Source organism: Antedon mediterranea, chromosome 5 (assembly GCF_964355755.1).
Source record: "Antedon mediterranea chromosome 5, ecAntMedi1.1, whole genome shotgun sequence".
Taxonomy (NCBI): Eukaryota; Metazoa; Echinodermata; class Crinoidea; order Comatulida; family Antedonidae; genus Antedon; species Antedon mediterranea.
Window position 1 is genome coordinate 11,869,739 of NC_092674.1, and position 144,179 is coordinate 12,013,917.

General features: G+C 32.7%; 8 protein-coding genes and 1 pseudogene across 12 annotated transcripts; 2 read left to right on the plus strand and 7 right to left on the minus strand.

The window, feature by feature from the left end:
- Nucleotides 1-14,463: 14,463 nt before the first annotated feature.
- LOC140049690 (protein FAM124A-like) lies at nucleotides 14,464-15,318 on the minus strand (annotated as a pseudogene).
- Nucleotides 15,319-18,245: 2,927 nt separating this feature from the next.
- LOC140049691 (adhesion G protein-coupled receptor L4-like) lies at nucleotides 18,246-24,578 on the minus strand. Its single transcript, XM_072094641.1, has 14 exons — nucleotides 24,502-24,578; nucleotides 23,758-23,862; nucleotides 22,461-22,545; nucleotides 21,982-22,108; nucleotides 21,727-21,782; nucleotides 21,436-21,547; nucleotides 21,117-21,220; nucleotides 20,827-20,929; nucleotides 20,183-20,400; nucleotides 19,893-19,953; nucleotides 19,553-19,656; nucleotides 19,055-19,223; nucleotides 18,820-18,891; nucleotides 18,246-18,296 (listed from the first exon to the last, which is right to left on the minus strand). Exons 3-14 carry the CDS (start codon nucleotides 22,532-22,534, stop codon nucleotides 18,246-18,248), a joined length of 1,251 nt encoding a protein of 416 aa, XP_071950742.1. The 5' UTR covers nucleotides 22,535-22,545; nucleotides 23,758-23,862; nucleotides 24,502-24,578.
- Nucleotides 24,579-42,349: 17,771 nt separating this feature from the next.
- On the minus strand, nucleotides 42,350-49,600 carry LOC140048797 (protein FAM124A-like). 2 transcript variants are annotated; one of them, XM_072093583.1, is made up of 4 exons: nucleotides 49,215-49,600; nucleotides 46,789-46,931; nucleotides 45,545-45,583; nucleotides 42,350-44,222 (listed from the first exon to the last, which is right to left on the minus strand). In XM_072093583.1, exons 2-4 carry the CDS (start codon nucleotides 46,838-46,840, stop codon nucleotides 43,324-43,326), a joined length of 990 nt encoding a protein of 329 aa, XP_071949684.1. In that variant the 5' UTR covers nucleotides 46,841-46,931; nucleotides 49,215-49,600; the 3' UTR covers nucleotides 42,350-43,323. The 2 variants fall into 2 exon arrangements, with proteins under 2 accessions (XP_071949684.1, XP_071949686.1); XM_072093585.1 differs by lacking the exon at nucleotides 46,789-46,931.
- Nucleotides 49,601-49,836: 236 nt separating this feature from the next.
- On the minus strand, nucleotides 49,837-53,461 carry LOC140048702 (centrosomal protein of 19 kDa-like). The gene is made up of 2 exons (XM_072093471.1): nucleotides 53,389-53,461; nucleotides 49,837-52,094 (listed from the first exon to the last, which is right to left on the minus strand). Exon 2 carries the CDS (start codon nucleotides 52,059-52,061, stop codon nucleotides 51,564-51,566), a length of 498 nt encoding a protein of 165 aa, XP_071949572.1. The 5' UTR covers nucleotides 52,062-52,094; nucleotides 53,389-53,461; the 3' UTR covers nucleotides 49,837-51,563.
- A 3,595-nt stretch (nucleotides 53,462-57,056) lies between these two features.
- Nucleotides 57,057-62,700, plus strand: LOC140049692 (nuclear receptor subfamily 2 group F member 1-B-like). The gene is made up of 6 exons (XM_072094642.1): nucleotides 57,057-57,368; nucleotides 58,154-58,387; nucleotides 59,059-59,442; nucleotides 60,133-60,416; nucleotides 61,520-61,634; nucleotides 62,358-62,700. The coding sequence occupies exons 1-6, from the start codon at nucleotides 57,365-57,367 to the stop codon at nucleotides 62,603-62,605; spliced, it is 1,269 nt and encodes a 422-aa protein (XP_071950743.1). The 5' UTR covers nucleotides 57,057-57,364; the 3' UTR covers nucleotides 62,606-62,700.
- Nucleotides 62,701-63,462: 762 nt separating this feature from the next.
- Nucleotides 63,463-82,026, plus strand: LOC140048682 (glycerophosphoinositol inositolphosphodiesterase GDPD2-like). Of its 4 annotated transcripts, none has more exons than XM_072093449.1 (15): nucleotides 63,463-63,550; nucleotides 67,254-67,367; nucleotides 71,848-71,951; nucleotides 73,765-73,918; nucleotides 74,124-74,222; nucleotides 74,637-74,730; nucleotides 75,320-75,424; nucleotides 76,780-76,928; nucleotides 77,552-77,637; nucleotides 78,327-78,477; nucleotides 79,151-79,375; nucleotides 79,795-79,901; nucleotides 80,451-80,598; nucleotides 80,944-81,029; nucleotides 81,774-82,026. In XM_072093449.1, the coding sequence occupies exons 2-15, from the start codon at nucleotides 67,269-67,271 to the stop codon at nucleotides 81,961-81,963; spliced, it is 1,797 nt and encodes a 598-aa protein (XP_071949550.1). In that variant the 5' UTR covers nucleotides 63,463-63,550; nucleotides 67,254-67,268; the 3' UTR covers nucleotides 81,964-82,026. The 4 variants fall into 4 exon arrangements, with proteins under 4 accessions (XP_071949550.1, XP_071949552.1, XP_071949551.1 ...); XM_072093451.1 differs by having other exon boundaries at nucleotides 80,944-81,042; nucleotides 81,774-81,843; XM_072093450.1 differs by lacking the exon at nucleotides 75,320-75,424.
- Nucleotides 82,027-85,366: 3,340 nt separating this feature from the next.
- LOC140048683 (uncharacterized) lies at nucleotides 85,367-92,769 on the minus strand. Its single transcript, XM_072093453.1, has 5 exons — nucleotides 92,616-92,769; nucleotides 89,510-89,642; nucleotides 87,391-87,509; nucleotides 86,772-86,892; nucleotides 85,367-86,275 (listed from the first exon to the last, which is right to left on the minus strand). The coding sequence occupies exons 2-5, from the start codon at nucleotides 89,631-89,633 to the stop codon at nucleotides 86,172-86,174; spliced, it is 468 nt and encodes a 155-aa protein (XP_071949554.1). The 5' UTR covers nucleotides 89,634-89,642; nucleotides 92,616-92,769; the 3' UTR covers nucleotides 85,367-86,171.
- Nucleotides 92,770-96,195: 3,426 nt separating this feature from the next.
- LOC140048607 (UBX domain-containing protein 7-like) lies at nucleotides 96,196-107,816 on the minus strand. Its single transcript, XM_072093359.1, has 11 exons — nucleotides 107,736-107,816; nucleotides 106,713-106,863; nucleotides 106,257-106,321; nucleotides 105,813-105,884; nucleotides 104,283-104,413; nucleotides 102,867-103,013; nucleotides 101,186-101,330; nucleotides 99,938-100,011; nucleotides 98,753-99,260; nucleotides 98,351-98,430; nucleotides 96,196-97,653 (listed from the first exon to the last, which is right to left on the minus strand). The coding sequence occupies exons 1-11, from the start codon at nucleotides 107,797-107,799 to the stop codon at nucleotides 97,495-97,497; spliced, it is 1,596 nt and encodes a 531-aa protein (XP_071949460.1). The 5' UTR covers nucleotides 107,800-107,816; the 3' UTR covers nucleotides 96,196-97,494.
- Nucleotides 107,817-111,027: 3,211 nt separating this feature from the next.
- LOC140049322 (protein CREG1-like) lies at nucleotides 111,028-118,331 on the minus strand. Its single transcript, XM_072094192.1, has 4 exons — nucleotides 118,120-118,331; nucleotides 114,492-114,554; nucleotides 113,950-114,223; nucleotides 111,028-113,008 (listed from the first exon to the last, which is right to left on the minus strand). The coding sequence occupies exons 1-4, from the start codon at nucleotides 118,192-118,194 to the stop codon at nucleotides 112,806-112,808; spliced, it is 615 nt and encodes a 204-aa protein (XP_071950293.1). The 5' UTR covers nucleotides 118,195-118,331; the 3' UTR covers nucleotides 111,028-112,805.
- Nucleotides 118,332-144,179: the final 25,848 nt, after the last annotated feature.

The following is a 144,179-nucleotide window of genomic DNA, read 5'->3' on the forward strand; positions in this document are numbered from 1 at the left end:
CACATTTATAATTAGATGAAGAACAATCAATAAATAACAATAAATTCTTTAAATAAATTGATGATTTTATAGGCGTTTTTCTTTTGCAAATTTCGTACACTCTATGTTCAATATTTGTTTCTATGGAACGTCAAAAGAGCATGTGGAATCCATCTATTTAACTCATTTTTTGGTGGAAATCATGTTCAATTCAATATATTTTGTCACTTTCAATACAGATAAAATGTTTCTGTTGATACTTTAATACACGGTTTCGTTAACTTTAAGGATAAAATTGGCAAATTCCTCATATCCATCAGGTCGCCCTTATGACTAGGTCTAGGGTAAGTAGTGATGCTGATTTTATGATCGATTAATATATTTTGAAAAAGAAAAGTATCAGCAGTAACATATTAGATCATTTTTATTGACAAATTGACAAAATATTGAACAAATTAAACCTGCCTTTCATCAATAAATGTATTAATGTAGATGCATTCCATCGAGTTCTTTCCCTCTATTATTGTTGCTCTTTTTTAGAACGAAAATACTGAACGTTATGAAAATCACAAATTTGTATTTATAAATAATACAAAGTATTTATTTGTTACTTTTTTTTTGTCTTGTGTGATTTCATCTCACGTTTATTTATATTCTCATTGGTGAATATATTATAATACATATAAGTACATTTGTGACAATTAAAAGTAAGTATTTAAAGTAGTTAAAATACTGGTATATTTACATAATAAGTAATAATACATTATCCTTAATTATGTCATTCATTGTTCTAAGGCCTGCATTTAGCCAAACTTTGAAATAGATTGAGATTCCATTTACCTGTATACATTTATTTTCTCACAATTGTTGGTTTTTAACGTCTTCAATGTTTAGTGGATCGGACCAGTTAAAGTTGTAAATATTTACTATAGCAATTAGTATTTCTATATAAAAAACAGGCAATAGTTTCAGATCAGAATGATCTTCATTATTAATCTGATTGATATTAACAGTATACTTAATAGGGTGCATAAAATAATTCGGTATACATTTCCAATTTCCTGGATCTGGGCTAAGGAGTCGCTTAACCCAGTTTAACTCCAATGTTTTGACTTTTGCATTAAAATTAATCATATTTAAACCACCTTTATCTGTTTTTCTTTTGAGTGTGGTTCTTTTAATCTTTTCTCGTCTACCACTTCACATAAAACTATGTATTATCTTTTCTATCTTGGGCAAGATATATTTTGGTATGGTTATAATCCTAGCATTGTATATTAGTTTTTGTATTTTCATCGGTCCTTATCTAATTGAACGCACGACATTCAAATAAAAAGTGTCTTGTATTTTCTTTACAGTTATCACTAAAAAGTTTACAAACACCATTACATTCTGGTGTCCAATTATATATTCCACCTTCAAGCGGGAGAGTATTTGATCGTAATTTAAGATTTACCCCCTCAAAGTCTGTATTATCTAACAAGTAATTCTCAAGATTAGGAATTTTTTTTATTGTAATATAATCACTAAGTGAAGACTTACTGGTTACTTCTTCACTCCAATTCTGAATTGAAGCTTCACTAAGGGCTTGTTTGACTACAGAATGTATTGGGAATATCTTAGGAGTTACGAATACAATCAAATATATCACTGGCGTTACCTTTCTTAAATATATTATCTATACAGCTTAAAATCTTATAATTGAAATCATTAAAATCACAATTGAAGGCAATTAAAGAATCAAGTAATAACCTCTGCCAACGACTTTATTCCATCTTTAAAACTCGATCTATGAAATTAATTCTGACATTTTTTTGTAAGTCTGATATAGGTATCCAGCCAAGGTCACCGTATAATGCTGTTCGTGGAGTATTACGAGATGCTTTCAAAATGCATCGGGCCATTTGAAGTTTCTCGGTATCGCAGCTACTACCGCACCACACAGAACATGCATAGTTAATTGAAGGAAGAGCGATTGCTTTCCACAAGATATTACCATAATATACTCGATTTAAGTTATTGCAATGGTCAATGATGGATTTTATATACGCAATAAGGCGATTCCCTTTCTTAATTACATTATCAATATGAAAGTGATCTTTGAGGTTACGAGATATATATACGCCCAAATATTAATAGTGATCTACTTCTGAAATACCATGGTTACCTAATTTCCACATTTTAGTTTATCAGTACGCTTGCCAATAACCATGACATTGAACTTTTCATAATTAAATTGCAATTTCCAAACATGTTAAAATTGATCTTTTGTGTTCATTGCAATCAAGACAACATCATCAGCCCAAAACAACCCCCCCCCCCCCCTAACCAAATATAATTAATTCTTACACCAATATCATGGAATCTCAGAAGTTTTGTAAACTCATTTATAAATATGCAGAACAAGAACGGTGAAAGGACACACCCTTGTTTTACATCTTGTTCAATACTGAATGCCTCTGTATATATATCTCCAAATTTGACATGTCCTTGAATATTTTTATACAACAATAGATCTATGATTTTCCAAACACGTCCTCCAATGCCAGAGTTTCATACGGCTTTTAAAATGTCGTTTCTCCATACCGTATCAAAGGCTTTTTGGAAGTCCAGGAAGGCTAAGTGCGTCGTCTTTCCTTCTTTACGACGACACGCGATAACGCTTTTTAATGTAAAGATGTGATCTTCGCATCTATGTTCTTGTCTAAAGCCTCCCTGGACCTCCGATAAGACATTATTATTCTCAAGATAACAAGAAATGTCCAGGGAAAAACTTCTATAAAAAACACATGATGTCAGGGAAATTCTTCTATAATTATTAATGTATTTCCGATCACCTTTCTTGAAAATTGGGACTATAATACTAACATTCAATTCAGTTGGAATAGCTTCGAGATGAATAATTCTATTATATAACTCTAAAATAGAATGATACAATATTTCACCACCATTCTTTAACAATTCATTTGTAATATAGTTGGTTCCTGTAGCTTTATTATTTTTGGCAAGTGAGATTGCCTCGGCCACAATATCAAAATTAATTTCTATATCATATACAGTATCATCGTTGTTTCTTGGTTGATCAAGTTTATCATGTCGAATTTGTTCAACAAACTTATTCGATAAAAGAGCTACTATCATTCATATTTATATTCATTTTACCTAATGTTTCCCAATATTGTTTTATAGTTTGGTTCATCATCTTCCTGTCTGATATAACCTCATTTGACCCAGGAACCCTGATACAATAAACCTTATTTAACCGTCTTAGCAGAAAAATTGTCTTAGGTAAATTTTACTTTGCACATGTGCAAACTTAAACTCTAGAGGGCAGCAAATTATGCCTTAAGATGAAAAATCCTTGCTTACGTGTTGTGCGCATTAGGTTTTTTCACTTAGTGATGGCGGCGCTATAACATTTTTTTTCCGTATTTTTACTCCCAACAAGAGAGGGCGCATTCTGGCTACTAATGTTTTTATTAATTGAAATAGAGAAAGAGCACAACAGTCGGAAATACATACGAAAATCATTCGCTCTAAACTTAAATCAAATCTTTTATTTATTATTATCAATGACAGCGATCTTTGGCAGTCAATACAGTTTTCTAAAAGTTAGTCAAATGGGTCGTACCTATCCCGAAAATATTAGTTTTGCTTGTCCAATTTCTAGGCCATCTTTACGAAGATCGATATCATTATTTTAGCGTCCGTAGTACAGTGGAAAACGCACTAGCGTATCCTTTCCGAATGTTCAATGTTGTCAAAAAAGAAATGAGATAAGACGAAATTTTTCATCTTAAGGCAGGGTGTTGTAGATTTAAGACAAAATTAATCAAACATTTTTGCTTAAATATATTGATAAATCTGACTTAAGCAAAATCAAGGATTTAAGGCAAAGTTAAGCTTGCTAAGCAAGTTTGATAAATCCGGCCCCTGTATTTCTATCAAATTATGTACCATAGCTTGATTTTTTTTAAACTTAAACTGTATATGAAGAATAAGTAGATTATTAAAAACAAATATTTAGTGATATTTTGAAATTTTAGTTTGTTTTTATTGAAAATTGTTAAGTTTTAAAATGACTACTCCAATAAGCCTATTCCAAACCATTAGTGATCTTGGAGTCACTCAGGCAGGCTCACGCATTTTTAGTTGCGCCAGCAGCCACGCAGCGCCACCTACCGTCGTGACGTCAGCACCGTGATACGCTATTGCGATTAGTGACGTCATCATATTACATAATAATCTTTATTGTCTTTCTTTCTTGTTTGTTCTTTTTCACATACATAAAATCAAAACTAAAGACAAAAGACCAAAAAAAAAGCTTTCGCTTATTGAGTTTTGGCCTTTTAAAATAAATAAAACTTAAACTAGAACGTATATCATTTCTGAGAAAGAAAAATCTGAAGAAAATGTATTACCTAACTACTGTCCAAATATAGTGTTCTTCTTCGTGTAACAAAAACAGCAGATTTCTCGTCAGTCATTATGTAGATCGATCCATTCAAAAGTTCTATGCTGGAAAAAGTTGTGAAATGTTACATTTTACGTAGAATACATTTTTCCGTCTACGTACCAGTTTCCATTACGAAAAACAGTTTTATGTCCTTCTTTGTAAGCCTTCGTCATAATGGTCTGAAATTTTCGCTTTGTAGCAACATCAGCTGCTGGTAAGTCGTCCGTGATATACATACCAAGTTTTGTTAGTGTTTTAACATTCCTAAATACTTCGTGCTTGTGCGGTCGTTGTATGAACTTAACAATGACTTGTCGATTTTTATTGGCCTCCGCTTTTCCTATTCTGTGTGAATTTTCAATTAAAACATGGGGTAGATTGAACTTTTTAGAAAGAATTTCTCTTACTTTATCAATTTTGGCTTTCGCCTGGAACTTCAGGTATACCACCGATAAGCACATTATACGATCGAGAATGGCGTTCAAGCTGCAATAAATGCTTCTGTAAAGTGAATATTTCACTTTTCTGAGCCTTGATTGTTTTATTTAGCTCATCAAACATCACTACATGGTTACTTTTTATTAATCCTACCTCTGTTTGAAACGGTTATTTTAATTTTTCAAATAAAAGTTCTGCAACTAGAGTTGTTTTGAATGATGTCTTCTTCAACTTCTAAAAGTTTTAACTCCAGAGCATTAACTCGTTTGTTTAATCCTTCTATATAATCAATGATCTTATCTAGCTTACCCATAACTTTTGCCCTGAATTCCTCATCAGATTTGGGCGTGGCAGCTTCCAGGCCCTTGGAAAGCGGCTTAGCACTTGGTTGTGGCGCCGGCGATGGTTGGCTTACAGATTTTGCTCCTTTTTTTCCACTCATAATTTAAAAATCACTGACCAACACTTCAGCATCCACTTTTAAAACACTTGTAGAGACGTTTTTAGTACACCAAAATAGTTTAAATATTAATGGATCCTTCAAGTATGTACGAGTATTGACGAGAGAGAAACTGCGAACACCTTACATGTTATACGCCCTCAAACGTTAACAATAATTATATTCAATTTTATAAAAACTTCACAGTGCTTTGACAAGAATATGTGTTGTAATTTATGTGTTCTTAATGTATTTTATTAGATTATTATTTTTTATATTAAATAATGTTTTTGAACACATTTACGGCCGCCATCTTGTTGGTTCCCCTTCTGTTGGAATCACTTTTCAGTCTAGAGTGCGCCCTCTAGCCTTCGGCTTTACCTCACTGATATTTACTCAACGAGCGAAAATATTGTGAGCTTATTTCTGTTTGTGATAAGTATTTGAATTTTTTTTTTATCTTATGTGGGTTCATCCCACTTTTATTTCCATACAACTGTTTTCTTTACATATATTTTTCACTATACACTATACATATCATTATATTTACAATGTTTGTTTAATCATCTGTTTACATATACTTATTTAAAGAGTTTTATTCATTTGTTTACATATTATCACATTGATAGCTTCCTCATTTTATACATATTATCTATAACACATTTTCATTAACAAAGCTTATTTTTTCTTACATAGTTGTTTTTGTTTTTTTTTTCATCTACATGCATATTTATTTCATACAATTATAATACGTTTATGTTTAATAAATCCATCCCATGGGTTTGTCCCATTTTATTTTTCTTAGGATTTATCTATGCAAACATATTTTCATTTAAACAATGCATATTCTCTGTTATACTAATTACTTACTAACTTTTTACTGTTAACATTATATTTTCCTCATCCTTTAACATTGATTTTTTTTATCTTTAAATGTTTACAAAATTTAATTCCAACAGATTATTCTTTTTAGCATCTACAGTATAACCCATCAAAGTTTCATTTTACTTTTTTTTTCTTATGTGGGTTCATTCATTTTTAGTCGCGTGGAAGCGACTCTATAGTTCACTATGTCGGTCGGTCGGTCGGTCTGTCGGTCTGTCTGTCGGTCTGTCTGTCTTTCGGTCCGGTATCACTATGCGTTTTATCGCTTTCTGACCTTATCTTGATATCAGTTTAATCTAGCTAGGTCAATTTTTCACAGTATATTCCTTATGGCCAGGAATCAATGTGGTTATGTTTTCACGGTGCGCAATAAAAAATTACGCAGTCTACGCACGATTTAACGAAATCACGTTTGTAATCATATCTTCACAACCATGAATCACAATTAAATAAAATTTAGTACTCATAAATTTCAGGGCATAAATCATCATATGGCAATACAATTACGTGCGTAGCGCATGTAACGCATGCGTACGCGCGCTTAAAATTTTCAAAATTTATTTTCGATGAAATAAGAGTACATTTCAGGCAATTTTAAGCGTTTACAAAATTGCCATGAGTGCGCATATTTTTGTGCGCGCACTGCGTGTTAAATGTTATTACGCACTCTTTTTGCTCGATTTCTGTTTTCTTGACTTACTTTTCAACTCGAAATTACGTTATACGAGCACGTCGAAAGTGACAGGCTACGCACGTGTAAATTAAAAAAATATAAATGTTTTTAAAAATTTCAACATTTTTAAACATGTTCAGTAATTTCGGTCAGTATAGTTCACTATGTCGGTCGGTCTGTCTGTCTGTCGGTCTGGCGGTCTGTCTGTCGGTCTGTCTGTCGGTCTATCGGTCTGTATGTCGGTCCGGTATCACTATGCATTGTAGCACGCGACTTAATGGCTGTTGGCCTTGTTTTTTTACTTATTATTTATTCTATTATTTTTTTATACATACATTATCATTTAACAACATTTATGTTTAATGATCCATTAAAAAAAGTAGACATTTTTTTTTCTTTTTAACAATTTTATCATTTCAAAATTCCACATGCAGTAAAAATGTGCATATTACATATATATACCTATATGAAAGCTTTAATGAATACACTTCACCACTTATACCTAAACCTTAATATCCTTCATCATTTTTTTATCATCAATCTATAACAAGCTTTTCACATTTTGTTTTTTTGTTTTCAAATCATCAAAGTATACATATTTACAAACATACAATATAGTAGCAAGAAAAAAAAAATTAAAAAAATTAATGATTTTAGGCCTATTTTTCCTATATAAAATGTAGGTAAATATTTCCATTTGGGATCATCGTTTTCATACAGTCTCCTGTACCATTTAACTTGGAAAGATATTAACTGAGATCTGAATTCTACCATTTTTAGACAATCTTGACTGTAATTGGCACACATGGTTTTTCTTTTTATTGTCTCTTTCTTAGTTTCCCAAATGAATTAAAAAATTAATTTATCCACCGCTTTTATTACTGTTTCTGGTACTAGCAAAATGCTGGAATTGTATATAATTTTTGAGAGCGCTAATGTTTTTACAATAGTAATTCTTCCAAAAAAAGTGAGGTGTCTTTTCTCTCATGTTTTTAGGGTATTTTCTGATGCGTGTAATTTTTCTTTCCAGTTCTTTTGATAAAAATATTCCTTATCACGTCCAACATAGATACCTAATATCCGAATTGGTGTGGATGTCCAAGAAATATTACCATGTGTGTCCTTCCAGTCTCTTAAACTGTCAAGCCAAAAAGCATTTGTTTTATTCTTATTTAATTTTAATCCAGAAACCTCTCCAAACTTTTCAATAATACTTATGCTGTTATCTATACTATTTATATCCTTTAGAAAAAGCACAGTGTCATCTGCTAGCTGTGCAATCTTAATATCTTTAAATATACCATTGCCTGCAGGAACAATAAGGCCTTTGACCATATCACATGCTCTTATTTTTGTAGCTAGGACTTCAGCTACTAAAATAAACAAAAGAGCAGACAAGGGACATCCTTGTCTAATACCTTGGTGCATTGCAAAACTTTCTGATTGCCAACCATTATTTGTGAATATACAATTTGTATTGTTATAGAGTGCTTTTACCCAGTTCACAAATGAAATACCAAAATTGAATTTATTTAAGGCTTCTATTAAAAATGATCTATTGACACTGTCAAATGCTTTTTGGAAATCTAAACTTATAAGTATACCTTCAAGCTGTTCATTTTCCATGTAAGTAATTATGTCCTCTATTAGTCTTATATTGTCACCACCAAAGCGACCTTTTACATACCCTTTTTGGTCATTGTTTATTATATACTTTGCAACTAGATGTAATCTTGTAGTAAGAACAAAAGAAGCTATTTTGTAGTCAATATTGAGTAAAGTGATAGGGCGCCAGTTATTTAAATCTTTGTGATCACCTTTTTTGTAAATAAAGTTGATTATTCCCCTTCTTTGTGACACAGACATTTCTTGTGTGACAAAACCATAATTTAGTGCATCACAAACAAGGTCACAGATAAGGTACCAGAAGAGTTGATAAAACTCAACTGTTAAACCGTCACTGCCTGGAGCTTTAATTTTTTTTTCATTTTTTTTTATTGCTTGCTCACATTCGAAGAGAGAGAGATGACCCTCACACATCTCTTGTTCTGCCTCTAAGAGTTTGGTTAAATTAACCTAAGATAGGTACTTATCAATTGATTTGTAAGGAACATCTTGTTTTGCATATATTTTTTTGAAGAAATTAACCTCTTCCTTCAATATCTCTTTGTAATTTGATATAATGGATCCGTCCTGTTTTTTTGATTTTTTATCAGACATGATTGACGGCCTGATATCACATGTGTTAACATATTCACATAAGTCGTTAGATATAAAAAAATAGTCTAACCTTATGTACGTTTGGGTGGATTTCCTTCGCCATGTGAATTGAAATGTATCCGGGTTATTTTTTCTCCAGAATTCATTAAGATTCAGATTTTTCATAAAATGTTTTATTGTAAAAACAGAATTATCTACTCTATCGACACTACCTTTTTGGTCAAATTTTCTGTCTAGAGCACAATTCATGTCACCACCTATAATTATTTTATCATTTTTGCTTTCTTTGAAGTCAATAATTGTTTTATGTAAAGTCCTAAAGTAAGAACATCGATCTTTTACATAATTTTGGGCATATGAATTAACAAGAATGAAATAGTTGTCATCTATTTCAACTCTTAGAAGTAAAAATCTACCATTAATATCTTTGTATTGTTTTGTTACCCTGTGTTGAATTTTACTAGCAATAAATGTGGATGTTCCTCTACTGTGTGATGAGCCAACGCAGTGGTAGGAATCACCTTGCCATATATCATTCAGTGACTGGGTTTTATCATTTGTCAAATGTGATTCTTAAATGAAGATGATATCTGCTTTGTTGTCTTTGACCCATTTAAAAATATTTGTATATTTGTAAAATAATTTGTTTTTGTTTTTTTCTCTAAATCCTCTAAAATTTAATGATAAAATGTATATGTTTGGTGTCATATGATAATTAAACATAAAAACATATTATAAACCTTATAATTTATCTTAAATAAAAAAACTAAATTGTAATAATAAACATTTAAAGTCATATTGCACAGTATGATACAGTAGTTCTGAACTTACTTCCTTGTATCCCTTTTCCTTAGGTTGATTTTTTTTTGTTTTCTGTGGTTTATTTTCTGGTGATGTGTCCTTTAAATCTTTTTCAGTTCTACTTTCATCAGTGATAGCCCCTTTCCTTTCATTGTTACTTTTTGAGTTTTGAGTGGAAGAAACAACAAAATCTGTTACCTTCTTCTGTTCTTTGCTTTCACTTGATTCACTAATGGTCTTTTCCTCACTGTCCAAAATGATTATATTTTGTCTTTTACATGTTCTTGTTCTTCATCAGATTCACTTCCGATGCTGTCATCTGCAGTATCTTGTGAGCTGAACACTTCATCAATATCTACTTCGGTGTCTAAATTTGGGTTTGCATTATCATGTGATTTATCTTTATCTGTTATCTTTAAGTCTCTATCTGTTATTTGTTTGGTATTGGAGTGTGCACAAATGATTCCCACATACGGTTAATATATGCCCCTGTTGATCCCATTGAGTTAGCTGATATTTGCTGTTGGCCTATTTCATTGCTGCATGGAGTAATACTCCATGATTGTTGCAAGTGCTCATAGTATGACCTTCTTGGTGACATGTAAAGCATACTCTATTAGCCTTACATTGATAAGCTTGGTGTCCATTTTTCAAGCATTTGTTACATTTGATCTCTTGTCCTTCGTGAAACACACGAGCTATGAAACCATTTAGAACAATTTGTCTAGGTATGGGGGATGACATTTTTTCAACAAAGACAGCCCTATCACTATTAAGCCAACTTGTCAGTTGTCCGTCGACTCTGATTTTTTGCCTCATTATATCACTTACTGGTTTGCAACCCAATGCTTTTAACCGGTGGCTATCTCGGAGTCCGCTACAGACAACGGAATATCTTTAATGAGGATTCTCGTACTGTCCGTTTTGTTATATGCAAGATATGGATTAATGTCGAACACTGTGACATTACAATTTCTTATGTTAATACCGTTCGTTATTAGTTGCACTCTGTCTTTCCTATCATTGACATAGATTCTCCAGATTTTCTGAACACCTACGATGTGATCGGCGGGTATAATTTTAGTTAATGTAATGCATAGATCTTCATCTCTACAGAACGATTTATCGGCTGGAATTTGGTCTGCTTTTAAAAACACCGGCTTCACACCTCCTTGTTGTTGCGTTGTTTGCATACCGGCTTTATTTACTCTGTTGCTCATATCACCCGCTGACGCTGTAGAAGCGGCGGGAGATTTCGTTTGATATGTAGCCATTAAGCTACGTTGGATTTTACACGTTAAACTTGAGTATATTATCGTAATATACCAAACGACAAACGTCTTTTTGTTCAGAGTCCTTAAGTAAATCAGGATTACCTACTTAATTCTCGTTTTACAGTGAAATAATGGTGTAAAAATAACTATTTTACTCAGAGCTTAGTTTGGTATTTAATTAATGTATGGTAAAAAGCATTAATAAATGAAACCTACTATGTTTAAAATTGTGTATAGATAAACAATTATTGTTTTTAAGCTGTCGTATATCTTAGAATTTGTATTCTTAGGTCTTCTGTCTTAGGTTTCGTGATCATAGGCCTTAGGGGGTCCTAGCTTTCGTGATCTTAAGTTTCGTGACACCCAAACTTTCCAATTTAATATTGTGAAATCCAATTTGTCCAAACGGATAAATTTTGTTAAGAATTGCGAAAGTGCATTGTGTCTACATTGAGAAAAATGTTCAATATAGAGAAATTTAGATTTGTTACTATAGGTATGTGACTAAAGAAGAGAAACTTATTAATAAACTCAATGTTAGAAGGACTTAATTTACTTACCTCCAACAACAAAATATAAAGCACATAATCCCGTTGACAATAACATTGTTAGTATGTTTTAAAAGGAACTTTCTTAATGTAACAATAGCGCCGGGTAAATATCATAAAATCAGCTTTTCCAATGAATGACCAAGTGAAGCGAAATATTATGAGAAATTGTCACAGCTCTGTCTACACTATCACACTTTGTGAGATGTGCCTATGGACACGATGGCGTCGTATCACTACCGTGTTTGGGGACGTCGATAGCGTAGACAGGGCTTTACACGTTAAATATTATATACTAGAAATAAAAGTGTCATTAAAAATATATGCGCATTACTAAGAAGCTACACTGGATTGCCACGATAAGTTATAATTAAGGTTCCTTATTTACGAAAACACATTTTGTAAATAGGAATACAATAAAAAAAAAAGCCAATTTGATTGTTGTAGGCCTATTGCTATGTATAAATATGTTTATTTTTTAATTAAAATGTTATAATCTGTGGTGATGGTTACTCATACTAATAATGAAATATCATTGTCATCAACTTTTAAACTTCACGCGTTTAACTCTCATTTTTTAAGAACAATTTTGTTTCAAGTTAATTTGAAAAAAAAGTTAACAGTCGATAATTATAGTTTTAATTGAAGATGACCGTAAACGCAATATTCTTGTTTAGTATTATTAAGTATAACTCGTACAAGACAACATCACTTAGTTATAAATTGGTTCGATAAATATAATAATATTGTCGAAATAAACATGAACATATTTGTCATTTATAAATTTAGTGCTACCTAGCAAAAGTAGCGATAATAGTATAAACACAGATTGCTAATCAGACAGATTGAGTCTTAGCAGACTATTGCAAATCATCTAGAAAATATTCTGAATGTATGAAGTAGTTTTAATACACAAAATCGTTGTCACTGGAGTATTACGTAAAGACGTGGTATAACGCTAACAAGGTATATGCATGGACTAAAAAATACGTAGCAACGGTAACTTCAAATGATTGTTCACACGCGCTCGTCTATATGCTAAAGCACTACTGTCAATCAAACACGCTATTTGTATGGAACGCCGTTACTGCCTTCTTTGGCTCTTTTACCATTACGTTCAGCACTGTTACCATTACGTTCGTACCCGCGCCGCACATCAAGTCCTAAGGCAGGAGGTTGTTTCCATCCCACCACCACCAATAGGTGAAAAATTGTTCAACCAATCAAAACTTTTTCGATTCGTGTGAATATATTCTATATTTTATACACTGTCTCTATTTCTATATGCCTAAACCTGTTAGTCTAGTAAGGCCTATACCGAGTATTTGTCACCTATTGGAAACGACCTGCCTCGGACTCAATGTGCCGCGCGTGTACTTGGGCAAGTTTGAGCAAGTTAGACTAGGCTCCATGCAGCAGTCACATTTTCTCATTTGACCCGATGGATGTCAAGGGTCATATTTGTTGAGACGTGAAAAGGGCCGAAAGGTAAAAGCACTGAATGATGAAAGCACCGAACGTTATGGTAAAAAAGGGGCCAAATAGAAAAGCACCAAAATGATGAAAGAGCCCTATGAAATGATGAAGAAAGAGCCGGCCGTGTGAAATGGTAAAAGAGGCGTATGAAATGGTAATTGAGCCATATGAAATGGTAAAAGTGCCGAACGTAATGGCATGGTAAAAGTGCCTACATAGTATATTAATATAATACACAAAGTAAAATTAGGATAACATAATCATTAAAAGTTAATAAGGATTACCGTCGCAATTTCAAATTATTTTTGCGCTTTATTATACAACTAATGTAACATTTACGAGACAGTCTTAGGTTGGTGTGGATTTTCCTTATTTTTCTGTCTGGTTTCTAATAGGTGTACTGTAACATAGCGAATTTCATTTTAAAATATATCAAGTAAATTGAGTTGCCTAAATAAAGGTTAAGAATGGAAGGTAAAATAACTAAAGTTAATTCTCTGGAGTAAAAGATTAAGGCATGTTTAATTTTGGGTGATAAATAGCATATTGCGATAAACATTTCTTATTGTTTGCTTAATTAAAAACATAACTTTAAATTTACCATTTGTTTTCTTAATTGTTTCGATACCCTTCGGTTAACATTTTCATTAACGATATTTTTCAGAAATAAGGTTCTCGGCGTAACTAAAGTTTTTCGTAATGCTTGCGTACGCGCAGATATATTTCTTTACAAAGTGGGCGGAGCTTGCGCGTTTCATGTTGGAGAATAGCGTTAAAGTCCCTATTGTGGACGGTTAACGGTTTCGGCAGAATAGATGGGACTAGGCAATACTGATAGCATTGTCATTTGTTCAGAAGGCCTAATTTTAAATAAATAGAAATACTATTATAACTCATACAGTGTTTTTCATCACTCTACATGACCGAAATAGGAATTTAAATATAGAATGTTTATAAAAACTAAAATTTATCAAACTCAGCTTTTACAAAAAAATCAAAACAGAATATAATAATATAGGCCTATAAACCTTTTTTTTTTGCACCATATTTAATGAGGGTAATCCATCCAGCAATTGCTGACCCTCAGAAGTTCACAACACAAACATTATACACAAGATGCTCTATATAAACAAAGTCTTATTACAAGTCTTTGGGAGTGGAGTTGTAATGTTGTCCTTAGAAAAAATCCTGACATGTGATGGTACTTGAACCCAGGACCCTTGGAGTAGTAGCCAGGCATCATAACCACCAAGCCACAACTCCACTCCGACAACTTATAAATCAGTGTCATCAATAGATTCAAGTTTCTTTTTGTTTGAAACAAATCGTTTTGACTTTGATTTTGTTGGGGAAAGGAGCGATTGCAGAACATCTATGGAAGTTCGTCGAGGGGTTAATATGGGAATAGACTTTTTGTCACCAGTAAAAGTGTTACATTTCCATCCGGGTCAGTAGTTTGCAAACGATGAGAACTTATTGGTGAACAAGCATTAGGTAAGTTATCCATGAGTTTGTCAATGTTCCGCACTTTAAACTGCAAAAATGCAGAGTTCAAATTTCGTGGATTAAACCTTGACGGTGTCTTCTTTACAGCAAATTGAATATCACATCCACTTTTTTTATGAACCGTGAAAATGCAGAAATTGTTGTTGCGTTTAAACGTAGGATCTTTATTAAGAATTAACGTATAAAAGTTTATCATTTCCAGAAACGTATTTGCGGAAGAATATATCATGAATCTGACAAATCTTCTTCCGCAATGTACTTGATGTACAGCCCAAAACGGCGTGTCATGCGCAGAACTATAAAAGTGTTGCTCATTTGGGTGAGACGTCGTGAATTGATGCAACATGTCGGATGTATGGTGATGCTGCCATGGAGGTTTTGAAAGGTAGTCTTGCAATTCTGATATAAGTTCTGAATCCAGTTTTTCGTCTAGAAGTAGTAAAACACAGAGTGTGGCTATCGACGATCAGCCCAACTCCAGAATTGATTGCTGACAACGACAAACAGCCCGATTCCTGAATTGATTGCTGACAACGACGATCAGACCATTCCTGAATTGATAGCTGACAACGACGATCAGCCCCATTCCTGAATTGATTGCTGACAACGACGATCAGCCCCATTCCTGTATTGATTGCTGACAATGACGATCAGCCCATTCCTGAATTGATTGCGATCAGCCCATTCCTGAATTGATTGCTGACAACGACGATCAGCCCATTCCTGAATTGATTGCTGACAACGACGATCAGCCTATTCCTGAATTGATTGCTGACAACGGCGATCAGCCCCATTTCTAAATTGATTACTGACAACGACGATAAGCCCATTGCTGAAATGATTGCTGACAACGACGATCAGCCCATTGCTGAACTGATTGCTGACAACGACGATCAGCCCATTCCTGAATTGATTGCTGACAACGACGATCAGCCCATTGCTGAATTGATTGCTGACAACGACGATCAGCCAATTCCTGAATTGATTGCTAACAACGGAGGTTAACTCTGACGACAGGAACAGTTTGGGGTCGGACGTAGAGGACGATGACGACAAAATGTTCCAATATGCCTTTTATTTAAGATATTGTTTATTTTGGTCTAAAATATTTATAGATATTTCATTTCTAAAAATGAATAAAACTTATTTATAAAATACGTACTTTTTTTTAAAGATGACCATGATTGAATTGCTGAGGCATAGATTCTAACCAGTCAGATTAAAAGGTATAAATCAATCGTAATAATTCATCATCATTGTCATCATCCCATCATCATCATCATCATCAACATCTCATCATTATTATTATTATGATCATCATCATCATCATCATCTCATCATTATTATTCTTATAATTATCATCATCATATTCATTATCATCACCATCATCATCATTATCCTCATCGTCATCATTATCATCATCTCATCATCATCATCGCCATCATATTCATCTCATCATGATCACATCATCACAAATCATCTTCAAAATCAGCCTGTCATTGATTGTGATAAATATTAATTCTTTTTTTCCAGTTTTGCATCTGAAATGTCAGTAGACAGTCAGCTTTCTATACAACGACGTCGCCGATCACCGACACGATACGGACTTATGAATGAGCTAAAATGATCGTTTGGGCCTGGTGTGGAAAGAGAGCTACCGTCAATCTTCTCCAGTGTACAAAATATCCACCCTCGTAATAATTTACTGATGGAAGGAATTAAACATGCTAATAAAATCCACCAGGTATAGGCCCAAATGATTAAATACAAAATACAATTATTAAAAACCGAAACAAGCAAGGGGGTTGAATGATGGGGTGAGGAGGACAGAGAAGATTGTCAACATGTAGTGCAGTGCATATATCTTTATAAAAAGCCTCTAATTTAAGCTTCTTTTTTTTATAGTACAAATTAGAAGAGGAAGAAAGGCAGAACAAAAGACGCCTTCATGGACTGGCCATGAGGCGTACGAGACATCCAGTATAAGTTAAGGATGTGGGAAAACCGAAAAAGAAAGAAGGAAAGAAATCAGTTAGAGGTTAACTTTGAGGTGGACGAGTGGTAGCGGAGAAGATGTCACTGACGAGGGGTTGTTATGGTGGAAGATCACACAAGAATCGTTTGATCATCAGACTCTGACTTTGACCTTGACTACGTATTTCAACGACTACGAAGACAAAATAAAAGATTTATGAAGAAATATATTATTTACAGACTATTATAAAGATTTTCTTTTTTTTTAATTTTGCGTTTTATGCTTATTTTTAAAACGTTGAATATTAGTGAGTAGGCCACCATTGTCTATGATGAGTATGAATTATTGATGGATGGATGGATCCGATGGCAACATCTGGTTTCTGTCTTTCAATTTATAAAAATAATTTAATTTGCTTTATTCCAGTATTCAAACGGACCTTAAACCAGAAGTGATAGAATGTGAAGACATGGAAGAAACAATTATTACAAGTATTACTTTAGCCTAAAGTTGTTATTAATACACTACTATGAATAATTTTTATTGGATAAATGTTCTTCTCTTTAATACATGCATACATCAATAATTAAATAAACAAATACAGTATACTTAATTTGAACATTTTTGTATTTTTAGCCCATTATTATCAGAATTATTTTTCATTTTGAATTTAATAGAGATCAGCCCCTTGCTGAACTGATTGCTGACAACGACGATCAGATCATTGCTGTACTGATTGCTGACATAGGCGTTTTCACATTTGTGGGTTTAACAAGTACCCCATGGTACACCGAATATCATTCTTGCAGAACGATTTTGAATAACAGCATTGAAACATCTATTTTTTTTCCATGTACTTGCGAATTTCCATGAAGGCACACTGAGCTCAGTAATATTAAATTTGGTAGAATTTAAAAGGAAACCCACCCAAATATCAATGTTTGCCTGGTCAAATTTACACCTCGGTGGTCATAAAATAAGTAATTCAGTTTTGAAGTCGTTTAATTTTAACTTATTAAGGAACATCCAGTTGGTCGATACCATTATTCAGCCTACTAAAGCTTCGTTGAGATCACATATTTTTCTAGGATGACATATGTGTATCATCCGCATACAAATGATATAAACCATATTTAAAACATGCATTATGTCTGAAATTGGTTTGGTGTATGCAGTAAATCATGATGAACTTAAGGTTGATCCTTGAGCCACATCGTGATCTAACATAATACATTTATACTCCGATCCCAGAATTCTTTACAATATCGTTTAACAACATATGATTTGAACTAGCTGAGGGCTTTGTCAACAATTGTTTCTTATTTTATTTACAAGGGGTTATGATCTACAGGTTCAAAGGCTGCTGTATAATAAACAATAAACATACTTTTCGGTGCAGTTTAAATATTTGTATATTATCGATATTAAAATTACATTCACAATGTTACATTAGTTTGTCTAGTGATAACAATAATACTAATAATCAAAGTAGTGCATAATAATAAAAGTGAAGTTGTGGATGGTGCTAGTGAAATATCAATGAATAGATCCTCGACACGTATCCACCGACAACAATCACACGTGGCCTGTTATAAACGCATCGGTTCTGCGAATCACATTTTCTTCCTGTAAGCAAAACAAGGATTTATTTATATATTTTAAACTATGTAAACGTAAAATGGGGGAATAACATGTGACTTGCATCCTACTGGGCTGAATTCCGCACAGATGTGGACGACACATACAATAAAGGTCCCTTCGTGTCGAGTGCTGCCATCAATCGGCGCCCGCTCGTCTGCCCACAACGACAGGAGCTGCATGGACCAGTACACCGGGGTAACCCCCTACTCTTTCTAAAGAAGTAATCGTTTCTTTAAAGTTCGCACGAGCCATATGTGTACACTGGGCCTCCAGTTTTAAGTTCTTATGCTTTGTGTCGGCCCTGCCAAAAAAATATATTCCATTTCGAATCGAATTAAATTGGTAGACCTACAGTATTAGGTAACACTCAGTAACTGTTACTAGTATTTATTTTACCATCACGTTAATGCTCATCTGGGACACGTTCGTTATTGTGTGGTGGATTATTTATATCTGTACATTCTTTTAACCAATACATACAACGAAGATACAATTGTTTAGTATTTACCTGATTACTGATGTTTACTCGATTCTTGCCTGGAGTGTGTTTTGCAATCAGCTTCATTAGTGGATCCATAATCTAAAAAAAAAGAAGGTTAAATTTATATTAAGGCCCATTTAGTAGATGAAAATATATAGTACTTTCATGAGTCCAATAACATTTCGCCATGATCAATAAGAACAATTAAGTCGGTTTTGTGATACATACATTTTCAGTAAAATAACTACGAATTCTAAAATACCTGGTTATCCAGAAGACAGCAAACCACAAACAGAAATATCCCCTGTAACGAGTTGAGTATATTGAAGAGATATACCATCACACTGGTTGTTGAGTCGATGTTTAAAACTCCGATTATCCATGTAACACCAAGAATTGGAAGAAGAACAAAGCTTCCTCTAACGGCATTCCTAAAATAAAAACCGCATATAAAAAAGATGATGGGGCCCGTTCAGGCTTATTTATTTATCCAAACAAAGATTACCGGTGTAAACAAAGTAGTAAAGACACACGAACAAAAAAATAAAACTTTCTTTCTTTTGATGCCGTTCTTTCTTCCGGTTTGCTCTCAATCTTTTAAGTTATTTCATCTTACAATGTGATTTTATTCATTTTATTATACTTATTCCAATGACTTGGAATTTTTACCAACCAAACAAACTTTTTGTTATTACAGTAGGCTATAACTTAGGTTGTAATAGTTCGTAATGTTCATAAACAATATAAATATTTGGCTTACCTTAATTGTTTGTACTCGTTTTGCTTTTTAGGAGGCTTAGTCACAATTGATCCAGATCTTTTATAAATCACATGTACCATTTTACCCAACACTAATATGTTTATCTAAAATTAGGAAATATGATTTATTTTAAATTATTCTTTATACTTTGAAACATAAAACTGTTTTTCTACATTATAAAGAAGTCAAACCTTTTATCCTATTTGATAAAATGTTTGTAGATTTTCTATTCTTGGTAACTTAATATCTTTATCGTATCTATATTTGAGTTTTTTTTATTTTTTCCTTTTAGTTTTGGACTCTAGGTATGCAACGCTTTATAGTAGATATGTGTACATACCCCAATAATCAAGCAAGCTGGGATAACAACAACCAAGCGACACGAAACTTTAAGCCAGCATCTAAAATAAAGACAAGTAATCGTTAACACGACCATCTAAAGTTGCTCATCTTCTTAACAATAACATGGTCTACTCTAGACCTATCTAATATATCTAAATAATAATAATAATTTCATTGATTACGCAATATTTCATTCGTTGATCGATTAAATCCTCTATTCAATGGCTCCAGGCTCCACCTAATTAATAACAGCAGTTAATATTGTAACTCGTGAAAATGTATACATACACGGTATCAGTGACGTAGCATTCATGATTAAAAGTTATAACCATGGCAACAATGAACGCAGGCGTCACGTAGCAGAACAACATGTAATGCACTAGCTTGAATCTTTTAGACTTGTTGTATACTACTTTTAAAACCAAGAAAATAGCTTCTGCCAGCATCCACATAAACATGCACAGAACAAGATAATGCAGGAGGATTGAAACTGTCTTACATAACACCTAAAAGAAAAAAATAATGTTCAAGTGTATTGTAAATGTAAATAAATTTTATTCTCTAAATGGTCATGAATTCCTAATAAAAGTTAAGATATATAATATAATATAATATTATGTGACAAAAAACTGAATCTTGAACCTTGAATCATTATTGTATTAACGAAAAGGAAACATTCTTTTAAAGATAATTTCAAATCGGATTAATATCACATTTTAAAATGAAAATTCATATTTTTATCTTATAATGAATACAAACATCGTCTACGTTTAAAAGAATATCATATTTTTTATTATTCAATTTAAACTAATTAAAAGTTGACCAAATGTATTCACAAGAATATATCATCTATTTTAATTCCTTTTAATTGATACACAATTAGTTTGAACGAATTAATATTGTGTAAAGGATTAAAAAGAAACGGTGCCTACCTTACGGTTTATTTGGTTGAGAACTGATAAAAATAGTATATCAACTCCTAATGTACAAATGATGAGGTTGATATGGATCTTGTAACGCATGTTTAACTTGTTCCTATTTATGAAGAATAGCAACATGTAAGCAAACAAAATTTCTTTCTTATAAAACACCTTATGAGTTCAACAAAAAATAAATAAAATTCATGTTGATACCTAAAATGTGGATAGCTTACAAAGGTGAAATTTTAAGTAAAAAAGTCTTTAAAGGGAGAAAAATGTCAATTTCAACTTAAATTGCAAACCTCAGTAATAGGTAGATTAGTAGATTGATAGACAGCGTCACAATCGACAAGCTCAATCCGACTATTGTAATCCATGTGTTTATAACTTCGTCATCTTTCCGTAACTGAAAAACAGTATAAACACAAATAAGCAATTCAAATAGCAATTTCTTAACATAAATCAATCACCAATAAGAATGGTGTTTAAAATAGGATTTTTAAAAGAAAAAATATAAAATAAATGTGATTACCCAGTACAACATACTTGAGTTAACGTTAAAATCCTACGAAATTTTCTATAATGAATGAAAAAAAAAACCCTCAAGCATATCATATTTACCTCATTTTTTGAAATCTGCATTAACACTGAAAAACTCGTCAGATGAGAACAGAAACAACGAACAAACCTCTCTGTGACATTTCGCACATGACAACCTCTTGTTGACCATTTGCTAATAATTTCAATTAAATAATAGATACGTTGATAACACCAGAGTCACTGTATGTTATTCTTTTTGTGGAATGATTAATGGTGACTAATTATCACAATTGAATATTACTACATCACAAAGCTCCAATGCATTAAAATGAATTTGGCAACATCAATTGAGTGGAAGCACAAATACTTTACCTCGGTAGAAGATCAAAGAATACGCAATCATACTTCGCTTCATATTCTGAGGAATCCTATTATAAATAAAGAGTAACAATAATAAATATATCCAACATTTAAAAAAGGTCGCTTATAAAATATACAGATTGAGATAATTATAAATTATGGCACTCATAAACTACAGATATTTTTTAAGGCTGATACATTGATATTACTTATCGAGCCTTTATGTACTGGTTTAAAAATGGTCAGGACATAGGATTTTTATCTTACGTTTAGTGGAACAATTGGAAGAGAGTACATCACTTGGGCATCTACTTTGTCATTTTCTCTATAAATACTTATGGAGAGCACACCACTGACTAGGTATGAATGAACAACGTTCCCTGATGCTAATCCTCTAAAATTCCGTACAGAATAAAAACAAAAAAATTATGATGTGCATATAATATGACAGCGAAAGTTATCAAAAAGAGCATTCTACAACGGAAAAATAGGTGAAATCACTATAAAAATATTGTTTAATGCAGAAGGTTTGTGAAATAGATAATGGGCATTCCCAAGAAGTCAATGTCTACAGAAAAAGAAATTGTAATTTATATGGATATAGTTGTAGTAAAAAAAGAACATCCTAGATCTTCTTACTGGAGAGGTTTTGGAATTTCGTTTTATAGTTTATTGAATACAAATGAGGTAATTGTACCGTAATTTAGTTTATTATTAGAATAGGCCTCGTTGAATTTAATACATACACGGTGTTATCTAAAGGTACATCATTACCAGGCCCATTGAGCACATCGCCACTTTCAATATACATCAAAACCATTGCTAGATTACCTATTAAAAGAAGAATAAACGTTAATACTATTAGGCCCACACAACTGACATTTATGGCGCTATTCTGTCCAGAAGAATCTTAGCAAATAACAGAATAATACACTCCTTACCGCACTCTAGCAAGTTAAACACCTTTAGCAAAAAGCATGGCTTCCTTTTCAATATATGAACCTAATATTAAATTTCCAATGGAAAGTTTTAGTCTAAATCGTTTGAGGGTCACTTTAATGTTACTCTATTTATTATCTTCCAGATACGTAAGCAGGTTGAGATGAGGTTAGGGAGTTTTTGAGGTATGCGCTCTCCACATGGCTCTACAAACTAAAAAAACACAAACTTTGAATAAATCTTAAACGTTTTACAATTTTCTCCCACTACGTAAGCAGGTTGAGATGAGGTTAGAGAGTTTTTGATGTATGCGCTCTCCACATGGCTCTACAGACTAAATAAACACAAACTTTGAATAAATCTTAAACGTTTTACAATTTTCTCCCACTACGTAAGCAGGTTGAGATGAGGTTAGGAAGTTTTTGAGGTATGCGCTCTCCACATGGCTCTACAAACTAAAAAAACACAAACTTTGAATAAATCTTAAACGTTTTACAATTTTCTCCCACTACGTAAGCAGGTTGAGATGAGGTTAGAGAGTTTTTGAGGTATGCGCTCTCCACATGGCTCTACAAACTAAAAAAACACAAACTTTGAATAAATCTTAAACGTTTTACAATTTTCTCCCACTACGTAAGCAGGTTGAGATGAGGTTAGGGAGTTTTTGAGGTATGCGCTGTCCACATGGCTCTAAAAACTAAAAAAACACAAACTTTGAATAAATCTTAAACGTTTTACAATTTTCTCCCACTACGTAAGCAGGTTGAGATGAGGTTAGAGAGTTTTTGAGGTATGCGCTTTCAATATGGCTCTACAGACTAAATAAACACAACCTTCGGATAAATCTTGAACGTTATACAATTTTCTCCCACTTACGTAGCGTAGCGTTCTTCTATATATACATTATTTTAAATTGACAATTTGGCAACCTGCTAAGTAAACAGTTTGATAATAAAAAGATACCTATGTCCAAAGTGAGTTAAAAGCATGGACGTTGAAAACGATATTGTTTGCCCACAGAGAAAGCAACTTCTTTAAGGAACACAAGAAGTCATGTTTTAATTTCGTTTTGCAATTTAAATGTTCAATATAAATCATACCAACCGTCATTATCTGGAATCTGTACAGTAACAAAAGCTGATTGATTATACTTTGTATCGATTTCCTCCTTGATATTTGTCGCATTTCCAATCCATGATGCTGTTATGTCTGATATTGGTGAGATTAAATAACGTATGAAGAAAAGAAGAAAAGAATATATTAATCAAATACAAAAAGCAGTAGGCCTAATAGTTTTAACAAAATACTATATTTTGTTTCCAATATCTTGGAAATAAAGATAATAAAATCAAACTTTGATTTGTAATTTTGTAGCTAAATTATTAAAAGGTATTCTAAAGAGAAAAGATATACAGAACATTACTTTTGCTTTATAAAAGGATGATTAAAAACTGTGACGTATTGTTTCCGGTTGGTTGACTATTTTTTAAAATTACTGTTTTATTGGGTAAATTTCATTGTGTTTTATTCCATTTTTGTTCTTACATTATTGGTGTATTTCATTAATGTAATGAATCAGTGAGGTTGTCCTAAAATATCACCAACTGCATTGGTAGCTATACGGCCCAGGTAATGTACAGTACATACAGGTAACATATATACTCATTTCACCGTTATTTAAATGACGTTATTCATTGTTCTTTAATTATCCTAACAGCAAACTATCTATAGTCCAAAGTTCCTGAATGTTTACAACCGTCGTCCAATAAAGATGAGATTAAAACTGCTTAAATGAGTTATATTGTTTATTAATTGCATTTCAGTAATAAAATCTACTTTTTGTCTTACATTTTGATTCGTTTGTTAAGGTAATGTTTCCTTTCGAAGATGTCTTTAATAGATTCAAAATGCGTGGTTCTTCTGACGCAATCCATGAAATCGGCGAAAAGTCTATCTAAAAAAAACAGTAACTATACTCATCTAAGGGTACGATACATTATCAGTGATGCCATTAAAGACACCATTAAACAAATAATAATTTATTCATCTTTTTCTTAAATTCTCTGGCAATAATCAAAATATATATAAATTAAAGTTTAAACACACAGAGAATTGCTTAGGGCCGTAAACGAAATACAAAACTATATAAACATAATTAAATGTTTGGACTTAAGTATGTGAAGAACCGTCTAAATTTCCTAATATATTTTTTAAGACGTAAATAATTGCAATCAATAAGTTTTACATAATAAATACCAATTATATATATATTAATATCTTCAATTCTCAAAATGTTATACTTGTGATAAAAGTGAGTCAACAAATAGTATAAACAAACCAGCTGATGGCACGAATTACGTTATTTTCAAGTCTTTAAAGTTCGAGAAGGTAAGTGGGATAAGCAGATTGTAAGAAGTTTGTGTGATAAAAAGTGACGAATTTTATAGTGCTGTAATATTTATATAAACCAGCACCTGATGATTTAAGAGCAACTGTTATCATCATTAAGCAGTCTGTGCAAATAAAATGTTGCAAGTTTTACTAGAGTTATTTATTTATCAATAAACTTACTTCATAAGTTTGTGTAGTGAGAAGCGAAATCTCTGTAATCACGTCGGATGGAAACAGACCCGGAGTTCTTGTTTGTCTATGCACATCCAATTGAGATGACGTGTGTAATGAAGTTGAGCTATTTCCCATAACAAATCCTATTGACGTAATTTGCCAGTAATTTAAAAGAGTAAGAAAAGAATTCAATTAAAAATATATATGTAAACAGCCTTTTTTTAAACGACACGTCGACTGAAAAGCCAGAACTATTAGAGGATTCAAAATCATGGACGATACAGACAAAAGATCAATTATACAGTATTGAAAGTTAAAACATCTGTTGAGGCTCTACTCTAAACATCACAGAATCAATACATGATGCATACGTTTCCTTACCTGTCCTGTGAACTTGTAACTCCCGCTGACCCCCACACGTTTCCGTTTGTTTCCCTGGACATTGTAATTTACACTCGGTTTTGTTTACTCCTGTCATTGAGCCGACGTCATATAAGCATATACATTCATCACCACCTAATAGTGAGGCATAGGGCAGACTATGTCCATAGCAGTATTCAACGCACGTGTCAATATCCATGTCATCGGTACTTGTGTTATAATCAGTTAAAATGATTAAGGAAATGTAGCACCCTACATAATCATCTAGAAATAAATAAAACATTGGAATTACATTTGGAATTTTTTAATTCTAAAATGTATATACTTTCTATTTTTATGTAACTTAAACGGTTGAGCCGCAATTCGATTCTTATTATTATGACCACTTTTATGAATCTGTATTATTTTATGTGTATTTTTTTTTAAATAAAAGAACCAGAATACAATGTATAGGTTATTTTTAGAAGAATAAGTGTGCGACAACAAAGTAATACGCCGGTAATAGGAAGAAGAACTTAATTAGCCCAATCGTAAATCTCGATGTCCTGTTTATATAGTAAGGCGTTGTCATAAAACAAAATTAGTTAACTAGAAACGTTACCTCTGTATGGTATAGATAGAGAAGTTGATGATTCTACAAGACCTTTAATAGTAGATAAGAAACAAAAGAACTTGTTACTCCAATTTACACTTGTAAAAATACGTGTTTAATAATTGAACAAATAAAAATAGGATGACTTAAACTTTGTCTAGTCTATCAAATTAGTTGGACAAAATAGGTACGATGTGCCCAATTATGGTAATGATAATATAACGTCATCGTGTTAATATTATGTGCACACCACATTTTCCTTTCACATACAGTTTGATAAAAGTGAGCTTTAATCATGCTCTCTCAACAACAAACAATTACAAACATAAACAGAACACTTTTGGGTTTGTACACCAATAAAGTTACTTATATCCATTTAACACGTAGACCAAATGTAAACAGTTTTAGTATGCATAAGGATCCTGCAACATTTACGAAAAATGGATGAAGTATGTAATAATAATAATAATATTATTATAAATAATTTCATGAGCTGAAGGTCTACTTTCTACTTTATTATACTAACAGTTTTCTTTCTTTGCTATTGTCACGAACTCCCTTTACGTATGTTTCCGAGCTGTTGAAAATACTTTAGAAACTCCCGTGTGACATAAAAGTATACACAAAAAAATCTATAAAGTTGTCAAATAACTAAAAAAACAAAGCTTTAATTTCAATCAACTTTAACTTTTAACAATCCAGTAAGCACTTTAAACAACAGCTTCAAGATAACTTTTACAATATAATATCCAACCTCTCATATCCAACAACTTTCTTCATAAATTTCTTCAATCAAAAATCCTTCTCCCTTTTTATACAATTGTCATACTTCTCCTTATATACAATATGTTCAAAACCTTCTAGATCATTCCTTATACTTCTTATACTATTGGATTACAGTTTCTATTAATAGCATTTCTGGAATGTTCTTGATTTTTCTTATATTAATTATAGGCCTACATGGTTTCTTAAATCAAAACATCTTATTCTAGAATGTTCATGTAGATACTAAGTTACTGTATCTGTTAGGAATGGTAATTTATTACAGCTATACGTATCATAAAAACTTTCACCTTACCACATTATTTCAAGAACAACACTCAACACTTTTGAACGAACATATGACTTACACACAAAAGCTATGAGAGGAGGCAGCTTATACGAGCAATACTCTTTGCCTCCTTATTTTACTTAAGGTAAGCATCACTCACTTAAGGTAAGTTAATATTTATTATCTTTAACTGAATAAAATTATATTTAACATTGCATGAAAATAAAAAATTAATCTCCTACTTTAAGGATAGGCTAAACTATTCGAATGTGCAGCGCTTTAATTTGGTATGCGGAGTAGAACAACGTTACACAATAGATTGGTTTCACACGCGTAGTAAACAGTAACTCTACTCAGATATGTTATAAAATAGAATACCGTATATGATAAACAGCATACATAGAGAATCGTGTATTATAATAATTGATAATTACATAATATATAATTAATTATAATTGGTATCCTAGATAGGGAATGTTATATCAGAGTAATTTCTCAGACCTCGAAGCAATTATTGTCTGTTTTTGGGATAACGTCAAAATTAAAAGACGGACATTTTCCAAATTTAAACCACATAGATGGTTACAGACTAATCCTACACATCAAACTCCGCAGTGATTCTCCGGTGACACCCTGGCGGTGACCATTCACACCGACGAGAAACCAAGGAATGCAAATTTAATTAAGAACTACTTGTTATTATTATTATTAAATTTAGGCCCTACGTCATACTACAAGACAGATCTTAACCACATTCTAACGCATAGATAGATATGTGGTCCCGGAAGACTCCAATTAATTCTGGAGGCAATCCCGACCAGGATCCCAATTCTGGACCACATTTTATTATTATTTTTACTAATTTTGGCCGTACGCCAAAATCACAAGAAGGATGTTTATCATTATTCTTGATACTATAATATTCTCTATTTTAGCAACTCTCTTGTTCGAGTATGTGGTTTGTCAGAATCAGTAGTTTGGAACACCCACCAAAAGCAAAAGAGAATGGCTGACAACGTATTTCTACCTAACATTACAACAGTTGGCTAAACGTGTGGTAGTTGCTGCGCTGAATCATAAAGTACCATGTTTCTTTTAGTCCACCATTCGAATCCCATCGTAACGTGTTGGCTGGTTGGAATACATGTCGATAGCACTGAGATATTAAGCCGTTGGTCTCATATGTATGTTTAAAGTAGGCATACAATCTTCGAAAAGAGTTGGGGATCTATTCACGGCTTACTTCCCAATTCACCACCGAACCCGCCTGAACTAGTCTAAACATAGTTATGTCGAACTTTCGAAATAGCAGTTTTGTTTTATTTATTTTGTATTTTGCTATGTCAAAATTATATACATAAATTAAATACATAGTATTTTTGTTTTATTTTTTTTTAAATGTTTCTATGTCGAAATGTCGACTTATACTTTTATGCATGTCGCACGATTGGTCTTCTTAAATTTTAGGTTTTTAAAAATAAATTTTATAACTTCCATTTTTTATATTTTAAATGTTTATTTAGATAAATGGCCATATACATGGCAAGCGTATGTTTGGCGCGCAATATTTATTATATATTTCTTTTTTTATTCGTAGTTATAGATATAATAATGGTTCAATGTTGCAATCATATCCATCAAATCAAAGTTCAAAACCATTTAGTGTACCATTCCAAAAAGTGTTAATTTTCAGAAATTAGTATGACTGCTACAAATCTTTTACAAAATTCTTTAAAACTAATATTACTAACAAATGAAATAGTAGAAGAACACTGTTCATATTTGAAATATACTGAAATATTTAGGATTAAAAAGGATAAAAATAAGCATGTAACAGAAATGAAGCCGCAACGGATATTCTAACTTAAAAACGGAAATGACTTTAATATTTGATTTGAGTATGTCTATTGACCATAGTAACATAGATATATAATGTAAATAACATAGGCCTAATAAAAATATAAAGATATACCAAGAAAGAGTTAAATTTGAAGAATGTAATTTAACTCTTCCTTGGATATACATAATAACAAAAATTAATAACCTAATGTAATAAAATGTCTGGTTACTCACTAGAAGTTGACAAAAAGATGGTGGATAGACGGTGGATAATTTTTGCTATAGCATTAAAATAAAACTCTGAAGTTGAATAACAAGGCCATATAAAGGTGTGTGGCGCAGTGTGGTGGACGTTGGACTACTGATCATGAGATCGCGGTTTGAATCCAACTCTGCCGCATTGCTTGTATCCTTAGGCAAACTGAATACTAGCTGCATTATGAGAGAATGTTTTTTGATGCAAAAATGTTGAGCGCTTCAGAGGTTTCACAACATTAGGAGCTATATAAATCCAGGATATTATTATTATAGACATGGCTCCAATTGCGTGCGCAAATTTGAGTTAGTGTTTACCGACCGACAAACCGACCAACATAGTGAACTGTAGAGTCGCAACTAAAATACTAAACACGTAAAATTCAAGTTATATTACATATTTTTAGTTATCTTATAACATTTTTTACCATACCGTTTATTTTTTATAGTTTTTAAAAAATGCCTTTCTATTTACAACATTTGTGTACACAAGAATAGAGATTTTACTGTGTAATTTGATATCCCTTCACTGATAAGAAAGTGCTTATTTTCAACAAGCTTGTGTGAAACAGATACAATCCCAAAAAATATAAAACATATAGGAAAAATATAGATCGATAATTATTGAAATTCATGATCAATAGAAATGTTTTGCCCGGCGCACCTGGCCTTCAAATCTCTAAACTTATGAACAAATAGGAAATTTATTAAAGATGAACATAATTTTTTGTAAAACGGCCTCTCCGTCCCGAAGATACTGGTGTTTTTTAACTTTGTACTGTATCTGTTTTGCGAAATTTCCTTTTTTTTGTTGTTATCAATTTTTTTCATGAATATTCATAAAATGCTGTAAATTATTATTTGTTATACTCATGTTTGAACACAAACGGCTGTTGTGTTGGTCGATCGGGAGGTTGCCTGGAATATTTTTATAAAAATTAACAATATCAATGTTATTATCTTTGATCTATGTACTTATCTAATTTCACAATAATGTTGATTATGATATAGGTCAAGAGTTTTATCTTTAATGATGAATGAATATAAGAAATACTTTATTGTCCTTACGTACCTGTGCTGTGTATTTGCATGACGTGCCATCCCCCACACGTTTCTGTTGCTTTCCCTACACATTGTTTGTTACAATCGGTGTCGTGTACTCTGTCCATCGAGTTGAAATCATTTAAACAGATACAGATAAAACCGTAATACAGTGAGGCATAGTACATACTATGTTCATAACAATAGTAGACACACATGTAAATATCCATATCTTTGTCTTCTAAAGAATATTCGGTATAATCATACAGAATTTCATGGTAGCAGCCTACATAATCATCTAAAAATAAGATTCCAATATTTTGAGAAAATAAAAAAAATATTTGAAAATTGACCGACTAAACGGCTGTAATAATAATTTACAGCATGTTATGAATATTCATGAAAAATAATTTAAATGTCGCAAACAGATACAGTACAAACGTCATAACACCAGTATCTTCGGGACGGAGAGGCCATTTTGCAACAAATAATTATGTTTATCTTTAATCAATTTTCTATTTGTTCTGTATTTGAAGAAAAAATAAATATTGATTTGTTTTTTTTTTAAATTGCCTTTCTTTCTTTTACAAAAACAAAAAAGAAAAAAAAAGCAAAAAATCAAGGAATCAGGCATTCACTTAGTCATCTCACTTTGTAAGTACTCTTAAATTGAGAGGGTGTCACTTACGAAAGCTAGTTTAAATTCGTTCCAGAATTGATGTCCAAGACAGGAACAGTAGGTGCATTGGTACTTTAATTTAAGTATCTATATAATTCAAGTTTTTTTTTCAGATACGTGTGAAAAAAAAAGTATTTACCTCTATAATAGGTCAAATCAGTTTGACGAAGTAAAGTTGTTCTTGGGGTTTCTGTAGTAAAGGCAGTGCTCGATCGTCTATCGCCTCAATTAAGAAAAAAAAATAAATATAGCTGCTGAGCAATGTACATATTACATGTATACGGCATGTGGCGCAGTGTTTCGACGTTGAACTATTGATCGTGAGTTCGAATCCAAAGCTCGTCGCATTGCTTGTGTTCTTAAACAAGATACTTTACTTACGTTTACCTCTCTCCACTCAAATGTACAAATAGATATCTGGTATAGGTAAAAATATTATGGGAGTATGTTTCCAGACGTGTTTGATCCAAAAATATGACTGGGGTAATAATGAGGCTGTGTGCATTAAGGGCCCTACAGTGGTATGTTTTCTGATGATAAGGCCTACTATATTTTACAAACAAACTTAAATTTAAGTAAATAAAATTGGCAAACGATAACAAACCAATCAAGATAATACACAATTATAAAAGGTACAATACTGAAATGTAAGCCTAATTTAAGTAAAGAGGTATTTAAAACAAAAACAAATTGTGTGTTACCAGGTGATGTTTATTTACACAAATGCTATTTAAAAGTTCAGTTCTACCAGGAGAGGCTTAAAGTGGAGCTACACTCTGACTTTCTCAGCTTAAAGAGGAGGACGAAGGGGTGTTGCCCCGGTTGCCCTGGCAACACCCTTAATTTCATACTAAATGTTTTTTGCTGCCACTAATTTAGATCCCATTTCATCATATTATTTATTAACTATCAACGTTATAGTAACTCCCGTTGTCCCCCACAAGTTTCCGTTTGTTTCCCTGCACATTGGAATTTACACTCGGTATTGTTTACTCTAGTCATTGATCCGACGTCATACAAACATATACATTCATCACCAACTAATAGTGAGGCATAGGGCAGACTATGTCCATATCAGTATTCGACGCACGTGTCAATATCCATGTCATCGGTCCTTGTGTGATAATCAGTTAAAATGATAAAGGAAATGTAACACCCTACATAATCTTCTAGAAATAAATAAAACATTGGAATTACGTTTGAAATTTTGGAATTCTAAAATGTATATACCTTTTATGTAACCTAAAACGGTTGTGCTGCAATTCGATTCTTATCATTATGACCTCTTTTATGAATCTGTATTATTCTATATGTAATTTGTTTTAAATAAAAGAACCAGGATACAATGTCGTGTATAGGTTATTATTAATAGAAGACTAACTGTAGGACAACAAACTACTACGCCGGTTATAGGAAGAATAACTTATTTAGCCCAATCCTAAACCTGGATGTTTGATATAGTAAGGCGTTGTCATAAAACAAAATTAATTAACTAGAAACGTTACCTCTGTATGGTATAGATTGAGAAGTTGATGATTCTACAAGACCTGTAATAGTAGATAAGAAACAAAAGAACTTGTTACTCTAATTCACACTTGTAAAAATACGTTTTTAATAATTTAACAAATAAAAAGATGATGACTTAAACTTTGTCTAGACTAACAAACTAGTTGGACAAAATTGGTACGATGTGCCCAATTATGGTAATGATTTAACGTCATCGTGTCTATATTATGTGCACATCACTTTTTCATTTCACTATCTTATTTTACTCATCTTCAAATGTTGACAATTTAATTACTGGTTTATTTAAAATAAGTTATTGATTAATACCCTCAAATCTAATTACATATTATTCCATACTCCTAATCATAAATTAGAGATTGAATTTTCAGGTTGTATCACATCAATGTAGACATTAACTGGATATTGATTAGAAGCAATACATCATTGTCCTTACGTACCTGTGCTGTGTATTTGGATGAAGTCCCATCCCCCACACGTTTCTGTTGCTTTCCCTACACATTGGTTGCTACAATCGGTGTCGTGTACTCTGTCCATCGAGTTGAATTTATTTAAACAGATACAGATAAAACCGTAATACAATGAAGCATAGTACATACTATGTTCATAACAATAGTAGACACACATGTTAATATCCATCGCTACGTCTTGGAATAAATATTCGGTATAATCATACTGAAGTTCATGGTAGCAGCCTACATAATCATCTAAAAACACGATTCCAATATTTTGAAAAAATAAAAAAAAAATATTGGAAAATGGACCGACAAAACGGCCGTTTGTGTTCAAACATGAGTATAAAAAAATAATAATTGACAGCATTTTATAAATATTCATGAAAAAGAATTGATAACAAAAAAAGGGAAATGTCGCAAACCAGATACAGTACAAACGTACGTCATAACACCAGCATCTTCGGGACGGAGAGGCCGTTTTGCAACAAATTATGTTTATATTTTATCAATTTCCTATTTTTGTTCTGTATTTAAAGTAAAAAATTAATATTGATTTGTTTTTTTTTAATTAACCTTCTTTTTTTACAACACAAACAAAAATTCCAAAAATTAACAAGGAATCAGGCATTCACTTGGTCATCTCACTTTGTAAGTCATCTTAAATTCAGCTGGTGTAAGTGAGGGTGACTAAGGAAAGAATTGATGTTCAAGACAGGAACAGTAGGTGCATTGGTACTTTAATTTAAAGCCCCATTCCCTACGTTTTTTAGATCTAATTTAAGATCACAAACTATATTTAATGTAAAAATAATACTATATGGTCCTATTGCGATAACTTTTTTCGTCTTTAAACGGTTAAAAATGTGAAAAATAAGTCGATTTTAATAATTATAGCGGCCCGCTATAAATCCCAAAATGCATTGCGCGCGGATTGATATTTTTGTTTTTCACCTGTAATTCGCCCACTTTTCGATCGATCGTGAGGCCAAAACAAATGGAAGACTCCTAACTTTTCAGCGAAAATATCGGGTTTTCCCCAATTTGTATCAACGGAGTCTGGCAAAAATAGAAAGACAATTAATGCAGCAACTATACAACGTCAGGCTAGGTATATAGCTAGCGTACGATGTTCGTACGTTACCGATGTTTACCAGCTAGGCCTAAAAAACTAAGCCTAGCCAGGCTAGGCCTAAGACCGTCCACGAGAGGTCGATCGCCGCGAGCTACTTAGGTAGTGCATTGTTTCTCACTTTTTATCATAATTTACCATAAAACGTACATTTAAGACAAGGAATGACATGGTTTAATGTTTTTAAAGTGATATATATGTATTATTTTCCAAAAAACGTCCAAAATTGCAGGGAAGGGGTCTTTAAGTATCTATATAATTCAAGTTATTTTTCAGATACGTGTGAAAAAACAAGTATTTACCTCTATAATAGGTCAAATCAGTTTGACTAAGTAAAGTTGTTCTTGGGGTTTCTGTAGTAAAGGCAGTGCTCGATCGTCTATTTCCTGAATTAAGAAAAAAAATATAGCTGGTGAGCAATGTACATATTACATGTATATGGCGTGTGGCGCAGTGTTCCGACGTTGAACTATTGATCGTGAGTTCGAATCCAAAGCTCGTCGCATTGCTTGTGTTCTTAAACAAGATACTTTACTTACGTTTACCTCTCTCCACTCAAATGTACAAATAGATATCTGGTATAGGTAAAAACATTATTGGAGTATGTTTCCAGACGTGTTTGATCCAAAAATATGACTGGGGTAATAATGAGGCTGATTAAGGGCCCTACAATGGTATGTTTTCTGATGATAAGGCCTACTATATTTTACAAACAAACTTAAATTTAAGTAAATAAAATTGGCAAACGATAAAAACCAATCAAGATAATACACAATTATAAAACGTACAATACTGAAATGTTAGCCTAATTTAAGTAAAGAGGTATTTAAAAGAAACACAAATTGTGTGTTACCAGGTGATGTTTATTTACACAAATGCTATTTAAAAGTTCAGTTCAACCAGACTTTCTCAGCTTTAATTATGTTTAAGTATGTTTAATTAAAAGTGATTACATATAAAAATACAGGGAAAATATGGCAATAGTTTCCAAAAATTTTGTTTGTTGCTATGGCAATAGTTTCCAAAAAAATGTTTTTAAATTTTTCTGAAAAAAAATCGTTCAGAAAATTACACTTTTTCAGTAATTTAGGGGTTATTAGTACTTGGCGATTGACGCGTTTTTGTCGCCGGTGAACGCGTTGATGTAAGGATGTCTCCCCATCGGTAAAACTTGTAAGTTATAATGTGTCTATAATTTTAGGCTATACACACAATTAATGCCATTGTTTAGGCCCAAGTAATATTTCAATTGAAAATATCAGTATAATTTACATGTAACATCATGATTTGCACTCTACAACAACAAAATCATAACTAGAATTTAATTCGTCACTTTGACGAATTATAGGTGATCATTTCTATCATTTTAATGAAATTATAATTTTTTAAACATGCACGTACGTTAACATACGACATGATGCATATATTCTTATAGTGCTGTTGTATCTATTATGTGTCATATATAATATGTACAGTATACTGTATATTCATATACAGTGTAGCATAGGTGAAATTACGTGACCCACATCATGTTCTAATGTTTTGTTATGATGACGTTGTCAAAAAAACTTGAAGATCACAATTTTGAAAGACAATGAGCAAAAAATTATAAGATTTGGAAAAAAATTTGGCACATAAAATTTGTATAAATTTGACGAAAGAGAGAAAAAATCTAATTGTTAACTTCAATCCGATAGGCTTAATTTTTATATGAATTCATATCTACATTTCATCAGCTTTCATAATAAATTATAATCATCAAGGTCACATTTTATTCTGAAGAGCTGTAAGATAGTCAAAATTATGGTGTAGGTGAAATTACACAACCTACGTTATTCAAGATTTTACGCGTGATGACCTCATCAAAATGAAAATGTTGACAACTCATGAGAAAGACAATTAATTGAACATTCATATACTAAAGTTTGAGCGAAAATCAGACACAAAATAACCGAGATGCGCTCTGTTGAATGTGATAACCTATGACGAAAGATAAAAAAACCTAATTTTTAAATTCAAGTGGCCATTTGATGACGTCACAACATTTTGTACGTCAAATGTGTACATTAATTCATATCTACAACTCAATGGCTTAGTGTCTATTTACGCAGCATTGCGCAATGTATAGGCGATAAAAGCACCAGAAATAGAAAGATCCGGAAAAATGACATATTTTAAATTGTATTTATTCCCCAACAAAATCGTACTCATTGAAAAAAAAAAAAAAATTAAGTTAGTCGATTGGCCGTTATTTAGATTAACCTCTTAAGCATGTTAAAACACTGGTATAATTGGTTTTTAAAACATTAGGAATTGGCTAAACAATAACATATATTTTAAAACTGTGGTATACAAACATACATTTCAACTTAGAATATGCTAATAATTGGCTAAAGGGGTTTAAAGGTAGTAAAATACTGTAAGAGATAAGATGAATTGGTTTTGAGAATGCTAAAAGTAAACCGTTACTAAGTAATTATATTATTTAAGGTATACAAATATACCAAAATTATTGGACAATAATGGCATCACTATAATGAAATGTCTAGGTATGAAAAGTATTTGGTTCATGATAATGACCTACGTCAATTTGGTATGAGAAGCTAACCATCATCGATACGTTTAGTTTGCAGGTCAAATATTTTTTGTTATACTCTAAAACAACCCCTTATTATCAAACTACATGTAAACTTACCAGCAGCAAAATATAAAGCACAGCACAACATTGCGCACTTCCAAGCTGACATTAGCATTGTCATCGCACTGAAGAGAAAACTGTCTTAATGCAAAGACATAATCAGATAAACATTGCAAAATGAGACTAACTGAATTATGTTGCCACACTCAAGCAAAATGTTAATATGATAAAACATAACAAGTTGAAGATGCTGAAGCTCAATAACTGCCATTCTGTGCATGTGCGAAAGCTTCATTGAATTGCCACAATATTTTTAACAATTTAACAAAAAAAAAAAAATTCTGGATTTGTATTATCCTGTATAAATATACTTATTATTGTAATTAACGTTTCACATTTTTAGTAACGGTACCTCATACTAATAATGAGGTAAAACTGAAGGATTATAAACCCTTAAATACATTTTGAAACCCTTTGTTTCTCATTAATTTTCCTAGTAGTCCAGTTTTAATTTAAGACCTAATACCAAATTGGTTCGTTTTTTAGTATTCAAAGTTCATCTATACCTCGCTTTGTTATATTTGGATCGATACATTTTTATAATAGTCTAAACTCTAAATTAGGCAGAAGGAGTAGATCATTAATAAAACGTTAACAATATGTATCCTTTTTAATTAAAGGAATTATTTTGTTATGTTTACCGCTGCCTAACAACAGTACGAGATAATAGTAGGCCTATAATACATACTGCTGATTCGTTTGCATAGATCGGGCGGTGATTGCTCTTTTATGGATTACTAGACGAGCTTTCGTTTTCACGCCACGTCAGTAAAGAATAAAACATCCTATCCATTAAAACATTATTCTGCGCACACTCGGAAATATTTGATAATTTGCAGAATATAGTTAGACTCAAGTTTAATTATTTAGTCCGTTTTCTTTGTATTCTTAGTATAAAAACCTCCAAGGGGCCTTACGACATATTAAACTTAATTTAACCGTAACTACTAAAGCATGTTCCATGGATATACATGCCAGCCCATCTAAGATGTGAACCTCCATAATGCCTGTTACATATCATATCTTTCAAATATGTTACACTTGTGATGTGATCCTGATATAAGTTTATGTAGAGTAATCTTTCAAATATGTTACACTTGTGATGTGATCCTGATATAAGTTTATGTAGAGTAACATAGACTACTTTAGCGGATGGTAATCATATTATACTTAATAGTAGGCCAATGATCATTTAAAAATGGATACCACTTAAATTTAATATTGTTATTGATTTATGTGAAAATCGCACTGAAGTCATCATCAGAATAAATACGTACATTTCCCTTACCTATACCGGTACTGTATACTTGTAACGCATCCTCTCTCCCACACGTTTCAGTTGCTTTCCCTGAACACTGGACGCTACAATTGGTGTTGTATAATTTATTCATTGAGTCAACATCAACAGTCGCAGAAAAAGCCAAAAAACAGTGAGGCATATGGCAGAATATATCGATAGCAGTATCCAATGCACGTGTCGATATCCATCTGGTCTTTGCGTATTAGATATTCAGTAATATATAACAAATCATAGCACCCTTACATAATCCTCTAGAAATATGATAGATAATAGTTTGTGAAAATAAATAAAGATAATCATAAACGGTAGAAGAGCAAAATGACACGTTTGAAAGATGAACCTATCCATTATTTTGCTGAAAAATGTATACACATCAAAGAAGAGAAAAAAGACCAAATAATAAATAAAGTTTAGTGGTGGTTTGAGATTTTCCCGACAGAGACTGTATGCGATAAATAAACAAAAACACTAACAAATGCTGCTTTGATAACTTAATAAACAAATAGAGGGGTCAGTACCTACATATTTAATGGTACTCAAATGCAAGTAATTATATATAATAAAACGTGTCGTTCTTTAATAAATAAAAATACCTCTATTATAACTCAAAGTAGACATGGCAATGCCCGAAGAACTATACAGACCTAGAATTTAATAAGTAGAAGCTTTTGTTAATTTCTCACACTGCTTATTCATCCATTTACTTATTTCGGAGTGCACATCCATACAAAACAGAAAATTTACCATTTAACATCTTCACATTATTTTACAGCATAATAATAAAGTCAACACCACCTTAATCTTAAAAAATAACTGTTTAATGTAACTTTTTCCAGAACGATAATACTCAGGTGGCGCTATACCGTGTCCAAAATAGCGAAACTGTCCAGTGTGTCACGAAACCTAAGATCACGAAAGCTAAGACCTCAATAGTTCTCTTTCGCACCTGCCTTGTATTTTAACTCTAAATTTGTTAACCAACTTTATCCTGAATACTACACCTTAGAATTAGATGAAGAAGAATCAATAAAATAACTCGTTAACTTTTATAATAAAATCGACAAATTCATCTTATCCCCTTTGGGATGCTGATTTTAAGATCAATTAATATTCTTTGAAAATAGAAAAGTATCAGCAGTAACATATTACAGCATTTTTATTGACAAAATATATTGAATAAAATAAACGTGCATTTCATCAATTGTTGTGAAACAAAGGAATATATTTACTCAACGGGTGAAAATATGGTGAGCTTAATTTATTTACCTCCAACAACAAAATATAAAATACATAATTCCCTCGTTGACATTAATAACATTGTTTATAAGTTTTAAAAGGAAATTTCTTAATGTAACAACAGCGCCGGGTAAATATCATAAAATCAGCTTTTCCAATGAATGACCAAGTGAAGCGCAATATTCGTGATATTATGAGAAATTGTCACAACTCAAACTTTGTGAGATGTGCCTATGGACACGATGGCGTCATATCACTACCGTATTTGGACACGTCACACTTTCTTTTCGTCAAACTAGTTCGATAGCGTAGACACGTTAAATATTATATACTAGAAATAAAAGTGCTGAGTCATTAAAAGTATATGCGCATTACGAAGAAGCTTCACTGGATTGCCACGATACATTGTAATTAAGGTTATTTATTTACGAAAACACATTTTTTAAATAGGAATACAATAAAAAAAAGACAATTTGATTGCTGTAGGTCTATTTCTATGTATAAATATGTTTATTTTTGTAATTAAAATGTTATAATTTGTGGTGATGGTAACTCATACTAATAATGATGTCAAACTAAGAGAAGTCAACAGTCGATAATGATAGTTTTAATTGAAGATAGGCTAGACCTTAAAAAGCAATATTCTTGTTTATTAGTTAAGTATAACTCGTACAATACAACACCACTTAGTTATAAATTGGTTCGATACATATAATAAAATTGTCGAAATGAATCAGAAAAAATAAATCATTTAAAACATGAACATATTTGTCATTGAGATGTTCGCTACGTAGCAACAGTCGATAATAGTATACACACAGATTGCTAATACGACTGATTGAGTCTAGCAGACTATTGCAAATCATCTAGAAAAGATTCTGAATGTATGGAGTAGTTTTAATCATGAATTAAGGAATAGAAGAATATGCATTGACGGTGACATTAAATGATTTTTCCAACGTGCTTGCCTATACTAAAGCACTGCTGCCAATCAAACAAACATGCTCATTGAACTCCGTGTCTCTAAACGCGACCCTCTATAGAACGCTGCGAATCAACTGTTACATTTTTTGAGAACAAAACGTCGCCATGTAGAAATCGTATGCGTAGTCTGATTGTTCTAGTGACATGTCTGCGTGCGTCAATGATTAACTGACAACAACAATATATTGCTGAACAATTCTGTTTTAATGTCATCACAATCGGACTACGAAAAGTTTACTTTCTTACGACCGGTAATTTTAAGTAGTTGGTAATAAAAAAAAAAAATGCAATTTTTATATTTGAATTATCATATTGGCCTGCCACCTTCTGTCATAAAAAATTGCGTTAATCTATAGAATATTAAATTATGCATTTTACCCATGTATGTTGTTACTGTGTCTTGTGGTGTCAAGTACAAAAAACGTATTTTTAATATAATGGCTATAGGCAGTGGTTTCTTCAAAAATCTCCATAATTATCGATGTGATTATATTTAAATTGTAGTGCCTTGTGATTGGCTAGTGATTATGTCATCCACATCACATCCAATCACCAGGCCTAATCGAATGAAAACTGTGATCCATGATCCGGGATTGGCTGGCTATGTATAGTTGCGAAATGTCACCACTGACTCTACTACTCTCTAGCGCTCGTTTTGAAAAGTAGACGCAAGGCAAACTTAACCATAAACAAATGAAGCATAAAAGTACCTTGTCTATTATTACTGTTGTATTATTATTCCCACAAGAAGTAGACAACAATGAGTATATAGATCATTTTATGCGAGTCAAATGGCCGAGCGGTTAAGGCAGGGGCGCCGTTTACCGTACCTAAAGTATCCTTGCTGATTTTGTAATTTTACTTGTAGACTGAGACAACAACTAGTTGTTGTCTCAGATGTGTAGGGCTACTACAGGTCATAAAATGCTACTTTAAGGTCATAAAAACAATAGCGTAGATCAATACGGCTTTACCACGTTGAAACACCGGTTCTCGTCAGATCACCGAAGTGACGTTGGGCCTGGATAGAGCAGGGAGTTATAACAACTCCCTGGATAGAGCTTGGATGGGGGGTGTCACGAAACCTAAGACCACAAAAGCTAAGACCCCCTAAGACCTAAGATCACGAAAGCATTGTGGCCGATCCGCGCTCTGTCGGTTAGAGTCATGGAAGATTTGATCTCAAACTGATACATATCCTTCTATTCCTTAATCCATGTTTAAATACACGAAATCATTGTCACTAGAGTATTAGGGAGGTTTCGCAACCTTACGAATACGATAACGAAAACGGATACGTCACACATTTGTGAAACTTTTGAGCTGATCCCCATTTCATATTCGTAAAGCGTATTCGTGTTGACGAATATCACCAGTCATATTCGTAACTACAAAACGAGTATAGTTTTTGATCTATTTTGCACATTTTGCATTTGAATCAGGAATGATTCATGATTATAAATAATTATACTTTTATTGAAAGTAATTTACTAAAGTAATTTACTAAAGTAATTTACTAAAATGCCAGGTCAATTTTGATAAATAGAAGTCCTCACTCGCTTTGATGTTACGCTAGGCATAGGCAACCAAGCACCAAGCAACACGTACCTGCGCTTCGCTCAAATTTACCGCAGTCATATTTTGGACGGATTTTTACTGGCTTACGAAAAACGAATACGTGTGCGTGACGTAACCGTTTTCGTTATCGTATTCGTAAGATTGCGAAAACTTCCTATTATGTGAAAACTGCACCAATCAAACAAACACGCTCTTTGAACTCCGTGACTCTAACCGCGGCCCTCTATAGAACGTTACAGTCAACTGTCAACAGTCAACATTTTAATCAGGATCAACAACAAAAACAAACCAATATGTAGAGATCATATGCGCAATTGCTCTCTATGTCTGCGTCATGGATTGACAACAACACAAAATCAGACTACGGAACATTCAATTTTGTACGACCGTGAATTAATTTTTATTTTATTCATCCATAAGAAATTAAAAAATTAAAAAGCATAAAAATATAAATATAATAGAGTGGAAAATGGGCAAAAAGGATAGAGAGAAATACAGCTGCCTATCGAGATCAACTTCCATTTCTTTTAGAAGATATCAAGCAAAGCATGTAAAAAATCAAAGTACATAGTAAGTAGGCCTATATTAATATAATACACAACGTGAAATGGTTAAGATAACATAACAATTAAAAGTTGATAAGGATTACCGTCACATAATATTCAAATCCGTTGACTTTAGTAGTTTTGAAAGGTTTCCTATAATTAATTTCTCGAACATGCTTTGGAATTTCGTTCCATATTTTTGCGCCTATTCTAATGTAACATTGACGAGATAATATGCCTTAGGTTGGTATAAATTTTCCTTACATTTCTGTCTGTACTGTAACATCTTTGTTTAAATTATGAGTTTAAATTGATCGTGTCACAAATCAAACTTAAATAGCGAAATTCATTTTAAAATATATCAAGTAAATTCAGTTGCCTAAATAAAGTCAAATAACTAAAGTTAATTCTCTGGAGTAAAAGATGATAAATAGCATATTGCGATGAACAAATCTTATTGTTTGCTTAATTAAAAACATAACTTTAAATGTACCATTTGTTTCCCTAATTGTTTCGATACCCTTCGGTTAACGTTTTCATTAACGCTATTTTTCAGAAATAAGGTTCTCGATGTAACTAAAGTTTTTCGTCAGAATAGATGGGACTAGGCACTGATAGCATTGTCATTTTTTCAGAAGGCCTAATTGCGTTTGGATTAAATAAATAGAAATACTATTATAACTCATACAGTGTTTTTCATCCCTCTACATTACCGAAATAGGAATTTAAATATAGAGTGTTTATAAAAACTAAAATTTGTCAAACTCTGCTTTTACAAATAACTCAAAACAGAATATAATAATATAGGCCTATAAACCTTATAAATCAGTGTCTTCAATAGATTCAAGTTTCTTTTTGTTTGAAACAAATCGTTTTGACTTTGATTTTGTTGGGGAAAGGAGCGATTGCAGAACATCTATGGAAGTTCGTCGAGGGGTTAATATGGGAATAGACTCATTTTTTGTCACCAGTAAAAGTGTTACATTTCCATCCGGGTCAGTAGTTTGCAAACGATGAGAACTTATTGGTGAACAAGCATTGGGTAAGTTATCCATAAGTTTGTCAATATTCCGCACTTTAAACTGCAAAAATGCAGAGTTCAATGGTCGTGGATTAAACCTTTCCGGTGTTTTCTTTACAGCAAATTGAATATCACATCCACTTTTTGTATGAACCGTGAAAATGCAGAAATTGTTGTCGCGTTTAAACGTAGGATCTTTATTAAGAATTAACGTATAAAAGTTTATCATTTCCAGGAACGTATTTGCGGAGGAATATATCATGAATCTGACAAATCTTCTTCCGCAATGCACTTGACGCACAGCCCATAACGGCGTGTCAAGCGCAGAACTATAAAAGTGCTGCTCATTTGGGTGACACGTCGTGAATTGATGCAACATATCGGATGTATGGTGATGCTGCCATGGAGGTTTTGAAAGGTAGTCTTGCAATTCTGATATCAGTTCCGAATCCAGTTTCTCGTCTAGAAGTAGTAAAACACAGAGTGGGGCTACCGCATCTGGTTTTTCAATCGAGTTAAAACATTCGCTCGCTCTACTTCGTTCAGCCGCAATGTTAAATAGTTGAAACGAAGGATCACACCATTTTACCAGTGGTGTAGTCAAATTCCGAAAATCATTACTGCCCTCAGGATCCGTTATAAAATGCATAGTCATTGCAAAAGGATCGGATTTCTGATCGTTTGGAAAATAGTCATCTAAAATTAAAATAAATATTGGCTTAATTAGTTGAGCATTATAATACATTTCAGCATTAGGCTAGGGTCTAAATATAGGCTTATATAATAACAGATATCGCCTTTTAAATCGGTAAAATATAAGATTTGACTCGGGAATGATATTTCCTCGAACAAAATATCATTCCCTCGGGGATGTCAAATCTTGTATTTAACCTCTAAGCAGGCAATATCTGTATAATATTGCATTTTTATAATATAATATCCCCAGGAAACATACTGTACGTGTACCGTGACTATAGTGGGCTCTATTTTTGTTTTTTATTGTTGCTCTGTAGTTATTACTATCTTTAATGAGTTTTTTATTAATGCTATATTTCAGAAATAAGGTTCTCGACGTAACTAAAGTTGTTCGTAATGCTTGCGCACGCGCAGATCAATATGTTTACAAAGTGGGCGGAGCTTGCGCGTTTCATGTTGGGAAAATAGCGTTAAAGTTAACGTTTACGTTACGATGTGGGCGCGGTGAGCAGTTTCGGCACAATAGATGGGACGTTTACTGAAGCCCTTCTATTTATTAGTCTGTAGATCCAGCTAGGCACTGATAGCATTGTCATTTTTCCAGTAGGCCTAATAGGAAACATACTGTACGTGGACCCGATTCTGCTACTGTCAATAGGTATGTATCTGTATAACTATATAAAGTGTATGCTGTCGGCAAAAATGCTGTACTTTTAACATAAATATATTATAGAGGGCGCTATATAGAGTAAATACACACAGCAGAATCGGCTGGTACGTGTCCCGTGACTATAGTGGGGCTCTTTTGTTGTTGTTGTTGCTCTGTAATTATTACTATCTTTAATAATGAGGGTGGCAGTATCCAGTCCCAGTATTGGAACTGATAATTAAGTGACTCGATAAAACATAACAAAACAAACATTATAAAATAATCATAACAAGTTAAGAAAATAAAATATCTACATTAAAAGTTAAAATCGTTAATAATTGTTGAAAAATAAGTATCTAGCATTATTGAAATCCTATTACGCACACACCACCCAGACATAGTTGTGGAAACGTGTACAAGAGTTAAGATATAGATAACAAATCTTATCCATTCCATTCCTTTTTAATACATTCTTCATATAATTACACATTATTGTGTAACACAATGATATACCACCCATTATAATATAGAATCATTACTTGAATCAAAATATAAAATATAATGTATATTCTGTGCTATCTTCAATGGTTAACATCAAGTTAATTGAACTATAGCAACTATAATAGCTGCAATTAATGCAAGTAGAAGTCAATTAAATGAAATATATACTTACTACTGCTGTTGATCCATGCAGCTGTCATTCCAACAGAATCTGAAGAACATGAATGGAAGTGGTAAAACAATATTACTATCTATAATATCTATTTATAAAATAAGCTGTAAATCGGTTAAAAACATACAAATCACTCACGTAAGATGAGATTTATTTAAGTAGAGAACGTTATGTTCCTTCCATCTATTTTAAGGTTTTCCATCTTAACTGTGCATTTTTAATTACATTTATTTATGAAAATGTTAACACCAAATGGAAGAATCCACAACTGCTATTCTTTTCATAGTGTTTTTTATTCATAGAATTATATGCGTTTTCCCCTTGTATATTGGGAATAAAACAACTGCCGAGGGTTACATTTTTTGTCCACCCATCTTAGGTTGTTTTTTCATGTTGGTTATCTTGTCCTTCCACGAGTTAACAATGACGATCGGTGTCTGGTTATGCATCATGCATGGATTTTATTTACATGTACTGTGTACTGCTCAGTACAGTGGGGGAGCCAGTATACCGACTATACTAAGTACACTTTATATGTCGATTATTCCACACACTCTTCCTCAGGTTCCCAAACATAGCGCTCGAGCTTCCCATTTAGTGAAAGATAGTTTATCATTCAGCCTATCATTCTATAGAACAGTGCCCTTAAACTTTATTTTTCTGGTCATGATAATTGATAATAAATCGTTGATGGTTGATATAGGATCTGATTTCTTAATTCTGAATTTCACTACAGTTATTTTAAATCTTCCACACATTGTGTGCAACTAGAGCATCTGCCGGCGAAGATGACAACAGCACATCTTTACATAAAAATAACTTCATGACAAAAATCACCATTATCACAATCAGTCTGTAAAAGATCTCTAAGGTCGACTACTATAAATCTGTCCTTTTCATTCCACCTAGTCGCCTGGATATCTAAGGTGATCAAGCTTTAAGCTAACTAACTAGTTTGACAAAAAAAAGTGTGATGTGCCCAATTAATATGGTAGTGATAAGACGTCATCGTGTCCATATTGTGGGCACATGGCATTCTTTGTGACATACAGTTTGATAGTGTAGACAGAGCTTATGGTTTTTTCAAACACAATCTTAAGCATAGATAATGGTGAGTAGGCGCCGCACACATCCTTATTTCACCCCGTACTGAAATTCCTGCACCAAACCAATATATCTTATTAGGCCTACAGAAACAATTTACAATACATTCTTTACTTATCAACAGGAATAAAATTACTTACATGATGGTGCTGATGATACTGTATGTGGGTATCTTCTAGGCCTAGAATACATCACTTTAACCCTCGGATAGAATAGTTTGCAAATGTCTTTGTTGTGACATTTCCACAGTAAAATGTACTAGCACAAACGTTAACGTGTCGAGCTTTGAAGAATAAAATCAATACTGGACACTCAATCAAAAGGAAAGTAAACATACTGTAATGGTATGCTTTGATGCTACGTAACAAATCCATGTTTTACTATTTTACAAATTTATGTACTGTATTTTCTTATTATTTACAAGTTATTTCAAGTAAGTAGAGTATGTTACAAAATGGAAACTAATTGAGGTTTCGACACCATTTTAAAAGTAAAATAGTAGTCCTCAAGTACTTTCAAACGATTATCTTAATCGACTTTGAAGCCTCTCTCTTATTTGCTTTTATTAATGTTTACCTTTAGATAAAGTAGATATGGACTGTCTATCTCCTAATTCAATTGGCGTAACTTGCTTATACAATACTGTTCGATTTTTAGTGTATTAGTACTAAATCCTATTATTCGACGGGACATTGGTGTCATGTTTAGCTTTAATTAAACCAACACATAACATTAAGTTACCAAGATAGTCTTTCTTTAATATGGTAAAAATCGATATTTTGAAATGTATGTTTGCTTAAGCACATTATGCTGAACCATAGTAAAATGCAAACATTTTATCAACACACAGGGCTTTGATCCAACCAAAAACGCCCAGACGGTTTGTTTTCACTGGCTAAACTAAATCTAGCTCAATGATGAAGGGGACAGATCCTTACCCTTCGTGGAAGCTTTCGGAAAAAAATCTAACTTGAAATCTAATTTCAAGTTAGGCGTATTTAATAAAATAATTCTATTTTAAAACAAAAGCTTTAAGCTATGAGAAGTCCGAGATGATTTGGCTCAGCCTTACTCGTAACTGATGTTTGTAGGCCTAATCTCGGTGTGCAACTTTGTGGTTTCTTTTTTTTTATATTCTTCTGTAACTCGTCAATTACATAATGAAACATAATGAACAAACAACTTTATCATTTATCGTGATTATAAACTAAGTATCATTTTAGGCTTAAGAGTGGATTTGAAAGAGTCATGAGGCACTCGGTGAGGATTGATATTGATTATTGAGATTGGAAGCCAAGCCACCAAGCTACAGCTCCACTACAATATGATTTTCAAATGACTATGCCATCACATTATAAGCATGATTTGCCACAAGGCTACTTTTCATCTTCATCTTTGTAAACACGAAATTATTGGACAGTTTGAACTTACTTCTAATTAAAAAAAACTTCAGATTTTGTTTTTGGCTCATGGCCGACGTCTGTATAATTAGTTTTACATTCATCTGAATGATGGATGAAACTAAGCCAGTACTGTTTAAGCACCTTGATTGGTCCTAACATTGATAAAGGGCTTCTCTCGTCCAGTGCACATCTTGACCAGAGGAAAGGCATAGGCCAATACGTCTAAGGCAAATAATAGATGCAGTGGCTGCCATGAGAGTCAGCCAGCAGTGCTGATTTCAAATGCCTAATGGGACCCCAGGTCCATATATACCCGATATTCCCAGATGGTCTCCCATCCCAGCTCAAACCAGGCCTAACGAATTGCTTTACTTCGATGAGCTGACGAGAACCGGTGTTTCAACGTGGTAAAGCCGTATACAATGGAATAGCACTCTAAATTAATTGTATTACATTTCGTCAGGAAAATTGTCGCGAGCGAAAGTAAATGAAACGATTTTTAAATTTATTGAAAAGTTGAAGGTATTTCTCACATTGAGCTGCTGCAGCTGAGTAATCTGCTGGTGTGCTAATAATCCAATGGTTTTTTACAAAACAAGATATAACTTTACAGAATAGTTCCGAGTGATATAGAAAATCTGAAGACGCCGTACATCTTCATCATATGGGTAGACAAGGAAGGGGACAGACGATCGGGTCCATTTTGGACATCTCATCTCTCACTCTTTCTTCCTGAAATTTCCTCAGTTTATTTAGCATTAGGATGCAATTATATTTCAGGTTCTGTCGACAAATTTACGAGCACTGCCACATGCATATCACCTCAGTACGCAAAGTTATTGATGACTTTGAAACCGGGATCTTGACAAAAGTTACTACTGTGGCCAGGCCATATACAGAAAGGTGAAATATATTAATGTATACTAGTTTACTATATCAGCGGTATATCAGTTCATTTTAGGGGTAGTAACATATATTTAATTTAATATCAATTTCGAAGGTTACACATCGGAATTACCTTTGTCGGTAAAAGCAGTCATGATATGTATAATCTTGATAGGCCTATCATAATAACCAGCAAAGTACAGGTTTAAATAGAGACGAATACTATGCTAATGTGTGAGACCAAGTACTTAAGGCCTACTTCAAATACGAACACTTACCTCCACAAGCACTATACAAAACAGTGATTGTTTAAATTCAAAATAAGTTAAAAACAATATCTTCTGATGGAAATTATTCGCAGAATGAGTAGTCTATACCAAGTTACAACAAAATCAGCTTCGGACAATGTTTTGGCATATTTTTGTACCATAATACCGTCTGTGTTGTAGCTTATTGAGAAAAGCATATACTAATGAATAGCGATATAAATACTGTCCTTTCTCTATCAATAATCCAGCGACGTCCTGATATCAAAGAGCAATGCAATTTGTTCACCTAGCTGGAAAATACGCGAATACAAATATGCCATTACAATGCAACCTGATCCCGACAAAACGTTATTGTTATTTCAATAATAAAACTGCTATGAAAAATAAGTGCAATATACAAAGCATCGGTACAATAGGGAATAACCCTTGAATAGCCTATTTTAAACGTCAGTAAACGTCGCTCTAGGGTTCACTGTTTTGACTAGTTTAGATTTACGTCTTTTAAATAACTTCCCGGTATTAGTACTGGACTAAAACCAAATAACATTTTCTGACCGGATAGAGTTATATTGTACCGTATACACTATACAGATTAATGCATTATTAAAATTGAATAAATTGCGCTCGAGAGTAGCCGCTTAAGGCACTTTATTTATAACAATTATTTATCGTTTTGTCTTGTACCAGGGACTGGTTTTAGCCTACTTATCAAACAATTTAAAATATCACGAAGCCGACATATTATGTTTAAAATAATGTTTGTGGGATTCCTCATCGAACTCTTCAGTTTAAAACCCTGAGTAGGCCCTACTAACGATTGAAGTATATGCCACGGCTGACCGTGACGGTAGTTTTCCAAATATAAAATAACACTAAAACAAATATAAAAACAGATGTCATTTATTTAAAACAACGACGGTAAATGATTTGCACCTCTCCTGCTATTGTAGTATTTGTACTCATTATAGAGGGATATAGGGGAGCTTAAAGATGCAGTGTCCCCCTGAACAGTCCTGAACTTATTTTTTTTTTTTTAAATATGCTATTTAATGTCACATACGGTAAAAGATATCCAATTTTACAAAAAAAATTGGATCGAACAAAATCTATTTACCTGAAAACCCTGTAATTTTAAAGCATAGTCAAATTGGCTGCCAAATTTGGTTGAATTTAACCAATTATTTTGTCATTTTATAAGTGAAACAATTATTTTTGTTTTTTGTATGGAACTTATTTACTTTATAAAACTAACAAATAATCTATTCAAAGTCAGATTTAATATTAATCTTCATTTTTTATGTTTTGGGGGACAATACTAATCTTAATACAGTAATAATAATAATTTTATTTATAAAATATTAAAACAATAAAACAACTATGTAACCCTTAAATTCGTAAAAGCAAGGTACTGTATTTTGTATTGTACATTATATGTAATATCTATCTTTTTAAATTTATTTAAAATAAATATTGGGTACAGAAACAAAAACAGTTTGCTGGCAATTATTCAATATAAAAACTCAAACGATGATATATCCAAGTTCGCTACTAAAATATAGTCAAACCATTAAGTAATTTTTTTACAAAAAAAAAAAAGGAAAACAAACCAATGCTTATGTAATAATAACTGTAAAATAATTAGGATAAAAAAATATAATTTTTAAAATATAAACTAATATAAACAATCATTGCATACCTCTTGGTGGTTATGGTTAGCACACAGCCTGGATTACTGTATTTAATACTTTCTTTACTTTTAATACTGTACATGTCATAGGCCAGGGCAGTCAAGGCTATCAACATTCTAACTGATCTATTCTTATTAACAACATTTAATGTGTGTTGTGACTTAAGGTCTACCAGTACCAGAGAAGAGTAAATGTTTCGTCTTATTTATTGCTGTATAGGTTTTCGATTCTTGCCTATTAAACAATACAGCATGTTACAGACAAACAGCTTACAGTATTGTGTTAAAAATTACACTATAGAGGGCACTACACATTTCAATTGGCATACAGTATTTAATATAGAAATTTAATATTGAGAATAGTTTTCTGAACTTTTATATTTGAATGGTATTTGTAAAATGGTTGTGTTTAATTGAAAATCTAAAGTACTTTCTTAATTTAAATAACTATACTCTGTTAATTAACTAAACAAGGAAAAACTAATGAAATGTTTAATATGCCAATTGTAATACAGTACCTGAAGTTACAGTAAAGTTTGATTCGTTAATAACTGATTATTCAACCAAAACCAATTAAATCAACACATAAAAATGTCCTGTTCCAGTCGTGGGTTTGCAATACTAGATAGGCCTGCATCAACTTGAAATTGAGAAGTTCAACTGTGTAAGATTTAGAAGTCTGATAGATCTGAGTCTGAATCCCATGCACTTGTTTCAATTCCTCTGTTTTCCATTGCAGGAAATTCAACCTCAACATCATACTGGAAGTCGGGATCACCCGGCTTTTTCCTGTTCTTCTCGTAGCTATCATTCATTGCAGTTTTCTTTTTTTTAAGATCGTCATCGTCCAACTTGTTCAAGTCCTCTTCGGGGTCAATCTCATATTGTTTCTTTGCTGTGGCAAGACTCTCCTCCAGACTTGAACCATGTAGAACTGCCTGTATTATTCTCAGTAATTTCTCAATTTGAAATTCACTGACATGTTGTAGGTATTGCTTATGTCGAGGGTTGTTCTTAAGTTCTGTTGTAAAGCAAGTGATATTTGTATTCTTGTTAAAGTTTCTAAGCGGCATTATTCTTTCTCTTAGTTTTTTTGAAGAATTTTCATATTTCAATATAAGCATCGGGGGTTCAACTCTGACCCCACATTTTTTCGGTGTCACTTCCATATGGAATTAGGTCATCATAAATTTACAAAAAGGCTAAAATAAAAAAAAGTTCGAAGTTGTATTATTTTGGCATAGTATGCACTTGTCAAATTGTATGACCCACTATATTACTACCGGGAGAGGTGTATCATTTAAGAATAATTATTGACGCAGGGGTGCATCATAAAACCTAGATGGTACGTCACATCAATGAACAATGGTGTGTCAATGTCCATCCCTTTACTAACCACCATATCATATAAACAATATGGTCACAGTGCGCCTAAATGGGTGCGCTAAGATATAAAAAATATCGGACAAATGACGCACTGTTCCCGGGGGTTGTATAGTGGGTCGTACAATTGACAAGTGCATTATGTTGACATGATAGAGATAGAATGTTAATAATAATTTTATATATAAAAAAAACATTCTTTCAATAAGTTGGGCTAATTTTGAAAAGTCATAATAAAATAAAATTAGACATACTGTATAACTTGTCAATAAATGCAAAATGATAAATAAGTAGCCTATAACACTCATTGTCTTACGCTGTTTGTTTTAACTAATCTATACGAAGGCCTACTACACATTTATACATTATTATATTATCCTAAAAAATGAGCTGGTAGGTTCTGAAGAAAGATTCGTAATTGTGGCTCTGGTAACTAATTTTAAAATTTTAAAAATTAAATTAACATTTTCGAAATCAGGGATAATCTTTTTAGAACTTTCAATAAGGAACTATTTTTCTAATGATTTTCAAAAACCTGTAAAATAAAAATTATAATAATACTAATAGGATAAACATTTTAATGTATAGGCCTACGACATTTAGCGCGACCCAAGTAACAACGCGATCGATATCAAACGCAACCACTGTTATGATTAAAACAGCTACTACTACTAGCGCTTCATACCGAAATAAAACCATGGATGGGCGAGTCGGCGACTTTGCGATGGGGCGACTTGACTGGATCCCATAAAAACTTATTATTATAACTTTATCAAGCTGAAATGTGAGATTTGTATCTCTCCTCCCTTTGTTTTGGGTTCAACCATAAACTGACCAATCACAGGATATAATACTGAATAATATCTAGGCCTAGGCCTACTGTATGTGCATCACATCTAGTAGGCTAGCTCTGCCGGATCCAGACTACATATACTAGACTTGAGACTCTAGCTAGTAGGCCTAGGCCTAGCCTAGGCCTAGAGACCTATAGGTAGGAGGCCTAGGTCTAGGCCTAGACTAGAGCACTAGTCTAAACCCCTAAAAGAGTTTAAAATGCAGGTCCACCTACATTGTGGTTGGGTTATATCATAGAAAACTTAACTTCGTACCTACCTCCTAAAGCCTAGGCCTAGCTATAGACTATGAAAGGGCCGTCCGAGGACGTCGTGTTTGTTGTTGCTCTTTTTCGACTCGCTATGGAGGGCCATACACGCATTATAACATTGTGTTATAATTATTATACAGTATTATAAAGGATCCCATTATAGATTGGCTATAAATATAAGCTCTTTGGATAATAACACAGTCAATTCAATTAATAAGCGATGGACTATTTTTATGTTATTGATGAATTTATGTATTCAAAATAAATTTATCTGAATGTTGGTATATTCCATACAAAATGTATTTATTTAATACAAAGAAAATTTAATTATCTATCAAATAAGACCATTTAAAACAAATGGGGTAAACAGTTACACATGTTAAAGTTATCCACTTTACCAAAAAATATGATCGAAAAAAAACTTATTTTCCTGAAAAAAACTGCAATTTAAAGCAAAAATAGTCAAATTGGCTGCCAGCCAATGGGTTTTTGGTTTAATTTAACCATTTATTTTGTCATTTTATAAGTGTAAATTGTTTTTTTCTTTTTTTTTCTACGAATAAAACTACAAATTAACCTATTCTGATTATTATTATTATCTATATATTAATGCTATTAATTTTTTCGCGTAATTTTACGTATCTCCTCCAAAACCACTGAAAGGTACGTGCTCACATTTGTCACACTGATGTTTATTGAGGGACGCACACGTCGATATGCTATGTCACTTTCCTGAATTTTAAGGATAAACACTAAAAAAATGCAAAAAAATAGCAGTAGAGTTTGACGTCTCAGCGATCAAGTTACATCACTGATAAACTACGCAACTTCTTCTGTTGTGGCGTTGGGTCCGATAGTCTTTGAAATCGTTGGGTCCGATAGTATTATTTGGTAACTGTATAATTATCTGTGTCTACTATTGCAATTGTTTGGCAGATAGAGAAATTGAAATTGTCCCTTTTTTAGCCTAAATGAATTATTTGTTTTATTTTCATTTTATTGTGTTTGGTATTGAAAAAATAATGTCGCGTTAAAATATATAATAATATTTTATGGTGAACAATTATAAATCCAATTCGTTTTTGTGGTCCCGATCGTCTTCTCTTTATTTTATAATGGACCCGATCGTCGATTTATATTGGGCCTGAACGTCCACCCAGTTGAGCCCAAACGTCCACCAACGTTCTAACGCGTTGGTACCCGATCGTCTTTAAAAAAAAGCCCGATCGTCTGTCAATCGCTTTAACACAGAAACGTTCTATCATATACTAGGATAGTTTTGAGGTATATGGTAGGCCCTACATGCAAAAAAAATGCTGATTTTTTGCTAAAGTGAATCTTTTTTGTTCAATAAAAGCCATTTAGTGAAAATTATTACGCAAATCCATATTCTATATAAGATTATCATAATAGCTATCCATCAATAAAATTTTTGATAAAATACGTACAACTTGCATGAACAGTAGTATTCCGGATGATCGACAATGTTAAGTTGCATTTATGAGTTTGCTTTAAGGATGGGGCATTGAGGAGAAGAATGATATGTTGTGGACCTGTATATTTTCTTTGTTTGTAAAAACATCTCGAACGGAACTATAAAATCGAAAACGGATATGATATACAATATTGATACTTTGTACTTGTACAATTGTTAAGCTTCAATTGCATTTTTTAGGCCTACATTAAAACTACAAATCTAATCCCGTCATTATAAAAAAAAAACGCTCGATGTAGCACAAAAAGTCAAAATTAAATAGCACACAATGATTGGTCTCTTGATTGTATACAGATTCAGTATTGAACACGATATAGTACGTAGCTAGGAGCAGTGTTTACACAGCTTAACTAGTCAAAGAATGTACCAAATCCACGTCAATCTAACTGTGAGTGCTTTTGCTGAAGTAGTAGTTAAGTTGGCGATTTAAAAGCGTAGAAAGTACCTTGAAAACAGCTGTTTTAACATACTGTTTGCCAGTAAACAATCATGATTTCTAGTATTCTAATTTTGTTACGATTTTTGATGTACATGACGACGTGTAGAACTTGTCGATACATATACAGTTGCAATGCATTATGTTAACATGAATATCACGCTATCGTGTTACGATTTCAAATACCGGATACAATCGACAAGTTGTTGGCCATATCTATGTAAAGATTCTTTAACTTCAGTACAATGTTGTACAATAAAGTATAATTCTCTCATAGAATATTTTATTTTTTCATTTTTATTATTATAGTCGAGTAGCCTACACGTAAGCGAAAACACATCAGTACGAGAATCGGCTTTGAAGTCAACGTTGATCCAGAGGTTTTAAATTAGTTTCTATTATTCTACCTTTTCACGAAACTAGAACATACATAATAAAGAAGAAGTACAATATTAACAAGGCCATATACATGACTGCATCGCGTGCTCAAGTCAACCGATTGAAATTGCTGAACATGTTTAGAAATGTTGAAAATGTTTAAAAACATTTATATTTTTTAAATTTATACGTGCGTAGCCTGTAACCTTTGGCGTGCTCGTATAACGAAATTTCGAGTTGGAAAATGAATAAAATATGATGATTATCAAATGTTATTTAATTGTGATTCATGCCTGTGAGGATATGACTAACGTGATTTTGTTAAATCGTGCGTAGACCGCGTGATTTTTATTGCGCACCGTGAAAAACATAACCAAATCGTGTCCTGGTCATAAGGAATATACTCTGAAAAATTGACTTAGCTAGATGAAACTGATGCACGCGACTAAAACATATATTAATGTAGGCTTACATACCCGCAAACGTACTTTCCAGGGGACGAAATATTCTATGAGAGAATAATATTCCTACATTAGGCCCTATTAATACCGTAATTGATAACAATATTAGAAGGTCTAGTCAAGACAATATACGAGTCGGTGTGCTTATCACTAGATCGAGTGGAAATACTGTTTTGAAGGATCGGAAAAATGTATTATTTCAACGAACTATTTTGGTATTAAATTCTATTTTTTCAAAGGAACGAAATAATTTTGAAGACAACGAGATAATGTTTCCGAAAAGAACAAAATAAAATTTCAAGAAAACAGAACAATATTTCGAGAGAACTAAATGAGGATGGAATAATATTAACCAACTAACGTTCTAAAATATCTTCTACAATGTTCATTTCAACAAAGGTAAACGTACGTACCACTGTACAAAAACAATTTAGTTGGAAAATGAATATTTCAAGAAAGTTGGAAGAATCTTAGTTTCTAGTCGATAATACTTTTAAGACTTGGCCGACCCATTTGTTGAAATGTAAATAATCCATAATCGCAATTGCACAATAATTCTTAAAGGCAATCTTTAATTAAAATATTTAAGAGCCATTATACTGAATCTATTATAAACACATCTTGGGGGAAAATAAAGCTACGTTCATATTGTATATGTTGATACAATTCGGTTGCTGATAGCTAACTACCTCCAAGATACGAGTCAGAAGTCTGTGAAATTGCAACGCTTCGGTTATATTGACTTTGCCTCGTCGTGGAGGCAGGCAGGCGAAAAATTGGCGAGAAAGGGCTAATCCTTGTCCGGGACGTGATCTAGCCTTAATGAAAAATTTCGACCCAATGTCACAGCCTGAGGAACCTCCCGAAGTAACCTTTTAACACTTTAAAAAGAATACATCGTAGTGACAGAGCATGGTTATTGGTGATCAGTCAAACTATTTGATAATATATCGATTAGCAACTGTTTAAACAAAGCAGTTTATTTCCTTAAAGGATCGTTCAAATCAAAAAGCAGCGATGACTGAATGTGATAAACAGTCACTTCAGTATAACTTGGATATAAAGGTGCTGAATATACCACTTCAACTGATATCGGTGAGATGAGAGGAAGGTACTGGTGCGCATAGCGCTCATTCTTTACTTGAACTAGTAATGACGTTTAGTTGTGTTCGAAATCATTGTTTCTGAAGAAAACAAAAGTGCATTTGAGGATAATGGGTAGGTAGAGCTATTATGTTGCATTGCAATTTCAATTAATACTTGCAATGATTATCTTTTTAGTGATATCGACTAATCAGGTTAATCAGTACTTTTAGCAAATATAAGCTTTACAAATTTAAGGAATTTTTGTGCAGCATGATTGAAAATAAGCCAACATGTTTATAGGCCTATATGATCTGATTGTGAATGTTTTGCTTGTTTTACCATTTTTATATCGAGAAAAACGAGTTTCCATTTACACATTTTGATATATCGAACAAATAAAGATTTGATTTTATTAAACTGATTTATTTCTAACGTTTACATTGATGTTTCTAATTATACATTTCGGAAAGGCGCAAAACATTTTACAATCTTTTAATTAGTTAAAGTCAGCTTTAACGGATTTCTTCTAGAGTTTTTCTAATTTTTGTCCTTGATTGTTTATTTTTATCATTTTTATTTGTTATTGTGATTACAATTTACACCATTGTTATTTTGGTTAAAATATTTTCTTTGTTATTAAATTGTACATACAAAAGTATATATAGTTAGGTTTAACGTTTATATAATAGGCCCATTTTTTACATAATTTAAGTTTAATGTAAGTATATTTAGCTAAAGCTTATTTTTAGAAATTCGGAAAGGTCTATCCGAAAATGATTTTCATTGATCGTAAGACATTTTAATGATTAAAATGTAACAAAATATGTTGAAAACAACACGTTTACAAAAACAGGATTGTGTTGTGTTGCTTTTAACTATAAGACATAGTTTATTTTAAAATCCTTTTTTTCAATCAGGACGGACATTACCTCACCCAGTATCATGTCGAGTGTGCGGTGATAAGAGTTTTGGTAAACATTATGGTGTTTATTGCTGTGATGGTTGTAGTTGCTTCTTTAAAAGAAGTATCAGAAGGAAAATGCAATATACCTGTATCGGAAAAGGAAACTGCGTCGTGGATAAAGCAAGACGCAATTGGTGTCCGCATTGTCGACTTCGTAAATGCTTTTACGTCAAAATGAATAAAGCAGGTACGTAATAAATTGACCATAGATTAACAAATTAGGCCTATCTAAACTGGATATCGTGTATGTAAGATCAGCTCTCTTTTACTTTGTCTATTTGTTAAGCTTAAAATTACTTAATATTATGATTTAGGCCTTCTATTATTTTCCAAATGTTAACCTCATTAAAATACTAAATAATATGTAATAGTTATTTTATTCATTTCTAATTGGGGCCACTTATAATTGTACTTATTTAAGTTATTTATATACAAGATTTTTCAAAAAAATAGTTTTTCTTGCCACCGATACTAATTCATTTTCCAAAGCTTCTTCAGTTTATTTCATTTTATATCCTACTTATGAGTTTACTGAATTACATATTTTTGCCGGTGGATGCAGTAAAAGAAGTCGTTCTTCATGACAAAACAATATCAATTCTTCAGGACTTTCCTACATTATTCACACGCGAAAATGGTGTAGGCTACACAGTACAATTCACGCGTACTATAAACATACCAGGCATCACGTCTACTTACTTTATTCCTCAATTCCGTTAGTGTTTTTATGAAGAAAAGATGAAAATCTCATCCTTCTGATTTCATTTGTTTCCTTTTTTATTTTTGCAAATACAATCAATTTATTTAACATCACTATTCTTTGTAAAAAACTATATATGTTGATGTTTTCTTCATTAGCTGTGCAAGAAGAAAGAGGACCACGCAAGAAAAAGGCCACAGTACAGAGCGTAAAGCCAACCAACAGTACCCAAGTTACACCGATTCAAAATAGAACACATCCTCATACGAAATATTCCGCAGATAGATCTAGAAATGAAGTTAGGTCGTCTGCGTTTGTGCCGTTCCAACCTTGGAAGCGGGCAGAACCGTGCAATCATAGTATGGTTTCAAGGTCAATAGTAGGTCTACCAACAATGCTGCCCAATCATTCTAAAAATGTTCAATTCCTACAAGGTGGAATATGTGGAACTTACATGTCTTCAGTGATGACCCACCCTGACGCAACTCCATTTCCATCTGCAATGGCGTCGTTACTTCATGAGCAATATTATGAACGGCCAGGTAAGGTTTCCACCATTTGGAATAAATTTAATCGTTACAGTATGATAGAAACACTAGAAACAAGATAAATAATTAGTATTATCACTTATTCATCTACATTGTTTGATTTAATATATTTGATAAATTATAAAATTATTTACATTTATCCCGTAATTGGCGAGTTACTCGCTGTTGGTTGCGTATAAAATGAAAATTAGTTACAACAAAAATTACTGGAAAACAATATACAAAGTGAAATGTCAATGATTGTCGTCAAAAACAAACTTAATCACGGTTAATACGGAACGTATTCTGTTACAGGAAATTTAACAGAATACATGGAATGACAATTTCGATTAAAATTATAATGATTAAAGTTATCCCAAATATAAATAATATAAAATAAACAACAGTAGATTCGCACATTGTAGAACGTAAAGTAGAATTTACAACAATTCTAGTTAAATTTTCTGTGAATGTGTGTAGGGCGTATATGCTAAAACTAGTGCAATTTGAGGATTAAATAGTTACCGACCCGTTACACTGTTATTGCATCCATCGTTAAAATCATATTGAAACTTTGTAATTAAAATTGGTCGTTTTTCTTTCCTGAGCTTTTAAAATAATGTAGTTTATTATTGAATCCATTGATTGTTTATACAACTAATAGAAACAATAAAAAAAAAATACAAAACCTTAATATTAATTTAGGTTATGGTGAGATACAGATGCACCCAACATACCCGGATGTTCATGCAATGCTAGTCAGCAGTACAGAAACCGATCAAGAGGCTCTTCGAGAAACTGCTTCGAAAATCCTTCAAATGTTGGTTGACTCGACGTCTTCAATTTATGTGTTTCAAATGTTTGATAGAGATGATAGAATTATTCTTCTTGAAGATTCATGGCCTGAACAGTTTCTTTTTCACATTGCCCTGTGGCCGATTATAGACATGCACGCAGCAGTAACAAAGCTTAGTGTGAATGGAAGTTTGGTAAGTCAAGACTCATTAGCTGATAATTAGTAGGCCTATGTATGGTATTTGAAACTTACGAAATGAAAGCTTGCAATATCCATACATTGCTTACTAAAATAAGTAGGTGGAATTCATTTTTTGGCTCAATATTACTGTTATTACTATGTATGGGCCTATCTAAATATAAATATTAATCATTTTTAATGTGTATTGATTATTTGAGTTTCCTATCCATAACCGTAAGAAAGGAAAGCAAAACAAAACCTTATAAATCATTAACTATTTTATATTATTTGTTTACGTTACGCGCACTCTCGATTTTAAACTAAACTCGTATTAAAAGTATTTAAAATACAACTATACTTGTATCTAACTGAATATACTCAGTTAGTATCTAGAGTGCCAGCTGCATAATCTGGTAATACAACTATACTTGTATCTAACTGAATATACTCAGTTAGTATCTAGAGTGCCAGCTGCATAATCTGGTAATACAACTATACTTGTATCTAACTGACTATACTCAGTTAGTATCTAGAGTGCCAGCTGCATAATCTGGTAATACAACTATACTTGTATCTAACTGACTATACTCAGTTAGTATCTAGAGTGCCAGCTGCATAATCTGGTAATACAACTATACTTGTATCTAACTGACTATACTCAGTTAGTATCTAGAGTGCCAGCTGCATAATCTGGTGCCGAATTGAGACCTTAACCGCCGCACAACATAGGCCTATTTATTTGTAATTGTAGTTTTTTATAACCACTAGCCATCAGCGCAAGCTCGGTGGTCTAGAGGTATGAACGCCAGGCTAAGTGATCTGAAGGTCGTGGGTTCGAGTCCCACCCGAGAACTAATTGCGAATTTTTTCGCAAGTATTCTCAAATGTACTTAGTATAAAGTACAAATTACGTCAGAGTAGTACAAAACATCTAATTAATAACATGTTTATTATTATTCCAATATTGACACACTTAGTGCATATTACAAAGTGTTCTACAACAAACCTAATTTTGTGGATAATTATATTAAAATTTCTATCCCATAATTCCCTATACTGTTAAGAATATAACAGAACATACGATGCATTAAGAAATACTAATTGTTTTACTTTTAGAAAATACCCTCAAAGTTCATTGACGATGTGCGTGACATTATTTCAAGAATAAGATCTCTAAACCTGAGTGCGCCAGAGTTTGCTTTTTTAAAGACCATTCTGCTCCTGAAGCCGGGTAGGTCAACTTAATAAAACAACTTAGGCATACGCTAATCAAAAGTCGACTTTTTGAGTAATAATAATACCATGTATACATAATTTTAAAATATTGTTGATGTTAAAAATGTGTGTAGTTAATTGGACGCTTTCTTGTAAAATGTAATTATTATTTTTTTTTATTTCTGTGCACTGTTCTGGGTTGACCAACTAGCATAGGTGTTTAGCGGTCTTTCCTTGCCTTTTATATTTCGTTTTGTCATTTTATTTGTGTATTGTATATGGCAGAAATTGAATTTAGGGCAATTAGAAACTAACAAAGTACGTCACCTACATGAATTCAAATCCAGAGAGAGAAAATGAAATTCTAGTCTACACTCAGTAAAATTGTGTTTGCAAATACCAATTGGCCACTAGAGGCTTTCCACACCCGAGGATGGCTTACTGCCGTATGATCGGCTTCAGGAAAGATTTCGGTAGGACAACATTCTCGGAGTTTGCTAACAAAAGAAACTTAAGTAGGCCTATAAGACGTCAACCAATCAGATTTCGCTATGTCAGCTTCAACGTTGTGGAATTATCTAATCCGACAGTGTGCTAATTTTTAGCTAGCCAGTCACATTTTCCAATAAGTTTTTTTCATTTATAAAACTATCCTCCTTTTTAAAATTTATAGTACAGCGACTTGACAGCCTTGTAATTCCCTAGGCTCAACTGAACTATTCATGTGCTTTGTTTTTAGAGTCGCATGGAAAATTGCGAGAAACCAAAAAGGCAGAAATGCTTCGAGACCAAGCCCAAGTGTTTCTTGCTCAATTTGAACAGGACTTGAACCCACAGTCACCCGCAAGGTTTGGCAAGCTTCTTCTGGGATTACCGTGTCTAAAACAAGTCGATAAACAGACGCTAGAAGAAGTATTCTTTGGAAGAACTATTGAACGATCTGAATTACAGAGATTGATGGGTCCTAGGGATCTTCATAGACCATAACAAGGACATGATTATTACATTTTAATTTAAAAATAGATATAAAATTTGATTCTTCATTCATTCTTCTTTTGAGGATTTTATTTGAATATATATACGCGTTTTGCACTTATTTATAAATCGATACGCATAGTTTGTCCATATAATATGAGTAATTTAAATAATAGTAAATAATTCGCAATAGACCACTTTGTTAACGTTTTGATTATAGTTTAATTAATGGTAAAGATTAGGTATGTAAGCGTTTATAAAAGGTCTACAAAAATATGTAGCTGTAGGTAACAATTGGTTTTACCACATTTTATTCTAACTCCTAACACTTTTCATTACTGTATATCGTGCTGAAATGTATATTGTTTAAGGAATTTTGGCTCAGGATTGAACTAAATAATGTAATTCATCTCTCAACGAATTCGTATTTGATTAGTGTGTAAGATTAACAATCCAACTGGACCATGTAATATAGTGTTGGAACCGTGTTTTTTTTTTATTACGACGGAATTATAGACGTTATGACAACATTTCCTGATGGTCTTATTCATTGTGTTCATCTAAAAAAGTTAGAATTTTATCTTGTTTGTAGGCCTGATCAATGTAATCACCAGCCATAGAGAAACTCGACGTCGTCTCACCATGTGACTGTTCTTTTCATTTATTATGCTCTCATTTATTATGATAATTTTATTTTATTATAAACAATTCTGTCGCTGTATTTTGGTACCGCCCGACACAAATCTAAAATCATTTTAATTGTGTTGGCCTATTATAATTATTGTTTAAAAAAAATGCAAAATGTTGTCAGTGTAGAGGGCGCACTACAAGGTTTACATGTGGAACTTTCACAACACAACAAACTCTCAGCAGAAGTCGAGTCTTATTCAATAAGAAAATTTTCTTTTTTGTCTACTTTGAATAACTTAAGATGTTTTCTGGACATGCTTTTAATACGTAAGTATAAAGTGACAGTAGTACTTGCATATAACTATAGTTTAGTGTATTAGCTGTTTGTATAATAAGACATGATACTCTTTTAAGTTTAGGATAGTTACGAGATAAACAGTACATCCGCTGAACTGACACCGGCAACACTCCGACTCTGATGCTCTGCTAGGAGGGATGGCATGCTAGTCAAGTCGCCCCATCGCAAAGTCGCCCCAAAACAAAGTTGCCCCATCGCAAAGTTGCCCCATCGCAAAGTCGCCCCAAAGCGTTAAAGAATAAAATAGTTTACAAGTGCGTAAAATGTGTCGTTGTCGCACTACAAACAACGCACCTGAAGAAGGGGAAACCCTGCCGGAGTCACTCCGACTTTTGCGATGATACTTCTTGATAGCGGTCACGTTTAATTTTGGTCGCGATAAAAAATTGATTTTACCATCTAGATTATTTTTACTTTGGTCGATGAATACTTATTATTATTATATTATTGATTTTTTTTTATTTTACAGATCTAGGCCTATTATGATGAGAAAGGTGTGTGCCTTAATGACAATTTGTAAACATACTGTAGTTTAACATTATAGTATTAAAGCCCCATTTCCTACGTTTTTTAAATCTAATTTAAGATCACAAACTATATTTAATGTAAAAATAATACTATATGGTCCTATTGCGATAACTTTTTTCGTCCTTAAACGGTTAAAAATGTGAAAAATAAATCGATTTTAATAATTATAGCGGCCCGCTATAAATCCCAAAATGCATTGCGCGCGGATTGATATTGTTGTTTTTCACCTGTCATTCGCCCACTTTTCGATCGATCGTGAAGCCAAAACAAATGGAAGACTCCTAACTTTACAACGTCAGGCTAGGTATATAGCTAGCGTACGATGTTCGTACGTTACCGATGTTTACCAGCTAGGCCTACAAAACTAAGCCTAGCTAGGCTAGGCCTGAGACCGTCCACGAGAGGTCGATCGCCGCGAGCTACTTAGGTAGTGCATTGTTTCTCACTTTTTATCATAATTTACCATAAAACGTACATTTAAGACAAGGAATGACATGGATTAATGTTTTTAAAGTGATATATATGTATTATTTTCCAAAAAACGTCCAAAATTGCAGGGAAGGGGTCTTTAATTATTCAGCATGTCATTTAGCAATTTTACATAATTATTAAATGTGAAATAGGTTATAGAGAACGTAGGCTACGTCTGTGTCTTTTATTTTTTATGCAACAAATTACGTAAAACAATTTATTTTCAGTTTACTATTATTAGTATACAATGAACATTTGATTATACCTGTAAAGGCAATCCCATCATTATCCATTATAAATTGCATCATATCACCAATATATCGTAAATGATGACGTGCGTGCATAATAGTGGCCAAATCTGGCATAATTTTGACCCATCTGGCATCTGGCATTTATGCTAGAGGCATAATTTTAAAAAGTCTAGCATAATCTGGCATAATTTGAAAAACACAAGTCTACAGCATATTTACCACTACTTAGCATATTATCTAGCATATTTTCTAAAAAAACTAGCATAATTTTTATCAAATCTAGCATAATTTGGTGGAAAAAACCAGAAGACCTTTTTTTTCTGGCTTCCCACTTTTGTGGTATAAACATACACCGCCCTCTGATACATTGTTTTTGTGCTATTTAGACCGTAATTGTGCCTAACATAATCTAGCATAATTTTGTGCTGCCATCTACGGGTAGCATGATTTAATTTCCATCGCTGGCCACACTGTGTGTTTTCGTCGTATCTCCATGTACGCATTATTCCGTGCCTCTTCACTGTCTTGAAGATATTTATTATGTATGATAATTAGAATGTTCTATAAATAAAAGGGTTGAAAGGAATTTTTTCAGTAAAATGATCATTGTGCTGTTGATTAAAAGGCGACTCACAATCTGAAAGCAATCGGAACTGCGCCTTCTGGCAGCTGTTTCCTCAAAGTTGCTACGTCTTTTTGCTGACCGTCGGGGATTCCTCTTTTAAAAAAACATGCACACGATCACTGTACGATTTTTTTTTCCATTGTCAAAATGTAGCGTTTTAATTTTACTAAAATACCTGCATGTAAAACGATCATATCGGCGTTTAAATCCTTTTTTTTAGTATTTTTTATTTCTTCATTTTGAAAAGTCATAATAAAATAAAAATAGACATATATTCTAGTCAATAAATGTAAAATGATCAATAAGTAGCCTATAACACTCACTCGCTGTTTGTTTTAACTAATCTATACGAAGGCCTACATTTACCATTTTATTATATTATCCTAAAAAATGAGCTGGTATCCACTTGCAGGTTGAAGAAAGATTCGTAATTGTGGCTCTGATACTAAAATTTTAAAATCATATTGAATTAACATTTTTCGAAACTATAAATCAGGGATAATCTTTTTAGAACTTTCAAACAATGAACTATTTTTTTAATGATTTTCCAAAAGCACATTACTCTAATAAAACCTGTAAAATAAAAATTAAAACACAAATTATGTATAGGATAAACATTATAATATAATGTAATACAACATTTAGTGCGACCAAAGTAACAATGCGATTGATTAAAAAAGCAAACCACTAGCGGAGGCGCTTCATACCGAAATAAAACCGATGGGGCGGAGTTTGCGTTTGGGTGACTTTGCGATAGGGCGACTTTGCGATGGGCAACTGTGCCGGGGCAACTTTGCGATGGGACGCCTTTGTATGGGGCGACTAGAGCTGTTATTAATCGCCGTGGCTAACGATACCGTACCGTATCTTATTATGTTGGATCGTGACTTTGTGTCATAATAGCGAAGCACTTTTTAATACTTTTAAGGTTGAATCTCCCTTTTCTCTCTGAAAGGAGGTTATCTCATTGTCTGAAAGGTCTCTCTAACCCTGCCCACTATGCTTGTTACCAATTAAACGGTAGAAAATCATGAATAATACCACCAAACTTGCGAGTTAGGATGACTATAACGAGGCATTTACATTTTAAGGCAATTTGCCTTTTTATTAAATGCCTCGTTATAGTCATCCTAAACGGTAGAAACCTGCGAAACCGTAATTAACATTTCAAGTCTGACTACTCGAACAAAACGATTTTCTAATAGCCCTATCATGTTTTATATTGACCTCTAACTAGAGTTCAGCATGGGATACCCTCCTCTCAAACTCTTTTCTCAGACTTTTTTTCTGTCTGTTTTTCATATATTGTAATGTTTCTGTCTGTGCATGTTTAATTTGAATACGTACAGTACCATTTTAATGTAATTTGTAACTAGCAATTTGGCCTTTGGCCACGAGATGTTACATACTGTAGATGTTATTGAATTGAATAAAAGTGATAATAATAAATTCTGTTTCTGTTTGCTATTAGTATTATGTATGGTAAAATTGCATTCCAATATAAACTCGTTTTTAAATATAAAACTCATCCTACAGTGCTGTACTGTTAAAACTTGTCCTAAATATTAATAAAAACCTAACCCTCAATCTTTCTTAAATTAAAAAAATCTGAAACACACGTACAGTAGATCTCCATGCTTGGCAGTGGAAGTTATTTGCCCTGTTTATTTAAACTTTTCCTCGTTCCCTAAATTCTACAATCATACATAATGACGGTTTCAGAAATATACAAACCTAGTAATATTAATTAATTATTAATATTACTTTCATTACTATTTCTTGTTTTTATTACTATAGTGATTGAAGTTTTCTATGAAAATGGCATGCTGTAGTTGTTTTGGTGCTATTACTACAAGGTGCTATAGCTGTAGGAAACGGCAACGATACCGCAGGAAGCGCAAACCAAGCAAGGTATTTTAAATACACAGGAAAATTACTCAGACATGCCAACACTTCCATTTTGGCCGGGAGAATCCCGTATTTTAGACTTTTCTCCAAGCCTAACATCATGCTCCTGGTTTTCCACATTTTCTTCCGGATTTCTTCTGAACAAAAAAGCTCACACACAAGTAAATAAAGTAAATAATATCCTTTTGTTAAATAAAAACATACAAATGTTTGTGGAAACCACATTATATGTTCCCAATTATGTTATGGAGTGAGTGCAGAATCTGTTTGGGCTTTAGCCTATTCTCATTCCTGGTTATTTTTACATTGATGACCGAATAAATATTATTATTATTATTATTATTATTATTAAATTTACGATATTTCAGCTATTGTGCGACCATCTGCGGTCATAATTCTTAAATTTTTTTCCCGACTGGATTTCCCTCACATAGCCAGCACGCAATACTGCTTGTCACTTCACACACGACACTCCTCACTTCTGTTCTTGAAAATAAATATAGTGACTGCTGACCTTAAAAAAACACCACCTCCCGTTTATTGAACTTCAGATGTTGCAGTACTTTACTATAATATTAACTGTAACTTTATAATTATTAATTAATAACTTTCTTTAAAACTAAGTATACAAACTACAGTAAACACTTTACTATAAAGCAAATTTTATAAATAAATATTTTAAAATGGAATAATCTTGAAAGTGAGTAAACTCTCCGAATACATACCTTTATGGGCTGGCCTAATATGTCTGGTCCAGAAAGTCTGCTATTCAAAATGTGTTTCCAATGGTACAGCAGTAAACCTGAATTTGGGATCTTTTGGACCAGACTCTGGTATTAGGAGAATGACTGTAATTATATAATTCTCGTTTATATATAAAAAGTGAAGTGTTTTACTGTTAACACAATCTTATCTAATTCAGAGCATTTTTATCATTATACCCACAACCCAATTTTGTTTACACAGAAATCTTACTTGCGTGGGAAATTTTGTTGACGCAGAGGCTGATCAGATGCAGCTCACTAATTATTACATTTTTTGGTCTGCAAGGCTTGAGTAAAATATGCAACTTGTGTTTACGTATTTTATTTGACCTACCTACAGTAACTAATTGCAGTAATTCAGATTTGGTGTAATTATTGTTTTTTACCAGTTTTTCTTATTTTTCTTTAGACCAATAAACTTTGCAGACCTTTTTTACATTGTCTGTCTGTACCATAGAAGATAGAACTGGTACTTGGATATTTAGTGACTCTTAGTCAGAAAAGAAATATGATTCACTATTAATCACAGTATAATCCTGTATTAACTATTAAGAACATCTCAGTGTCTGGTCTCAGTATTGATTTTAAGGGTATCCTATAGTAATTGCTAATCTCGCAAACCTTGCACAACTTTATTTTTTGGGAAAATTACTGATTTCGCAGAAAAAACCCTGCACAATTAACCACATTTAAACTAATTAACATTGATTAGATCTCAACCTAAATAGTTTAAAGAGACAATTTATGAACAAATATTTTGCAAAGTTTTCCTTTTTTGGAAGAAAATTACAGATTTCATCAGCGGAAGCCCTCAACTGATTCTAAACAAAAACGCATCCAAAATAATCCAATCAGCTCACATCTTATTTCATTACATTGGCTGGCGGTTAAACAATGCATAGAATGAAAGATCCTCATGCTCACCTACATATCCATTCATAAACAATCACCACCAATCATCTTTCATCGCCTGTCATCTTTAAAAAATGTTTTTTTTTATATTTTTATTTTGTAGTTTGTTGTACGGGTTGCAGACACTCATATGTTATGGCGCATTATTGCTGTTGCATGCAACCCCTTGACCGATTGTGTCGAATAAATAAATGAAAATAAAAAATTTAACACGCATAAATCTTTTTCATGTATATCTTCGCCTCAACTATTCCAACCAAGAACATGCAGTCATACATTTACTCTTCCACATTCAATCAAGAATGACATCTTCAAACATTCACTTAGCATATGAGATGATGTAATTTCTACCTAGTTCGACTCGCCGTGTGGACAAAAGACAATTATTATTTTAATATTATTATTAATAAGGATAGGCATGGTTAAGACATAAGACATACTTTATTATCTCCAACAGAAGAACTTTCAGGAGCTTGCAAAACAACAAGTATCATATAAAAACATATACAAGATCAGACCCACCCCCACAAGTTACCTTTTATCATCTTCTTTAAAGAAACCAATGCCCTCAGCTACAAACAAATCACGGTATCTGTTGGTGGCAAAAGCAGGAAATCTCATACGTCCACTTCTGGGGATATAATCACTGATAACCACATCATGGAGAGGATGAGGCTCATCAGTCATTATATGATGAAACAAATTTGTAACCCTGACTATACAAGAGTCAACTGAAGGCAAACATACACCAGTGATTCTACTAATCTTTCTAATCAAACGATCTATAATTCTTTATCTTTGTAAATTGCAATTCCTTCCCATCCCGTTTTGCAATAACCCCACAAATAACTGTTTAAAATATGGTGATTATTTTGTTACAAACATTAAAATTGATTAATTTAAAAAAAGAAATCAAAGTTGAAATGATGAAACAGTTGACGACCATAGTTATGTCATGGCAATCCACTGTGTGTATGCAGAGATATTGGGACTCCCACCTTGACACAGATTTGATGGTGTCTAGGTCCAGGTGATGACTGATGATCAAAACATCGATTGACCTCACCTAGGTAGGTCATCGGTCATTACAAATAGAATTCCCTGTATGGTAAAGAGAAACTCTGCTATTATTCATTTTAAAATCATAGTCATTCTCTATTGCTTACTGTATAACCACACAGCAATTTGTTAAAAATGTGTATTAATGCTATTTAAATCAAATAGTCAAACAAAATGAAAAAGTGTTTCGATAATTTAAATTGGAAATCATGCAATTTATAACTCTTTCCCAGGAAAGGAAAGTGATAATTCTCTTTTTTTTTATTAACTGTGCAGTGATTCTGAATGCCGAAATGAATAAAATAATAACCATCACATTCTCTTGAGATAACAGTATATCCTCTATTATCTGTATCATTAAAACATAAATTGTTTATTTGGATGATAAATAAATAATACAATCCAAAGCTAATCCCAGTATTTATTATTTGTATATAATTCTGTGGCACTCAACCATGTGTGTGAATACACAGCAAACTGTAGTCATGGAATGGTGTCAATACTGTACACAATCAAAGTAGTTAATTTATCTGTCCTTTCAAATAAAGGAACTTGTTTCGTATATACAATAAGTTAGACCCGTTCCTATAACAAAAAGCTTTTAACAATTATTTACACTGCATCTGGTGGATACAAAACCGAGATACAAAGACTAAAAAGAGAATCAAATGGCCATCTGGTTGAAGCAGTTACTGAAGAACCAACAATATTGGAATGGGTTCAACTCATTCCTAGTTGTTGTGATTGTAATAACAGTAATTGTTCATGCTTTTCCATCATCTAACTTAAATTATTGCATCTCACTTTATTTTATTATCCGAAGCAACCGTCAAGCGTTTGCAGAAAGTACAGAATGCTGGCACTGTTCATATTAATTTTTTTCTATACAGTACACCATGTCGTCATCATCACTCCCACATACTTTATCCTTACAAATCTTCATTCGCTGTATATTCAAATTACTTTTGGTGACTTTTAAGTCACTTTATTATTACAATCCAGTATATATGTAATCTCCTCCACACTATGTATCCCTAAGTCAGCTTCGTTCATCCATCTATTGACAGTTCCATCTCCTCAGCACAAAACCAAAACATATGGTGGTCAACATGCCTTTTCCCGTTCAATTCTGTTTCCGTTCAATAATTTGGAACTTATTTTCTGTTTGTAATTCACCAAATCTACTTTCCTTTAAATTATAGTCAACTTAAAAACCCCTTTTTCATAATTTTTTATTGATCTTGCTTTATTCTCACACAGCAACTTTTATAAGTTTTTCAATTGGCGCTATATCAATTTAAATGTTATTATTATTTAAAGACTAATAAACCATAGGTTCAGTGTACACAGTTACCTGTGTGCATCTAAAAAACTCATTTTAAATATCACGAGTAGGGAGAGTAGTAGAAAATAGATTAGTAGGGAGGCCGGTCAATGGTTCACAAAATAGGATTACTACTGATCTGATAGGATAATGATTAACTTACTATGGTAATCATTGGACATGTACTAAAAACATAATTCACATTAAAAAAAGTTACATTGTATAGGTAAACTGAGTACTAAACTATTTTTTTTTTAAATGATGATAACTATGATTTATATTACTTTAATAAATGTATACAGGTAGTATCAAACAGATTCAGATTAAATTTTTGTCGTACATTGGAACGTACAATGAATAGTATCGGCTTGAAGGTCAATAATAACAAACTATTTTAATTTGTTTTTAATATTTTTAATTTCAGTGTGAGAGAGTATGGTTTGTGTTTCTGATTTTCACGTTTCTTGTGGCGCTGGTCAACTCTTTCTACCTGTTCTCTGTTTCTAATGATTCAAATGAATTCAACTTGTAAGTATGTTTTTGATATAATTTTACCACATTCAGTATAGGCACTAGTACACAACTTTAAAGACTGATAATATACTACATCAGATTATATTAATCAACATGCTGCTATTATAATTAATGCATTGTAATTCTCACAATCGCACTCATCAAAAGTATTAAATACAGTATTGTACGTAAACACATTATAAAACTGATTCTTGCTGAGCATTTCACTACTATTTTACATATAAAAAGTTCATCATACAGTTTTAAAACATTCTGGATTTATTTGGACCCAGCATACACACTGTCTTTAATGACAATTTCCTCCCCCTTTGATAACATGACTGACGACGCTCACCGCATGTATGTAACTTTGTTGTACAGTAGCATAGTTTAAATTGATGACTTGTTTTCTGGGGAATTGCATAAGGATGTGGTTTTTTTCTAACTTTAGTTTAAAACTAACAGTCCATCAACAATACTTGTCACAATCCTCTACAAATTATTGACATGGCATTGACTGTGATTCCTCATTTCTCATTTTTTTGGTTATTAAAGTACTATGGATCTTCAATTATATTAGTTACACAATACGACATATATAAACGGTTTGCTGTACCTTATATTGCTCAACTCTCAATAAGATGCACTGTTTTTTTATGTTTTAAATAACTTTTTGATGTTTACAGTATAAATATTATCTTTTTTTTAAGGAGCGATTTATAATATGTACTACAATAATTTCAGACTTTTTCTGCTTTTTGTAATGTTTTTTATATACCTGAATAAATAAATAAATAAATACTATAATACTAAATAGTTATGGAAATACATACAAACAACTATGAAAGTTACGGGAAACTTCTCAGTAAAACAAAATAATTCTGGAAAAATCAATGAACTGACACCAGTAAAATAATAATTTCTTTAGACAATTTTAATAAAAATATGTGATTTCATGTAATTTTTCGAAATTACTGTGGAAAGACAGAAAATGTTCAGCTGCCACTGTCAAATTATGTTTCAGCTAATTTAATTGGCTATGTTACTAGTATTTCCGTTGACTTGGGCCACAGTTAGGAAAGGACTGATTACCTGGATATCACTACCAGTTGACCTAAATTTACTCAATCCTTTCCAGATTTGGTTAAAAACACCAAGGAATATACTTACTACAGAAGTGGTTAATAAAGAAACATGAAAACAGTAAATTAATTAGAAATAAGGTACACTAAATACAGTGTTGACTGGACCACTTTGTTCGATATTTAAAACCAACAGTGTGAAACATAATTATTAATAATCACACTGTACAGTACAGTATTTCAAAAATAAAAAAAATAACAATTTTGTTAATACATTTGAGTTAATATATTATTAATTATTATCATAGGTATTAACTATTATTATTTAATTGTTATCAAATTATTTGTTACTATGTTATAGGAATTGTACAATGTCGAAATTTGAGAGAAAACACAACTTTTACAAACATGATAAATGGTTCGCAGTGCAAATTGTATCAAGAATGAACATGCATTTAATTAACAAAAGTTAACTCACATAAACAAAATTGATGATGTAAAAGTTCAATGTAGTTAGTGAATATCATGTGATCCATAGTCCTCCAATCAAATTACAATAATTTACTTAGGCAGGAATATCTAATGTTGGCTACTTGCCATGCTAAATTTAATTAATTTTACTCCAAAGTTGGAACTCCAGTAGACACCTTCTGATCTTGATCTCTGTTTATGAGAAGTTATTTTGCCTGATTTTCTTCTGATTACAGTATGCTAAAAATGTTTATGTTGTCATTTATTTATTGTAGGTATGTCTGGAAGACATTTGAAGTTTGGTTTCCACTGTACATCATAGTGCTTTCAGTAGCGTGTGTTTTATTTGGCTATGTAGCATTATTACTATTATTTGGTATCATTAGTGTTTGTCTTCATCAACGTTTGTGTATGCATGTTATTCATAAGGTAAGCTACCTATGTTGATTTACTTTAGGGTGCTTTTTTGTGCAACAACTGATGAGCTATCTAACTGTAGTCAGTCATTGCCTGGACTATAGAAACCAACTTTTGTTCTTATTGAAAATGCCAAGACCATTTTAAAGAACATAATTTGATTTTTTTTTCTGCCACGGCAGCGACTCACTTTCCCGTTCCCTTACTTTATTTTCAGGTTCTTATTTGCTTTGTTTTTGTGTATCACGTTGCAATACTGACTCTGTTCACATTTTTGGATCCAGTATTGTGGATTCTTGCTAGTCGCTATTTTCAGGTAAGTACCTTTTATGTACAGTAATTATCATGTACAGGTACATTTTTCTGTTGATTTTCAGAGAAGCATGTTTGTTTCACCATAAATGGATTATGTGTAAACCAGACCTCCTACCTTTAAATTGTTTTGCTTTAAACATTACCATAATGAATATGAACTACTATAATATTTTACAATGAACTCGTGTGATGCAATGCATCCGATGGGTATTTGAACTTGTCCAACCAAGATTCCTCTGTGGTTTAATGGTTTATATGCTCGCCTTGTCAGTGAGAGGTCACATGTTCAAGTTTCGTCAATAATTATATCGGAATATCAATTGTGTTGAACTATTGTACTGTATCTCCATGTCCCAGTTAAACATTTATTATTTGTTTATTTCTATCTTAAAATGCAGTCTATTTTTCTTTTCAGTTTTCTGGTCCATTCCTACATCTCATAGCTGTTGTTTTTGTTACTATAGTAACTTGGTTTGTTGCAGCAGGTCTAGGTGTGCTTTGTAGTCGAGGTAACTTTTAGTATCTTCTATGTTTAACGATATTTTTACAAGGAAAAAAATAGCATGCTGGTTAATTTGTCATAAATCATTCTGATTCGTAGTTGATCACAAATAAGATGTGTCACTATAAAATAATATTGTGTGAAGATTTACTAATCAGTTTTAATATTCAAGATAAACACAATTGAAATAGCACTTTATAGACCTTATTTTTTTCACATAAATTCTCATTTACACAGCACACTTGCTCCTCCACTAAAAGCTTTTATATGTCAAAAAAAAATTCTATTAAATAAATTAAATTCTAATTTGTCTTAAAATATATCTTAAAATATTTGTTTAGTTTTAAATACTGCAAATAAATAATTAGATAAAGTGTACATATAATCATTTAATAATTACAAAAACTATGTAATAAAAAGTGCTATTCAACTTTGTGTATATTTGAATATCTGAAAAAAATTAAAATTAAAATAACATAATTAATACATTTGCACATGGCTAATTGGAAATGTTTTATTTTTAGAATTACATTGTGATTTTACTAACCTTGCATTTACAAATAACATATTTAGTTGCACATTGTTTTTAATTTCAGACGTACAAGTTCAATATGAACTGGTTGCTGATAAAGACCCATTAGATGGGAGTGATAACAAAATAAACAAAGAATGTTCATATTTATATAATACAAATAAAATAAGTGAGTGGTTTTATAATTTATAGTAATGGTGTTTTATTGGTTAATTCAACTCTATCAGTCTATCTCTATCCAGTATTTGAATATTCCCATGGGAAAAACAATTTTAAATAGAATCCACTCAAAAATTATTTATGTCGTTATTGCTAGATGAGCTAGTAATTTCTTTTCTTTCTTTCTTTCTTTTATTCAATTTTTCACACTTCAAAATAGTACAAGTTATGTGAAACAATGATAACAGGTATCATAGTAATAAATAAACAATAAGGTAATTAAACTAATTAAAAAAAAATGTATAAAGATACTTGTACTTTAAAAAAAACAAAGAAGTGTGAAAGGAGGTCAAATAAGTATGATACTTTAAGCTTGACCCCTAACAAGACTACAGGTTACGGTACATGACAAAACAGCACATGAAGTATTGATATTTGCAGTACAAAATGCCTAGTAATAATGCATACATGAACTCATAATCATTCTCCCCAGCCAGGATAAGAAACATGAGAAGTGAATTTCCCATTTTCTTGGTCAATAAAGACATTTTTTCTTTTAAAAACTCTTTTCTACAGTAAATTAAAAGATTCTTCCAATCTATTGTAAATTTGTAATAAACATTATATTAGGTTTTGTATAAAAGGCCCATTAGCAAAATATGATGCTACATGACTATGCCCTATTTCCAATTGTGAAAAAATAAGAAATTTACTTATTTTCAATGACCAACCAGATAAAAATACATTGAAAAAATAGAGGACAATCCGATGTAAATTTTCTCCTCTTTTATACTTTGGCTTTATACTTGTTCTTTGTTGGTTTTGTTGCTTAATTAATTATCAGACGATAACGTATTGTATCAAAGTAGTATTGAACTGAATGTTGCTAGCTTTATTTCCTTTTTTTAAATGCTTGATTTTTTTTAACATGAGTTTGTTATGTTCTTATTTTTTGCTTTTTTTAAAAACTTGGTTTTACATAATGGCAATCACCACTAATAAATTGCTTCATTAATATTTTAAACAGCATGAATAACAATAATTATATTAAAAATATCTATAATGTTATCAAATAACTTCTAGTTTAAAAATCCAAATGATGATTCACAAAACAAGACTTTCTGGCTATGTTTAAAACTGTAATAAAAGATAAAATAAATACATATACATTGCACTTGAATATAACTGGCTGTTTATATAAACACATTGGCATTTTAATGCACTTGCATAAAAGCCACACAGTACAAAAGCTACTGTACGTTGCCTTTGTAAATGTAACGTTAGATTTTTTTTCTCAAAAATTGTTTGTGCACTTAAACATAAATAAACTATTTTGCTCAGTTTTTGTGCATTTTCATTTTTTAGGAGTTACGATTCGAGATATGACATTGGTTTACTTGCTGCTTCTTATTGGATTGTATATAACACCGATATTTATCAAATCTCCTTGTATTATGGATTACAGTGACACACCTGATAAACCACTTATATTTGCACATAAAGGAGCTGAAATGGTAAGTAAGCTAGAATAGTAATTTACTTGATTATATTTTGTTTATATTAATAAATTCACAAGCAAACAGAGATAAAAACAGGCTGAAATAGAACAAAACAAATGGTACAATATCTACAAACTGATATATTTACATTCAAGATCTACAGTAAATCTAGCCTACACATTTTATGGCAATTAAACTCAATTTCTAGAGGTTTCTTTACTAATGCAGTCCAGCTGTGGATCACATGACCAGACTAGGCTTTAAAGCTAAAACTAACTCACCGTAACTCACCGTATACCACTCTAAATGAGTGGTGCAAGAGGCTGGTGGGCCGGTCGTGGCCCTCTATTAAAACTGCAAACTTTAATGTTTTAAAACTTAATTACTGTAAAAAATAACATTGTATACTTTTAATTCTTAATATATTTACATATTTTAATAAATTGTTCATGATATTAGAATTCTTTGATTACATTGTTTGTACTTGTACAAACAATAAAGTTAATAATTGATTTAATACTATTTAAAAAATAAAATGTTGCCTTTTTATGCCATTTCTATATTTTGTATGACGCTTTCCATTATTAGTACTATACATTCATATTTTTCTTCACATTTTTCACTTTTAAACTTTTTAGCTCGCACCGGAAAACACAGATATGGCATTTCGTATAGCATTGGATGACTATAAGGTGCATGGTATTGAGTCTGATGTTAGAATAAGGTAGTGATGCAATTTAATTTATATGTTCTGTACAGTGTATTAAAAATAATAGTTCATTCTTATATAGCGCATATAAGCAAGTTCTCAATGCGCTGAACATTATTACCCCAGACATTGTTTTAATATATAGCCTGCTTCATCCATCTGTTAGATCAGCGTTCTGCAAACCTTTTATTTTTCGGCCTAAAATCCTGTCCTCAGGACCAAGCCGCGACCCAACTGCCCAGATGAAAACTGAGATCATGAGGTAATAAAAAAGAGTCCGCCACAACTCAGCCCCACCATGGTTGGTGAGGTAAGAATATTTTTGGAATATGGACCGTGGGTTCTAGAAAATTGATCCAATAAAAAAAAATCAGCGCAGGGTTTCCCTTTTTAACATACACGATACATATCACTGTGTCATGTTTCAGTTCATACATCGCGATCAAAATTTGGCCGCACATATCAATTGCGTTAGGTATGCTTTCAAACATTTTCAGCAAGATCAAACCATAATATTATATATAATAAAGGTTCTTACAATCTGAAACTTGTATTGTTGTATTGGTAATGTAATTATTTTTGAAAAAAATGTTTGGCGGACACATGCCAACCATGGAGCTATATAGCTCCATGGTAATACAGTGTCAAATTCAAGTTGAAATTGACACAATTTTCATACTGTAGTTTTTTTATCAAATTTTCAGTCGTGACGGCGTGCCATATGTAATGCATGACAACAATTTACGACGTACAACAAATGTGAAGGATATTTTTCCAAAACGCTACATGGAGTCTGCAGATAACTTTACTATTGACGAACTAAAGTCCCTCAATGCTGGTTCCTGGTTTATGACGGTATGTGCAAAAAACAGTTATAGCAATTGTTTATGGGTTTAAGGCTTCCAAAAAAGCTTCCATCATAAGAATGCTTTTTGGAAAGACTAGTGTAATATCAAAATTGGATTATTACCAATTGTTAAAAGTGAAAAAAAAAGGAAGTACTGTATGTCATTAAATGTTATATGTCCGTTGTAATATAGAACTTCAATTTGTCTAAATTATTGTTTCCTCATTATTGTTCAACATTTACAAGTGTGCAAATAGCACATGTAGTTGGAAGGGACTTGTACCTAATGTACACATTTTATGGCAAGTAAAATTGTTGATTTAAATTTTACAATAATTTGTAAACATTTATTGGGTCATTTTGCTCATATGAGTGGAAAGAGCGGTATGTTCCATGCCTCATGTTGTAGAGAAATTATTCAAGAGAAACTACCAAGGCCTATTAGTGCTCTGATCATAGGCTTCAGTCAGCCATATGGGACAAGCCTTTTGCAAAATAATGTGTACTCTTTGTAAATGTTTGAAAATGTTGAAAATTGTGAATGGTTCCTTGATATATTGAAATAATTATAATTTTTTACAATATAATACTATACAGTATTATGTTATAATAATCAAATAATTGTTTAATTTTTAATTTCTAAATATTTTATTTTATTTTTTAAATATTTTACCCTCATAGAGAGACCCTTTTTTAACAGCCGGGATGTTGTCGTCAGAACAGAAAGATCATTACAGATCACAGAAAATACCCACAATGCAAGAGATGATTAGAATGGTTTTGAAACGCAACAGGACACTATTATTTGATATTAGACCGCCCCCTAGTGGTCATCCTTACATCGAGTCATGGCTGAACGTGACGCTGAATACAATACGTGATGAGGGTATTGCTGACCAAGATTTGGTATGTACGAATAATTCTGACTAGTTCTTCTATCTTCTGCTCACATTGTATCACAAATATTTCATTTGTTGAAATATTGAATTTTCTATAGACAACACCTTCTGGTCTGAATTTTATTTAATTACTTTGCTTCTACCATCTTGCGTCCTTGAGTTGCACATAATTTTGAACATTGGCATTAAATATCGCCATTAATATCGCTTTTCTGTTCTGTGAAACTATTACTGAACATGTGATACGTAATTACCCAATCACATTGCAAGAATACACAAGGTTTTATAATACAAATTTTATTCATTTTTTATTAATTACATGTCCAAAATACTAATGTTTGCATAAATTAATACAATATGTCATTCAAATATTTACTTATAAATAGTTAAAATGTGTTGAATCATATTATCACTTATTATTTTTAGGAATTTTGGAAAGCACCAAATGGACCACATTATGTGGTCTTTATTAAAGTCTTTGATAAACGAAAGATACAGAACGTACATCACTCAATACCATTTAAATATATAAGGTAACAAGTTTTATGTTGATTATTCATTTTTCTAAATGGTTTGTACTGGTTGCATATCTAATGTGCAGGGCTCGCATTATCACTTTAATAATAATAATTATAATAATAATAACTAAAAATAATAAATATAATAATAACTAAATCCCCATAATTAATGTGAACTAAAAAAATACACTTTGCTGCAGTTATAGTTACTTTCGGTTAACAAAAAGGAAAAACTGAGTTTCTAATGCATTTTACACAATATGCCACACTTTGAAAATGCCTACTACATCCCATTGTATTGGATGTATAAACAAAATTATAGCACCCTCTATGTTCAGATTTTACTGTCAATACCATACAACTTTTAATCTATCTGCCTTTAGTGTATTAACATTGCTGAATTTATGATAACAAAAAAGGACAATTTCCATATTTTTGTTTTTGAATTGCATTTTTTTGTTGTGTCCTGGACAGAAATATCTATATCATTTCCAGTTAAAAGGGTTCTTTTCATACTTGATAGACAAATAAAACAGTTTAAAATTTAAATCTGTTTATCTCTAGTTCAAATGCAACAATGAATATATCTACAAATGTGTGGAATGTCAAAGAGAAGTGGTTATTTTCATTGTTCTGGTGTGTTGGAACATCGTCTGTTACAACATCAGCTTGTCACACATTGCAACAGTTGGATTCTCCATCTTGGCAATTGGTGAGAAAACAAAAACATTAAAAAAAGAGAGAATCATGTTTTGTAGTAGGTACCTGTTTAAGGATTACGTTATAGCTACAGTATAACACTTGACCGGGCGGTTAAGGCAGGGGCGCTGTTTGCCGTACCTAAAGAGCCAAAAATATCGGCATGAGATATTATACAAATAATGAATTTTTGCCAAGTCGGAGCCTTGTTATTTTAATAAACTTGAAATGAGTTGAAAATAGAGGTAGGGATTATATTTCCAAATAACAAGTAATATGCAATTAACCAATCAAATTGCAAGAATTCAATCAGGTGTGTTAAAAAAGGATTAATTATTATCACTTTTTGTTTCTGTAGAGTCATCAGCACTATTTGATAATGTGGATATTATTTGATGTTGCGTCTCTTGTTTGGGTGGTTGTTTTGTTCATTATACAAATCAGGTAAGAAACAAAAGTAAGAAGGTATTTTTTATTTATTGACAATAACAATAAAGTGAAAATATAATGAATTTAAATGTAATTGCATATTTTCTTATTAACCATGATGGAGACAGACCTTGAATTTAGGAAACTAACCAAATAGAAAACTATATAACATAACAATTTAAACCCTTCAATTGGAACAGGACACACTCCAAATAAGGAGACTTTTTTGCAGAAAACAAACAAGGGGAAATATACTATACAAATAATGAATGTTAGTAATATTTTTCATAAAGGTGAAAAGAGAACATTTTTAATAGAAAAAAAAAGAACTATCACCTCATGAAATTATTTGGCCTATTGAACGAATTAAAACATTTATTATTTGTACATACATTTACTTTTAATGAGAGGCTCACTGTGTATTACACAACAAGAACATCCACTTTAATGGGTTTATAGTATATGTCTATTGAACATCATGTGACCCACAATTGTCAAATGAAATGACAAGAATCTATGTGTTATAATAATATAAAAATATATAAAATATTAATAACACAACTACCCCTTAAGAGCACACTCATATTGATGGGATACTTTGTCAAGTGTTATACTATTGTTAAATGTCTAATTAATAAAGTAATTTAATGAATTTTGTAAATGGTGATAACTGTAACAATTGATTTGTTAAATTTAAATAAAAAAAATGATTTTTTTGGATTACCTATTATAATTTATGAAACGTATTTTGTTTTTTAGTCGGAGACACCAAAGTGCCACAGTAAAAAGTGATCGATACAATTACACTGATTTTATAACCCTTGAAGAAATGACTTCCAACACAGCTTCAACGACAGTAAACAGTGCCCACATGGATGCAGTGAGTAAGAAACAGACATCGACATCCACGCAAAGTGGCCTGGAACGGGAGTCAAATCACGTACTCTAGATAAAATATGCATTTTCAATAATATTTGAACTATAAAGTATACACTAGACTTTTTGGTAATGTTTACAACAAAAATGAAGTGCAAATACTGTAGCTCAAATAGACAACTAAGTTAAGCCTTTTCCTGACAGATCACAGCCATCACCGGTAATATAACAACTATGATGTTCACCGAAACCAGATACTAAAATTGTATTTTATTTATTTCCCATTTATATTGAAAGGTGGTAAAGACAGAAATGATTTTAATATGAATATTAAATCATTTAGAGAGAAAAGGGCTTTAGTTTCAGGACACTGAGCTTGCCTTGATTTGATCTTATGTCTGGCTGCAATAAATACCAACAGTACTGTATGTACATATTCTCCAAGGCGCACGGTATCTGTTAAGGGGTGTGGAACTGATCGTGTCACAGCCACAGGTAAACCCTTTGATCTCAAGAGCACATCCTGTTGTTAGATTGCTTTAATTTATCTAAGGAAACTGAACTCTGAAAAACTAAATTAGCAAACAGAATGGATGATGATGTACTATAATATAGTTGTAGTATAGTCTTCAGGTCACTTATAACACTGTTTTTGTAGCACTTATTTTGAGCCAAGCAAGCTACAGATGAAGGCCCAGCTTCTTGTTGTGATGTCACAGACACGTTGACGAGCTTATGTTTCAGGATGGCAGACCAATAAGACTGTACATACTGTGACAGTGAAAAAGGAATACTCCTCACCAATGTCTGTTAAATTACATATTGTTACTGCAATGAAAGCTTGCCTATTTAATTTGGCTTGTCTTCCCATTCAAATCATAAACATTATTGTATATTATATTAACACACCTGATTGTATTCTTGCAATTTGATTGGTTAGTACGCATCTTTTAGAATTTTGGAATTTGCCCTACCTAAACTAAAAAGTGATATCTATGATAATTAACACGTTCTAATGCATGTTTTAGCTTTTTGTAGAATTTTTGCCATGCAATCAATCATCGCGTTTGAAAATCAACTTGTTGTGCGCACCATCTATAACTTGGAAAGTTTTGAATGGCCTAGCAATCGTCAATTATTTATGATAATAGAATAAAAGTAGGTGTAGAGAATATTTCTTTTGATGAAAAATGCCTCGCCTCCTTTAAAGGTAGAGCAGTTAATTTTTCAACTCATAAAATATTGATTCTCACCATCCAACTCATACACATTCATTTGTAAGTAAGATGTATTTGTTATGGTTTATAGCAGTTGTAGACTAATTTACACTTACTATTTACACGGATTAATTGTGTTTTTTTAAATATTTTTATTTCTTTGTATAATGATAATAATAAGTGTGTGCAGTGATAATATCGCTATTTATATATATTTTATATCCTTTCAGTTTCACTTTAATAACAATAATAATCCTGTTTTGAATACGGTTTATATTTTATAGTTATTCTTTAAAAAAAAATATTTTATCAATTTACAAAGTAACAAAAGAATTAGTATACAATTTACATACAGTAATTATGTATTTCTTAAAAGATGATTAAAATAGAAAGTCAGAAATATATGTATATTTGATATGAAATATAACGGTAATATAATCAGTTTATTTTATATATATAAAATTGCCATGTTATATATAAGATATTTTAGACTGGGGTTTACTGTTCTTAAATTTAAAATTTATCTCCAATTAATTTTTGACAGTTGTAATGAAAAATGAGTGCCGTGTAAGCCCCTCCCCTTTTTTTCTTGAAGATGATTAAAATACAAGTCAGAAATATATGTATATTTGGTATAAAATATAATAGTAATAAAATCAGTTTCTGTTTATAGGTTAAGATAGGAAATTTAGTTTTTAACTGGGTAACTATTTGTAATAGAAATACTATTTTCTTATGTAAAATTCATTTGAATTATATAAGTATATGAGAGTCGATTTTGATAAATTGTTTATCTTTAAAAACTAAAAAAGAGCGGCTTATTTCGCTCGCTCCACTAGAAAATTAAGTGGGGTTATTATTGTTATTTTATAATAAACAATAGAATCCTTGAGCTACCCTTTAGGCATGGCTTATTAACTTTCTCTTTTAAGAGGATATAAATGAATAACATTCTTTGGTAGTGCTTTCATAATGCTATTCATAGATCGTTGTACATTTTTATAACAAGTAAACATTTGAATTACATCATATTCTAAAATTAGTAACATTTAGTTAATCATTTCAATGCTCCTTATTATTACATAAATGTACATATTTGCTTCTACAGATATGAGTAACCCATGCTTTGAGATTTTAAATTGATAGGAAGTTTCTGCTATTTTAAAAAGTGGGTTTACTATTACGTGTTGATTTCATTTTCCACTCATTCAGTTCACAGCCTAGCTTCTACTGTTTATTGGCTTCAGGGAAGAGTGAAATTACAATTAATTTCATTCTTCCCTGGGTTTACTATAGGCAAAATAATGTTTTTTAATTGTTTATTTACACGATTTACCTAAAGATTCTGTAAAATAATTCAGTTCAAATTGTTGCCGTGTGTATGTATATATAGTACAATTCCTTGCTACTAACACAGCCATTTATACATTATACATAATACACATGTGCTGATGTGTGTGTAGGACTACTATTAACACAATGCAAATTAGACTAGCCATAATGCAGCATTACATTTTTGTATTCAGTCTTAATTAAGAATTTCAATGAAAAGTCTAGATAAAACAGAAATGTTGGAAATAAATATGATTATTTTTAATAACTGTTTGTATATTTTAATTCATATACATTATACTTGAACTGTCAAAACAAAGGAACTAAGGATGTGGTTTTTACTCCAGTTGTCTTTTTCATTCTTAGTATGATAGTTTCATCAAACACAAACAAATTATGCTTTATAGACAGAAATTAGTCTTTCATCACTTATGAATTCAAACACATTTTAGACCACAAGTTATGTTTGCATTTGAAGTTGAAAATTTCAAGCTTTTGATAAATTAATTTCCTTGTTTGTACAGTATTCACAATATTAGTCACTTTTTTAAAATGCTGTTTTTTTTAACTTTCATACTTTCCTATGTATTACATTACTACTAATAAAGTGATATAGTATAGGAGTAAATATATATAAAGTAAATAATATAGAATGATAAATACAATAATTTGTTTTATTATTTTATTTTGTATTTGTTTAAAAAGCTAGGCTATACAAACAATTCCAGTTGAAATACAGTAGGAAGAAACACAGTAAAAGAACAGACATCATTTTTAGAACTCTAATTTTATTTTACTAAAAACTATTGTATTATTAATTATTACCACTCCATATGAAATTTATTTATAATGATATCTTTATCTATCACACTCACAGTAAAAATTATCAAATTAAAAACAATTTATAACTTTAAAAAGAAAACTGGAGACATACAGTAGTTGTAAATGTCAATACAAAATTAGATTATTATAATATTCTGTATAAAAAATATAGCTTATTTTCGTTGCATCAATAAATTCTAATTTCTTTGTATTTAATTGGTTTTTTTCATCATTGCATTAAACTGAATTGCAATATATGTACGATATAAAAAATATATTTTCACACACAAAGAAAGACTTAAAAACGATTGAGATTTTACAGGGTTAATATATTAAAAACGACATTTTAAATTTGATTACTTTGCTGAATGTTCAGTTATTACATATCCGCCTGCCAATTACTAATCGAACTCATTATGTATGGGCCTGTAAAACAGATCCGTTAACTGGTCTGTTATAGCCATTCAATTAAATTTGAACAGTTTCCCTCCTGATGTTTTACCTATTGTTTATGATATACTGCTGTTGTATACTAAGGTTCAGGTAACGGTATTTATATTATCCCATTCATTTATCAGACTCCTGAAAATCACACATTTTCTTATAACTATTATAAATATTAATCTCTCCAGTAAAGCAGACTAATTTTTTTTTCCCAACAGAAAACATTTTCTTTAAGGCTCAAAAGGTCCCAAGGGGTAGTGCCGAATGTTTACTCTAGCTATCTAACCGTTTCAAAGGTCCCAAGGGGTAGTGCCGAATGTTTAAGATACAGTACTCTAGCTATCTAACCGTTTCAAAATACATTGCCAATCTATAGTATATTGCTCTTCTACTAACATTTTTGTTTGAGGCCTAATATGACTACCTGTACTTTACTACATATACTGTATACGTATTTTCAAGTAATTTATCGTGGTTTAACTATTTTAAGGAATGCTCCTGGAACGTTCTTTGATGGGTCTTCTGATTGAATTAGTGTCGCATCGCCATTCTCTATCGCAAGATAAGTATCTATGCAAAAAAGAAATAATAATCCTGATGTAAAATCAACAATTAGTTTTCATTAATGTAAATTTGAGATTGCATTTCATCAGCTAGTGACAAAAGGAGAAGATTTTAGTAGCCATGAAGGCTAATTTATACAGACGAGATGTATCAGCAGGCGGAAAACAAACAATATAGAATCTATGTCTTCATATGACCATTTACACAAAATGCAGAGTGGACCACCGGTGTCTGTTTAAATTGGCCTGAATAGTTATAACACCCATTTGAATCATTAATTTGTATCATGAGCTGTGCAATATCTTCTCCCATTTCAATGCATTTTGTGTGCTATTGCATGGTCAGCTTTTTGCAAACTGTAATGGCTATGCCTAACATATCACTACTAGATGAGTATTAATATAATAAGTAATATTTTATGTATAATTTTCTTACACTATTTTTAATACAGTTATGGTAAAAACAGCTTCTTCGGGAGAACATTTAAATTAATTTGACATACCTGGTTTATTGACAGCTTGAAACAGCCAACTGTTTGTGTTACTCTCAGAAATTAAGTAAAAGAACCGATTATCATCAGGCTTCAACTCGATCACCTGATTATTTAAAAGGTCACTACCATTCTTTAAAAAAAAAAAATTCAAAATCATGTTCGACATTAAACTCCACACATATTAACATTTTGGTTTTTACTGTTCCGCATTAAATGCGTACTACCATTTTATAACATGTTTTGGAGTGAATACTACAGATCACGTGGTCTCCAGGAGAAACGTAGCTCGCATTATTCAGAATTTAGATGCAAATAATCATCACATATATCATGAATTGCGATGGCACATACATACTACTACTACTACAACCATGGCAATTTCAGTCAGATAAAGATGAAGAGGTGAAGCCGAGTGAAAATAGAACCTTATCTCATCAAATTATTTGTACCATTGCACTAATACTTGCACAATATTTGTATATTTTAGTGAAATATAGAATTATTATGAATGAGAACAGCAAACAAAATACATTTAAACAAAATAAAATAGGATGTTTATAAACTTTAAAACAAAAGATATCAGACAATCAATCTAACAATATATACTGTAAAGTGTAAACCATATTACCTTTAGCTCTATATTCTGACCACTGGAACTGGATGTGATGCACGATTCAGAATCCTTGTGTACTACTGCACATACCTGCTTTCTCTCATCATTTAAAAACTTATTGACAACAAAAAGTCCTGAAAAGAATAACATAATAGAACCGTTTTTAATATTGTGATATGATTGTTATTTGTAAAAATAATTATTAAAACCAAATTATAATAATTTCAATTTCTTTTTATAACAACATTGTTATTCAAACCATAAATTCTATACAAATATTTACATTATTTTATGTTTTGAGATACACCCCTATTAAGAAGAAATTTGTCTGTGAAACCTAGGGGAGCAATATTTGTTTTAACTTTACTGACAACCATTTAGGGGACACACCAAGAGAACACTTTGTTGGGTTCTACACTAACTGTGCATTTTATACGTCATGAGGTAATTTCCCGATTGATCGTAATCAAAACGGTACTGGGTTTGGTCTACTAGCGTTCCTGCTCCCAACCAGTACATCCATTCATAGAAGCCTTAATGAAGTATCGTAAGCCTACCTGGTGGTGGCCATAGAACGGTCCCGAGATAACGACTATACTTCGGCTTTAGTCGATAGAAGATTGAATAAATTGTTAGAGATAGAGTATACGATGTTATGATTATGTGTAGATATGTGATTTGTTCTTTATATTCCAATGATGTTATGTATTTAATAAATTTGTTATATCAATTAATTAAATTATCGTAGATTGCATATTATGCGATGAATATTATTTAATAAATTTTTGATATTATTATTATTATTATTATTCTTTTATTTCATATAAAACATCAAAAAAACATTAGACACCACCATGCCACAAGTTACCACTAGTGGCCAAAGGCCAGATTGTGGGTAACTTTTACATGCATGTACCAAGACCAATAAAAATATACAAAATAGAAACATACAAAATAATAAATTATACAAAAATGAGTGAAAATCAGGCGTTAAGCAGGCGGATAAAATAAGGGATTGGGCTGTTACTGAAATATTATTTATTAGATATTATTAGATATATTATTATTATTATATTAATAAAAAAGATATTTGTTAGTATAAATTAAAAAATATAGATATAAGGAAGAAAAGCAAAGAGATTATGGAGCGGCTGTACCAGAATATACAACACTAAGTATTGTAAAGTTAATATATTAAAAATTTAGGCGATCTTGTCAAAGATTATAATCTGTAAAACTTTATGGTCCAACAAATTACCCCAATAAACCACACCACCAATAATGAACCACAGCAAACCCCAATGAACCACTGTACAACGAATTACCCCAATGAACCACAGGGTATCCCACCAATAATGAACCACAGCAAACCCCAATGAATCAGTGTCCGACGAATAACCCAATGAACCACAGCGTATCCCACCAATAATGAACCACAGCAAACCAAAATGAATCAGTGTCCAACGAATTACCCCAATCAACCACCACAGTGAACCAAAATGAACCACAGCGTATCCCACCAATAATGAATCACAGCGTATCCCACCAATAATGAACCACAGCAAACCCCAATGAATCAGTATCCAACGAATTACCCCAATGATCTACAGCGTATCCTACCAATAATGAACCACAGCAAACCCCAATGAATCAGTGTCCGACGAATTACCCCAATGAACCACAGTGAACCCCAATGAAGCACAGCAAACCCCAATGAATCAGTGTCCGACGAATTACCCCAATCAACCACAGCGTACCCAAATGAACCATGACGTACCCCACCAATAATGAACCACAGCAAACCCCAATGAATCAGTGTCCGACGAATTACCCCAATGAACCACAGTGAACCCCAATGAAGCACAGTGTATCCCACCAATAATGAACCAACAGCAAACCTCAATGAACCAGTGTCCGACGAATTAGCCCAATCTAATCAACTGCATCGGATCCCAGACTTATCTCAAAAAGCATGGGATGGTGATCATTAAACGTGACTTAGTCTCTTAGGCCTATGTCTTGAAATGGTCACTGGTTCATTCGCATCGGTTCATTAGGATTCGCTGTGGTTCGTTGGGGTAATTCGTTGGACCACAACTTATATAAGCTTCTGACAAATTGAATGTTCACAAACCATCTTGTCCTTCAATACTCTTGGTTGCACATAACTTGTTTGCATTGTTCACTTTTAAATACTCAGCTTTTGTTCCTGGTCTGTAAATCATTAGATGTTGTGAATCCACTTTTAATAGGGACATGTTTCCTAACTGCAAATATAAAAAAAAAACAAAGTTTAGGATCAGGTGCCGTTTTCGGCCACCTCGACTTGTATGGACTATACCATTATTATGATAGGGGTGTGGTGTATTATGTTTTATGTAGAGAAGGGTGTCTATTGAATGGGAAGACAATACAATTGTTCTGTTATGTAACCTACAATACAGAACATCAAAAACTAGCAAGCATGTAATTTTTATAAGGCATGTTATTATTAGGTACTGTGTTACGGAATGCCAAGATTTTGTAACAATATTAACTATATAAGTAGGTAACTTACTTACTATATTTATATAAAAACTAAACTAAACACTACAGTATAATCAAAATTAAAACATATTAAATACTATGTTAATATGCCTATCTGGATTTAAACACAATAAATTTTAGTACATATCACAATCGGAAATAAAAAATCTTAAATACTACAGTACAATCGATATTAAAATATCCTAAATACTACATTACAATCGGTTAAATTACCAAAACTCTATAATGTTGTGAAATATGTAAAAGAATGTTGGCAAATCGGCCCAATCCTATCGGTAGATAAATCATATTTTTTATTTGCAAGGGATAAATCCAAACAACATGGATTTGAACCTAAGAACCTGGAATCGGTAGACGAGTATAATTGAAGATTCATTGACATATAATTTAATGTTTTTTGTTTGTTTTACTGATCACCTGATACATTTACATTTAATGCTAATGTAAAACGAATAGTAGATACAGAAACTATGGAGGAATTCCTCCATGCAGAAACAAACTAATAACAAATTCATTGACATAATTTTATGTTTATTTGTTCTACTGATTACCTGATACATTTAATGTTAAATGTAAATAAATGAAACGATTGTAGATACAGAAACAAAATGGTAACAGATTCATGGACGACTTAATTATATGTATTTTTGTTTTACGATGACTCGACAATAGTTGGACTTATAACAATGATTATTCTCTGTACCTTTCTGAGATTATTCGATTTACCGATTATGGCAACAATTTTCTTGAACTAAACATAAATAAAACGAAAGAAATAAGGATTGATTTTCGAAAACAAAATTGGTCTGACAGTATACTAATATTAATTAAAGGAAAGGAAGTAGAGATTGTTAACAATTATAAGTATCTGGGAGTAGTGTTTGACTAAAGTTCAATATCCACCTTAGGGAATCCACCTAATATATCCATATTATTAGGGAAGGATACCTACAAATTATATAGAAAAGTGCCATAATACGGGCCATAATATACTGTATTAACTTGAAAACTGAAATTAATTCTACAGCGTGTAGGGCGTAGTTGTTTTCCCTTTGTTGCTGAAACATAATGCACTAAACAAAAGAACAAAAGCAGCAGTATTTTAACACATTAGCACACTAAATTAATAAATGGGACACCCCTATTTTCCCATCTTTTTATAATGGTATAGTCCATACAAGTCAAGGTGCCCGAAAACGGCACCTGATCCCAAAGTTTATATCTATAGAAAATGTTGATCAATATAAATAATGATATAAAAAAGTGATTAAAAAAACACTTTTTCTTAATTGAATGAAAAAGAATTCCATTCCACATTTAATACTTAATTTAATATTAAACAGGTTTATTGTCCAGTCTTGTATTGTATTTTGTATACAAAATAAACTGTCATTTTTAGTTCCTGCTGGTTGACAGATAAATCAGGCAGTTGTTAAAAGATACATCAGGGAGTTGTTAAAACATACATCAGGGAGTTGTTAAAGCCCCATTCCCTACGTTTTTCAGATCTAATTTAAGATCACAAACTATATTTAATGTAAAAATAATACTATAATATGGTCCTATTGCGATAACTTTTTTCGTCTTTAAACGGTTAAAAATGTGAAAAATAAATTGATTCTAATAATTATAGCGGCCCGCTATAAATCCCAAAATGCATTACGCGCGGATTGATATTTTTGTTTTTCACCTGTAATTCGCCCACTTTTCGATCGATCGTGAAGCCAAAACAAATGGAAGACTCCTAACTTTTCAGCGAAAATACCGGGTTTTCCCCAATTTGTATCAACGGAGTCTGGCAAAAATAGAAAGACAATTAATGCAGCAATTATACAACGTCAGGCTAGGTATATAGCTAGCGTACGATGTTCGTACGTTATCGATGTTTACCAGCTAGGCCTACAAAACTAAGCCTAGCTGGGCTAGGCCTAAGACCGTCCACGAGAGGTCGATCGCCGCGAGCTACTTAGGTAGTGCATTGTTTCTCACTTTTTATCATAATTTACCATAAAACGTACATTTAAGACAAGGAATGACATGGTTTAATGTTTTTAAAGTGATATATATGTATTAATTTCCAAAAAACGTCCAAAATTGCAGGGAAGGGGTCTTTAAATCCTGTGGTTGATACTGAGTTAACTGTCATAAGTACAGTACCTATCTGTCAACCCTTTACACATTTAAATTATAATACTTAGAGGTCTAGATACTAACTATCTATGTACTATTATTTAATTAGTAATTTAGATTGGCTAGTTTATGCCATGCACTATTATCATCGCCAGCGTTAGAACTACTACTACTAGGCCTAGGTAGAAGTAGTAGTACTCGGTCAGTACTAGTACTCTAGGCTAGTTAGTAGGCCTCTACCCAGCTAGAGAAGTACAGAACAGTACTGACTGAGTACTACCAACTCCCTAGCTCGCATTTTACTATCATCTACTAGGCGCCTAGCCTAGTCCAATTGGCAGGCAGACATGCCCTTTCAGATAGACTACTACTACTAGTGAGGAGTACTATACTACTACTACTAGCAGAGAGAGGCCTAGTAGGCCTAGGCCTAGATAGGCCTTCCTTGGCCTGCCTAACCCAGCGTTAGCTGATCACTTCGGCCGCCAGAAGTTAATCATGTTACTTGTTAGGCTAGGCCTAGTATAGGGGGCCTAAGTAGAAAAAAAAACATAACAACATACATTATTGATACTATTGGATCAGGTGCCGTTTTATTATTATTACTGTCAAGATTCTTCTACTGCTGTTCGTCTGATTACCAATGCGAATCTCCACATTTTTAGTTGACAAAAGTAATATTTATAGTTTTAATTCCTTTTGTGATGTACACACACGTGCGTGGGGATGATATGCGTCACGTGACTCCTCAGTAAAATCAAAGATAGTGTACACTATCTTTTGGTAACGTCATAGGTTATTTTTAATTCATGATGATCAATGCTAAATGATTCAATATTTCGAAAAGTTGCCATATAGATAATTAAAAATATTGAGAACATTTTAATTTTGAACCGTACAAAATGTGGATCTAAATCTATTATCTAACTTACAATGTAGGCCTATAGGCCTAAGTCGTACCAAAGTATCTCGTAGTAGAGTCAAAGGGCGGCGACATCAAGGGTTAGGCCTATAGTCACTATTAAAAATGAACCATTCAACCGAAATCATACACTGCACACAGAAATCATTGGGGCCTATTTCTATATTAAGTTTGCCACTACACGATGGGCCTATATTCACAGTTTGATTTTATTCATGACTCGGGACTCAGTAGCCTATTTCATGAAATTGTAAGTTAAAATTAGGCCTAAGAAAAAATCAAATAGACCTATAGTGGCCTCATCAATAAGCAGTGTGGCCAGCGAGCGAAATGAAATTATGCTAGGTGGCAGCACAAAATTATGCCAGATTATGCCAGACACAATTAAGGCTAAAAGTGCACCAAAACAGTGAATAAGAGGGCGGTTTATGTGTATGTTTTATGTACCACAAGGTGGGAAGCCAAAAAAAAAAAAAAAAAAAAAAAAAAAAAGCTCTTCGGGTTTTCAGCCAAATTATGCTAGATTGTGTACAAATTATGCCAGATTTTTTCGCAATTATGCCAGATAATATGCTAATTCGTGGTGAATATGTTGTATGTTTGCGTTTTTCAAATTATGCCAGATTATGCCAGATTTCCTAAAATTATGCCTAGCATAAATGCCAGATGCCAGATGGGTCAAAATTATGCCAGACGGCATAATTATGCCAGATTTGGCCACTATGTCAATAAGTCGTATCCAAGCAGACTATGTAACTATATTCATTATTAATGTAAATGTTATTATACTTTCTGGGTTTTTGCCTCTTAATTTTTTATATTTAAATTGTTATTTTGTATACTTCAAAGATAAGAAATAAATGTAATTATGAATGAATTATATAGGTTACAAAATAAAAAATCAATAGGCCTACTTCAAGTAAATTTAGGAAAGGCCTACTATTTGTTTTAGGAACCTAACTGCACACCATATATGTATACCGGTAAATAGTTCCAGCCTACTCACAGGTCCGTATTGCTCACTACCGAACATAAGTCTAAATTGACGTCATTAAAATGTATGACGTGAAAAAGTAGGCCCGGATAAGGCCATGAGGAAATTGTCGCCTGTTCTCTCCCTCTGACATAATAAATGTCTTAGGCCTATAGGCCCCGCTATAGGCTGAATAATTTCGTTGAATCACAGTAAGAACAGAAAAAAAAAAAATAAACATGCGTTCGACCGTCTTATAACAAAAGTTAATTCTCTGCACTGAAATGCGAAGTTGTTATTGTAGATCTATTCATTTTAAAGGTATAGCCTATTTGGAGGATTTATAAAGATAGAGGCATTAGCAATCGGTGTGATCTATTCAATAATGATGCACCCGCGTGTCACGATGTACGTAAGATGATAAAGTGGGACTTATACTATTGGGACACACCGACCGCGGTTGATAGACTTTTTCATTCTTTATAAGCATATTGCGTAATGATGAAAACGAAAGTAGGTCTAACAAGAATTGGGGTGTTATACTCCCACGAAAAGATTATCTGTTATACAACACAACTTTAACATTAAACAAAAAAAACAAAAGCAAATACGACTTAACTTAACGATATAATATGAAAGATTAAGAAGAAATTACAATTTAATATGAACGTCATTTTTCATATTAACACGTTAATAAGAAAAATGATACGGATTCTGATACTCGGGCTTATTTGAGTATCAATCAAAGCATTGATTGCGTACGTCCGGGTTATTTACAGTTTACGAATCTGATCGCGTAAATAAGATAAGTTAATTCACTAATAAAATATCAGGAGACGTAATCAAAAGATACGTCTATAGGCCTATGTATAGCATTTTAATTGGATGGTGCATATTTTGAATATAATTCCAGGACAAAAACGTGGGAGGAAGGGTAGGCCTATAACATCACGGATTATATTTTTTAGGAAAATCAATTGTTGCACAAGGATTAGGTGTACTGATGGAAGATCAAAGCCCACCTTCCAAAAATATTGCACAAAATCATGAAACCGCTGTTTATTTAGGCCGCTATTATGTTGAAAGTTCGAATTATGCGGAAGGCATACTAGGCCTACACCAAGACAATCTAACAATTACAGAACACTGAGCTCGCCTTGCCAAGATAGGAACTCGTAACAGTATGTTGATCTTATGACTGGCTCCGACAAATACAAACAGTAGGCCTATAGTACTATATATATTCTCCTCCTCGGCGCGCGAAGGGGTGTGGAACTTATCGTTCCGCAGCCACAGATAAACCATTTAATTCTCGGAGCTCAGTTGCTTGTTGTTATATTGCATTGATTTCCGAGAACATTATTATTATTATTATTTATTGCCAAAAACTAGTTACAAACAAACAAGAACACAGAAACTAAGGGAGTAGGCAGGAACCTAAAAGTGAACCTAATCACTATAACAAGAGTTCAGGTTCCGAACTCCCAAAGTAACAACATGTCGCTATGAGTCTGCTACTCCAGTTGCTCTCCTGTAATTTGATAATTAACCGTGTCGAGAATTTTCCCATGTTTGAACGGCCAAAATGAGGTTTGTCCTGCAAATTTCGACATGTGCTGGTGGAAAAAAAAGAAGATTGAACACTTTCCTTATTTTCACCGCCGGAGCTGAACGTGTGTTGAGAGTGAAACCAAAGGCACGACGAATACTTTTCCTGCATAAAGATTTCCGAATTGGCTTTACGTACGTCGTTACGTCAACAAACCTTCTGGGGGGATTTGCACGCATAATGAATGTGTATTATTAAGAAATTGCGTTTCGATTGACTTATTCGACAGATTAGTTGGCACACACGATGTAAATTTGTTGATCGGTGTTCTTAGTTTGAATCTTCCGTGCCACTATTTATTGTAATTTCGAAAGCTCTGTCTAGACTATCAAACTTTTATGTGACAAACAATTTGATATGCCCAAATATGGTAGTAATATGATGTCATCGTGAACGTAACATGGGCACATCACATTTTGTCACATTAATTGTGATAGTCTATTCTTTAGAGAGAGCTTTGGTTGGTGATAATAAGAACACAACAAATTTATTTGTCGAACAAAATATCACGGTATGAAAAGGTGTGCTTGTGTAGAGGGTCAAACACGGTAAGTGTAGGCCTTGGTGAAAAATGCAGATCAACTAAATTCAATGAACAAGTCAGACAGTGTGTAGTACTAAAATTGTAAATGATGATTATATTGATAACAATATCATGACGAGATCGTTGATTTCGTTGTGTCTTGAATAATGAATGACTGTATCATCACAAACTAACTTTACATAATGTTAAACTCACTGGCATTCAAGAGGCAGGTTTTGCAACATTACGAACACGATAACGAACAATCCGACCAAACGAGAACCTAAAACTGCTATTTATTCAAATTTTCGTCAATTTAACAATAATATTATATTGTTTGAAGGTTTTTTGCATGGCGAATCAAATGTTAATATACATTTTGCGGTACACCACGTATATGAGGACGATCAAAGGATATTGATCGAAACGTCGAGAAACTCAACAGTTCTTCAGAACTAATATACATGGTGTACTGCAAAATTGATATCAACAATAATAATATTAATAATAATATCCTTGATTTATAAAACGCCTAATGTTGTAAAACGTCTAAGCGCTGTACATATTATTAGCCGAATCATACTGCCATAATGCAGCCAGTAATGTGTGTCTTACCAGGTACCAATTTGTTATCTCTTACTAAATACCATTGCTGATATTAAAAAATAGTTAAAAAGTTTAAGAAAAAGTATGACATCGTACCCGTTTTTATTACCGTTTTCGTAAAGGTTGCAAAACCTGAATATTGATTATTTCGAAAATATTACTAAATTAATTTCATATAGAATAATATGTATTTTACACATTTTCATAAATTAATTATACTGTGTGATACTGTGTGCTTGGACACTCGACTTTTAGAAGCTGTTTTCTAATAACATGATTGTATACAGTAGAACCTATTGAGGGGACTCATTCGGTACCCAAACTGTCCCTTAATAGGGGCTGAAAATGATTGGCCCTCATTCATTTCACAGTGAAGGTGTCCCCTTATTAGGCGTGTCCCAAAGGAATGGTCCTACTAGTATTTAGAATAGATACATTCATAATATACTAAATTTTAGTCACAAGAATAGTACTTCAAAATACTGGCCACTATTTTTTAATGTCCTGTATGCATTATTTTTTCCTAAAATGTTCAGGCATAAATCATGATTTCTGCCTTTTAACATGTTGAGAGAAAAAGAAAGCTCAACATTATTCCATTCAGTAAAACATCTATGCCTCTATAAGGTCTTAATTTATGCCGTAATGTAATGCATTATTTTTTATTTATGTCATACATTATCTATGATTTCTGCCTTTTTTGTTGAGAAAAAATAAGCTCAACACTATTCAATTTAGTTTACAAAGCACCTTTTAACATGTCGAGAAAAAAATGCATCCCTGCATCCTGTTTTCGTAGCCATTTTTGATCATCGTTCTTGGACAAAGACAGTTTCACGTGGTACAAGACCAGCCTCTTCTAATGTTTTATCTGCATCCATGTAAGATAGTTGACGCCTAGGATAATTGGTAACAAGCTCATACCTTTCACTGGAAAATCCATCCTTTGCCACACGTGTAATTAAATCCTAAAATCAAGTTATATTCAATTATTTAGTTACATTATATTGGCAATATGTTACAACTTAAAAAACTCAAAAAAGTCAAATTTCAACTATTTTCCTATATTAGTGAGTTCATTTTGTTTATCAGCTGTTAATGTGCCTCTCAAAGTACTTTCTTTGTACGACCACATAAGCGAATTCATCGCAGTCTAATAAGCGCCTCACCAACTTAAGCCGATAGAGATGTCTGTATACTAGAGGCGTCCGCATACAAAAAATATCCGTATATGAGAGGTGTCCACATGAGAGGTGCCTGATATGAGAGGAGTCATCATATGGGAGGTGTCCGCATACGTGACGTGTCCGCATTCGTGAGGTGTCCACATAGGAGATGAGTCATCATATGGGAGGTGTCCACATACGTGATGTTTCCGCATATGTGAGGTGTTTGCATGTGAGGTGTTTGCATGAGAGGTGTCCGCATGAGAGGTGACTGCATATGAGAAGTGTGTGCATATGAGAGGTGTCTGCATATGACGTGTAGCATATGAGGACGGTGTTCGCATACAAGGTGTTTGCATATGAGGTATCCCCATACATGTAGTGTCCGCATATGAGAGGTTCCCAGATTTCAAAACCGGGAAAGGAGAAATATAAAAATAGTTTTAAATAATAGAAAAATTTACAATATTATATTAGGGATTTAAGAAAATTAATTTACCAATAGCGTTGATCTTCCAGGCATGTTCATTTGTTTTCTTTCACCATCTGGTAACCTCAGCATTATCTTAGCTTCAGAATCTACAAATAAAATAGATATTAAAATACTTCAGTACTAAAACTATTCAATTCTGAGTAGGAAACAAATCATGCAAGAAAAAGTTTAAGTTATTGAATATAAGAAAATACCATTTTCATTTGTATCTCTATTAAGCATTCAATCTAATAATGTGTTATTCTTGTACTGTACAAATGAAGATAGTTAATTTGGATATTTCAGTGACATGCACCAGGCATGTGTATGTATTGTTTAATATAATTATTTAAACAATAAAACTATTGAATTCCGAGTAGGTCGATTATTTCAGCAAATGATGCAAAATGAAAGAATATAAATTATTACCATTTTCATTGGTTTGATTTTGTTTATTATCTTCATTTACATTATTTGTAATATGTGTAGGCTTGTCTATCACACTTGTAGTTGCAGAGTTTGTATCAGTATCATTTTTACTGTCCTTATCTGGTATTCGAGTTTCAGAAACATTATTATTTGGCAAATATTCGTTATTGTCTGTCTGTTTATTTCGCTTAGTTATAATTTCTTTTGATTCATTCTCTATTACTATAGTGTCTTCGACAACACAATTGTCATCTGCGTCATTTCTATCTATTGTATTGTCTTTATGATTATTCAAATCTTCAGTGACATCATTAGTTCTTTGATTCTCAATTTCAACGTCACTACACGAGTCGTTATCGCTTTCTGACTGGCAAGAATCGCTTTCATATTCCGGTTCCGAGTCGCTATCAACGTATATAGTTCTTTTGTTCTTACAGCTTGTTTCTGACATTGATGCCGCAATTGCTGCCCTCAATTGGCTTTCTTCATCTGCATCTATTATACTCTCCTAAAATAACATTTGGTTATCTTTATTAAAAAATAGCTTGAAAATAATATGTTGTTAATGCTGATTTATAAAATGACAATAATAAAAAAAAAAGTTGCCAATCAAAGATTTTGATGTTACGGGGAAGGGGAACGGAATGCTCGGGTGAATCATTTTAATTCTTCTCACTACAAATTGTCTACATTCACCTATTATAAAACTTGTTATTGGTGTTTTTAATACAATTTGTATATTTTTAATATATCATTTTAATGTCACATAAAATTGGATCGAAAAAAAAAACCTTGATAAATTGTAATTTAAAGCAAAAACAATGGCCATATTAAGGGGTTTTAGTTGAATTTAACCATTTATTTTGTATTTTTTGTAGGTGAAAGAGATTTTTTTGGATGTTTTTTAAGGAAGTGATTAACTTTATTAAAACTACAAAATTGCCTATTCAATGTCCAACATTTTTTTCTCAGAATTGTTCATGTTTTTAAGGTCAATACGTCGTTGTATGGATTATGTATCAAAATGTATGATCTGGTGGGTTTATTATAGGGAACTTGTATTCTTTGTCTTCAAGTTTAATAATTTGTTTAGCCACCATGTGAAACAAATGATTTTGATGAAAGTGAACAAACTTTTTACTATTAGTGATACTTCACATGTTTAATTATAAACATCATTTTTACCTTTCTGGCTTTCTTCTTTGGTGGGCTGAAGCCATCTTTATCAAAGCATGGGTGATCCTTTAAAAAATTAGTCACTAATAAGAAAACAATACAAATAGTATTAGAAAGGCCTGAAATTGTTATTGATTATTTTACATAATCTTAGCTTAGTACAATCAACGACAATTGCAACAATAGTTATTTCGTTGATTGGATATAAGTCTAGCTTTCTTCTAAGAAACTGACAATGTACCTTTTTGTATTACAATTGTCGTATTCGAGTGGACCGTTGAGTAGTTTTTCCGTTGAGTACTTTTTAAAGGAGTATTTTGAGCGTTGAGATTATTCTTAACGAAAAAGCTTTTGTTGTCAACGTTTTCTATTCGAATGACTTTCTGTTGAGCACAAATTTACAATTCGAATACAAAAAGTACTCAACGAATCTTTATGTTGACAACGAAAGTTCCCAATCGAATACGACAATTGATGGTACCTTGATTTTACACTTCTGGCTGGAGGCTAAATGTAAGTACATATTTTTATTGCATAGATAGATTCAATCGAAAAACACGGTCTTGCTAAAAACTACTAGACTAAGAACTTCAATAACAAAATAAGGAGTGCTCTCATGCATGCCATATCAACTAAAAAATGTAATGCTCTAAGTATTAAACACAAAAAACAACGAAAACTAAATTTGATTTTTTTTTTCATATTTCAAACTTGTAAAACACCCACAGAAAAAAAAACATGTGTGATCAAACTTGGGCAGGCTTGTTTCCTGTTATTATATTACTTAATTCACTGAATACCTACGCGTCTGTCCATCTTTATTCAGAGCCTAATGCTCGTACGTGCTTTAAACTTGGTGGGTGCAGCTTTGTACAACAAATAACAAGTTTGCGTTCATTAGTAAAATCTCAAAATTCTTAAATTGTTTTGATCGAGCTGAAACTTGGGTAAAGTAATCCTGAAGATAGAGCTCATAATATCAAGAAGGGTGCCAACCAAGATCAAGATCAGTTCACTTAGGTTAACCCTGGTCTCCCCAATTTAAGTTTTTTTTGTTATGTATATACTCAAATAGACCAAATAAATAATGAAAGGTCAAGGTAAAATTTCAAAATTGCTCCGATCAAGCTTTAACTTGGGTAAAGTAATCCTGAGGAAATAGGGTGAGTATGAATGTGACAAATTATGTTTTAAACTACATAAACTACAATACTTGCTAGTAGTTTAAATGCACAAGAATATGTAGTGTGTATATACCTAAGTCACAGAATACAAGACTATCAAGCTTATCCCATGACACTAATAGTTCACCCGTTCTTGGATCCAATATGCTAATGTATGGGAAAGTAACCACTTTGTAAAACTGGCAATATTTTTGGCCTTCCTCACTATCATGATAAACCTAAAAATGTAAATAGATAATTTAAAATTATTCAATGATCAATTCTTTGCTATTCAATAGTCAACATTTATTTATTTTTTAACAAATTAATTCATTATTCGGTAGATGATAACATGAACAAAATAAGAGGTCTCCAGTTCTTAGATTTATATATATATACTGTATGTAAATCAATTGTGTTGCATAGCACTGTGTAAATTATATATAAATCATACTGTCAAATTATAGAAACTGTGCTCATATTTGGAAGATGATCTCATAATCGCGTTGAGCATAGCTCATTGGCAAAAGTTCAATATTTTTTTAGTTGTATGAAAAATGTCTCTGGCGGGAGCACTGTTTCTATAATTTGACAGTATGATTTATATGTATATACATATATGTATATGTACAATATCTCTGTATATCTATGTATGTGAAAATTATATTACTCCGTGTAACGCAATTACCACAATATGTAACATATGATTTGTATAATATTTACCTCAGTAAAGGCACTTGTTTGTTTGTTTGTTTGTTTTATCTTTATACTGGGTGACCTCTTCAGTCAAAGACTGATCTCCCAGAGGGCCCAGTTGGTGATCAGTGGCTGTGATGTACTAATACACCGGGGTAACCCCCTACTCGTCTCGAAAGATGTACTAGGTTCTTTAAAGTGCACATGAGCAAGTTGTGTACACTGGACCTACGGTTTATAGTCCTTAGTCCTTAGACCCGTTCTACCACCAGAACCATGGAGTGAGCCTCGAACCCCTGCCGATGTTATGGCTACGTGATTACGGTTCCACTGTCTTAACCACTCGGCCACTCACTAACGATACTACTAACGGATGTTCGTTATGCATAGCCATGTGGATTTCACTAATTCTGTTAGCATGGAGGTTTCCTCCATACCGTTAGCAAATTGATTATTCCATGGAGGAAAATTCCACCATGATTATTCATAAGCAAGTAAATGAATATTCATGATAGTACTGCAGAAACAGGAGATACGCTCCATTGATTAAAAAAAATAATGCAACTTGTTTAAACAATAAAGATCTAATTATATTAACTATACCATGGATATGACAATCAGCAAGAACACACAAATTGAAGTTCCCTTGTTCTCTGAACACCTGTGTACTGCATACACTGTGTCGCTGAAATTTGTTTTGTTGTTTTCTGACAATCTTAATTATTTTCATTGTGGAAAATATACAAATAATTTACAGTGTGCAATTGTTATGTTTATTCAGAAAATGGATCAAATGATTGAACACATTAACTCATTAACAACTTGTAATATACTGACTATCGATAGCCGTGGTGTACATGTTACACAGAGTATAATCATTTTGACACGTCCCCTTTAATTCAAATTTTCGTTTTGTTTAATTCGATATTTTTGATGGATTTGGAAATTTTCATTTAATTATAATAATATAATGTATAATTCAACTAATTTAAAAGTGTCAATAAAAAAAAAATAAAATTTTATCAGTTATCAGTTGCATTACAATGTATGAACCAATAAAAGACGTAGCTAAAACTAACCTGCCAAAATACAAATGACTGGTTAATGAAACGTTTGACTGCGGGATCACTCCAAACATCACGGTTCAGTTTCTGACAACTAAATTCTTGTACATCCTGAACATTAACCAATAACCAACGTCCTTGTTGCTGGCCAACTTCCCGAGCCTTACAAAACAAAAAAATGTTAGTAAGTGTTATTTTAGTTACTATTTGTCCCACCTGGCCCAGTTTTTCTATTAAATTTTTAGAAAAAAAAACCAACTTTTTTTTTGGCTAATTTATCATTTTACTTTGTTTGAAACTCTGTCTACACTATCAAACAAGTTTTACCAAATTTTGTAGTGATATGCCCAAATATGGTAGTGAAATGACATCATCATATCCATACAGTACAGTATATGGGCACATTACATTTTCTATTGCAATACTTATACTGTTTAGTTATCTATCTTGATACAGAAGTAAGCATTGACAAACATTGAGTCACAAGGACCATTTATACTAGAAGCTAACAACAATCCACGATAACTAGATAAATATGAATTTTTGTACATAAAACCAAAGAAATCGAAGAAGGTTTAACCCTAGAACTATATAATAATAAATAACCATCTTATAGAATATTTAATATATATTTTCACAAGTCCAATCAAATGAAGTCATGATTAGCAATAGCAATAATATTGTGATGATTATATTTTTCTTACTGACCATAACTCAATTGATATAAATATTAATTAAAGATGTCCCTTTGACTAATTCCAACAAATTTTTTTTTTAATATTTCGAAAAAAGGTGGGTCATTTTGAAGTATCATAATAGTTATTAACTTTCACTAAAAATTAGTCGAAAAGAAAATCATTTAACTGAAATACAGACATTTTTTTTTTTTTTAAATAACTTTGACTTCCAGTCAAAGTTTTCTATCAAAACATATCATAATGCAACGCGCTTGTTTGGCTACTCTGTATGCATAATCATAAAACTTCCTCGCGATCTGTGTGAAAACACCTTCTCAACCGTGACGAGTTGTAAAACAATCCTAATTAGCATCATGCATAATGCATACTCGTGGTTTGAAATCTTTGTTTACTTTGGCTCGCGACGATTTTCCAGCAAAATGTAATCAAATTTGTTTACCGGTTAATTACGTAAACTTGTTGTTTTTGGCTCGAATTTTCGACTTAAAGTGAATAACTTTAATATTAGTTTGATATGGCCAATTTAAATATAGAATATTTTGACCTTCATTTTTTGTGTTTCAAGGAACAATACATCTTTAAAAGTATTATTTTTATCAAATACAGCATGAATGGTTATTCTATAGTAGAATAAAAACTTCCTTTTTGTTTAATGTAAGAAACATGTTTAATTTAGTATAAATGGACATGGATCGTGGTGCATAGTGGAAGGAATGAATATCATCTTACTCACAGTGGCAAGAGTTCCTTTGTGCATCATATCAAGAGGTGGTCTGAAGAGATCTTCCAGAGTACGTTTTTTTGTTCCTTCTCCCCCACCTCCTTTATTTTTGCTAAGATCTCGTATCATTTCCTCTTGTTGTTCTGGCGAGACAAAAATATTCCCCAACAAGTAATATACAGAAAATACCATTATCTTTTGGATGATAAAAGACATAATAATATATACAAAGTTACAAGTAAAACGAAAAGTAAATTAAATACACATGAAATTTGAGTTTAGTTCTAATTACAGTTTCCAATCTTCTGCGGCTCTTTATTTAAAGGTTTTAGAATTTTTTTTCCAAATTAGTGTTTACTACTTTGTGTAAGGGTGCATTTGGCTAAGGGTGTTCTTGGTAGCCATACAACTGCAAATATTCCTTACTTTGTCTAAGGGTACATTTGGCTAAGGGTGTTCTTGGTAGCCATACAACTGCAAATATTCCTTACTTTGTCTAATAAGGGTGCATTTGGCTAAGGGTGTTCTTGGTAGCCATACAACTGCAAATATTCCTTACTTTGTCTAATAAGGGTGCATTTGGCTAGGGGTGTTCTTGGTAGCCATACAACTGCAAATATTCCTTACTTTGTCTAATAAGGGTGCATTTGGCTAAGGGTGTTCTTGGTAGCCATACAACTGCAAATATTCCTTGAATCAACCGTGGAAAAATTGTACACCGACATAGCCCCTAGCAAAGAACTTATAACACAAGAATTTCCTGTTCGTCCGAAGTGTGTAACAATTTCGAAAGGCATTGTAGGATAGAATAGAGCTAATGGGTGGCGCCATTTTGAGCCATGGAAAGGCAAATTCTTTGTAGAGCAGATAGGATAATTGACAGGCATGACGGGACATAAAAAAGCTCTAAAAACACAGGAATGATATTGATAATCTAAATTTAGAATTTTCTTTGTACAAATATGTAGTTTGCGGATTTTTCATTCCAATCTTTTGTTTTTACGTTTTTTTTTATTAATATTTATTTGTTATTATGCCCTTTATTAGGCCTATATTTGATTGAATTAAAATAAACAATTATGCAAAACTACTTTCATTAACAAGTTTATTTGTGTTGTTGATCATAATAGAGAAATCGTATATTTTTAGTTTTGAAAAGACTGAATTTTACTATATTTATTGATAGACCTTACCCTCTATAGCAATAGTTTTTCCTTTCTAGTTTGAAGAGGGCGCTGCTCCATGTAGTGAAATGTCGTCGCCCAGTTTGACTTTTTAACCCTGTACTTCCGATACTGTGTTTTGAATGTGCCTCGGACAAACAGGAGATTCTTGTGTTGTAAGTTCTTTCCCCCTCGTCATCTCCAAAGAGGTTTTTATGTAAGAGCATTATAGGCAAAACATGTGCACTCGATTTACCATCAAAACAATGGAGATAGTGAGCCTTCACCCATGCCAATGAAGCAGCAACATGTTTATGGTGCTTTTATTTTAAATGAAAAAAAATTGGTGACAAAATTCAGTGTTTAGAGAGTCACTTACTTGTCTCAGCTCGGAAATCTCTAAATCTATCAAATACTGATCCAGGAGCACCTCTCCTTCTTTGTCTTGGTCCTAAAGAAAAGTGAGATGGAAATGTTTTTAACAGAAACTATAGCAGCTCGAGTACACACTTATTTATTAGTTGAACCCCAATTAGGAGTGTAAGTGTTCTCCTAATATGGATGTCCACTGAATAGGAATTGGCCGTAGTGTTAAACATAATTCCTTTCAATCATTACCCCGGTGTATTAGTACATCACAGCCACTGATCACCAACTGGGAGACCAGTCTTTGACTGAAGAGGTTACTTAGTTATAAATATAAATTTCAATTCAATATAAATTTCAATTCAATTCAATGGAACAATTAACAAACATCTAAAATATATACCATGGACAACGGTTAAAAAACATGAATTACATAAAATATATGTTTATTACTTACCAAAAGTTGGAATATCCTGAACAAGTACCTCACGTTTCTGTGGAATTGGTGCCCTCACATTATCGCTGAAATAATAAACAATTAAAAAAAAGTTGACTTCATGCGCACATTGCTTGTAATGTAATAATTCCTAAAGATGCACTGGTTCTTTGATGCCTTGTACCTGTGCCAAGGTTCCTCCTGTGACTTCACCTTAAGCTTGGTTACCACTTTGACGCAATGCAACATACTACTATAATCATCGAAAGAAATTTAACCAATCACGATACAATTGTTCATCCAAACTGTGTGCTTGTTATGGTCAACTCGCTTGGCCATATGTTGGGTCTGTAGTGGGAACCACGCTTTAACTGCTTGATGACCACTCAGCTTGCTTAAACGCTTCTTTAACAAATGTACACAATTGAGTGTTTTTGATTTTATATGTATGTATTAAACTGTTAATAGGAGGCTTACCCAGATGCTTCAAGTGCTGCTGCAGATGACGTTGACGATGAGGTTGATGATCCTGCCGTCTCAGCAACACCATCTAATTGCATGCTGATAGCCATTTCAAGATTTCCATTACACATATCTAGTAACTTACGGCCAATTTCAACACTGGCACCTGTAAATACAAATAATTAGACATATTAACGAAGATTATGTTTAGAAAAGTGTAACTATCATTTTCTCATTTTTAAACCATGCTTTATTATATATTCTACTCTGCAAACAAATAGTGCCACACTGCCATATGTTTTGCTCTTTACCACAACAATTATGCATTTTGAACTGTATTCCCGGACCCGGACGCCCAACCAGGAGGGCGGTTCACGGTTTCCACCATCCATGCACACACATACTCTCATTACTGTACCAGAATGGTGTCCGGCGGGGGATAGTTTATTACCATTAGTTAAGGTCCTATGTAAAGCACCTAGAGGGGTCAGTGATCCATTAGGCGCTATATAAATACTGTTTATTATTATTACTTTAGTTACATGTGGCTAGGTATAGATATGCCTGCACTAGGCCACCTAGCCTATCTTATCTGGCCTATAAATGCCTATATACAGCATCATCTGGCTGCTACTACTGCCTACTACCTACTACTAGGCTGGGCCTAGATTTGAATATTCTATTCATTAAATGATTTATTCATCATGAAAGGACACACAGACAGACAGACACAGCCTCAAGATCAAGGTATACAGTATAAAGGTATAAGCGGCGCTACTATACTTTCGCACCTACCTAGGGCCTAGCTAGCCCTAACTGGAAAACACAATTTGATAACATCCAACGGGGATGCGCGCGCGCGACGGGGTGATGTTGTTGCGGACTTGTATACTATTATTATGGTCAAGTTAGGTGCGAAAGTAGTAGTCGCTTCTAGCCTAGGCCCTAGCCCTACTTCATGAGCTGAAACTTATCTTACACTAAATTATAGTTCTTGTGGTGTATATAAATACACATCTTAACAGCTACATAATTTACCTGTAACGGAGCGGAACTGTTCAGCTAAAGCTTTCATACCCTTAATTTTGGATTTGGAAGCCATGTCGACTTTTTTCCGACTTTTTTTAATCTAGTGCAAATAGCTCCCTCAAGTGGTGGGCTAAGTCAACGTAACTGTAGAGGGGGCTATTGTATTTTTTGTAAACATTAAACTACAGTGTATTGAGGTATATTCAGAGGCCTAACAATGGAAATATGCAAACAGGATAATTATGCTTTACAGTTTATATGATTTTATTTGTGGTTATATGACACGTTCAGAGTTCTCCTTCCCTGCTAATTGTTTGACTGATTTTCGATTTTATTCCTCAAATGTTTGGTTAAAGATGCATTGTTCCCCAAAAAGGAAGATTAATAGAATCAGACTTTATGTTATTGTGTAGTTTTAATCAAGTTAATCAGGTACTTCTGCAGTAATAATACATTTTAAAAAAAATTTCTTAAAATTTCAAAATAAATCTTTAAATTCAACCAAATACCAATTTGACTAATGTTTGCTTTAAATAAATTACAGTTCTTTTTTTCAGGTAAATAATTTTTGTTTTCGTTCGATCAAATTTTTTGTCAAAGGCTTTGCTTAACGAAAACCGTCTCAACCCGTGACGATTTGGGGTTCTATTAAAACTATTTAAAATTGTTTGTGGGTTCGTTTTCTGTGAGCAAGAAAATACCAATCTTTGTAAATAAATACTCAATTTAAATCCGTATTCTCTAAAACTCTGTCTACATTAAACTTTATGTGAAAAAATGTGATGTGCCCATAATAATATGGACATGTCATATCACTACCATATGAGGCTTATCACTACCATTGCCACATCACAACTTTTTTTGTCAAACTAGTTTGATAGTGTAGACAGAGTTAAACGTATAAACCATGCCATGTTAATCGTATACACAGTTCCAGTCTTGTAGATTACATAACACATTGATGATTTTTTCTGAACTGACATTTTTTCGGCTGTAAACACACATCATAGTAGAGATCCATTATTACACTCATCAAGAATGCTAAACATAATTATTATCATAGTGATAATGACCTATTAAACTAAGGGAAAACACAATTGAACCAGATAAACAACATGATTAACGATATCTGCGAACTGTGTGAATGCGACAAATTGACAATTCTACGACGATAATGAATCGATTGCCTAAATTAGGGAAAATGTATCAGATAATTATTGTGAATAGGCCTACTATCAAACTTGATGGCAAATTGGGATAAGGTAATTTAAACAAGATGAATGGTAGGCCTACGATAAAAAGGTAGGCTACGTGTTACAAATTCTCATCTGCCTTTTCGAGAGAAACTATTTTACTCAATAGCAACACATTGGCATATTCCTAAAACGACATTAACTTGATTGAGTTTGCAACACTTTTTTTAAATGATTGTAGGCATTATAAACTACGCTCATTGACGTATATTTAACCAGTTTTCTAGTCAGCTGGCCGGGCCCAATAGTATTGAAATGAGAATATTTCCAACCTGGTCAATGGTCAGAATTACGGTGGCCCACAACTGTCACGCACACTACTGTATATAAATCATATTCACACAATTAAAGAAGAAATCACACAATTAAAGAAAGAATCGCATATAAACAAAAGAAAGCATGAAAATATAAAACGAAATGCACAAATAAAGAAGAAACGCGCAATTAAAGAATAGCTAAGCACAATTAAAGAAGTCCGCAACAAATTCGAAAGCTCCTCGGATCGCACAATTAAAGAAGTTCGCAACAAAATCAAAAGCTCCTCGCACAATTAAAGAAGTCCGCAACAAATTCGAAAGTAACTCGCACAATTAAAGTACAGTAGTCCGTATGGAACGCCATCGCTGCCTCCGGAAGCAAACTTTAATTCTATTCGGCTCTTTTACCATTACGTTCGGCTCTTTTAGCATTCGGCGCATTTCTATTCGGCCCATTTACCATTACGTTCGGCTTTTTCAGAATTCGGCGCATTTCTATTTGGCCCATTTACCATTACATTCGGCTCTTTCAGCATTCGGCTCTTTTTTATTCGGCCCATTTACCATTACGTTCGGCTGTTTTTGATTCGGCCCTTTTTTATTCGGCTCTTTCTGCATTACGTTGGGCTCTTTTTAAATCGGCATTTTTTATATGGCGCAATTAAAATCTAACCTTTGACATGGGGTCAAATGGAAGAAAATCAACGACTGGAAATGAGTCTGTGAAAAGTTTACAAACATTTGATCATCATGGCACCAACCATGAGTAGCCAACCGATTAAAGATGTGTTGAATAACCTAAAACCCATCTTTTAACACATTTTGAGAGAGAAAGGGTAAATTATTATTATTAAATGTTAGGCTGACACTAGGCTAGGCCTAGCTAGCCTAGGCCATAAATCAAACCTTTTCTCTCTCAAAATGGTCAATAAGGTGGGACAATTGCAAGTTCTCTAACACATTAATCATGTCAATAAAATGATTAGTCATATTGAAAAAATAGCCTTCAAATTCATTTAATTCAACCAACTAAACACTCTACATGCTGCATCTATATGTTTTGTAAACTTTTCATAGACTCGTTTCCAGCCGTTGATTTTCTTCCATTTAAGGCATACTTTCTGCAAACGAATTTTATACCGTACCAACCGTGCCGCCAGTTTAGTTTTATTTACGGTGTTACGTCATATTGTGAGGTGGGGAAAAGGGCTGGCGGGAAATACTGGAATTTGTCAATAAAATTATCGGTTGTGATATTAACTATTAAGAATTAATACATTATTATAAATCATTTCTATTGATTGGACTATGCACCTTTATTTCTTAAGAATTATCAAGATTGTCATTGGCATGACGTGAAGATGTTACGAAAATTGAAAGACAGAAACCAGATGTTGCCATCGGATCCATCCATTATAATTCATACTGGTAGACCAGACCCTGTAGCCTATACTCACTAATATTCAACATTGAAACAAAAAAGGGATTGCACGCAACATTAAAAAAAATGGAACATCTTTATTGTTGACTGTAAATAATATATTTCTTCATATCTGTTATTTTGTCTTCGTAGTCGTTGAAATACATGGTGAGTTATATCAGACTTAGTTTATAAAAATTTTAAAATTTTTATCCATCCTGTATTGTCGATTTACTCGCTATATTGGATGCGTATGAAATTATTTACAGATTTTTTTTGTTATATTATTAAATACGCATTTTCGGTACATTTCTTTCATTGATACAACTGGCTTTTAACCTATGACAATTACAAAAACACTACAACATGTAAATATTTTTAATGGAAGATTTATTCAGAACTGCATTTACAAACAAACTTGCATTGATGTCTACAATTTATTATTTAAATTGTTGGATTAGCACAATATTGGATATATTTACGATTACATGCACATCTTAAAAAGCAATACAATTACAAACAATTACTACACCACAGAAAAAAAAACACATATTTATACATTTGTGCACAAAATGTATAGCAAGACACACCAGCAAGGTACGACCATGGACCTGACCTTCGACCCGACTCTAGACTTAATTTGCATCGCCTTATTTAATAAAAGAAGAGTAAATTACAGATTTTGATCTCACTCTTTCCTAATGTAGCCCTCCTGTTTATTGTGTACCGCATTAAAACCCAGGCAGACTTAATAATTAATTTCTAAATAAGTGGTCACTTTGAAATCTACTATCTGTACTAGGCTCTCAGTAAGAAAGTAAATGTTCAATTAAAATGAATATGAAATGATATTGTATGATTTATTGCAAATAATTTGACGACCATGAAATTATACAATTCAAAAATAACTATCTAAATAAAAACTGTTATAAGAAAATAATGGATGGAACCGAAACATATTGCACACCAAAAAAAGAGTAGTATGTATATTCAAAACAATAAGAAAGAAGAACGATATATTCTATACTATCAACAACCGTTTTACATCGCTATTGTTTTCAGGTTAACGTGCAAATAATATAAAAAAACATAGTGATTTTGTGTCCTGTAAAGTAATTTTTTCAGGCTAACAATAAAGTGTAATGCTAAGTAGAAACTTATTGCTCAAAAACATGCTATGGTAGCTTCATTTTAGTACGACACAAACATATGAAAATAATCAAGAAATAAATTTTTTTTTTAAATTAAATCATATTTCATAAACAAAACATATTTCTGTGGATTACTTTTCACACAATCCCCAAACCTTATATCATGTTTGAAAGAAAAAGTCAACGCAAGACCAATAAATGAATCGAAAAAGCGATGACATCTAATTTTAGCATACTTAGCAACAATAATAACAAACTGTTTACAATATAGCACAGAAAAAGCAGACTCAGTGAGGTGTACCAAAATTTAAGTACTGTAAATATGAAGGAAGTGTACAAATTGTTTAAAAAAAAAGTCTTCAGATAAAGACTTTAAAGTAGCACACTGTTCGATTGAAATTAGTATGTAGTTAATATTTAATGAAAGTCAAAATGTCCATTTAGTTAAATTTCATGATGTTCTAGGTCTCCAATGACCTATGGACCCTGTACAGTATTGTGTCATCAGTCGATTTACAAAAAGAACCATATAGTAGCCTATCCTCAAATAACAATCCCAAAATTCTGGAAACTTCACTGGAGATAGAAGATTTATAACCTAACAGTTGCTTGCTTCACTAGCTTATGATATTTATTTAATAATAACATTCAATGAACTATGGATAATGCATTTTTCAATGAAACAGTAAGTACAAAGATAATATTTAAATTAATTTTCCAAATTAAGTATTGAGTGACTGTTAATTAAGTTTCAGATGGCAAGAACATTTATTGTGTATCTAAAATATATTATTAATTCACAGAAGCTGCAGCTACTAGTACTAATTTGCTAATTGTATAAGCTATACTCCTGCTAGACTGTAAATACATTGTTTAACCTTTAATCAATAACAAATTAAGCAAAATAATCTGAAGTTCAGAAATTTAAATAACAATATAATTACCTCGATAGTATAGTACCATGCAATACATGCAAAAATAATATGGTAATATTAAAATTAAGGCTTAGCCTTAAAATAATCGTTGACGTCAATCGTAATACCCCCACCGAAAAAGTCAATCATCCATATATCTGTCAATTTTGTTTTTAAGAAAACAAAATTATGGTCTACTGGCCACGTCGCCATGTTTGGGTGACGGGAGAACATCGCTTTCTTGATAAATTCCAGTTCAGCAGGATCAGATACTTGTATCACATTTCCTATAATAAAAAGAAAATGTAAATCCTTAAAAAATAGCTTTGACAATATATATTAAAATAAATGTTATGGCTGAGTCACATGATTTTTTTTTCGCAGTGCTTCTTCATCTTCCACAAGTAAGTTTCGCATTTTGTGTAAAACTGGAGAGTAAAAAATAAACAGAAGATAAATGAAAATATCATCAGAGCTTCATTTTTTACTATAAGTATAAACCTCAGTACTATGATGAACTTGTTTTGATGCAGCGTCTAATGGCCATTTAGATACACCAGTTATGTAACACCCCCACAGTCACGCAAAACTGTGTCTGTGTTAAGTGAATCAACCAAGAAGGTATTCTTCTACCAACGATTCTAGTCATGCAAAAATTTACATTCTCCAAGAAATGATTGATGTCAACACCATTATGGTATAGAAACAACACTGTGCAAAAATATATGTTCCGATATTTTGAAAATATATACGGCAGCCATGTTGATAATAAATTAGTTCACTGTTCGATAATTAACTCTCAATGAAGACTTTCCAAATAATGTGGTGGGAGTCTCCTAATATTCAGAGTCATCTCCTGATAAAATGCAATTTCTTTCAGATATTCTGGATAAACAAAAAATATCCCAATATCTAATTTCTATTATTCTAGATAAAGAAAAAAAAAAAGAAAATATGCTGAATATTGGTTGTTAAATAAGTGAAATAATGAGTTGTCATCGTAACTTCTACCGTTGGCACGTCTCACATTGCCATGGTTACAATTATAAATACCTGCAATGGTCTAAAGCTCTGGCTGCACTCTCAAACTTTATGTGATAAAAAAATGTGATGTGCTCATATACTGTATGGACATGTGATATATCATCACTACCATTATTTGGGCACATCAACCTTTTTTTGTCAAACTAGTTTGATAGTGTAGACAGAGCTTAAAGTGTGAACTTACCAAACATGACAAGTCTGGAACATAAAGGACTTTCAGGGTCGCTGTTCTTTGTCAAATGACAGTCATCAATGTTGAACTCTGCTTCGCTAAAAGCAAGTGTTATTTGGCTGTTTTTGGCGATATCTTTCATACTAATATCAAGCATAGATGCATACATATAAGGCACTCCAGTACTGTTATCTACCGGACCATCACAGATTGAATTCGGGTTTAGGAAGGGACGTCCTTGATATGCCGGATGTGTTGATGTTGTTCCAAGCATTGCCCAGTCAGCCTGTAAACAAATAATTTATCATACACTGAAACCTGTTTTTTTTATACAGAACAAAATCAATTCTTGTATTGTCAAGGCCTAAAAACGTGTTATATTTGTATTTAAGTACCGTAAATACAGGTAAGCACTGCGTCAAAAAAACTGGGCTAAAGCAGTAAAGGTTTTTTTTTAAACACTAACAGATTTAATTTTTAATGAAAAAAGACTGTTACTTCTAGGTAAATACTGTTTGATCAAAAGTAAATTAATTAAATAAAATAATGATTACCTTATGCACGATATATCTAGCTCTTTCTGCATAATGTGTATATGGAGGACGGACATCAGTTACCTACATAAAAAAACAAAAAGTAAGGTTTAACAAGAAATATTTCTTACAAAAAACGTCGCTCGCATGTTTACATTACATAACAGTTTTTTGGTGAACCAATATTATTAAAAAATATTTCATTGCATCATTGTCCCTAGCCTAGAGGATTAGTTTCTCTGTAAAGAAAGTTTTGGAAAAAAGGATTTTTTATGCTTATAAAATGCATATCAAAGCCGATAAATAAGTGGGCCGAAGTGGGCTACAGTTTTGCACCACACCACACCAAACTGATTTTTGAGTCAAGAAACATAGTTTTGTATTGTATTTTTTGCTATACAATTTAGAAATGTGTAGCAATATTGTTGTTTTGTATAGCTTTTTGCTATGCTACACTGGCGAAATTATTCCCTGCACTGATCTTCGATTTCTTACTTAAATTTTCCTTGTTTACACTCACAACATAATATTATGTAACAACCAACATGTCTATACAATTCAACCAAGAAAAACGATACTGAACTCACTGCGAAACGTTTACCATCTTAAATTAACAATTAATTGCCAGATTATGCTTCATTTTCCACCAAAAATGTAGAAACTATAATGGCAGTGTTATAAAATCTGATTACACTACATTTAGACACAACAATATATTTATTTTTAGTTTTGAAAGGCACTTTTTTTTTATTTACAGACTATTGGGACCATGGACGATAGGGCTTTTTTTAAAGACGATCATGTACCAACGCGTGCAGGCGGTAGGGCCCAACTTTGTGGACGTTCGGGCCCAACTTTGTGGACTTTAGGGGTCAACTGTGTGCACGTTCGGGCCCAATATAATTCGATGATTGGGCCCATTATAAAAATAAAGGGAAGACGATCGGGTCCACGAAAACAAACTGGATTTATAATTGTTCACCATAAAATATTACTACGGTATATATTATGATTACTCTATTTATTTTAAGGGTAAATTTGTTTTTTCTATACCAAACACAATAAAATAAAAAAACAAATAAATCATTAGTCTAAAAAAGGGATACAATTTCAATTTCTCTCTCTGTCAAACAATTGCAACAGGTAGTAGACACAGCACAGTGGGCAGTCCACAGTATTTGGTCCGTGGGTTGAAAAATTTCATTTACAGATTTTGATGTAACTCTCGGCCATTTCTGAATGTAGACATGTTGAAATTTATTAAATAACATTTATTTTATTTTTCTGTTATTTATTTTTTAATTTATTGAATATTAAATTTTAAAATCTCTGTTAAATGAGGAGAAGTATGACAATGCTTAGTCATGTCCATTTGCCGTTCATTTACAGATTTTGGTGTAACTCTTGGCTATTTCTGAATGTAGACATGTTGAAATTTATTAAATAAGATTTTTTTTAATTTTTCTGTTATTTATTTTTTAATTTATTGAATATTAAATATGAAAATACTATATTTGACGTTACAGACGGGACATTTGAATATCCTATTTATTTCATAAACTATGCATCTTATTACTGTTTTATCAACAGAAAAGTTACTTTATGTCTTAATAATACATAATCAAGTATTTAATTAAAATTTTGTTGTTTATTAATTTCATGCATTTCAAATTCATAAATGTCCCGTCTGCGACATTTTAGATAGTTTTTTTACATTTATTTTAAAAGTAATTATGCAAAAATCTTGATATATTACATTTTCCCCTCCTGAGGACTATATCTCATTAGATTATGAACAAATTTTTTGAAAATTTTATATTTTGATGAAAATATCATATTTAAAAAATATATTGTTACGGAATTCATAATTGTCCAGTCGGCAAAATTTTAATAGGAGTTTTGGGGTGTTTTTTACATTACAGTTAAAAGTATTGACACCACAATTTAATATTTTGTTTTCTACTTTTAAGAACTATAATGCAATACATTATAAACAAATATTTTGAAACTTTTTGTAAAAATATCATATTTCCAAAAATTTATTAATGACATAGGCCTGTAGTCATACAAACGAGACAGAATTTTTTTTCACGGATGGGACATATCAATTAAATCCTTTTTATTCATAAACCATGCACCTTGTTAAAATGTTTCCACTTAAATATACTGTAGTTTTTATTTCAGTGTCCCGTCCGCGACGTTTACAAATGTCCCGTCCGTAACGACATAATAAATCATATTAATAAATTTGCAGTTAAAATGTTATAATTAACATTCAGTCATCTAAAACAATTATCTGGCAACATAATAATACAAAACAAATGTTAAAATCTCTTTTAAATGAGGAGACGACAATGCGTAAAAGTCATGTCCATTTGCCGTCCAGTCCGCGACGCATTCAATTTTCATAATAATTGTTTTTTCTTTTTTTGACTTTCATAATTAACATTCGCCATATATGTATACATTTATTATACTTTGAATCTTGTATTCTTTTTTATTTCTAAGTTATGTCTAGTTACATTCTCAAAAATGTCCCGTCCGTGACAAAAAAATACTGTACTGTGGAATGCCCCTTAAACACAGTTACCATTATGACAAAATGTTTTTTTTTTCATATCTTTTTTAATCACACGTAATGGCTATCATTAATATTATAAATATAAACATTGTTTGCCAGGAACTCAATTATAAACTATGGAACGGATACATACGATACACTTGGCTATCGGGCCCAATGTTTAAAACCATCGGGCCCAACGATTAAGACTATCGGGCCCAACGCCTAAGACAATCGGGCCAAACGTATAAGACGATCGGGTACATACAAAATTGGGTCGATCGTCTCTATGATGGCCCCGATCAACCTTGGCCCTGACTGATTGTATGTTCACCTTTTCTTCAGTTGGCGTTAATAGAGGTTAAATTAATATTTCATTTTCATTATTATTATTCAGTTAGGTTATTACTGTATTTGACGCATCTTTATCGTCAAAAAGTTACCACACTGTTGTAAAAGTGAAGAGTTTCCAATAAATTATTATTTGTAGTATTCGATTGGGAACTTTCGTTGTCAACGTAAAGATTCGTTGAGTACTTTTTATATTCGAATTGTAAATTTGTGCTCAACAGAAAGTCATTCGAATAGAAAACGTTGACAACAAAAGCTTTTTCGTTAAGAACAATCTTAACGCTCAAAATAATCCTTTAAAGAAGTACTCAACGGAAAAACTGTACTCAACGGTGGAAGTCTAAATCGAATACGACAATTAATATATATAGGCCTAGGGCCTACAGTATTTATATATTCATATTGTTATCATTTTTATTATGAATTTTGATGTGTGGATTTTCAACTCACGCCAATGCAAGGGCTCTAGGCATTAGTAGACCTAGCTAGGCCTAGGCTAGCCGAAGTAATTTTTTAGGCCTAACTAGGCCTACTGTCAGGCTAGCCTAGTTACCTTATTATTTAGTTAGTAGCTCCCCTCCTTACTTAACCTAGCCTAGGCCCTACCTAGCTAGATAGTAGGCCTAGGCCCTAGCTAGGCTAGGCCAAGTTAGTTAGTAGGGCCTAGCCTAGGCAGGGCCTAGAGGCTAGACCTATTCCCTAGCTAGGCTAGGCTAGCCTACTTTTTTATTTACTTACCTCTGTTGCAAATCTTGGCGTTATAAAAACAAAAAACAAAATTACAATAGCACAACACTGTAAGCCGTAACTCATCCTTTTTTCTATTAACTACAACTTTATTTCGTCAAAACATAAACGTCACCAAACTAGGCTAGGCTGCCTCCTCTATTCTTCTTCACACAACACAAACGCACAGCTAGCAGCAGCGGGAATCGATCTGCTTCTTTGTTGCGTGCCAGCGTTGCCAGCGATAAAATTTAAATTATGCCGTATCCTGTTTCAAATAATGCCAGATTGGGAAAAATAATGCCAGATCCCCAAAATTTGGCCCTAAACAGCGCCACCAACGGTTGTATGTCTAATAAACGTTTGTAAAACCCCAACTGACACAAAATAGGGCCTAAATTGTATCCCTATGTCGTTCAAAAATTGTATTTTTAGTTTTGTGAGTAATAACTAATAATTCTAAAAATATCTGGGGTGCGAAAATGGTAATTGCAAATGAAACAAACACCAACCCACGAACCCTTCTCCCCCCACCCCCAAAAAACCTGTTACAGCCATGGAAATTTAGAATTTTTGAGCTGAAATATGAGAGCTGCTCGATCTTTGCACTTAATTTCAAATATGAAAGGATCTTAGCCCACCATAATTAGAAAATGGCAATTATAATTTAAAATAGGAAATAAAAATATATATTAAGTGTCTCCAGGACCTCAGCCCCACCATGGTTGATAAGAGAATTTTTTAAAATGCTGATTTAAATGCCACTTAATTTAAAATATGAAATAAAAATATATTTATTAGTGTCTCCAGGATCTTAGCCCACCATAGTTCAAAAATGGCAATTATAATTGAAAATAGGAAATCAAAATACTGTATATATTAAGTGTCTCCAGGACCTCAGCCCCACCATGGTTGGGACTGGAGGTACAAAAATTTGGAAAAATAGAGCTGCTCAATGGCCGGAAATGGCACTTAATTTCAGATATGAAATAAAAATATATTTAATAGTACCTCCAGGATCTTAGCCCACCATAGTTCGAAAATGGCAATTATAATTTAAAATAGGAAATAAAAATATATATTAAGTGTCTCCATGACCTCAGCCCCACCATGGTTGGGACTGGAGGTACAAAAATTTGGAAAAATAGAGCTGCTCAATGGGCGGAAATGGCACTTAATTTCAAATATGAAATAAAAATATATTTAGTAGTACCTCCAGGATCTTAGCCCATCATAGTTTTGAAAATGGCAATTATAATTTAAAATAGGAAATAAAAATATATATTAAGTGTCTCCATGACCTCAGCCCCACCATGGTTGGTGGGGGTGAGGTAAAAAAAATGGAAAAATAGAGCTGCTCGATGGGCGGAAATGGCACTTAAAGATGTATTGTCCCTTGAAACACAAAAAAATGAAGGTCAAAATATTCTAAATTTAAAGTGGCCATATCAAAGTAATATTAAAGTTATTCACTTTAAGTCGAAAATTTGAGCCAAAAACAACAAGTTTACGTAATTAACAGGTAAATTAGTTTGATTACATTTCATCTGGAAAATCGTCACGAGCGAAAGTAAACAAAGATTTCAAACCATGAGTACGCATTATGCATATGCTAAATTAGGATTGTTTACAACTCGTCACGGTTAAGAAGGTATTTTCACACAGATCATGAGGAAGTTTTATGATTATGCATACAGAGTAGCCAAACAAGCGCGTTTCATTATGGGATATGTTTTGATTGAAAACTTTGACTGGAATTCAAAGTTATTTTTTAAACAAAAAAACGTACGAAAGCCCATTAATGCCATTTTAAGTATATGTTTTTTGAACGTAATCCGTTCTAACGAATTAGTAATTCGTTTGAACGGATTTATAATCTGTTCAAACGAATTAGTAATCCGTTCAAACGAATTGCAACATATACAACAAGTGCCATTTAAAGTATATGTTGTAATTCGTTTAAACGGATTACTAATCCGTTCAAACGAATTACTAATTTGTTTAAACGGATTACTAATTTGTTCAAACGAATTACTAATTCGTTCAAACGAATTACTAATTTGTTTAAACGGATTACTAATTTGTTTAAACGAATTAATAATTTGTTTTCGTTCAAACGAATTAGTAATCCGTTTAAACAAATTAATAATTTGTTTAAACAAATTAATAATTTGTTTAAACGGATTACTAATTCGTTTAAACGAATTAGTAATTCGTTTAAACAGATTAGTAATCCGTTTAAACAAATTACTAATCCGTTTGGACGGATTCCTAATTCGTTTGAACAGATTATTAATCTGTTTAAACAAATTATTAATTCGTTTGAACGGATTAGTAATCTGTTCAAACGAATTAGTAATCCGTTCAAACCAATTGCAACATATACAACAAGTGCCATTTAAAGAATATGTTGTAATTCGTTTGAACGGATTACTAATCTGTTCAAACGAATTACTAATTTGTTTAAACAGATTAATAATCTGTTAAAACGAATTAGGAATCCGTTCAAACGGATTAGTAATTTTTTTAAACGGATTACTAATTTGTTCAAACGAATTACTAATTCGTTCTAATCTGTTTGAACAAATTAGTAATTCGTTCTAACGAATTAGTAATCCGTTTGAACAAATTATTAATTTGTTTAAACAAATTAATAATTTGTTTAAACGGATTACTAATTCGTTCAAACGAATTGCTAATTTGTTCAAACAGATTAGTAATCCGTTTAAACAAATTATTAATTTGTTTAAACAAATTATTAATTCGTTTAAACGGATTACTTATTCGTTTGAACGAATTAGTAATTCGTTTGAACGGATTACTAATCCGTTTAAACAAATTAGTAATTCGTTTGAACGAATTAGTAATCCGTTTAAACAAATTAGTAATTCGTTTGAACGGATTAGTAATCCGTTTGAACAAATTAGTAATCCGTTTAAACAAATTAGTAATTTGTTTGAACGGATTAGTAATCCGTTCAAACGAATTACAACATATACTTTAAATGGCACTTGTTGTATATGTTGCAATTCGTTTGAACGGATTACTAATTCGTTTGAACAGATTATTAATTCGTTAGAACGGATTACGTTCGAAAAAGCATATACTTAAAATGGCATTAATGGGCTTTCTGTATTTCAGTTAAAATTTTTTTTTTCCGAAAAATTTTTGGTGATAGTTAATAACTATTATGATACTTCAAAATGACCCACCTTTTTTCGAAATCTATTATTTTTTATTTTTTTGGAATTAATCAAAGGGACAATACATCTTTAATATTAAATAAAAATTACCTCGCCCACATGGTCACTACTGGGGCTGAGAGGTGAAGAACATTTGGAAAAATAGGGTTGCTACGACGATGCAAATGGAACATAATTTGAAATATGGAAAGCAAATTCTTTTTAAAATTAGAGCTTCTAATTAGTTACTAGAAATTGCCATTTCAAGGGTTGGGGTAGAGGTGCGGCCACTTATAATTATGAACTGAAACATCAAAACCCCTTTCATAATGTTTTCGTTCAATTGTCTCTATATCTGGGGATCCAATAACCTGCATGGTCTCTGAAATAGAGCAACATAATTGGCCAATAGCTCAGCCTCTTCAGATTTGTTGTGCTGCCTATATCGCACACACGGTAGTTTTCGAGCAGTCTTCCTATCCGAAGAGTCTATTTAAGTCCGAAACAAAAGGATGGAAGAACTATTGTACGGAAAACCCGAACAGATCTGTTTTGTACAATATGATTTTGTGTAAGGTGATATGTATTAAATTGCAAGATTAAACAAAATATTTTATTTTTGTTCTGTGGTATATTATTTTTTTGGTTGTTCAAAAAACACAAAATTATGCCAGATTATGCTAAAAACGGCTACATAATGCCGCGGCATTATGCCAGATGCCGTGGGCCTCTAAATAATGCCAAAAAGCATAATAATGCCAGAAATGGCAACTATGTTGCGTGCGGTGTTTTGTTTTCGTTGTGTTCTGTCACGTGCCGATGATTCTTGCCAGAGCTAGCTTTCCTTTTTTTACTGCTGCCCTCAGCAGTAAAACTACAAAACTAGCAAACTAACCAGAATTGTAGTAAAGAGGGTGAGCTCGCTTCGCTCGCTCCCCCTCTAGGAAGTGTAGACAATGGTTCTCGGAATGATAATGTTCTCCTTATACGTTTTCTGTCGGTTACCATTATTGAAAATGCTTGACATTCGTAAAACTAAAACTACTTTGTTCCACAGTGTTTTAGATGATTAATAACATTTTAAAGTATAGTTTTTATTGTTTGGTAGGGCCCTTTGAGGAGGCGGAGGTCATTTGAGGGAGGTGCTTATTCGAGGGATATGTACATTTTTTAGTTTTAATAATATGGTAACATTTATAATCAAATGAAATCCTCTAATAGATATGAAAAGTGCTAAAAAAGAATAACAAATGCTTGGTAAATTGTAGATAACAGTGCGGTGAATTCTACTACAAATAGGCCTAGCCTAGTATAATTGTGTTATTATAAATATGTGGATGGACGTTTATTAGATAGTTGGGTTGGGGGGGGGGGGTTATTATTCAAAGTGATGTTTTATTGGAGAGGCGTTTATTCAAATGAATACCATCCTAATAATTATTAATACATTATTTAATTTAATCATCTTTTGAAACTAACTGACGTGACAGAGTGGGCCCAAGAAGAAGACACGGCTTGCAACATGGGCAGACATCTCGGTCCTAACGGGACACATGAAGATAGCCTACAGTTATTCCTGCAAGCTTACTCAATAAAACTCAGCTATCGGGATTTCACTCGAAAAATGTCTTATCATCAAATCTCCCTATGTAATTTTATAATACTATTCCCCACAATATATTCTGATTCTTTATGGCGTATATTTAATTTGATCTTTATTAATTTGCAGTATAATTCCTATTATTTAACTACTGTACCTTCACACACGCGCGGTATGTTTTAAAATAAACAAAAAACTGAAATGGCTATGATTAATGGCCAAGATTTTTTTTTCGTCTTTCAAAGAGACACTGTATTGATTGAGGGAAAGTGCCTGTTTCCAGTCACCTTTAGGGTCAAATCTATTATTTTAACTGCTCCCTTGTGTTTAAAAGAGAGAAAATATTTGAAACTAAGGTTGTTGCAAGGTGAACTTATCTTAAACCCGGAAATTACTTTGACCGGGAAGAATTGAAATTGAGAGGAAAATCTAATGTTGAAATCATAAATGTTGTTAAAAAACTCTTTATAATATCTTCCTAAGATATAAATATGGAACAATAGCGTCGGCGTGAACACTAATGTTATCAAATCTACGTTTCGCAGTACATCTCGGATAGATAAGGTAGGTACAAGGCGGAGATTTGTACCGAAGTTTTTGCATTGTGCTCGCCTATGTCAGAATTAACCATAATTTATATATAGATACATTATTGAAGTATTTCAATTATTTCTGGTAAGGGGATATAGACTAGGCTATGAATGAGGTAGGTGCCACCCGGAGAGGTAGAAATTCTCATATGACTTTTCTAGACCAGTTTTTTCTGGGGAATCCAAATATATTGGGTAAACGGGCTGTAACCTGAGAACTTTCGCGTGAGGGCGCTTTTTTCAAAATGGCTGCCAGTTACAGTAGACTATGATATCTTGGCAACCACTGGTCATAGAGAGTTGATTTTTGTGTCAAATTGTTCGGAATGTACATGTTCCTATTTGATGTAATAGAACATTTTGTCAGAAAATGGCCGGAAATACCTCTATTGACCTTTGACCCAATATCTAACAGATATCATATCTTCGTAACTACTCGACACAGAAAGTTGTAATTGGTGTCAAACTCTCCAGAATAAAGATGTTTATATTCAAACTAATAGAACATTATCTGTAAAAATGACCGGAAATAACGTTACTGACCTTTGACCCAAAATGCAAGACATTTCTCCCATCTGATCACGTTAATCTTGTCAATTAATTCATTTTGTGCCAATTGGAGGTTGACATTCTCATATTATTTTCTGGACCAGTTTTTCATGTGCAATCCGAATATATGAGATAAATAAGCCATAACAAGGCCAAGAATTTAATTCTCTTTTACTACATAAATGCTTCCCTTTAGTGTTTCAGACTGTATGTCGTGTATTAATCTTCAAGATCGCTCACATCACTGCAATCTGAAAAGTCTTCATATTCATTATGTGTAAACAGTTCCTGGACATCAGTGGGAATCACTGTCTCAATCCATTTAGGCTCCATTTGTTCGTTCCATCCATTGTGTGTACTGTTGTTGACAAAATCATTGACGTCTGCTGATTGCCATTCTTTAGTAATGAAGTTTGCTCTAAGTATATGAAACTCAAGGGTCTGCTGACATAGTGGCAGTAATGATATATCTGTAATCTTGTTGTGTCTGGAAAACTTTCTGTTGAAGGTATCATATCTTGCTTGATTTACACTTTTCCCCTTCACTCCATACAATAGTGAAACATACTCTTCAAATTCCTCATACAACTCTCTTGATGGAACATCTGACACTCCAAGGTTGCAGAATGCGTCAACAAATTTTGCTTTTGATTCCAGAAGCTTCCAGCAGGTACGTTTTCCTTTCCGAAAGAAAGCGGAGTTATAAGCGTTACATGTGAAAGCATGGAATCCAATAAGGAATGATTTCTGCGCTTTTGTTAAATCAATGTCACTCAATTTCAGTACCTTTCGGTATTTCCCAGTGTTTGTATCAATAATTACCCTCTGCCCATCATCTATGATGAGATAGTGCAATGACTGGAATATCAATGTCTCCAGAATGGGAACGAATTATTGCTACGCCTTGATTGTTATTTGTTAAAGCATGCTTTGCATGCAGGATGACTTTTGTGTAGGCTTCTTCTTCCGGCTACTATTAAGCTCCGGAACCAATACAACATCTCAGTTAGTAACGTAGATGCATTCTTTGTACGATGAAAAGTAGGTAACATCAATCCTCATATCTGTTAGAATGCTTTCTTTCTTTGACACTAGTACACAGCGAATAAGCTCAATCAATCTGGTCTTGTTCTCGCCGTTGGCAAGGAAATTGTTGAAATCACGGCCAACTTTGATATTGTTGAGCTTACAATTACTTTTGGTGCAATACCGCGTATGTTTCTCTCAACAGACTTAATGCTTTTTGGCAGGTATGCATCGGTAACAATATCAACACGCTTGTATCCTTTAGGGATGCTGTTGAAAACCTTTGCTACAAGATCCTCGTACGTATCAGGGTAAGATGTAAATGTTCTGATTAATGCCATCAAGTCAACAACATAGGCAATGACAGTAGCCTTTGCTGGCAGTGCCCGACCAGGATCTATAACATCTGTTGAACTTTCGATGAGAATTTCCATTAGGACACTTTTCTGAGTTGTTCGTCTTGTCCCATCTGCATTAGCAAGGCTTAGCGGGACAGGGGTAAGTGGATACTCAAAGGCTTTCTTAAAGTCAATTATTCTACCATGCTTTGTTGAGGTGGCAAGAAGCTTTCCTAAAACATCCCGATTAGCTTATATTACTTTTACTTTCCCATTTGCCTTGATTTCTAGTTTCTTCCCACTATTCGAAAATAAAGTGAGATGATGTTATGGATCCTGGTCGAGCACTGCGAGAAACAGACGCGGTATTGCACCAAAAGTAATTGTAAGCTCAAAAATATCAAAGTTGCCCCGTGATTTCAACAATTTCCTTGCCAACGGCGAGAACAAGACCAGATTGATTGAGCTTATTCGCTGTGTACTAGTGTCAAAGAAAGAAAGCATTCTAACAGATATGAGGAGTGATGTTATTTACTTTTCATCGTACAAAGAATGCATCTACGTTACTAAACTGAGATGTTGTATTGGTTCCGGAGCTTAATAGTAGCCAAGAAGAAGCCGACACGAAAGTCATCCTGCATGCAAAGCATGCTTTAACAAATAACAATCAAGGCGTAGCAATAATTTGTTCCCATTCTGGAGACATTGACATTCCAGTCATTTCACTATCTCATTTCATAGATGATGGGCAGAGGGTAATTATTGATACAAACACTGGGAAATACCGAAATGTACTGAAATTGAGTGACATTGATTTAACAAAAGCGCAGAAATCATCCCTTATTGGATTCCATGCTTTCACAGGTAACGAGTATAACTCCGCTTTCGTTCGGAAAGGAAAACGTACCTGCTGGAAGCTTCTGGAATCAAAAGCAACATTTTGTTGACACATTCTGCAACCTTGGAGTGTCAGATGTTCCATCAAAAGAGTTGTATGAGGAACTTGAAGAGTATGTTTCACCATTGTATGGAGTGAAGGGGAAAAGTGTAAATCAAGCAAGATATGATATCTTCAACAGAAAGTTTTCCAGACACAACAAGATTACAGATATATCATTACTGCCACTATGTCAGCAGACCCTTGAGTTTCATATACTTAGAGCAAACTTCATTACTAAAGAATGGCAATCAGCAGACGTCAATGATTTTGTCAACAACAGTACACACAATGGATGGAACGAACAAATGGAGCCTAAATGGATTGAGACAGTGATGCCCACTGATGTCCAGGAACTGTTTACACATAATGAATATGAAGACTTTTCAGATTGCAGTGATGTGAGCGATCTTGAAGATTAATACACGACATACAGACTGAAACACTAAAGGGAAAATGAATTAATTGACAGGATTAACGTGATCAGATAGGAGAAATGTCTTGCATTTTGGGTCAAAGGTCAGTAACGTTATTTCCGGTCATTTTTACAGATAATGTTCTATTAGTTTGAATATAAACATCTTTATTCTGGAGAGTTTGACACCAATTACAACTTTCTGTGTCTAGTAGTTACGGAGATATGATATCTGTTAGATATTGGGTCAAAGGTCAATAGAGGTATTTCCGGCCGTTTTCTGACAAAATGTTCTATTACATCAAATAGGAACATGTACATTCCAAACAATTTGACACCAAAATCAACTCTCTATGACCAGTGGTTGCCAAGATATCATAGTCTATTGTAACTGGCAGCCATTTTGAAAAAAGCGCCCTCACGCAAAAGTTCTCAGGTTACAGCCCGTTTACCCAATATATTTGGATTCCCCAGAAAAAACTGGTCTAGAATTAAAAAGTTATATGAGAATTTCTACCTCTCCGGGTGGCACCTACCTCATTCATAGCCTAGTCTAATAGGAGTGTGACAGAATGAAACTGTACTGGTAGCCTGGGTGCAGTACAAATGTTGCGGGAAAAAAGTATAGGAAAATTTTTTTCTTTTTTTTCTGATAGAGTATACCATATAGAATGGCAGGGTCTTGGGGAAAATTGGTTACGGCACTTTTAAATTTTGGCCTATATAACACACACAAATGCCTATTAACACACACAAATACCTATATATAGGGGATAGGGAAAACCAATTCACATTTTTTTTTACTTGGAGTTGTGTTATGATGATTAAAATTTGCTGAGGCTTACTTTAATAACTACTTCTCATAGTAGTTGATAAATCGAGTCGATAACAATGACATCATCATGCCAGAATCCAATATGGCGTCCAATTTGGCGGAAAAAACAGGGCATTGCTAAACCCCCGAAAACCCTTGCAAACCTAAAAAAAAGCATAGCAAACCCCGCCGAACCAACATAAAAGTGATTGAATCATGTAGTGTACAACCCACTGGGTATATCCATGTAAAAAAAAAAAATTAAATTTCTACTGTTAACTACTTATTTTTGGGATAAAACATCATTTTTTGGTCAAAAATGATTGCTAAACCCTGCAAACCTCCAAAAAAACATAGCAAACCCCACCGAACCAACATAATAAAAGTGATTGAATCATGTAGTGTACGACCCACTGGGTATATCCATGTTTAAAAAAAATAAAATTTCTACTGTTAACTACTTATTTCTGGGGTAAAACATCATTTTTTGGTAAAAAATGATTGCTAATTTTTAACCAAAAAATGATGTTTTATCCCCAAAATAAGTAGTTAACAGTAGAAAGTTTAATTTTTTTTTAGATGGACATACCCAGTGGTTCGTACACTCCATAATTCAATCACTTTTATGTTGGTTCGGTGGGGTTTTCTATGTTTTTTTTTTTAGTTTTCCAGGGGTTTGCGGGTGTTTAGCAATACCCTGTTTTTCCCGCCAAATTGGACGCCATATTGGATTCTGGCATGATGATGTCATCGTATCAACTTGATTCATCAACTACTATGAGAAGTAGTTATTAAAGTAAGCCTCTACTAATTTTAATCATTAAAACACAACTGCAAGTAACAAAAACTGTTAATTGATTTTCCCTATCCCCTTATATAAGGTATTTGTGTATGTTAATAGGAATTTGTGTGTGTTATATAGGCCAAAATTTAAAAGTGCCATAAAAAATTTTCCCCAAGACCCTGGGATGGGGATTTTTTTTCGGACAATCCATATGATATACTCTATTAGAAAAACCCCCCAAAACATTTCCTATACTTTTTTCCCGCAAATGTGTATACTAATTGTTCTGCACCCAGGCTATGGGAATTACATTTGAAAACTGGCAGTGGTTTGGGGTAGGCCTAATGGCTTAACGCACGTCTTAAAAACATCAACATGAATGGGGTTTGTTGGGAGGGGGAAGTTAGGGAATTTGGCGCTAGTTCCGTTCGCACCTGTCGTTTATTTCGACTCAAAATTGGTTAAGTAACTTTATCGTGAGTACCACACCTTAGAATTAGGCCTCAAAAATACTTTTACGAAGGAGGTCACACAAAAAGTAACGGTAGGTCGGAGAGAATTAAAACTAGGAGCAAATTGTTCCCAATATGTATATTTATATTCAGTTTAACAGAAGATCTTGCTTGAAAATGACCGGAAGTGTGGTTATTGACCTTTGACCTCTTTCCGCCATATCTAAGTAACGGCAGGTCGGAGAGAATTAAAACTAAGAGCAAATTGTTCCCAATATATATATTTATATTCAGTTTAACAAAAGATTTTACCTGAAAATGACCGGAAGTGTGGTTATTGACCTTTGACATAAATTTATAGTTTATTAATATTCTAGTATTACTTTATCACCCATTTTTTAATGAAATTGTTAACTTTGACTTGTTTTTCTCATATTATAAATAATGTCATGGCATATAGATTTGGAACTAAGCTCAATTTGTTTATAATAGATATATATTTATATTTAATCTAATGGATTATATTGTTTGAAATAACTATACAAGAAGTACATAGGAGCCTCTCGGGATGGATTTTAATTCAAAGAGGTGATGGGCGGGGGGTGTGTGGTGGTTGTTTGGTAACATATAATAATAATTATATCTTAATTTAAAGAAATATTTACAGAATGGTCAGAAGTTATTGGACAACACAATACAGTGTTAATATGTCTCAACCAAACTTAAAATTTGAGCTGCAGACCACCTTAAAGATTTATTGAGGTGCTTTTTCCCACATGTTTCCGATTCAAAGCCAATTTATAGGCCATAGAGTACCCAAAAGGTTCATTTGGGCAAATCGATATGAGTTCCTTAAGAATCGTATGTGAATAGCTTTTCCCCATATGGTCGAATCAATGTTATAAGACAAACAGTTTCATCCAGATATCCATGTATCTCCAATAAAGTGCATGTATGGCCATAGAGAATCCAGAGGTTACCCCTGGTTCATTTCGGCAAATCCATATGGGTTCCTTAAGGATCAGGGTTGCACAGATAGGCTGGAATCCAAAAAGAGCTATTGACTGTGCATCTTTAATGCAGTTTGGAAGAGAATTCCAAAGCATATGAGCTACATAAGATAATGCACGGTGACCATAAGATGGTCTTCACTTTAGCAGGAACAAGATGATTCTGAGAATTGGAACGAAGACTGCGGAAACAGGATTTTGGAGTGAAAACACAAAGAGATTTATATGTGAGCAGCAATATTTTGAAGTTGAGACGCTCGTGTTATGTGGTTCGACACACTATACGGGCGCAGCACTATTTTGTAACGTCTGCAACTTCCTAAGCAGGGTCTTGGGCAGTGCGATATGAATACTGTTACAGTAGTCCAGACGGGAATCGGGATGATATAAAGGCATGCCGAAGTCGTGTAGTTGTTACCCTATCCAGAAATCTAAAAATTAGACCAATCTTCCTAATCCCAACCATAGCAGAACGATGGCATTGATGTTAGCATTCATCTGCAAGTGGGAATCCATGTAAACCCCAAGATTTCGAACTTCTGGGGATGGCTTAAGATCTAATACAGAAGATGGTTGCAATGGCAGAGATGATGTAATATGGATAAGCATACAGTAGAGAACCATGGAAGGGTCTAAATAGATGACCTGCTGTTGGTTAATTTTAGGCAAATCCATATGGATTCCTTAAGGATCGAGAGTGCACAGGCAGCTTTATTCCATGAACCCACATTGTCATCCATTATATTTCCAATATGGGGCTTTATGTAGCCCCAGCCATATAGTGAACCCAGAAGGTATCCATGAATGACCTGCCCTTGGGCTAATTTGGGTACGTAAATCCATAAATGTTCCTTAAGTATCGAGGGTGCACAGGCAGATTTATTCCTTCCATGTGGACATATCTATATAAACCCACATTTTCATCCCACATACAGTATTTCCAATATAGGGCTTCTTGTAGCCCAACATAGAGAACCCAGAAGGGTCCATGGAAGATCGGCCCTTGGGTTCATTTGGTCAAATCCATAATCAAGATCAAGGGTGCATATTTAGTTTTATTATATATGGTCCAATCTATGAACTATTTACCCAATAATTACTAATAGTAATACAGGGCCATAGCGCACCACATAGAGATTCCAAAAGGGTCCTTAGAGGGTTCATTCGGGCAAATCCATATGGGTTAGGTTTTTCTTTTTTTAGTTTATCCTGTTATGAGACAGACTATATGGGAAATGTTTGACCCATGTCCATTACAGAGCCGGTATGGCCCATGGATAAAGCATGTGAGATTAGGAAGAGACAAAATTAACTTTTGGGATCATATAGGGATACATGATTATACAAGAACAAAATATGTGAGGTCAGAAGACATAATTAATTAACTTTTAGGGATAAGGGTACTTTATTATACAATTGAGGTCAGAAGACATAATTAACCTTTTCAGACATTATGGGTGTGTGTTTATTTTGTGTGTGTAATGGCGTTTTGTTTCGAACCTTAGTTAATATATGGCCCCTCCCACTCAGACTTGCCTTTTGGACTTTGCCACCTTCTTTTAATTTCTAGTTTTTATTACACACAATTGACATTTTGACATTCTTTTAATGATTCTCTGATGAAAGTTATGATTTGTATGTTACATTTTATTTTTTTAAACCTTATTATTACGTTTCATTGTTGTTCTTGATTATGTTTCTATTCTGCAATTGAAGGAAATAAATGTTTATTTTGAATTTGAATTTATTATGATAAGAGAATTCAAATATGTAATTGGGATAAATGTTTTTCAGCATTGAATAAAGCTTTTTTTGAGGAAAATACCATAATAAAAAATTGTTGGTATAATACTTTATTAATATATATGAATATGCCCATAAGAAACATTAAGTCTCTACGACCAATGGTCTTCAGAATACAGCTTCATGACCATCTAAGGTCATGATTTTCCACCATTTCTAATTCATTTTTTATAAAATACTTATTACAAGAAATATAAATATTCATAAGAAACATTTTGATGCCAAAAGTAAGTCTCTAGGACCAAGGATCGCCGAGATACATGTGTTATATGCCTTAAAAGGTCAAAGGTTATTTTTCACCATTTCTAATGAATTTTTGAAAAAATATTTCATTATAGTAAATATAAATATGTATATAAGGAACATCTTACACGCATCACCCAGTATCTGGGGGTGTACTGGGAGGAGGAAGGAGAGGCGGAAATACCTGACGTAATGAAGTATAACATTATTTGAATTGTACTAGGAAAAGTTACTACATGTTGAACTGTCCATGGGAGGAGTTAGTTTTGTTGACTGTAGCTGGGAAGGTGAGAGCAGAAAGAAGGCTGGGGCGCAGTATCAATAGATATTTTAGAGGTGAAGGTTTGTGATTATAGAGAGATACTGGCGTCGGTTGGTATGTACTGAGAAGGCTTTAAAATAATTTTGAAACCTACCCTGGTCGGGTATTGCTAGTGTTAGATATACGGTTTTATATAACACATATAAATACATTCCTGTCATTTGATTGGACGACTGTGGGTCGCATGGGGTGCATATAGCAGGCACTAGTAATAAAGTAACTATACGTAATATACGTTGGTCCATCATTAAAACCAAATGCACATTGTGTGATGTTTCAATATTATGTTTGACACCATGCATAAATACTGTTACTAACGCAACCATACAAACAAATGTCATGATGAAAATTATTTATTCTGTGTAGCTATTTTTTACTATCATCATGTGTTGCTATCGATTTAGTCATAAAGCTACACAAGCATGATGAATAAACGTTTTGTCAAAACGTTTAATAACTATTACACATTCAAAATGATTGGAATATAGTAATCAAAGAAAAACATTATATCTAAAAACTTAATGGTTTTTCTATTGTTAAATATCGAAAGATACTCATTAAGAGTGGAACAAAGAAGAGTAATAACAAGTTTCTGATTAATAACATTGTTTTTTTTTTTTCATTTTGTAAATACTATCAACATTAGAGTTTTATCGTTGCCAAAACTACCTGTAGATAATGAACTTAAACACTGAGTGTACCAACTATTTAGCAGACGAGTTGTTCAATGTTTACCCGTCTATGTGTATATACTTTTGTATTTAAAGGAAGTTTTCCAAATACGGCGTAACAATGTTGGTGTCAACATTGATGTGGGCAGTTATTTTACAATTTTCTGTTTTATATTTTGCTGTTGGTAAGTGATTTTAAAAGCTCAATGTCAACAATATTCTAGTAAATAAGCGCTCGTTAATAGTATCCATGGAATTACTATAGAATTGGTCGGGACCTAAAAGGCGTATGCTACGACGGAGGTTTGCGTATGAAAATTCAGCCGATATTACTATTATGTACCATTTTTATACCCATTAGGCCTATGTGACTGTGGACCGGACCAGTTCCAGTGTAGTACTGGAAATTGTTTGTCTAAAGGTTATATATGTGACAATTTAAATAATTGTGTTGATGGCTGTGACGAAAGTAATTGTCGTAAGTATCTTATTTCTAAAATTTAGATAAAACCGTCACCAGGGGTGTCTGTAAACCTGTGATGAATGCTCAATCGTATCTGAGTTACATGTGCCCGTGTGATCAGTTCACTTTTTTGTATACCTTCCTGTGAAATAACACAGGTAGATGTACATGTTATTAACTTTATTTGGAAGAGGGAACATATTAAACCGATGTGTTTTTATGGTTTCACAGAAAATAATTTACAATAAAATGGATAGAGAAAATAGGCCTATTCCAAATACCTACATAAATGTAATATTACATTAAAACGAAAGCTGTATATGCTATAACGCACATCTAAATGACCGGAACGGGACGAACCGGTATTATTTACACATAACTATATGTAGCCTACCTTGCATGATTGAATTTCCTCGTCGCAATGTTGGTGAAGTGACGTAATTATAAAGTAAACTTTGATTGTACACGCACATAGAATATAGGTTGTAATCAGATGCCTGAATGTCGCAACTTTCATTATTTTACTATAATAATATGAGACAATTTCTCTTAAAAATTATACGTGATTTAACTTAAAGTAATTTAAGTAATTTCGTTTTACCTCAAATAGACATTTTTTCTAAAAAAAACATCTTTAAGCTGAGTCTATTGTAGAAAAAATACATTTCCTATAGCAAAATTAAATTGTACGTCTATCAACAACAGTGCACTTGTTAGGCCAAAAGGATAACAAAAATGTGTGTAAATTGTTTGTCGTCAATCTTCTCTCTCTTCATAATTATAGATGGCCCACTCCCGTGTGACACACTCATCACACTCCTCAATTTAAAGAAAGTTTGATAATGGTTAATGGTTTTACTATTTTAACGTTTCTTAAATCTATAATAATTCGTTAATTATTTCAACAGGTCGTTAAAACAATTTTACTTAAACTACTTTTGAAGCCATTAATGCATCACGTTATCACAACTATCATGTATTTTAAGTGGATGGCAGAGCAGAGTTTAATGAGGCGAAGTCGGTTATTGAAGCTTGTGTTGTTGATGTTCAGGATTGGCTAACTAAAAACATACTCTGTTTTAACCCTGGTAAAACAGAAGTCTTATTTCACTCCAAGAATTTGCCCATTGCTAAAAATATCAGCATTGGCAACACCCCAATCACACAATCGTTGGAGGTTAGAAATATCGGAGTTGTATTTGACCATGGATTAAAGAATCCATGATTTGACTCAGCAATGACTATGTCCAGACATATCAACAACATTAGTAAATCTGTTACCTACCACCTTCGTAACATAAGATCAATTCGCAAATCCTTAACCCACTCCTCACTTATTAAATTTGTCCATGCACTCATAACATCACGGTCAGACTACTGCAATGCCATTTTGTTTGGTCTACCAAATAAAGAACTTAATAAACTACAACTTCTTTTTTAATACTGCAGCTCGACTTGTATCCGGCACTTCAAGATTTTCTCATATTACACCAATACGTAGATCTTCATTTTTTAAAAGATCTCTTAGGTCGACCAATAATCCATCTGCACTTTTTGTTCCACCCAGCCGACTTAAGACCTATGGTGATCGAGCCTTTGCAGTTGCAGCTGCTCCTAAACTGTGGAACAATCTTCCCGATCCTATTAAAAATGCATCCTCTATCACAGTTTCCAAAACACTCTTAAAAACCCATCTTTTTTCTTTTTAATTTTTTTCTGTTTTTTCTGTCAGCGCTTTGGGACAATATTTTGATTGTATAAGCACTTTATAAATCAAACAACATTAACATTATAACTTTAAAAACATTAAACCAGGTCATTTCTTGTCTTAAATGTGCGTTCTAGTAAGGTTATTTATGATAAAAAGAGAAAAACATAACGTATTGTCTTTCCTTTTTTGGCAGAATCCGTTAATATGTAGGCTTAGCTATGATATAATTAAAGCAGTATAATCACATTTGCATTGTTTTAGATTGTTTATAACATTTTTTCCTTCTTTTTAATTTTGAGTCTCAAGTTTTAACTTTTTGTATTGTAACATTGTTATGTAATCATGTATTGTATGTTGATTTTGACCGAATAAATGAATGAATGAATGAATAGGGTTGAGGGTTGGAGATGAGGAACAATTTTTAAATAAATTCTTTATATTAAATTATTCATTCTATTTCTTTATTATCCACTCAGTAACGAAATATTTTTTATAGGCCTAAAAATAATATACCACTAATAGAGTAAAACATTTCCGAGTTTATTAGTATATTTGTTTATATTATATCTAACAGTACTAACACTCACAATAAGAAATTTGCTATTCAAATAGCGTATAGCATATTGTATACCATTAAAATCCTATTTATGTTTATTCTCCAAAGGCCCATAAATTTACCTACTTGTGTTAAACTATGGAGGTATGCATCCATGGTTAAACCAAATAATTTGGAATTTTCCATTCATTGCAAATCAATACATTTGTATAAACGTATATAAAAATCTATCAAAATAGTATTTTTTAAAGAAAATCGGCATGTCTTCAACATTATGATGCTGTACTCTAGCTGTTCAACCAGTTTTCATCCATTAAAAACACTTATCGTAGGAGGAGATAGGAAAATGCGAAGCCTCCTCGTATTATTGTGTGCGGGTATTTTTCAAGATGGACATCCATTAGACAGTGTGTACCACGATCGGAAAACACCCTATTTGAGGCAAATGGTTGAACCTAAATTCGTTTTATTTGTCAATAACTAATTATCTAACTCAATTTAATTAGTAAACAGGCTTACATCAGGTGATTAAAATCAGTACCGAAAGTACGAACCAACTTTATATACCATCGAGTAAATATTCTAGAAGTAACGCGCGATTTACTGAATTTTCCCTTACGTAACGGCCTGTCTTCAACATTATGATGCTGTACTCGAGCTGTTCAACCGGTTTTCAGCCATTAAAAACAATTATCGTAGGAGGAGATAGGAAAATGCAAAGCATCCTCGTATTATTGTGTGCGGGTATTTTTTCAAGATGGACATGCATTGGACAGTGTATACCACGATCGGAAAACACCCCTATTGGGGGAAAATCATTGAACCTAAATTCGTTTTAATTGTCAATAACTAATTATAGAACTCAGTTTAATTAGTAAACAGGGTTACATCAGGTGGTTAAAATCAGTATCGAAAGTACGAACCAACTTTATATACCATCGAGTAAACATTCTAGAAATAACGGGCGATTTACGTAAATTTTTATATATAGATAACACTGCACAAAGAATTTTAAATATGTAATGCTGCAATTGAAATTAATTGTGCTGGTAGATCATCTGATACAGTTGCTTTATTTTGGTCGATTAAAAAAAAAATAAATACAGTAACTCATTAACAGTGATAGGTTCAAGAAAAAAATAAATTGGTAAGGGAGTGGCCAGATACGGAGAAAAAAAACATTTTTGTGAGCGTGGAATTTTGTTTGCAAGTTGATCGGCTACGCTAACAAAATATTCATTAAATAATACATCAACAATTTCGTCCGGATTATTTACTATTGATGTTGTCCCATTATTATTATTATTATTGTTATTATCAGAAATAGCATTAACTGATTTTAATTTTATTTTTACCGAGGCCTACGTCATTTATTATCTTCCACGTTTTTACTGAGTTTGTTGCGTTATCAGAAAAAAAAATGTGCAGTTCTTAAAACATTTGAAAGAGTTTTTCGGTATTTTTATATTTTATAAAATCAGAATTAGCAAAATTTACTTTTAATTACTTTCTAGTAGGCCCCTACATCTTGTTTTTATTATATTAATAGATTTTTAAAAAATATTTTCAATAAATGAATTTTACAAATAAAAGGTAGACCTAGGATTACATTCTATTTCTTTTCTGCATTATTTCAAGTTTTTCCACTTCCAGATGACTACGTGTGCAATGAATGGCAGTTTCAATGTTCAAGTGGCGATTGTGTTCATAAAAATCTGGAATGTGATGGAAATCAGGATTGCAACGATGGATCAGATGAAAATGATTGTCGTAAGTTCACTTCTTCAGCCAATACTTATTTATTGGTGATTGGATAAACCAGAGAAGAGTGAAATTACTCTTCTCTGGATGAACATATAAACAAATAAACAGATACAAAAAGAAACAGATATACAAAGAAACAGATACAAAAAGAAACAGATACACAAAGAAACTGATACACAAACTAATAAATTAACAAATTAAAAAGAAATACAAATGTTGAAATCAAATCACAAATATATTGCAATTTTGAAGATTCTTTGTCATGATACTAGACATAAGTAAGGAAAACAACTAAAAAGGTCTCGATAGATTCATTGATCGATCGATTAAATGATTGACTAATTTATGAATATATTTTATCAATTTTTAATTGCATTGCTTATTCTCTTTTTTTTTAATTAGAAAATTATGTGTGTAACGAATATCAAGAATATTGTCGTATTAGAGGTTGTCAACCAAAGTCAAGGGCATGTACTCGTGGGTATATAAATTGCGACAGTTGTGGTATGTTTGAATGTCCTACTACTACTGTGGACAAACGAATAAGCGCCTTTTATAGTCCGGTCTGTGTGGATTCACCACCCGAAGTGGTGCAAATTGCCATCCAACTTTTCTAGACCAGAATTATCCGTAGATGAACAATATGGAACGGGATAGGAAGCGCAATATAAAGTCAAAGTTAAAAATTGACCAATTATAATAATGTATTATATATATTTTTTGTTTAACCATATTTAATGAGGGTGATCCATCCAGCTATTGCTGATCATTAGGGACCCTCAGAGCTTCACAAGACAAACATATACACAAGATGCTCTACATAAACAAAGTCTTATTACAAGTCTTTGGGAGTGGAGTAATTTGGCCCTTAGAAAAAATCCTGACATGTGACGGGACTTAAACCCAGGACCCTTGGAGTGGTAGACAAGCATCATAACCACCAAGCCACAACTCCACTCCAATATATACAGTAGGACTATGTATCTATATATAAATGTACGTAAGGGCAAAATTCGGTAAACCGCGCGTTACTTCTAGAATGTTTACTTGATGGTATATAAAGTACTGATTTTAAATTGAGATAGATAATTAGTTAATGACAATTAAAACTATTTGCCCCAAATAGGGGTGTTTTCCGATCATGGCATACACTGTCTAATGGATGTCCATCTAGAAAAATACTTATAAATTGGTTATAATACAAATGTTTAATACATTGATGTAATTAGTTAATTTTTAGCTTTGACCAATTATATCTCGAAAACGCTTCCATCCTGATTACCTTCCAGATTCGTAACCTACGGACAATTTTGATTCAGAAAAGTTGGATGGCAATTTGTCCCCCGTCGGGTGGTGAAAATGTTTGTAATGGTATGTGAGAGTGTATATTTACAGTATAAATGAGGCATATAGAAAGTGAATTACCACATTCTGTACTGTACCTAAATCAAAACTCCATTGACTGTGTTATTATTATTTACTAATGTAAAATGTTTTATATAGTATTGCGGTAAAGAGTTTGAGTGCTATGCGAATATTAGTTCTTGAATGTAGGTTGTAATTGAAAGTAGTATTCTTACTGAATTAGAAACGTTTGGGAATTCTACTGCATGTCTGCCATGTTCGCTCCAGTTGAGGCTCCCTTGTCGTTAGTGCTACGACAGAAATGTGTAATGAGTAACCGGCAAATAATGACGTAATTCATAGAGTGTCCTTATTTTGGATGCCATGATTGTAAGTGACGTCACACACAATTTCTGACCACTCCCTAAAGTCTGTAGCTCCCTATCAAATTGATCAGATTCACTATACATAGTATAACAAACTGAACATGTATCATTGATGTTACAGCAACTCGCTAGCATCAGTTAGATTTGTTTTTCCTACTTAACTATCTCCATAATCATACCATCTAACTATCATGGTGCTACTTATGCACAATACTATTTGGCTGGGATGGTATGATTCTTGGCAATTATCTCGCCCCCAATAAAATAACTGTATTCCATGTACACGGTACTATATCACAAGCACAGCGAACTAATATAACATGAGTAGCCACCGAAAAAGCCAAATAATTAAAGAATTAATCATTATTTAAGGTAAGGTGGACCAGTAGTGGTATCAAATATATAATAAATAAGCTAAATAACAATTAAAGAATTTCATTATTGAGAGTAAGGTGACCGCAGTAGTTGCATCAAATACATAATGAAACGTTAAACATTGTATTACTGTGTTATGTGGCGTTGTGTATAAAGTAGTAGGCCTAGTTATAGTGTATGGTAGTTTGTTTGTGAATTTTTGAATGGAATAAGTACTCTGATGCACATATATCATTAATAAACCCCAACAAATATAACCTCCCAGCTTTAAGACTTAGTATATATCATATCAATTATCCTAGATATGTTCATCTTCACTCCATGCAATGCACATCAATTCGAATGTACATTGAGCGGATGTACTACAGACATCAGCGTATGTGACGGAAATTTTGATTGTAATGATGGTTCAGATGAGCAACATTGTTGTAAGTGTTGATGTCCGTATTATATATTAGGGACTTTTAGATAGATTGATTGATTGAGCGTGCACACGACGGCCACGTCCACATGGGTCGCAGTCGACTGTTCTCGTCAAGAACTAAAAGAAATTTTATATTAAATGGACATTTACGTTGACGTGACAGTGAACGTATGATGTAATGACCTTGGGATCTGACCTTGTAATCTCTATAGCAGTAGCGCTCATTCGTGGTGCTATTCCACCGCGCTGGGCCGATGGAAGTAAAGAGGTCCTAGTAGTATAGTGATAAGACCTATCCCAGGCCATTAACAGTATTATTATTAAAAAAACTTTATTTAAATAACCAATACAAATTAATAATTCACAGTTTTTAAAATATAATTTGACTCAAATTCACTTTACTACATTATCAGAAAATCATCGTGACACATTCTCAGCCATGATTTTGGTAAAAATTTGCAGTGTTATGAGGTCATACGTTCAACTGTACTCAACTCATGTCAGAGAGCGAACGTGAACATGCTACTGAAGTGCTCAAATTTGACAGTCGACGTACCGGACGCATAGCGCATGCGCATATTATAACAATGACGTAGTAGGGTAGCAGTCGACATAGTTTACGTGAAAATCTAAAATTCCCTATTATATAGGGCTTGATAACATTGGCACTTTAGCAGAGAAATGTTCACTGTTAAAGTATCAATGAAAGTTGAGTATTACCTAGAAATATTATTGATAAATACATTTTTGCTGCTCAACGTTGGTCCACGATTGGCTGCTTCACTCCTCCCTCTTATAATCTGTGGTTTTATCTTATCATGTTTAATAGGGAATCAATTGTATACAAAATTAATTTAATTTTAACGTAAGCTCTTAATAGGTAGGCCTATTATAGTATTAATTTTAGTTTTATCAATATTAGCACAATTCCTTCCACCACAATCACAGAAAAAGGTTAGGTTCATCAGGGCAAATGCAAGTGTAGGGGAATTGAAGGCGACCTGAATGTATTAAAAAAAAAATCCCCTTGGGTATGGCTGTTATGATTTATTAATTAACATTAGCTTTTGTTTATATGGTTTACTAATTTTCAAACAAACTGTACCGTATGTTTTAATATTGTAGCTAGTACTGTTGCTAAGCCTTGCTACTCGTACTTGGGAATAACTTCTGTTACAGAAGAAAACGACAACTTCCATACCACTTTACAAACTACTGACCAATTTACTACTACTACTACTACTACTACTACTACTACAACTACTACAACTTCTATTACTACAGACAACGTTAGTGTTGTTAGTGTTTCATACAAGAAACTTGACAATTCCAGTTTGTCTAGCACCTCCGATTATGTTACTACCACTCCAAGTATACAACAATCAAGTAAAAACTTGTTCACGGACACATCAAATGCTGTTTCTATTGAAGGTAAAGCTCTGTCCACACTGTCACACTTCATATGACAAAAAGGCGATGTGCCCATGGACACGATGACGTCATATCACTACCATATTTAGGCACATCACACTTTTGTTTTTAGTTTGATAGTGTAACCAGAGCCTAACAGAGCCATTCTATTATAAAGTGTTGGTGTTCTTATTATTATATTGATTATTTATACCTCCCAAGCTAATTTTGTTCTTGTGAAAAGCATATTATTATACTGTGTCTCAGAACATAATGATAAGCAAACTATGTCTTCAGTAGACTTTTCTTCCAAAGAGGCAATCATAATTTTTGTTAACGTTGTCCAAATATGACATACGATTATTGCTCATGTTTAAATACGTTGAATTCTTTGCTTTTTTTTATTTCAAGTTGGTGTCGCCTACCTATTTTTTCTGTAAAACAATTTCATTTTTCTTGCAGATAGTACCTTCAACGACAGTCCATACGATTGCAAGTATTGGGAAGTAAATAGAGTTTCTGTACATGCCGGTATGGACTATGTTATATCAATTATAATGTTATAATGCATTCGTTAAAAAATAGTAATTCTGATTCTATAATTGAATTAGCTAAAAAAAACACGATTTTGTAATCCGCACAGACGATCCGAAAAGAAGATTTAGAATTCCGACAAATTCAATGCAACAATTGAAATAAACGATTTATCAATCCGTAAAAAAAATTATCAATTGATGAAAACAATTTAGCAATCCATCTGTTTAAAAAATTGGTAGGCCTAATTTGTACAATCGAATTAGCAGCTTATACAAAAGAATTGCACTACCCTTTTGGTGGCACCAATATAGGCTAGTGTTTTACTCTGTTTAGTTTTAATATAGGCCTACACTACTGTAGTAAATAGCTATTATCAAAATTCATATAAAACAGATTATGAAAATGCCCTTCCAATCATTGTGTTTGCCCCCGCCTGCGTGAAATCAAACCTACGATGTTTATAGTCTTTAATTTTATCTGAACGAAACTTTGAATTTCAGTAAACTGTGAAGCAGAAACACCGGAGTTTAATTCAGTTGACGTAATTTCAGAAACAAGTGGTGTCACATTCTCTATCGGTTCTACATATTCTGTAAACGAAGGTCAGAGGTTAATTTTAAAAATTCACTCTCTGCCACTTAAATTCTAAAATGTATTAAACCCACAATACGCTTTTGCACTTTATCGACCCAGTGCCAATTGGTCTCCTATCATTTCACCTGTTTCAAGAAAGCAAACCATCACTTACTTTCATTGTATAAAATATCTTCATCCTCTGAGTTTCATTGTAATCTTAAGAGTTTGAGCATTAATGCAGAGAGATAGCAGTAGTTTCATTTTTGTATAATAAATTACAGTCCATGTATATCATAATTAAGCAACCTTTTTGTAGATGGACCATACAAACTTGTGGCAAAATTGATTTCTAAAGAAGTAGGTCGAACTGATGGTACACGGCAAAATGTGTAAGTTTGACGTTCTAATTTAATTTCTTAAAGATAAAAAAAGATAAAAATAATGTATTTTGTTTTTGAAGAGGTCATTTAAATGTCACATAATACTTTTGTTAACCAAAAATTTGATCAAAAAAAAATATTTAACCGATAAAACCAAAATTTGAACAAAACAGTAGTCACCCGGAGGCCTGTGTAGTAGTCAAGATTTTGTTATTTGTTTGTATAAACAAAATAATTATTTTTAGCAATCAAACCAATGTTGATGGTGGTATCCAATATTATATTATTACAATTAAATACAACTAGGCTTATTATATACGTTTATCTTTCAAGGGAAGGAGACCTTCTAAAAATTGCCTCTGATACTATTGACATCAAAATTTATGATAAAAATAACAAGGAAATTAGTATGGAATGCGATATTTTGTTTACCAATATTACCGTAAGTAAATAATAAGTTCATTCATATTTTCTAACGAAACTGAGACAGTATTCCAGAGATAACTCCCCAAAATAACCTCTTTTATTTTAAAGAATATTTCTCTTGATAATGATACGATTATGCTGCTGCCTGTTTGCCATTTTACTAATGAAATTGGACCTATGGCGTAAGTACCTATTGATATTTGTTAATACTATTTTACAAACGATGCCATCGCATAATATCATGATACCCTTTTTACATCTGCTACTAGCAACTACTTGTATGTGACAAGTGGTAAACATGTGTAAAAGCTATGTTGTGGAAAATCGTAGGCCCTAAAATCAACGTAAAAATAAAACATTCTTAAAATATTATTTGCTTCGTCAAAACGTGTAAAACCAAAATGCAAGCCAACGCAAACCATTTCTGGTATAGCTACGGTATGGTATTACTCCACCAGTGTAGACTGCATGATTTAGGTAACATTTAAAAGATATAATTCTAGTGCATAATACTGGACCGATTTTATAAAAATAGAATTGTTTAAATTAGAGATATGTTTTAAAATAATAATATTAATAGAGTACATAGCAAAATGCTTAACCAAGGGCATGAAAAACTGCAACAATAAATTCGACTAGTGGAAAAAGAGTGTTTCGTCTATTGTGAACAATGTTGATTTTATTAAATAGTTGTTCATTAGTTTTACCTGTATTCTACTATAAAAATCACCAATTACGAAATTAAATTAAATTAAAACATTGTTCAGTATTAATATTTTCTGACTTGTAGGATATGGTCAACAGAAGGCTGTTTGACTATTTACCAAGAAGATTACATAATCAGTGGTGTGACGTGTAAATGCACCCACCTCACTTCATTTGTCGTTCTCATGAAACCAAAACAGGTGAAACTTACTTCTTACTTCTGTTAACCAACCATTGTCTGATATTATCCATCCTGTTTCCAGTTAATTTTCTAAGAGA

What these genes read in the sequence shown, in the direction of transcription:
- LOC140048702 (XM_072093471.1), bottom strand. Translation starts at nt 52,061, where the DNA reads ATGGAAGTGACACCGAAAAAATGTGGGGTCAGAGTTGAACCCCCGATG.
- LOC140049322 (XM_072094192.1), bottom strand. Translation starts at nt 118,194, where the DNA reads ATGAGTTACGGCTTACAGTGTTGTGCTATTGTAATTTTGTTTTTTGTT. An exon ending in CGCCAAGATTTGCAACAGAG is followed by an intron (nt 114,555 to 118,119) that starts GTAAGTAAATAA and finishes TTTTTTATGTAG; the next exon opens with GTAACTGATGTCCGTCCTCC. An exon ending in TTCCAGACTTGTCATGTTTG is followed by an intron (nt 113,009 to 113,949) that starts GTAAGTTCACAC and finishes TTTTTATTATAG; the next exon opens with GAAATGTGATACAAGTATCT.
- LOC140048682 (XM_072093449.1), top strand. Translation starts at nt 67,269, where the DNA reads ATGAAAATGGCATGCTGTAGTTGTTTTGGTGCTATTACTACAAGGTGC. An exon ending in GTATGCATGTTATTCATAAG is followed by an intron (nt 73,919 to 74,123) that starts GTAAGCTACCTA and finishes CTTTATTTTCAG; the next exon opens with GTTCTTATTTGCTTTGTTTT. An exon ending in ATACCATTTAAATATATAAG is followed by an intron (nt 79,902 to 80,450) that starts GTAACAAGTTTT and finishes GTTTATCTCTAG; the next exon opens with TTCAAATGCAACAATGAATA.
- LOC140048683 (XM_072093453.1), bottom strand. Translation starts at nt 89,633, where the DNA reads ATGTCCCTATTAAAAGTGGATTCACAACATCTAATGATTTACAGACCA. An exon ending in GAGTATTGAAGGACAAGATG is followed by an intron (nt 87,510 to 89,509) that starts GTTTGTGAACAT and finishes TATTCTTTTCAG; the next exon opens with GACTTTTTGTTGTCAATAAG. An exon ending in TCAAGCTGTCAATAAACCAG is followed by an intron (nt 86,276 to 86,771) that starts GTATGTCAAATT and finishes TTTTTTGCATAG; the next exon opens with ATACTTATCTTGCGATAGAG.
- LOC140048797 (XM_072093583.1), bottom strand. Translation starts at nt 46,840, where the DNA reads ATGTATTCTAGGCCTAGAAGATACCCACATACAGTATCATCAGCACCA. An exon ending in AGTATCATCAGCACCATCAT is followed by an intron (nt 45,584 to 46,788) that starts GTAAGTAATTTT and finishes CATGTTCTTCAG; the next exon opens with ATTCTGTTGGAATGACAGCT. An exon ending in TGCATGGATCAACAGCAGTA is followed by an intron (nt 44,223 to 45,544) that starts GTAAGTATATAT and finishes TTTTAATTTTAG; the next exon opens with ATGACTATTTTCCAAACGAT.
- LOC140049691 (XM_072094641.1), bottom strand. Translation starts at nt 22,534, where the DNA reads ATGGTTTTGATGTATATTGAAAGTGGCGATGTGCTCAATGGGCCTGGT. An exon ending in TTCTTTGATCTTCTACCGAG is followed by an intron (nt 21,548 to 21,726) that starts GTAAAGTATTTG and finishes TGAAATTATTAG; the next exon opens with CAAATGGTCAACAAGAGGTT. An exon ending in AACGAGTACAAACAATTAAG is followed by an intron (nt 19,224 to 19,552) that starts GTAAGCCAAATA and finishes TTTTTATTTTAG; the next exon opens with GAATGCCGTTAGAGGAAGCT.
- LOC140049692 (XM_072094642.1), top strand. An exon ending in GCAATATTATGAACGGCCAG is followed by an intron (nt 59,443 to 60,132) that starts GTAAGGTTTCCA and finishes ATATTAATTTAG; the next exon opens with GTTATGGTGAGATACAGATG. An exon ending in CATTCTGCTCCTGAAGCCGG is followed by an intron (nt 61,635 to 62,357) that starts GTAGGTCAACTT and finishes CTTTGTTTTTAG; the next exon opens with AGTCGCATGGAAAATTGCGA.
- LOC140048607 (XM_072093359.1), bottom strand. Translation starts at nt 107,799, where the DNA reads ATGGCTTCCAAATCCAAAATTAAGGGTATGAAAGCTTTAGCTGAACAG. An exon ending in ACAGTTCCGCTCCGTTACAG is followed by an intron (nt 106,864 to 107,735) that starts GTAAATTATGTA and finishes TTGTATTTACAG; the next exon opens with GTGCCAGTGTTGAAATTGGC. An exon ending in TCTTGTATTCTGTGACTTAG is followed by an intron (nt 100,012 to 101,185) that starts GTATATACACAC and finishes TTTTCTTATTAG; the next exon opens with TGACTAATTTTTTAAAGGAT.